At 34.3% G+C, this 144,179-nt stretch overlaps 1 protein-coding gene across 1 annotated transcript; it reads right to left on the bottom strand.

The window, feature by feature from the left end:
* Positions 1-52,299: 52,299 nt before the first annotated feature.
* LOC118185704 (uncharacterized) lies at positions 52,300-141,561 on the bottom strand. The gene is made up of 18 exons (XM_035355592.2): positions 141,483-141,561; positions 134,624-134,746; positions 131,052-131,096; positions 126,283-126,335; positions 121,144-121,204; positions 120,663-120,757; positions 113,010-113,148; positions 112,456-112,553; positions 104,594-104,663; positions 93,754-93,824; positions 90,466-90,630; positions 82,904-83,033; positions 82,690-82,804; positions 74,092-74,153; positions 73,914-74,002; positions 56,516-56,572; positions 54,656-54,860; positions 52,300-52,668 (listed from the first exon to the last, which is right to left on the bottom strand). The coding sequence occupies exons 2-18, from the start codon at positions 134,742-134,744 to the stop codon at positions 52,538-52,540; spliced, it is 1,707 nt and encodes a 568-aa protein (XP_035211483.2). The 5' UTR covers positions 134,745-134,746; positions 141,483-141,561; the 3' UTR covers positions 52,300-52,537.
* Positions 141,562-144,179: the final 2,618 nt, after the last annotated feature.

The raw sequence follows: 144,179 nt of genomic DNA, 5'->3' as shown, positions 1-144,179 counted from the left end.
GAGGTCCGTGGTTCGAGTCTCGGCGATGGCATTGCTCATTTTTAAAGACTCCTGCTTTAAAAAAATATCCTAATTACTCTACAGACTCATTGCTTAATTAACAATGAATGATGCAAAAGATTGTGGTATGCCCTTTAACGGCCGAGCGGATAAGACAGCTATACCGCCATAGCTATCTAACTAAGAGAAAATAATAATTATGTACTTACTAAATTCCAATGAATTTCTGCCTGTGTGTGTGTAAGCATTAACACTACTTTAGATTTATTTTATATGTTCCAATTGTGTTCCAAAGATTTTCATTGTTCATTATGCAGATGGTTTTCGTTTGTAATTGTTTTGAAGCTTTGGAACCTGCTCCCAGACTATCCAGAGCGTTTTTCAACGAACATTGCAGTTTGTTAGAGACACTTAAAGGTGCTATAAAAATCTCTTTAACAGTGCTTAAATTCAATTTTTTTAATTATTTTCTTGAAAAGGTGAAAATGGGTAAGGCAGTTAAAGTGTGGTAATATTTCTAATTCAATTCCGGTGACACAGTGAGCTCACAGCATAGGTTTTTCTCCACGTTTTCGCCACGTGAAACATTACCTTAATGATTGAACAGATTCCTTGCGTGTAATGTTACACAAATGTGTGATAAAAGAAAATGACCTCAAAAGAGCAATTTTTTCTTCTTTAAATCCTCAATGACAATACCCTCTGAAATTAGATACCGATGGACAACTTTGCTTTAAGAAAAGGCTACGTACTTCCAGTCAGCAAAGCACACGAGCTCTGTCTATTTTTTCAGACGCCACTGATAATGGTAACGAAGTTTAATACACCAAACTGTAACTGATTGTATTCCGTTGTCATATCAGGATGAATGCTTTAGTTTCGACAAATAACTTCTTTTTCTCCTAAAATGAACTGAGAAGTTCAGTGGTAGAAATTCTTGACTGAGCGATGCCCTACACCATGGCTCACTTTGATGAGAAACGTTTGAAGAACCTGATCTACCTTGATCCATATCAAACTACTCTCAAATTTATCTGCTTTGAAAAGCTCCATTGTGTTCACGAAAATCTGAAAAAAAAAGGAAAATAAATGACATGACATCATCATCCACATTAAAAACGCCAGATCGTATGCGGAAAATATAGCAAAAGTTCCCAATTCAGCAGCTTAATTGGAAGTTTCTTCCAAATTCGATATCTTCGCCAGATGTGACTCCTACACATAAAGTCACCTTTTCAGATCACTGCCGAAAGCACTCCGAGGCGATCCTCGAAAAACAATGATGAACTTTACATTTTTCTGGAGGAGTTTTATGCATCCAAACACTGCGTATTTACAGAAATGACATCCGAAAACTACCAGAAACTTTGGAAAGAGTTTGTGAAAAATTCAGGCGAATACACCAGTTGTGGGGTTATTTTAACGCTAAAAGCAATAAATATATCCTGATCAAAAGACAGTATATAAACTTATACATCAACCCAATGCTTATTCTAATAGCTGTAAAACTGTTTTAGCAGTTGTAATAATTTAACACATTTCCTGCTCGGTTACGGGACGTCGAGATCTTCTACAAGAATATTAGCTGTCTTTCTACAGGTAAAACCTAAATAACCCATAGCTTCTCCATTCATCTAGAAGATAGTCGCCCCCTATTATGCCACTGTCAACATAGAAAATAGCTTACCTGTTATGATGCTCCATTTCTCTTCCGACATACATTTACGCCGCTGTTTTTCGTACCTCTTAAGAACAAATAATTTGGAGTAGGGATATGAACTTTCATCAGTTTACTTTGAATAATAAATATGCATGTATGCCGTCGTAGTTTTATATTTCTCCAAAAAAAATTAAAATGCTTTTTCAATCAAAATGAATATTTTGTTATTTTAGGGACAAACGGGCAGCAATAATTCCTTCAATGAAGTATTTTATATTTTTTATCATGATCTTTACTTTTTGCATAGCTAATTCCAGTTCAATTTCAAATCCTTTTTCATTGACGTAAGCTCTTTATTTTAACATGTCACGGATTATACGTAATAAATAAGCCTACAACTCATTTCATATTTATTACCTATTAAGTGATAACTTCTATATTCAGCCCCAAAAGCTGTCGAAAATTTTACTTTTACTGTAAAGCAAGTGGAGAAAGAATTAATCAAATGATGGAAAACCTCCATCAGATTTCAGCGCTCTCAGTCTCTGATATTCATTTTGTAGAGTTGAAAAGCAATGGCGAAAGATGGACTCAAAGACCTAATGAAAAAACCGAAAGTAGAAAATCCATTGCGGAGCTTTGGAAAGTCTTTTAATCCCACTAAGTATGCAGTGAACCGAAGATGGATGGCTCAATTATTGATAGAATATCCAATGGTTCTTACTGCTGTCCATCCGAGTAGTTTTTCCATGTTCACTGGCTTTTAACATGATTTCCCCCTCCCTTTTTTTCATTGCCTTTCTCTTCCATGCTCTTTTCCTCTTACCATTATAGTGTTGTAGTAATGCCAACAATTCTTGATAAAGTAACCTTTTCTACTTGCTTACGTTTTGTCGTTATTTCCACCCTCCTCTCGCACACACTTTCTTCTTACGCATCTACAGTTTCTCCTGATCCATTTTCTCCCGATATGCTGTTTAGAGGTCACAAAATGAAAACTCCGACATGAAATTTCCTCCACTGAGGCCTGAGTTTCCAGTTTTTCTTTCACTCTTTCATTTTCAAACGGAGAATAGCCGTTTTCAACTTATTCTATTGAGTATTTCAAGTTATTTGCTTTTCACTCTAAAGCATCCGACTCAAATGCTTCTCATTGTTATATTGAAGGTTTCAATTCCATTTAAAGCAATTTATTATCGTGTAAAGAAGAACGTTAAAAGATGAATGATTAACCTAAAATATATTGCATAAAATAGTTTGAGTCTTGAATTGTAGCTCCTTAGCCCCCCCCGCACACACATCCAGTATTTGAGAATTTAATATGACATTTCGATTTTTTAAAATCTTTTCTGTTAAGAGCAGAAATGACAGGAGATATGATGATAAAAGCGTTCATACATATTCTAAATTAATTATCACTACACTTTATAGCTAGAATAAATAATCATTTTATAACGAAACACATATCTCATGAAATTTTATACAGAATGCATATATTATTTAACAGAAATGCAAATATTCTACAAAATTTACCCTTTATATATTACATGTACTCATATACATTGGCGAAGAGTATATATTTTCTAATTTTGTTAAATTAAACTGAGCTCCAAATATCCAAGCAAACTTAGACTACAGCCTATCCAAATACATGAAACATTCTTCGGATAATTGGATAATCTTTTCTCAGTGAGGTAAATACATATTTATTGTTGAAAAAAGAGGAAATTTTTTTTTGTTTGTGTCGGACCGCTTGAATTTCAAGGAATCTGAATGGAAGTAAACCTCTTTTTATTTATCACACTGTATTTCAAAAAACAGTAAAGTATTTTTATCGGCGTAAAACGAAACACAAAGCACATTTTTAAAGACTTAAACTATAAAAGTTTTCTTTATTTACCCAATCTTTTTCTACTTAACTGAAATAATACAATCAAGTTGATTTATATTTATTTCAGGCTCTAATACTAAGCACATAAACTTGTTTTAGTTTTAATGCACTTAAACTTAGCAAAGAAATTATTCTTACTCAGGGAAACAAAATTTCATAACTTACTTTTATTCAACTGAAATTAAACGAAAGCACTATTATTTGAGGCCAATTAATAAAATAATCAATTTACTCATAAAGTACAAAAGATTTACATACTTACATTATTACTAATATATACTCATTTAATAGCATTAATGTTTACAAACTGTATATTTGCTGAGCATTGTAAGTGAACCTACACGTCGTATACATTCCTTTAAATTGATTGAATAGCCATTGAAAAATGAAAATTCTAGTGCACTGTTATTTTAAATTATTTAACTTAACAAAAAATAAAGACACATAAATACATTAACAGTAAACTTTATAATTGTATTTAGTCTAGAGATAAAAACAAGAGATCCAAATTACCAGTGAGTGCAATATTTGGAATATGGGTAGTTGCAGTTTATTATTAGTTGGAGTATATTATTCATTCAATATATATAAGATTTCATTTCAAATTTTCTTCATAAAATGCTGGTCATGATAATTCTTATTTTACTTAGAATCAAACTATTTTCAAACAAAGTCAATAGAATCAACACTTTAAGCAAAATTAATAGATGCTGAAAAATGGCAAATGGAAATGAATTTTAAATAGTTTAAAATGAAATTAGGCTTTTTTTCGCTCAGTGCATGCCCATTTTTTAACAAAATAAATTATCTTGAACAAACTGAAAGTGCTCCTTGATAGAAATGGTATGTACCTAAGAAATTCTTTGAAACACTAGCTTGACAATGTAGTCATTTGCCGTAATTACATTTTATATGAAATGATGCTATCATTCTTATACCCTTTATTAATTGAAAACTGTAAACCATGACTGCAAAAAACAGTCTTTAGTCAGGAATTCACTATAGTTTATGAATCATCTTTTGTTCAAAGCATTGAAGTTTATATTATAAGAAGATATCATCATAATTGTAATAATAATAATCATGATTTACAAAATTTTATTAACAACATTTTCCTAATTTTAATGCCTATTGTGTTCTAAAATTCCTCGTTCATAAGCAATTTTGAAGTCACCTTTCCAAAAAACATTTTAACATTAATTCAATCTTGGAAAATGTAAATATTGAGAAATAATTAGCACAACTAATCACTCAATTACAGCAGAATTCTCGATCCCTTCAGCTGGATAAAGAAGCAGGATTTAGAAGGCTAGATTAAAAGTTGTGATAATTTTCTGTCCACCTAATTTTTGTTTATTGGCCCTATAGAAAATACTAGGTTCTTTTTCAGAGTAAGATATGTGATAAGTCAGCACTCCACTAGCATAAGATGGAACCGCGACCCTTCACAACTAGCTAAACGGGCTAACCGCTTCACAGGGTATACACATGGAAAGAATACCCGGGGTATACTATCGCAAAATAAAACTTTTATTCGCAATTAACTCCATCTCCGCCATGGATACTACTTTCTGGATTCTACACTTAAAACAAAACAAAAAGTTAATACCTGTTGGTAAAACAAAGGAATAAATTAAGAATATACTCATCATGTTCTGGAAATCTGATTAGCATTTCCGACTCAGGTTCTAAACACTTCTTTATTACCTAAAGCAGAGTTTCAAAACTATAATATAATTAGAATGTTCCTATTTTCATAATTAAACGGCAGTTTGAAGCCAATCAAAACGACAAATTTTCTAAAAATGTAATAAAAAAAAAGGTAAAATTGCAAAGAAATAGCATCAAAAACACAAATTTGCTAAAATTAGTCGAGCAGATCAAGTCTAAATAGCTTTTTTACTTCATTTTTAGAAAATTTATAGTTTTGATGCTAATTCTTTGCAGCAGTTTTAGTTCTGTTTGCATTTTTACGCTACGCACTCCAGATTGTAGGGATGTGACTGATAAAGACGCACATTTTTGTGATTAATTTTCTATGGTTTATTGAAGTATTAAATTCTACTTTATAACTTGCGTCATTATCAGTTCAGAAACATGTCGATTCACTTACTTTTTTCGTTGCACCAACCCCTTGACCACGATGTGGCGAAGGTTATAAATAACCTTTCTTTTTTTTACTGTTTTCTTTTTATGGTTTACACATTTTTTTTCACCTTTTCATACAATTAGTCATGCTGCTTTTTCATTTTATTTTAAATAGTTTGCTCCGAGTTAAAGAGGGGTGGATTTAAATGTTTTTTTTTTTTTTTTTTTTTTTTTTTTTTTTTTTTTTTAATTTACAGTGTTACCACCAGCTGTTGCAGTTATTGGCACATAATTGGATAAGGTTCCTGGACTGCTTTTTACTTTGTATTTATTTGTTATAATTATTAAAATGCTACAAATGAAGTTTGGTAAATGAATTAAAGCTCTTGAAACTTGGGATTCATTTGCTGAGTAATATTTGACAAAAGTATTTGAGTAACAATTATTTTTTTTTTCGTTCTTTCAGGATCTTTCTAAAAGAGAACAAGTGCAGAAAGTATTATTTCAAGAGCTAATATAGATAGATACGCACTATATACAGAACAGTGATATCTCTCCAGGAAATTACGACAGTGGCACTCGGATAACTAGGAAATTGTACCAGTGATGCAAGTTCAATAAAATTACAACAATAAACGCTTTTAAAGAACACTTCTATTTGTTGTCAATAAAACTAATCTAATTCAGAAGTCAAACAACAAAAATCAGCGTTATATTTACAAAATTTTCACAGGACTAGTTTCGATGGTTTTACCGAACCACCATCTTCAGCTGCAAAACCGCAAATGAACAAGATAGGAAATAATGATTAGATAAGATAAGAAAGCCTGGACAAGAATAAGCAAGTGGCGCCATCTGTTGGCGAAACCAGAACTAAAACATAATTTCTCTAAAAGCCGAAGGCAAATTTGGATTGGAATTAGGATCGTTAACTAGAACAGAAAGATTTTTATGAATGTGAAATGCCTCAAGAAAATCCAGTTCTCCAATGGAAGATGTTTTTTGAATAATTTTAGCAGCAGAAAAATTGAAAGTGTGATTTTCGGACCAACAATGTTGAGCAACAGAAGACTTCTGTGTTTCCTTTTTTCTAACATATGCCTCATGTTCTTTGACGCGAAATTCTGGTCACACGTAAGACATCCAACTTCAGTACTACAGTTTACCGTAAACCTTCATCGGTTTGCCTTCCACCACACTTTAAATCATGTCATCCGACTAAACAAAAGTTAGCTTCATTTTATTCCTATGTTTTCCGTGCTCTTCAAGTTTGCTCCTCCAAACTAGCCCTTGATGAAGAACTAAATTATTTAAAAGCAATAGCTATTGACAGGGGCTTTTCAGCCAACATTATTAATCAAGCAGTTAAAAAATTCTCATCTCAACACACTAAAAGCCACACACTTATTTTAGGAGATTATAAAAATTCTGTTGTCATTCCCTTCTTTCCATCAATTAGCTATAAAGTTGCACATATTTTTCAGAAATTTAACTTTCGGGTTGTTTATTCTCCCATCAATAAAATTCCGAGTTCCATACTTCAGGACCCCATTCCGGATATGAATTCCCGGGGTATTTATAGGATTCCTTGCCAGTGTGGTTGAATTTACATTGGCCAAACTAAGAGAGCCTTAAAATTTCGCGTCAGGGAACATGAGGCATATGTTAGAAAAAAGGAAACACAGAAGTCTTCTGTTGCTCAACATTGTTGGTCCGAAAATCACACTTTCAATTTTTCTGCTGCTAAAATTATTCAAAAAACATCTTCCATTGGAGAACTGGATTTTCTAGAGGCATTTCACATTCATAAAAATCTTTCTGTTCTAGTTAACGATCCTAATTCCAATCCAAATTTGCCTTCGGCTTTTAGAGAAATTATGTTTTAGTTATGGTTTCGCCAACAGATGGCGCCACTTGCTTATTCTTGTCCAGGCTTTCTTATCTTATCTAATTATTATTTCCTATCTTGTTCATTTGCGGTTTTGCAGCTGAAGATGGTGGTTCGGTAAAACCATTGAAACTAGTCCTGTGAAAATTTTGTAAATATAACGCTGATTTTTGTTGTTTGACTTCGGAATTAGTATTTATTCGGCGTGTTATTGTGTCTTAAAACTAATCTGTTTGAAGTTTGGAGCTGAAATGTTTAATTTTTTTCTCGAAGGTTAGGATTCAAATGATTCAAAAAGGGCGAATATCCGAGTTTTCGAATCTTGAATTTTTTTCAACATTAGTGGAATTCGAACATTCGAAGTATGTAATCTTCTGAACTCATCTCAAGAAATCTGAAACATAAGTAAAAAGTTGTAGATGTTCACAAATGTTTACTGTTAATTAGCTTAATCGTAACTGTTCTAAATCTCTGACATATTTCTCCATTTTAATTAATATATAATCATTTTTTCTGGTGAAATACAGAAAGCATTTAATCCTGATAGATTGAGCTGCCGGGTACTTCCATAAATGCAATCATTTTTTACTTGTTGATAAATTTTCTTGCATAAGCAGCTAATGAATGTCTAGAAGAAAAATTCTGTTAAAACATGCGCGAACGTTTTCACGGCGCCTGCGGTTTTCTCAATGTGTCTATAAATCGGAGCGATTTAGTATTTAACTTCGTTTTAAAAGCTGACTGAAAAACAATTAAACCTAAAAAAGCAGTTTAAAGAAAAATACAAACCAATAAATATAAAGCAAAAAACTGGTATAATTATTACTACTCTGATGTAAATGGTTACTCTAGTATTTTAAGACAGTTAATTATTTTTACAACCAATATTTCAATGAATTATTCTTATAACCAATAGGGCCCACCAGCGGCCGAGCGGTAAAGTCGTTGAACACTGGTAGTTCGGTCCGAGGTTCGAATCCCGCGAACGGGCTGACTGAATGGGCGCTTTCGTGGTTTTCCCCATGTGTAACGTGTATACGAGCCAGTTTCCCATAGAAAGTCCTCCACGAAGGCATCTCTCCTCTTAGGCAGATAGCCCTCGAGGCTTTGCCATAATCACACACACACACTTATAACTAATATTAAAATTAAGTATTAAAATAATTAATTGAAATAAAAACTGAAATTACAAAGTAAAGGTCACGAAAAGTCTATAAGTTATATATCTATTGTGAAGCAGACAGATATGCATTGGTCACCGTTACTAAATCATATTTTTAATTTTTGATTTATTTTAATTGATTTTCATTAATTATGTTATTCGATGAAAATCGGGTCTTCTTACCGCTTTTAAACTATCTGTCAATACACCTGCTTATGTAGCGTTACAGTTTCTCAGCTTCCTGTACTGCCTTTACATTACTTTAATATTTATTGCACGTATAGAAGACGTTTTAAGGTTTATTTTTCTATAATTTATTTTTTAAAAATTGTTTTTAAGTGTATCATTTTAACTATTTTTATTTTATGAGATTTCTTCCTTTTTATTCTAGAGATAATACTTGCTTGTTTTCTGTACTTCTGATATGAAAATTACGTGATTTTTACAAAAGTCTGTTCCTTAACCTCATAACGACCTTTATTAAACCAATAGCAACTAAATAATGCTTACTAAAAAAACCTGAAAATATTTAGAAATATATGGAAATTAATTTGAAACTGTCCCCTCCTTCTTTTGATTCTAAGTAATCAACATTCATCGTACTTCTAAATCTTCTGCAAGCTCCGCTTTCATCCCCATAAAATGTTTCTCTTTATTATATATATGCTCACTTTTACCCGCTATAGCTGTGTGAGGTGAAAAGGATGTGCTATATCACAATTTATTTCTGAGACAATGAGAATAAAAAGCCCCAAATGGATTGTTAACTTGATTTAGAATTATCACAATAATTCGACGAACTAAGTATTAATCCTATTTAAGAGAGTGAAATCCTCTGTAAATGCATTTTACTAGAGAGTCATTTGCCCGACAAGCAATTTCAAATAATCGATTGATTGATTCCTTTTTAAATTATAACATGTGGCAACATGAATAACCAACATATTTCAGTTTACATAAAAAAGGAAAATATTTAGTGCTATATCTTGCTTATGATAACCAATCTTTTACGTTGATACTCTTACTTATTGTTTAGTTTATGCAAGTTTTTCTGGAGTGCAATTTTTCTCTCTTAAAAAGCACTACTGTCGACGGCTACTGGGAGAAAGTATTAGGAGCCTGTTATGCAAGCTCTGTAGCTCACCCGATTTACGAATTTTTCTCCTGAGTGACACTAATAAAGAATACTGTAATGTAATATACGAGCGTGTTGCAACCCTCCTGGTATCATCGTTTATTATATTCTCGAGTACATGCTGCCATGCAGAGTCGTAGCTAGGGTTTTCAGCGCCCTGGGACAACTGAAGATTTCGCGCCCCCTACTGCTTTCCAAGGATGGAAAACATTTAATTCTAAAATGTCGTAACATCAGTTTGTCGCCCCTTGGATTCTGCGCCCGGGGATAGATGCCCCCCTCTAGATATGCCCCTGCTGCCATGGTCTAAGCAGTTAGCACGTCCAGTCAGTAACTTAACAAATGGGACATCTGGTGATGGTACACTGGATTACTAACTCGTAACGATTACTAGTCATTTACTAACTCATACCATTGTGTTTGATACTGCCTTTACATCCATCTAATCTTGGTGATGGTACATGTGATTTTTTTATGTTTCTTGCTCGGAAAAACTAATAGTTGTCTACACTGGCGCCCGAGCTAAAATGGACTGGAGGACCTAGATTTAGTAAGTTCAGCTTTTTTTCTTTCCCAAGTTGCTCTTCAAGTGAAAGGAGACATTTACTCATTTTCTCATTCACTCATTCACTTTGCAAGTGCTATAGTGGTGTAAGAGGTCAGCATGTCCAGCTAGCAACTGGAAGATTCATGATTCGAATCCCAAGGAAGGCGCACCGTATTTCTCTAGTTTTCCATCTTTGAAAATCCTAAATAAAAACAAATTGTACAAACACGGGCAGCAGACTAATTGCTGATCTTTTTCCTCAACTGCCTGAAACACTTATACTGTATTCCTCATACGAGATCTATTTAATTTTAGTTTGTGTTATACCTAAAAAGTTTAATTTGCAAGCACATCTAAAACTAATACAAAATTTAAAAACAAGAAAGCACATGACAAGTATTTTTAAATAGATTTGGGAATTTAAAAACACTTTCGCTTATTACTGGCCAAGTGAATAAGATCGTTGAACACTGGTCGTAGTTCATGGTCGTGGTTCCCGATGAATCAGCTGCTGCCATGGGTTTCCAGGTTTTACCTCGTGGGTAACGTGAATACGAAGCAAGGTAACATTTTGTAAAATGCCCCATTTTAAACCACATGCCGTATATAGATTTGATTTGTTCTGATTAATCCCATGCTGTAATTTCTAAGATAAATTTTAACATAGGATTAATGGTACATATAAATCAGAAAACGCGAATTTAATTTCGAATATTTCAAGTCAGTGTTATGTCACGCAATAAAAGTAAGTTTTCTTTAATACAATTAGTATTTACTTATCTGACAGAAGCAGACAAAAGCACATAACTGGAAACTGAAAAGCCTGCATCTTCCTCACCTTTTATTCGAGAACTAACATCACTAGAAAATAATGAATTTTGAACTTATAAAATTTTCCGAGTTTCTAAAATTAAGTTTAAATTTTAGAAAATTGGTGAGTGTAATTTAGTGAATTACAGATAAATCACCCGAAAAGAATATTTTGCTTGTATGTTCTTCATTTTAAAACAATATAAAGTATTCAGCGTCTGAATTTAATTGGAAAACATCATAGGCACTGCCGAAAATGTATTCTGGCTGCACTTTTGTATGCATAACCTAAAATTCCTCCAGTAATTTTTTTTTTTTTTTTTTTTTTTTTTTTTTTTTTTTTCGTCAACCTTACAATTTATGTTTGCGTGTTCTTAGCTTTTCAACAACTAATTATACAGGATTTTATATGTGTTTAATGAAATATAAATTTAACTCTGCAAGCTTAATTACGTTATGTACTTCCTTGCAAATTGCTACATTAGCAGAATTTTTAGTACTTTCTATATGCGGGAGCCATCTTGGAAAAGAAAACAGTAGCAGAAAGAAGTTTTACCCAAGCTAAACGCACTAGAGTAGACTGGTAATAGTGTCGCCATCTATGTACGGCTATACGAAATATTCTAAATTGTGTTTGGTCACCAAATAATTGCAAATGAATAAAAGAACCAGGTAATAATTGCGGATAATATATTTAGTAAATTAATTTCTAAAATGACTAAATGCATTCTTAAATTGAATTTAAAATTAAATTGAAATAATAAAAAGTAATTTAAATCAGAGCACCATATAATTTTAGTACAGTGATTGCTCAAAACAAAAAATTCTGAGTTCATCTAATTTCGTATTGAGTGAGTTATCAATCCCCCTGCTTTCTTCTATCAACTGAAATCAATCAGCACGTTTTAATTGCGAAATAAACCCGCTAAATAGGGTGATTTTAACATAGATTATATTTGCATTTTTTCTATCAAGCCTTCATGTTGCACCATAATTTTTTTCGCAGACTTTGTCACCAGAATGCGCAAAACGGTTTCACAAAGATGATAATTTGTATGAAGATGACTATATTTAAATGGCTACTTATAAATGAGTTTTAGCATAAAAAGGGAGAAAATACAATACATCCAGGGCTGGGGCTAGGCCTTTTACTGGCTAGTATAGTCTTTATGGCTCCTAAATTCTACCTCCTAGTTCCTCCCTCAATTCTAAATACTTTACCACCCCTAAATTTTGTCGCATAGGTTGCACCGACTCTGGAACATGCCCTGACATAATGGTATTCAATATAATCTTGCATTATTCCTCTGTAACCTTTAATAGTTAACAAATGTGAAACTTTTCAGAAGTTAATTTTAGGTATACTTAAGGCTTTATTATACCTAAAATTATCCACTCCCCCCCCCGCAGTTATACTTAAAAGTTCTAGGTGCAATCAAAATCTTTTGACGTTAAGTACCACGAGGTATGAACAGCAGTTCTGAATTACCCGAAAGACTCTGTAACGTCAGAACACCCGTGTTGGGTGAAAGAAAAGACGGGTTGTCTTTTAAAATATTTATTTTGAAAACTTAAATTCTTGAATAAATATTAAAATAATTGAATCATTTCAGCCATAATTCATACAAAGGCCGCTGACGCGGCGACGACGCTAAAATGCGTCTGCTTTCACTCGTTTACAGCATCAAAAGCTTTTTTCCCCAAACCCTCTCTTCGTTTTTGTTACAACCTGGAAAAGAAACTTAATTAGTCCCTTATGTCCGGAAACCACACCAGGGGGGTTTCCACTGCACCTCTCTTCCAAAGGTCTGCTGTCCATTCTGTCTCTGACAACAGATATCTCTGATTAAGCACCTGGAAGTCCGAGGGCTGCATATGTCTTCATATTTCGTACAACATAATCATAATGCAAATAACTGCACGTGAATAACTAAAAGATAAAACAATTAGACTAACAATATAAACAAAAGTTTAGAAAAAGATTTGTTTATTATATTTATGTGTTCTTATTTTTAATTTTACAAAAATAAACAAGTTTTTAGGAGCAAAATCACAGAATGTAATAAAAAAGGTCGATTTTAATTAATGTAATTAATTGATGCATTGATGCAATTGTTTAATATTGGCGTAAATTCGCTTAAGTTATTTCTCATATCATCACGCCCAAAAATATTCAATCTCTTTCTGGTTTTCTGTAGTAATTTATTGGCATGACTGAAGCCTACTTCCACTAAGTAAGAAGACGGAAAAGTCAATAATAATAATAATTGGTAACAAATTTTATTTGGGGATATTTCTCTCGGATTGCTTTTAAAAACTTAGCGTAATCCTGCGTTTTGAACAAAATGCTTGCTTGAACATCTTCCTTCAATGCGATCAGCTCTTTTGCATCATAATATACAGATCACATGTATCGCAGTTCAGCGGTCCTATGAGCCAATGAAATTTTGAATGACACGGAAACGAACATTAAAATTCTCTTTTAAATTTTGCAAATGACTTGTATATAATAAAATATCTTCTGATTACATACAATCCTTTTCAATAACAGAACAGCATTTGCCCTTTTTCTGGCTTATATTTTTTTATATAAATTATCCCTTCTATATGATATAGCTTTATATTGTTGCTTGCGTGTGGGTTTGCCATAGACTGAATGAACACATAACCGGTGATAACAAAATAAAATGTATTTGATCAAAAAAAAAAACTTCACATTTCTCAAAATTTCCACTAAAATAACTCGGACTGTTCTTTACTATATCACAGAATACAATCAGTAATTACACTTAAAGCTACTAAGAGCGTTAAACACAGTGCAATGCAAAGCGCATCTAAAAAGCCAAGGTATCACGGATATGTCAATACTCCGAATTCTGCTCTGAACTAACAACTACTGAGAGCAAGCAGATGTTCTCTCCTGTCTTATATAGTTTTCACCCGGCCGCCGAGAAAGCTCTAGTAAATTGCGTTTCTCGAAATTACTGGAAGCCATATACGGTTAAAGTTATGTCTAAGCGCCAGATACTGCAACAGTTTCATGTATAGATTAATATAGTTATTCAATTACAGTACCCATTAGAGTTATACAGGGGACAGGGCGCCAAAGTCAGGACCCTCGTCCTGGTACTAGCCTTATCGAGGTTGAGATATCCAGACTCTGGAGACCTCTCAGTGGCGGCGCAGACCCCACAGTCCCTGCCCGGCTTTATACGTAGCCTCAGCAAGGACGAAAACGTTGATACTTAATACTAAATTCGTCGCTTAATCATCTTTGCCTTGGGATACCACTCCCTCAGCATAGAATAAATCCGTCTTGGTGCCTTGCCTTACTTCGTCAGTCCCCATCACTGGGACTATAAGGATCAAACCCCCATCGAGAAGGTCGAGAAGATCAGACCATATAGCTCCACCACAGCCAGAGGAACAGACACGACAGTACCAGTACGGTCCCTGCCAAGCCTGAGCCAACCTAAGTATAGTTCGACCGTCTCAAGCGCAACCCTAATTGGCATTCTGCGAAAACACATAGACTCGTCCAAAAGGGGCGGTATTACTTGCTGCGATGTGAAAGGTCTTCTCTTGTCCGGAAAGAGCTATGCTGAAAGGAAAGAAAGTTCCCATCCTTCCACCCTATTTTGAGAATAATTCGGTCCGAATGGCGCATGCGTTTTTGCGCTCAGGGTCGCGGATGAAGCGGTCGAACTATACAATACTCGGTTTCTAGGCCTGTGAAGTTAAATTATATACCCCCGTGGTTGAGACTGCCTAGGTACAGATTCTAACCAGTACTTCCCAGGAATTCTCCTGAAACAACCCCCGGGGCGGATTAGAGTTATACAAGAGCCGGACCATAATGTCGCCAAATCATCGACAATTTTGGCGACTTTAAGCATTTTTTCGCCAAATTGGGCTACAAAATTAGTCGCGAAAACCATTCCCAACTTACCGATATCTCGCCAATTTAGCGAGATAGCCATTTACTCAATATTAAATAGACTTGCCCCTGTATCCTTACTTTTCCTGTAAACCATCGCCATCTAGATTTTTCATGTTATATTATTCAAAAAATACTACAGTTTCTCATATAATTTCGTTAAAATTATCTACATATGTGCAAAATTCATAACAATACCAATAACAATTAATTATTAATTTTATTACTACACATTGTGTAATCAATGGGATTTGATTATGCCGACCAGTTGTTATTATTAATTATTCAGTTATCGACATTTTAATGATCATTGACACCCTTTAGAATTCCATCAAACCCCAGGGGTCGATACCAGTTCCATTGTGAAACTGTGTGTGTGTTCCTGAGTGAAAGAATCACTGCCAATTAAATTGTACGCCTGCAGGTAGGAGATTACCCGTGCTTTGGGGCGTGAACAGAAGTAAGCGCACTGTTTGTGTACGATGCCTAAGTTGACACAGAGTAGTATACATGGCAGGGGATTACATTGGAGGTGTGTAAGTATTTGTGCGTATAGTAAATACAATAAAGTCTTTTATTTAAATACAATAAAGTAATAAAATAAAGTCTTTTGAAAAGTCTCTACTGCTTTCTATCCGTCTCTCGAAGTACACTTCCCCTAGTCACCGAAGCTCACGCGATCGTCATTTTCTTAATCATTGTCAGCTGTGGCAACTTGCCTACTACAACTCAACGCTGCCATTCTGGTAACCCATAGCAACCAAAAACAAAATAATATTTATTCTATTAGCTCAATTTGTAAATCAATAGCAGAGTGATTAATAGTGAAAGATAAATTCAAGATTTTTATTCTATTGTTAGTATTTTTAATGATCTGTCTCAAAAACTGTACTACCATATCAGCTATACTATTCAGCATCCACTAAGAACACGTGCAGAGTCACTCAACGCATTGCCAGCCGTTAGACAATTAAAATAAGATAAAGTAATCGGTGGTTTCTACTAGTCTTTGGTTTCCAGAAAAGAATTTTCAACTTCTTTTGCTGCCAGGTCGGAAGCTCCTAAATCTGGCGACTTTTATAAATCACCTGCGTTTTTCCATCGTATCCTACGCAATGATTTGGATTATAATTCTTTCAAAACTCGAACTCACCACATTCAGTCATTGCCCGTACGCAGAAAAAAATACAGTTTAATACAGGACGTCTTAAAAAATGAAATAGGGGAGCTATATCTCGTAAACCGATGAAATCCCCTTTAGCATCAGGCATTCATCAGAAATTTCAGTCTCGGGCTTTGAAAATTTTCAAATCACAACAGCATGACCTGTGTTCTGATCAATCAGTAATATTTCAGTGGGCGTTTACTGCCAAAACAATTCTAGAATCCTTCTTTTCCTAATGGAATCTTCATCTCAAAAATCTATCTGAGAAATCCTTTCTATCACTATGCAACTTGAGGATTTCAAAGAGCAGTTCTTCTGTGTTTGTGTTCAAAACGTTTGCGGGAAATGCAAGTATAGAACATTTTTGCCTAAAATGCAAAGGATTATTACATCTTCGACGTAACATCCATTCAAACTTGCACTTAGTCCAGCTATATTACCATTCAAAGAAGCACTAAAAGAATGCTCGTTTTCGTAACTGTCACAGACTAGTTGACCCTAGTTTCACTGTTTGAATTATATGAAACCATTCACACACAAAGCGATCATGAAGAAAGAGAAGAGCAATATCTAAAAAAAAAAAAAAAAAAAAAAAAGGTGAAATCTAACAAATAAATCGGTTATGAAGTAACAGGTATCTGTTTCTGATCAAACAAACCTACACTTCCTTGTTCAAACTTTCTTTTCTCAAAACCTAACGCCATGCCGAATTGTCAAAGATGCTTTAACTCTGCATTTCAGAACAAACTATGCTGTCCTAAATTATGTCACTTCATACTTTATTCGGCAGAGAGTACGCTATGCCCTCTGAAAACCAATTCTAAGTATTTCAGGATACATTTGTGAAGCATGGAATTTTTTAGAACTTTTTGAATAGAGGATTAATTATCAGCTACACGTCATTGAATATATATCGATTACCGAATGCACTGCTTTAATACAAACATGATTATAGACAATTCTAATATCTGCCGTAATATCTAGACCTACAAATCTTTTACGAATTTTTCAGCTATTTCTTTCTTTAAAGACACAAAATAAAATAGTTTTATCGTTTGGATGTGAATCAGAAGAATATCGTAGAATATACCGCCTAGAAACGCCCCTAGCATTTCAGTTACACTCACTAGAAAGCGATACCGCCTCCTTATTTCGGATTACTGATCAGTAGAGCAGCACATCATTAGAAGCCTTGACATTGTCTTTATATCATTAAAAAGCTTCTGATAAGTTCTTAACGGGCTGCGTTTTAACTTAAAGATAAATATTATATCGCTTGTCTTAATCTGCCTACGTTTATTTGTCATATATAAGAATTTCTATGCAAATTATCTCGCAAAAGATGAATAAATCGGCAATAATATTGAATAGAACTGTTTCCAACGATATGTATTTCGTAATTATTTGCGTTTTACTTGTTTCTAAATGTCGATCCGGATGCTGTACACTTTTGTATTTCACCATTTTATTCTACTTCTCTTTGTTGCAGACTTCTGCTATGAGGATCTGTAGTCACTTTTATTCTATCAGTATGGCTATTTAACTACAGATAGAGCTATAGTGCGTAATCTGAAATCGTTCAGAGAGAAACAAAGATACATGCGGATCTTCCTTTTGATTCCTGTATATTTTCCATGAAATTAAGTCCACCCGAAAATATTCTCTTTCTGAATACGACTTTCAAAAGTGATTAGAGATGTCCATATTTTCTGAAGGAATGTCCAAATCTCTTTATTTTTACTGCACATCTTTCCTTTTTCTCTTCTTTTTGATGTTATATACAGTTCGTTCCATTCTTTTTGATGTTATATACAGTTCGTTCCATTCTTTTTACCTCGTCACACCTTGTATTTGTTGTTTTCTGCGTGTATTTATACCGTTGCACAATGTTTTGAATTATTTTTACAATTCCACTTTTAGAATTTCCTTTAATATTAATGCAAGTATTACATACACTCTTATTTTAAATTGCATTGCCCCTATATGATACAAGTGTAATCTCTTTTATTACCTCTTTGAACATCTATACATCTCCTCCATATTTGAGTATCTACTATTATCTGCTTGTAAAATGCAACTCTGTTTCACTTTCTAAATTCTTCCACCAGTTATTTTAAAATATAATAGATTTAAAGTAAAAGATTTCGTACTTCAAAAAGAAAAAAAATGCAGCAGAAAAATATTATTTTCGGCTTAAGATAAACCGAATCGGACATGGAAGCTTTCCCTTACTTTGGGTTCGGTTTATCTTCAACCACCTGATATTATTCTGCATCTAGAAATGCATATTGGAGTGCAGTCTATTTTAGAAACTCCAGTAAAATCGTAAGGCTCTCAGTTTAGGGTAGCACTGAAAGTAAATCTGACCATGTTGCTGATCCATTCGCCGAGAACTTAATTCCGACGGAGCAAACCAGTGTGCAGCGGCCACACACTAGTAACGGAGCTCAATAATGGTTGTTGTATTTCCAGCAAATGCATGAAGTTTTTGTATTTTCTCCACACCTGGCATAAATACAAGATAGTAGTTTCCCTTAGGAAATCTTCCAGAAAGTTATCTTTTCTCCTACGCAGATAGCCTCAAGTACTTTGCCATAACCAATCAAATAGCAATCACAGTGCATTTCTATGATACTTAATTGATTAAAAGAAACAAAAAAGAGATGTATTAGTAGGATTGCTAAGTTTTGTGTATTTTTAATATATTTATAATTTTCTAAAATTTTCTTTTCGAGACTGTAACTGAGGCTCAAAAGCTAACTGTAACTGAGGTTCAAAATTGGACAAATATTGATTATTTTTAATTGATTTTGATTGTTAATTTTTATTATTATTTATTATTACTGTTTTAAATACTTCACCAAAAAAGCACTCACCGTAGAATTCTACCTGCAAAATATTCTTATAAATCTTATCTTAATTTCTCTAATTTTAACTTATTTCATTCTGAATTTATAATTAAAACGCTCTCAAGTGCAATCATCGTCAATTATGGGTTTGAAAGTACTGTTCGGTTATTAATTACAGCCAGGCGTTCGAAGGATATCTGTCTACTCTACTTACCGTGTTTGTAAACAAACTTAAAAATAAAGGAAAATTACCGAAACATGTTGAACCTATAAATAACTATATAGTTCGACGCCCCTTTTTTTAAGTTCGTAGAAATAAGCCTTTATTTTGCGAACAATCCGTGCGTTAAAAATTCAGCAAATTATTTCTTATTATGCTTAAACTCACGAAGTTTGGAAACAAACCTATCAACATACGAAATAGAAAAATTGAAGTATTATGTAAATAAACGAAAATCACACGCTTGAAGCGTATTATACTTTGACCGCGTTTCGAAGGCTGATTTAAGAGAGTACTTCCCAGAATCTCTTTAAAAAGAAGTATTTTTAAAGCTTTAATGAGTTGAACACGAAGATCCTCGAACATACTTTAAGAGCAGGAAGAGGAAAGAAAGAGCTTCGAGATAAAAGAAAGAATGAAATGAATTTTTTTTAAAAGGATTTCAAAAGGAAAGAAATTTAAAGTATGTATTATTTATTCCAATGTGAAACTTCAATTTATTTCAGAATTTTCTTCCAAGTGAAGACAGCTCCTGATATGAAACCGCTTAAGTTTGAGTAAATTTAAAGTTATTTAAATTAATAATACCACTAAAATCAGTGTTCATAGAATTTAACTTGACTTTTCTGTAAATCGTTTCGAATAGCGTTGTAAACATGGAGTTTTAAAGGAAATTACTTTTCTATTAATTTTCATGTTACTCATATTTTAAGTCTTTACTTCAATAAACTTTTCATCTTAAAATGCATTTTAAAATGAAATTTATTATATCTATTTTAAAGGTATATGAGTAAATTTCGCAGCAAAACATGATAATAACCTTATATTATAAAGATAGCTTACCTTGGCAGCAAAATGCAGAAACCAATAAATTTTCACGAATTCCAATGTTCAACTATCTAGGTTTCTTTTTGCCACAAACTAAATTGCATCATACAGTTACTTACTTATTCGCTCGTATTCTGCACTAGTACGTTATAGTTTACCTTTATTGTGTTAATGCGTTCAGCGACAGTGAAATTAACTCGCAAAAAAAGAAGTATCAGACTGAAAGAAAATTTTATTGACGTAATGATTTAATGATTACATGAGCTCAAAAGCAGAGCAGGAGCAGTGGCGTAGCAAGCATAACTGGCGCCCGGGGCAAAATACCTTTTTGGCGCCCCCCCCAAAAAAAACACTTTCAGTAATATAATGTATAGAATATATTCGTAATAAGAAAATAATGCAAATAATAATAAAATGCTGAATCTGCCATAAAATACTCAAAAATATATTAAGAATAGTCACTACCTAACTACATCATCCTTGAATTTGGAAATGCATCTGTGTCGGCGAAAAAATCAGACATACGATGATCTAGAATTAGTTAAAAAGGTGTTATTTATTTTACATATTTATATAAGTGTTTTTAAACAATTAAAAGTTTAATATACATTATAGATAAATAAATAGATATGTGGCAACATTCCTACTACAATTAACTCTGCCAGTCTGGTAACCCATAGCAACCAAAAACAAAATAATATTTATTCTATTCAATTGTTATAATTATTTAACGATCAGTCTCAAAAAATTGTACTACCATAATTGGTGACCCGTATTTATTACGAATAGCAACCTTCAGTGTTGCACAAATATGGAGTTTATATATCAAAATTCTGAACAGCAGTAAGTTACCCAGTGTGATGAGATACAAGTAAGACATTTCACATGTGATTTCAAGCGTTGTGCCATATTCCAATGAGTCAACATATTTTTGTCATAATTTCAGAGGATATATGTATCGTCTGCTGCATTTGAGCCGCCAATTTCTCTGATTTCAAGTACCAAGAAACTGTGTCACTATATACATATTGATTATTTTTCTATACATATTATTACTGTCCATATTTGATTGATCTAAAGTGGTTGACAACGATGCTGCTTCACAATTGGCACGAGTGGCAGTTAAGCCACCACCTTTTTGTCGCCGAGACCCATCGTTATGGTTCATTCAATTGGATGCGCAGTTTAAATTGAGTCACATTATTGCCAACGAAACTCGATTTTATACAGCGATCGCCGCGTTAGCATCAGAGGTACTTCAATCAGCTCGTGAAGTAATTTTGAATCCACCGGCGACGAACAAATACACATCTTTAAAAAAATTAATTTCTGTTTCTGAAGAATTCGAGACAGTTAAAATCAAGCAGCTGTTCCACGATTTACAGTTGGTTGATATAAGGCCTTCTCAATTGCTGTCTAAAATGTCAGACTTAGTCGCCGGTAACCTAACGGATAACATTCTTAAAACATTATGGATGAATAGGCTCTAGGCTCCCATCTAACATGCAAACCATTTTAGCGGCCAGTAGCGAGCCACTTAAAAATCTTCCCGAAATCGCTGATAAAATTCACAAGCTGGCCATTCCTGCGCAAATACGCGCAGTGCAGGCTCCTGGGTCAGGTATTGTGGCGTTACAGGCTCAAATTGATGACTTTTTCAAACAGGTTGGTCAGTTAGTAGCCATTCAAGCTGAAGCTTTTCGCGTAACCGCTCCACATCACGTAGTCGAAATACACGTCCTAACCCACTGAGGAAACGTTATGAAAGCCCTCCTCCATGTATTTGTTTTCTACCACCACAAATTTGGAAACAAGGCAAACAAATGCCACCCACCGTGCGTCGTTATAACGACCAGGGAAACGAGAAGGGCCGTTGCTCGAAGTCATATATGACAGCGGCCGGAAGCTTGCACGCCTTTTCGTCATAGAAGAGAATTTCGGGCTTAAGGTTTCTTTTAGACACCGGGGCTGATGTTTCTGTCGTTTCACCACATTTTCACGAACAAAAGCGCCTTACCAAGTTACAACTTTATGTAGCAAATGGAACTCCTATTCAAACTTTTGGTGAACGCCTGATATCTGTTGATTTAGGATTGCGCTGCAACTTCCAAATAGCCATTCATTATTGCTACTGCCCTATTATTGGCGCTGACTTTTTACAAAAATTTTCTGTGCTTGTCGATCTTAAGAATCGCCGTTTGATAGATTCCACAACCAACTTAACTTATCCGGGAGTAATTCGCAATAGTCAAGATTTCAGCATTAAACTGATTTCGAGTAACTCCCCATGGCATCAACTTCTCAGAGAATTCCCTACAATCACGCGCACAGTTATGGGTATTTCCGAACCCAAGAACGATGTACTACATTATATTGAAACTAACGGACCGCCAATTGCCGCTAAACCTAGACGCTTATCTCCGAACAAGCTTAAAGCCACCAAAGAGGAATTTTAATACATGATGGAACAGGGAATTTGCCGTCTTTCAAAAAGTTCATGGGACAGTTCGCTCCATCTAGTTCGGAAACGAAATGGTAAGTGGCGATTATCGCCGGTTAAATGCAGGTACAATTTCTCATCATTACCCAATCCCGCGCATTCAAGACTGTATGCAAGTTTTAGAGGAAAAAGCTATTTTTACAACCCTTGATCTTGAGCGGGTGTATCACCAAGTGCCCGTTAACCCAGCTGATATTCCCAGCTGTTAACCCGTTAACCCAGCTGAAACTGCGGTTATTACGCCTTTTGGACTATTTGAGTTTCCGGTCATGACTTTCGGCTTATGCAATGCTGCTCAAACGTTACATCGCTTCATGAATCAGGTGTTAATCGGCCTCGACTTTCGTGTACCTTATTTTGATGACGTCTTAATCGCCTCCTCTTCAGAGCAAGAACACATATCACATTTGAGAACAGTTTTTGAACGTTTTCAAAGGTACGGTGTCAGTCTTAATCCTTACAATTGCGTTTTTGACCAATCAAGAGTATCCTTTCTTGGTCATGAAATTTCCGCTGATGGCGTTCAACCCCTTCCAGAGTCACCGCTATCCGCGATATGTCCGAACCATCTACAGTGAAGGACTTAAGATTATTTCTTGCTATGTTCAATTTTTATCGACGTTTCTTACCTCATGCAACAACCATACAATCACCTCTGAATTCTTTTTTGGTTGGAAGCAAGAAAAGCGATAAACGCTTTATAACCTGGACCACAGAATCTCGCGAAGCGTTCCAAAAATGCAAAAAGGATTTAATTTCGGCAACAAATCTGCAGTATCCTTCCGCATCTAAACCATTATCACTCTACGTTTATAAGGTATTTCTTCCGCTTTCCTAGCGTGCTTTCGTGGTGTAGTGGTTCTGCACGCTGTGCCGGTACTCCAGAAGTCTACGATTCGATTCCCGGCGAAGGCGGTTGCTAATTTTTCAATCTCTTTTGCTCCCAAAAATCCTAATGTCTCTACAGTGACGCCCGAACTGAAAGGGGTGTTGGATGAGGATTCTCCTCACATAGGATTTGGCGATTGAGTTCCCTAAAAACACCAGTCGCATTATACACGATATATTATATACATTATAAGGTATGTCTACCACTTCCCTAGCGTGCTTTCGTGGTGTAACGGTAGCACGCTGGGCCGGTATTCCAGAGGTCCGCGGTTCGATTCCCGGCGAAGGAGTTGCATATTTTTCATCTCTTCTACTTCCAAAAAGTAACCTAATGTCTATACACGTTGACGCATCAACAACGGATATAGGAGCAGTTTTACAACAGAAAGATGAAGAATTATGGGAACTCATATTTTTCTAAAAAACTCTCACCAGCACAAACCAGATACAGCACTTACGATTGCGAATTATTAGCAATTTATGAAGCTGTCAAATATTTTCGACATATGCTAGAGGGACGCGTTTTCATGATCTTCACAGATTACAAACCCTTAACCTATGCTTTTCAACAGAATAAAACTTCTCGTCAAATGAGACACCTAGAATTCATAGGGCAATTTTCAACAGCTATACGTTATATTGAGGGTTTGCAGAATATTGTTGCAGACACCTTGTCTCGTATTGAAGAACTAGCCGTTCCTTCGCCAGTAAAGTTTGCTGCCCTTGCGGAGGAACAACATCGAGATTCAAAACTACAAACCCTCTTGAAAAGCAAATCTTCCACCAATCTCAACTTGCAGCCTAAGCAGCTGTCGACTGGAAAATCACTTTATTGTGAAGTTCAGGATTCAAGATTTCGACCTTATGTTCCCTCCGGATTTCGCCATGCCATTTTTAGTCAGTTACATCGTCTGTCACATCCTGGCGTCAAGGCTTCGAGGAAACTGATACAGAAACGTTTCGTATGACCTAGCATGCAAAAGGACATAGCCAACTAACACGTTCGTGCTTGGAGTTCCAAAGATCTAAAATTGTCAGACACACCACCAGCCAACTTAAAAATTTTCATTTGCCCTCATCTCCCTTCAATCACGTGCACCTCGACTTCGTCGCGCACTTATATTTATTAATAATAATATAATACATGAATGGAATTAATTATTATGTATACATTTTTCTTACCTTGGATGAAGCAAATTTATCATTTACTTCATCAAAGTCGACCCTTTCTAATTTTTCTCTTTCCACACTTAAAAATGCTAGATGACTTAGGGGATCTTGTCCCATCGCTGAATGTAAATATGTGAAAATTTATTTTAATTTGCTGAACGAACGTTCATAGTTAGCATTTGATAATGAAGTAGTAAGTAGTATTTGAAGTGCGACTCTTAGGCTTAGATAAACATTTACTCTATAGATCTGTAGTGGAGTTTTAAGTTCCGTTTCTTTTCTACTGCGGAGTAACGTCATGCATTCACATTCACTGCTCAAAACAGTTAGGAGATTAGGGGTTAGGATTATTCAATTATGGCAAAGCACTCGAAGGCTATCTACCTAAAGGGAGGGATGTCTTCGTGGAGGACTTTCTAAGGGAAACTGGCTCGTATACACGTTACACATAGGGAAAACCACGAAAACGCCCATGCAGCCAGCCCGCTGGATTCGAACCTCAGACCGAACTACCAGTGTTCTGCGTCTTTACCGCTCGGCCGCTGGTGGGCACAATTAGGGGATATTGTGGGTTCGGTATGAAATAACCATATAATCGACAACCTTTTTGAATAAATGGAAATAGAAGAGCTTATAAAGGAAAATTATAACGTTTACAAGTTGGGAATATGCGAATTTAGTCTGTGACGTCGAAATCTATGAGTTTTAGATAAGGAGTAAGGAGCGACCTGCAGTATTCCTTTTGTAATAGGAGATTAAAAACAATTGACATGCGTTGAATGCTTCGTAGCAGTGAATATACGATGTCTCAGCAAGATGACTTAGTTGAATCGGTAGCCAGGAAGGCCGTCGCGATTGGTACTACCAGAGGGTATAAAAATCCGTTCAGTGGTTGCTTTCCATTATTTGAAGTTCAGATTTTGAGCGTAAAGTGCATTTGCCCCTCGCTCCCTATTTTAACTTCGCTAATTTTTCTTGTCCTTTATGCTTGATCAGATAGCCTGGCTCAGTAAAAGTGGGCGGCCAGTGCAACTCTGATTAAAAATCTAGTTATAACCACGTGCAGTGCTGATAAGGACCATGTGTTTCTGTTGACTCCTTTATTTTCTTCTTTCTAGGTATTTCTTTCTCCCGATGAGGAGGAACCTTTAGCTGCCCTCGAAATCGATTGAGTGTTTCATTATACCTACGCTAAATACAAGGTTGTTTTTACGATTTTGAAGGTCATCAGTCGTTTACAGGAGAGTCAAACGCAATCCATTGTAGCGGAAGCGTTAAGATTTTCCCAAAAAATGTCATTCCCAGATTATGGAATCGGATTTTGGAAAGTGGATATGTTTGAGAAAACGTTTTAAAATAAAAAGCGGAACATATACGCGCATTTCGTTTAAAAAAAAAATATCTCTACTTTGGAGAAATAAAGTGGTCAGGAAGAACGTTTTGGCTAATGTACTGCAAACATTTATTACACATTTTATCAGACAAATCAAGGAAATAAATGATTAATTATATTACAATAGTTATTAATTTTAAATATATTTTCCAGAAAATCTTGTTTGGAGACCATTTGGCGCCCCTGTACGAGCGGCGCCCGGGGCATCATGAACCCCTTGCCCCCCCTTGCTACGCCACTGAGCAGGAGGACAAAAAGAATGTTAGTATGTAGTCCAGTCAATAAGACCTCGTATTCCAACTCTTTTCAGGATGGAATATAATGTGCAGATTCATGTAAGCCAACAGTTGTAACAGCCTCATGTAAGCCAACATGTAACAACTGCGGCAAGTAAGCCAACAGTTGTTGAACTTCTCTAAATTCCAGATACAGCAACATTGCGACATCTGACATTTCACCTGGTTCTACACTCTCTCAACAAGGACGGGGAGCGAGTAGGCCATTGCTGTGTCTGGAAGTGACACATGTGACCTTGATCAGTTTGAGCCATGTGAGACTGGGCATTACAAATGTAATCCTTGTTAGATATGGGAATACATGAGGTCGTAGGACATCAGAAACTCTTATAGAAAAGGATGGATTATCATAAGCTATGATTCTCCAAACCATATTTGCTGCAGATATAGCAATGTATCTTTCGATAGCTAGGTCGGGACTTTACCGCTGATTATGAGACAGCTAGATCCGGACAAACCTATCATCTATTCCCGAAACGAACTTGAACTCGTCACTAAACACTGCGTATCATCAATTTGTTGCATTCCATATTTGAGCTAACAACACTGCAAATGGAGTGGCCTATGTTCCAATGTTACAGATAGATCACTGGAAAGATTCAGAAAATGTATATTTGCTTCAGAAAGACGACTAGAAATGGTCTTAGGCACACAGGAACCGCTACATGTGACTTTATAATTTATCGTTCACCGCAGGATTCGTACATACCTGGTTCATGATCCTTTTATTCTCTTCACTACTATGATCTTCATAAGCCCTCTGAAGCGGATCAGCCGTGTATGATTTCCGTTATGTATTCACTCCACCAAATACTGTCGGACAGCATCATCATAAAAATATGGTTCTTCGATCATCTTGTGATTTTTAGCCTGATGAAAACCTCTCCCAAAATATGTGAGTTCTGTAAATCGACATCTTTAGCTTCCACCCGGCATTCTTTTCATTCCGTACTCTAGCTTGTGTCATCTAGTGATTTTTGCTTTCATGGGACGACAATCACAGGCCGATTTATAAACTTATAATCCGGTGTTTCAAGCGTCGTTTCCAAGTGTTTGAAGTGCCATTCTAGTTATTCATGTACACTCTAGTATCAGTTACGCGATCGTAGTATGTCTTCGTTTTGTACGCAAATCTCATAACCCATGAATATTGTCAACTTAAACAAATTTTGAACAGTTTAAGGAATGTTTGGATTTCCAGGCTAACTACAAGGAACAATACTTTTCTTCAATGTGATTAAGATTCAACTAAAAAACCCTCATATCATGAACTCTTGAGGATAATATTTCAACAGTAAACATATGAAGAAACTCGATGCAAAAACTAGACATAATGTAGAAAATACCTTGTTAATTTTTATACAACTTTTAACGTTAAATTGTTTCATTTGTTTGATACATCATGGTTTAAATAGTTGGTATCAGAACCCCGAGAGGCCAAGTGATATGTTTTCTATACCATTCCCTCTTTTCTTGTCATCTGCTTTTTCCTTTCTTTCTCCCTTTCCGATGGTTGCGGCTCAAAGTAAGATGCTGATACATCATTTGTTAGTAGCTTCTCAAGGAGATAAAATGACCTGAGCGTTTGCCAGGCTTGGAGACCTGCAGAGCTGGAAAGAAGGTTCCTGCTAGTTGAGGGGCCAGATCAGAGATGGGCAAACTTTTTCGGTCGCGGGCCAAAATCGAAAATAAAGTTTGGCGGGTCAAGATATTTTTTTTTAATTTTAAAAACAATATACAAATATTACAATTTAAATATGTTAATGAGATGAATGAAACTGTGATTTCATTTTTAAAAGTTCCTTATATTGAGGTTCGAAGTGAGATGTACTGATTCTAAGGAACGAGGCTAAATGCTCATCTGTCAGTCTACTTCTGAAATAATTCTTTCTAAGGTTCATAGTTGAAAACACTTGCTCACATACACAAGATGAAGCAAACATTGCACTGATTTTCTAGGCATGAGATATTAAATTTGGGGAACTTACTTTCTATAATAATTTGTAAAACTCTAACTTTGGAATATTTAGAAAAACTGCTTGAGATTATTGTTAGATTGCAACTCAAGTAATTCAAGCTGCAAATCTGATCTCACTGCTTCACAATTTACATTGAAAGGTATGGTAAAAATATCCGGTTCTGTTTGAATGGTACTGAAATCTTGAAATCTGCATTCGAACTCAAAATGCAGTTTTTCAAGCCATCTTCATAATTCTTAAGCTTCTCTTCATTTACTGGGGGTATTGAACTTAACATCGGGAAATGAGACCAGTCGTTCTTAGCTAACTGCCCAGAAAACAGATTAAGTTTTAGTTTAAAAGCTTTGAAATGCGCCCAGATATTGTCGATAAATTGATTTTTCCCTTGCATCTTGACATTCAAGTTGCTCATGTGACAAAGAGGATCTGTGAAAAATCCACACTCCGAAAGCCGTTCTCTATCTTCTAACATTTCACACTCCGCAAAACACTGTTTCTCATGGAAAAACAACACAATGTCGTCTTTCAGCTGCCAGACTCTCTCGAAAACACATCCTGCACTAAGCCACCTTACTTTCGTGTAATACAGTACATCAGAGTATTCAGATTGCAGGGACTGAAGAAAATCTCGAAATTGCCTGTAAGTAAGCGCACGAGATCGAACAGTATTTATAAGCTTCACGACTGCATCAAGCACGGGTTTCATATTTGATTTCAATGCAGATTTACACAGAGCACCTTGATGTATAGCACAATGAAGAAAAACAATATTGTTCCCTGGATAGTTTTGATTAAAGAGTCCAAGAAACCCAGATTTTTTCCTGTCATATTTGGTGCTCCATAGGTCGTAATATTACATATATTTGTTATAGGCCCTTTTAAAGTTAAAAAGGTTTCAAAGTTTAACCCTTCCTGAAATTCACAAAAATTATCACATCCCGTTGTAGTTCCCTTTAAAGAACGCATGCTCGCCAGTTCTACAGTAATTTCAAAGTTTTCATCAACACCTCTTATAAATAATACTAGTTGAGCAGTATTATTTATATCAGTGCTTTCATCCATAGCTATGGAGCAAAATTTAAACTTGTCAATCTTTGACTATGAATTGTGATGTCAAATTTTCATCGATGGCTTCGATTCTAGAAGTCACCGTTTTTCGAGATAAGCTTACAGTCTCAAAATTATTTTCTTGTCTGGACATTAAAATATCACAAACTTGGAGCATGCATTGTTTAACGAACTCCCCATCACTGAGAGCTTTATTATTTTTAGTAATATTGTATGCTACAATGTAACTTGCCTGTGTAGCTGCTTCTTGGATACTGTTTACTTTTTTGAAAAAATTTTGTCGGCCTGATAATTTTTTACAAAGACTTTCTGCATTTTGTTTCCTTTCATATTCGGACACTGCTTCGTAATTGGAATTCTTATGTTTATGTGTGAAATGACGGGAAATGTTACATTCTTTGAAGACTGCTACAGCTTAATTGCAGATGAGACACACTGGTGTATCTTTACAACTGTAAAAAATATTTCCAGGTCCATTCATCATTAAAAACATGGCCTTCTGAACCAACTTTACGTTTTTCAGGAGCCATTTTGTGGTTGAAATATTTTACGAATAATCCAAAACAAGCACTAGCTACGCTATACTTTTAATAATTTCACCACTATTCACAATGATGCTATATGTCCGCAATCTTTCCATACGCAATCAATAATATTAAAACTCGCTCTAAAAGAAAAAGCCGCTGGCTGGAGCTTAAAAAAATGCGCAGTCTGCCACATGTGAGGTCTAATTCACCTATATTGAATTCACATACAAACAATGACCGTCGTCTTAGTACTAAATTAATTGCCGATGAACTGGGACTCAGTCAGACTACGTTGGGGAGTATTGCGACGGAGAATTTGATGATGCGAAAAGTGTGTGTTAAACTGGTGCCAAAAGTTTTGTCGGTGGATCAGAAGAAAAGGCGTATGACTGTTTGCCAGGAAATGATCCAACGGTTGAATGTTAATCCGAACTTTTTGGAGAAAGTGTTTACTGGTGATGAGACCTGGTTCTACGAGTACGATACTGAGTCGAAGCTTCAAAGCTCAGAATGGCACACTTCTTCCTTGCCGAAGCCCAAGAAAGCTCGCATGAGCAAGTCGCGTGTAAAGTGCATGCTGATTGTTTTTTTATGCTAATGGAGTGATTCACAAGGACACAAGACAGTTGCTCGTGGACAGACTGTCACAGGTGTCTTTTACGTTGGAGTGCTCCTCCGCTTGAGGGAGCGAGTCCGCCGCGACCGCCCGGCGATCAAGGTTGATTAGATTCTCCACCATGGCAAAGCGCGAGCTCACATGTCACGCGCCACCACCGAAGTTGTGGTCAAGTTCAACGTGACAACACAGCCGCAGCCCCCCTACAGCCCTGACTTGGCTTCAAGTAACTTTTTCCTCTTCCCCCGAATCAAGACAGGCCTAAAAGGGAAGCGATTCGACTCCATCGACGCCATCCAGCAGGCTTCGACGAGAGCCCTTGACAGCATGACGCCCGAGGCCTTCCAGAAGGGCTACGAACAGTAGAAGACACGCTGGCAGCGTTGTGTTGATACTGAAGGATCATATTTTGAAGAATTTTAGTCCGCTGTACTTAAATGTCCAATAAATTTCTAGTTCTGAGGTAAGTCTTGAAACTTTTGAATCACATCCTGTATGTCTGCTCCCCGAGAAAAAGATAACTCTGGTTAGCACCAATCTACAGCTATAACTAACAAAGAACTTCTTTTAATACATTAGCGATTGAAAGCTGTCTGTGCTTGCTATATACGTCGATTTATGTTTTGTAGAACAAAAATAGAGAAAGTAAAAAGATCATCTGTCCTTTGAAAAAAATGGAAGAAAAAATATTATTTAAACAAAGTAGAAAAGGAGATGGATATATAATATATAAATATATATTTCTTTTAATTTGCTTCGGTCCGGCAAATTAAAATTCTATCCGCGGGCCGGATAGAACCATCCGGTGGGACGGTGGGCCCGCGGGCCGTAGTTCGCTTATCCCTGGGCTAGGTGGCTAGGTACTGTTATCAACACACTGCTTTTGTCTCTGCTTCAGAAAGAAACGGGAGGCTCTCAGTTGTCTCCGTTAGTGTTAATCAGCTGGCCACTGTCCTTAGTGTAAGTGGCTTAGGAATGAGTGATCAGAAGCTTTTGATTACAAAGGAACTATATATGGTCCCTTTTAACCCTAACCAGAAATCTGCGTCCCCTTGTTTAATCCGAGGTGGCTGAGTATGTGGTACTCCGTGGTGGCTGTGTAACGAGTATACTAGCCAGTTTCCCTCAGAAAGACCTCCACGAATTCATCCTATCCCGTAGGCAGATAGCCCTCGAGGCTTTGTCGTAATATCATAAACCAAACCAAACCGAATCTATTTGGATTTCTTTTTCCCGTGACGTCTGTAAGTGCAGACAGAATAAAGGACTCTTTGTTCCAAAAAGGATTGTAAAGTGGGTTTAAAATGGATTCAAATAGGATTTTTTCTTGACATCGGTATGTTCGCACATACATACGTATGTACGTACATACATGCATCGCATAACTCAAAAACGGTTAGTCACAGAGCGTTAAAATTTTGTACATGGCACAGCTATAATATCCACTTGTGCACTTGTCTTTTTTATTGCAATTGGCAGTGCCATATCGCAAACTGTATTGAGAAGAAAATTGGGAAGCAAATAACTGTAATAATCAAATATTGAAATCAATATCAATTAGTTTTAGAAAGATTAAATAAAGATAACGGGTAAGGGAGTGGAGATATATATATATAAAATGGATACCATATATATATATATATATATATGTGTGTGTGTGTGTGTGTGTGTGTGTGTGTGTGTGTGTGTGTGTGTGTGTGTGTGTGTGTGTGTGTGTGTGTGTGTGTGTGTGTGTGTGTGTGTGTGTGTGTGTGTGTGTGACCGTGTTGTATCCGTTAATTAACACACCCACCAGAGGGCCTCACCTATGCGCCAGCAGCGAGAGCGAGATGAAAGAGGAGTATGACAAATAAACGGACAGTCGTCTATCCCACGCGAAGGTGGTAAGATGTCTCCACGAGAAGGTTGTAAGACGTAGGTCTACACGTGAAGGTAAATATAGAACTGTATGTTTCTACGAGGAGGTGGTAACTTGACTGCATAATTGACAGCGAGCGCAAGTAGGCGCCAAGCTGTAATTCAAAATATGTAAAAGTGAGGATGTGGAATTTTGTATGCAACAGCACCGTCATTCAATTCTACATGTAAACTTCTCTGTTATTTTCATTAAATGTCTGCGGTGTGGAAAACGTTAGACTTGTTATTGACCCTAGAATATTCATCTTCAACTCCCCTACCACATATATGTATATCCACTCCCTTACCCTTATTTTTGTCCCTTATTTTCGCAATCATTAGTCGTAGTCATATCTTCCCATTACAGAAGTGTTTTAAATGATGAAAAATATTTTGGCTATGCCAAGTTAAAAAAATAATAATAATAATTTTCGTCAAATAGCGAAATCTAACTTTTCATGCAGTCTCCCGTTTCCTATACTTAGGAAGTTTTATGGTCGTTATGAAAAAGTAAATTAGAAGTTTGACTCCCGTATGGCAAAAACTGACCGGGATATTTAATTCAAAATTTGCAATTTTTGATGTCATTTTCAGTTTGCCTTGAGGGATCGCTTAATTAAGTTAAAATCATATAGGAAATAAGCTTAAATGAAGTGGAGCAAAAATTGTGTATTGTGGCCTTGGCTACTAATGTTCAAAACTAAATTATGATTAGGAACAGCATGAATTACAAACAAATAGCTAAGTTTATTGCTTTTTATTTTCCAGCTATCGAAATGCGACGCTACTAGCAACGTTTGGAAACCAAAACCAAGCAATCATGAATCAGAACTAGTTGCCATTCAGTATAAAGAAATTTAAATATAAATATGAACTACTTGTTACCATTCAGCATAAAAGAAATATAAATATGAATATTAACAAAATATTAAAGTTAATTTTATAAAATAATTAAACACATGAACAAATATATGAAATAAAAATTAATTATTTCCTATGTAATAACTGGGCCACTAAAGTATAATTTAATAGGCGGTACAAGGAAATCATGTGTGTCAATATCAGATTTTTAACTATTAATACTGATTTGATAAAAAGCATTTTCAAAATGTTGGCTCCTGGAAACATCGACTTTTTTTGGGGAGGGGGGCAAGAAATATTTTTGCGTAGGGGCCCTAGAGTTCTAGTTACGCCATGGTGAGACTGGCAGTGAGAAATATCTGTTGCGTCCCCATTCATGAGTCTCCAAGCAGGGCTTCATTTCTAAAATTAGAAGTGCAGGAGCCCTATGGAAGACCGTCAACAAAGAAGAACAAAAGTAAATAAATAAATAAAATGACTATTAAAATCATTAATAATTAAAAAATTAAATAGTTCATAATTACTTAATTAACATCTATCAATTATTATTTAATTAAATAAAAATCCATTCATTATTATTTATTTAAGTAATTAAAGATTAAGGTAATTAAATAATTAAAATAAAATGTAAAGAGATAAACTAAAATTTAATAAAGGATTTTTAATAGAATTTTATTGTAAAAAAACACAATTTTCGAGATCAAATTTCTACTAAAATTGTTGTTCCTTTACATAAAAGAAGTGCGGAGCCTTTGTATTTAGGGCTCCGGTGCGCTCCGCCTATAATTATGATTTATCCCAAAAGCTAAGAATACTGGCGCAATTAAGCTCTAAATTCACCCTGTCTGAAGTATGTAAATAAATGTAATCAGCCATTTTCTTTAATCATTCCGCCGTCAGACGTTTTTCAAACTGTTCGAAAATGTTTACGATGTGGCGCCATCTAGTATTCATAGTGAGAACTAACTGTGACAAACTTTGCAGAATTTCCAAAGAATACTGCCAGCTATTTTTATTAATGAGTTAACAAGCAATTTACCTTTTTGAGAATCTTCTTTGATTTTCTCCCTGTTTTTGTATACAATGAATACCAAATTCTTTATTTTACCCCCTTTCAACTACTTTACAACAGGGATATAACTGTTTCTACTATTCGGCAATTTGAGAACATCTCCAAAATTTAAAATTGCTCCATCACATCTAGACATTATTCGAATCAGATGTTAATTCATCTACAAGAGTCTTTTTCAGTTCTTAATAAATCTTGGACTGAGAATTTTCCCGTTATCTTTTCCTGTTATTATGTCTTTCTCATTTCATCGCTTGCAAGAAACATATACTGTTATAAACTCGCTTTTTATGACAGAAGAATTTATTTACATTTTGTCACACAAAGTTCTTTGTCAAAATCTATGGCACATTAAATTCTTCAATCAAGACTTAAACTTCAGCATTCATATTTGCTCTAAACAACCCCAAATTACACAAACTATTGGGTGTTTCTTGAAATAGTATTATCTAACTATTATTAATATATATCCTTTTTGCATTTATTGCTGCTATAGTATTTCCTAGCCCATAAGACGCAGTTTTTTTTTTTCTCCAAAATGTGCCCTGAAATGAGCCTGCATTTTAGAGGCCGAAGGTATAACTTCCAACTCTAAACGGAAGCTAATTCACCGGGAAAAATGCTATTAAATATTTTTAGTATTAAATTAATTTGCTATTAAATATTTTAAATTTAAATATATTATAAATATTTTAAAGCAATAGAGTTTTAATGTTTCCTTGACAGTATTTCCTTAAAAATTCAAAAAAAAAAAATCGTATATGCATACAATGTAGCGTAGATGTATGTATACCATGTGGTATAATATAGTTCAGTTTCATCTCACGTGTTAGACCATGGGCAACACTGAGAGTAACTTAGAAATGCAATCAACTAGTCAAGGGAGCTGCTCTGTCTACACAATTTACATTTGTTTGATTACATCATGTTTGGCGCTTCAGATTTAAAAAGCTCTTCTGATTGGCTAATTTCTAATAACTCAAAATGAAAGTCAGTGACATTTCAGTGGCTGGTTCATCGGAATCAGAATATCTTTTGCGACAAATTCGGAGTCTGCAGGTAGTCAAACTTAAGTAGTATGAGAGTGTCGTTCAGTGCGTAATGCGTTCCTTTCTCTTTAGCTTTCATATCTTTCTGTACACGGAGAAACTAAATAAGCTAAAATTAGAGCACCCTCGTGGAATCTAGAGGAAGAGTGAATTAATGACTGGATTGGTATTTTTAATCCCTTAATTGGTATTTTTAATAATACCATAATTAGTCTACCTTTATTAAAAAATGCACAGAAATACTTATACACAATATACATATATAGGTGAGATATTTATATTCAGTGTCATGTATTGAGTCATACATCACGTTTTAGAAACTATTAAAAAAATATAAATTACAAATGGGAGATTATGCTACAAAATGAATGATTTCTGATTTATAAGGGAAGCAGAAACAGAACTTACCGATCGGAAAGTATTAGAAATTATTAATTTAAAATAGGTATCTGTAAGAATTCACGTACAGAGTGTTTTGAGATACGGTTACAACTTCCATAGGTTCGGTTAAAACAAATATTTCCTTTCTTTTATTATGGCTTACAAATAAATTCGCGTATTTCAGCAAAGAACATGCATTAAGTTTTGTTTTCACAACGCAATTTCAGCTACAGAAAAGTTTGAAATACTGCCAAAAGCCATTAAGATTAGCAGTTTATCAAAAACATTAGTTTTGACAGCTATAAAGATAATTAGAAAAGGCTGAAAGCGCGTCGAAGATGTATCACACCTTGGCAGATCATCCATTTCAACTGATGACCAATATATAGATTAAGTTAGGGATTTTGTGTTTAGCAGCAGTCATTTACCAATTAAGAATATTCCTGAACAAGCTGCTATATCATTTGGATCCTCTCAGCAATGTTCGGAGATCTAATGAGCTTTCGGTGAGTCTCTTCTCGAATTACTCAAAGAAAGCTAATTATTTTCAAAAAACAACAACGTGTTCGAGTGGCCTAAAAGTGCCTAATCATCGAATCAATAAGCGAAATGCTAATAATTTTATTTCTGCATCTTATTACCACGGCGATGATGCTTTTAGAAACTGTTACGATGACGATTTGCCTCAGATCTTACCTGGACAGCGCTAAGGATATGTATATTTGTAAATTGCGCTGAAGAAAGCAAAATGCGTCTAATGACCCCCTCTGTCTAATAAACAAATTAAATAATTCAAGGCTAGATTTGATCTCCGTTGCCAGTGTATATCTCAGAAAGAATATATAGTGTATTAAGTGTAGCATTAAGTTGTAAATGATGTGCCGTAAGAACAGTGCAATGATCAATGCAATGCACATTATGAAATGTATAGTGTAGCGAGTATGTGTAGCAAAGTGTTAACATGCGATGTAGCCAGAAAAATGCTTAATTCCACATGCAGAAAAATCAATATTTTGCCTTGCATGGCCATGTACTTTGCCCTTGTATTCTTTTTGGAGTGTAGCTTCGATAGTTGCGGGATCCGGACGGTACCCGATTAGTCTATGTAAGCCGTCCCGGCTTGCTCTTACCTTCCACCTGTGTATCCCCCCGGAGGTTGACTCAGACGAACGCCTGGGAAGTACTGGTTAGGATCTGTACCTAGGCAGTTTCAACCACGGGGGTATATAATTTCACTCCACAGGACTAGAGCCCGGGTATTGTGTTCAGGTTGGTTCAGGCTTGGCAGGGACCGTACTGGTCTTGTCGTGTCTGTTTCTCTCGCTGTGGTGGAGCTATATCGGAGATCGTCGACTACGTCCCCGGGGTTTGACCCCATTCAGTTCTCGTGGCGGGGACTGACAGAGTGGACAGAGCACCTTATAACAAAGTGTTTTTGCCGATGGAGTGGTAACCGGAGGCAAGGTGACAAAGTTTTAAATTTACAACGATTAAGTTCTGACCAACGCTTTGTAAAAGCCGGGCGAGAACTGCGGTGGTTGCGCCCGCGAAGACGGGGTTCCACGGACGACGGATATTTCAAACTCTGTATGGGTCCTCTAGAATATGGACCTGGGTCGGAGGTCCTTCGTCTGGTGTGTCTGTCACCTGTGTATATCTCAGTGTATAGAACAGTGTTATGCATTTATGTATGCTTTGATGTTTTAGTTTTGTATTATACACTGGTGTGCAAAAATTAAGGACGAAGTCGAAAAATTAGCATATCAGCTGAACGAAGAGGCAGAGCGGACAGAAAGACCAATCAGGAGATTAAGTAAGGTGATGTACGGTAGCACATGCCCAGATATGCAGGTAGACGTAAGGGGGGAGTGTCTGAGTAGTAAAAAGCATGTTGTCGGTGTAAGATCAGTATTTCTGGCAAAGAGATTGCACGCCGTATAGCAGTTAAATTCACACCGAGTTGCTGCCTCAGCGAGAAATGGCGAATAATCAATCTGTTAGACGACATCTGGATGCTTTTACCCGAGGTCGAATCATTGGGAAGTTGGAGGAAGACCGCAGTGTGACAAGTGTGGCTGCAGAGTTCGGAATTGCTCACAGCATCGTTTCACGACTTTGGAGACAATTTCAAACTACAGGAACAGCTATCCGGGGGTTTAGTAGTGGTCGTCAACGAGGACCGGTATATTGCCCGCAGATGACCGGTATATTGCCTTACAGGCCAGAAGAAACAGGCGGCAGACAGCGGGAGAAATCGCTAGACACACGACACAGGCGACTGGACGACCGATATCGCGTTTTACCGTGGCCAGAAGACTGCACGGTGGTGGTATGTTTGCACAACGCCCTGTACGGTGTGTACCTCTAACGCCTGCCCATCGGAGAAGGCGTTCTCTGTGGTGCCGGGAACACCGGAATTGGAGAGACAATGAATGGGGACGAGTACTCTTTACAGATGCGAGCAGATTCAGTCTGAGTAGCGATTCTCATCGCATACTCATCTGGAGAGAGCGGGGAAGCCGCAATCATACCTCGAACATCATCGAAAGGGACAGGTATGGAGGTGGCGGTGTTCTCGTTTGGGGAGGCATCATGCTTGGTAGTCGTACAGACCTTCACATCTTCGACGCAGGTTCAGTCAACGGGACCCATTATTGTAACGAGATTTTTCTTCCATATGTGCGTCTTTTTAGAGGCGCTATGGGTCCGCAGTTCCTTTTCATGGACGACAATGCACCATGTCATCGCACAGTAGCTGCCGAACAGCTCTTAGAGAGTGAGGATATTGAACGTATGGATTGGCCGGCACGATCTCCGGATCTCAATCCCATCGAGCATGTATGGGATTTTCTAGGCAGACGCTTGGCAGCTTGTATCTTACCACCAGTAACGATTCCGGAGCTTCGATTGGCGCTGCAAGACGAATGAGCAGCAATGCCTCAACAACTCATTGACACCCTCATTCTCAGCATGGGCAGACGCTGTGAAACCTGCCTAGCAGTCAGGGGAGATCATATCCCCTATTAAAGACCGGATGTTTCTTGCTGGACACCCATCACAGGGATGTTTCGGCCTTCAGTCACATTGCGCTCCATGCTACGTTTTCAATAAAGCTTCTTTTTATCCTTCTGATTTCTCTTTTAGTAAGTGTTGCTTACATTACTCATGTTCTTACGTATTGGGGATCTTACGGTATTAAATGTGTTGATTTGGAAAGCTTTTGTACAAAGTTATATTGAAAAAACCGTCTCGTCCTTAATTTTTGCACACCAGTGTATGTTAGCATTAGTGTTGTAGTATATACGATATAGTACTAGATCAACACATAGTACTGATACTTGAAATGCCTCTTGCGTAGGGTCTGTATGTCTCAGTGCTTATAATAGTGTTATGGACATGTGTCTGTATAAATGTTTTAGAGCCGTCCTTTATGTTATTTTTAGCGTTGCATTATATGTTCATCTCACAGTACTTATGCATGAAATGCGTTATGCTTAGATCTTCTGTCTACAATCCGGAAATATTATTCTTTTAATTCTTTTTTCATAATTCTGTGATATTATGGTCATGCGATGATGATTTGTAGGAGCTTTATTTTTTACGACGATATTTTCGACGACGATGTTTTTAAACTGCGAAGTTATTGAACCGCATTATTTTCCACGACGATATTTTTTTACCACGATGTTTTCTCTTTGCTTTCTTTTCTCCCACGATGTTTTGTACCACGACGCTTTCGCCATGCGTTGTTTTCTCCGCGGGATTTTCGTTCGCGATGTTTTCGGCGGTAGCTAAAGTTTGTATCTGACTGTGAAAAAGGCAAAAAAGTGCATACCCATCAAAGGTACGTACAGCTCTTATTAAATCGTTAATATTAAGTCGCGTCTCATGTTTTAAATTAAAATCAAGCCCCCCCCCCCACCGAAAAAAAAGCTATTACAAAATTTTTAAATATCTCTGTAGGAAATGTGAACAAAGTTATAAAATCTGATTTAAAGTTAATCAAAACAAAAACACATAATGTTCATCGTCTAACACCGAAACATGCTTCTCAGTGTAAAATTATGTGCAGATTGCTGTATGAAAATTATTTGGCAGGTGAAAAATGGAAATATATAGTTACAATTGATGAGGCTTGGATACACTTATCTTTTTGCAATAGAAAAAGATTTACTCCCGAAAAAGATTTAATATGCTGGTTCAGAGAAAACGCGGAAAGTTTTTCTAAAGGTTTTATGGTTATTACTGGATTCTCTTATAACGGAAAACATAAAATGAGGAAAGTAGAAAAAAAGTCAAAATTAATTCGAATTACGATCAGAAATACATTTTAACACATATTTTTAAAGAAGAAATTTCATCTCTTTATCTATACAATCTTCACTGTGTTAAGTTCCATCAGGATAAGGCTCCTAGCCATACCTCTAAATCTACTGCTGTTTTCTTGAAAAATTGAGAAATGAAAGCGCTGTTGCATCTATTCCCTTTAAATGCATCCCACCCAAATCCCCTGATGTATCTCCTATGGATTAGTGCTCATTTGGACTTTTTAAACATGCTCTTTATAAGCGGCATCCTAAAACTTTGGATGAACTCTGGAAGATTTTGAAGGAGTGGAAAAAATCAATCTTGATGTTTTAAGAAAATTACTTTTATATTGAAAACCAAGACGTAATATGATAGCTCGACAAAAAAGCTATAAGATTGAACATATTAGAAAATAAAATTTTAAGGTTTGTTTATACACCGACTACCAATAAGTATTTGGACACCTGTGATAGAAAAGAAAAACTAACTTTATTCAAAATCAATAGTTAATAGAGAATCCACGAGAGGTAATTACAGCGTGGACACTCCGGGACATACTTTCCACAAGTCTTTGTATGGCAGCTAGTGGTATTTTCTTCCACTCGGCTTGGAGAAGACATAGAAGTTCCTTCACCGATTTTGCACGGGTAGTGCACCCCTGAATTCGGCGATGCAACTCGTCCTAGAGGTTCTCGATAGGGTTCAGGTCTGGACTCTGGGCAGGTCAGTCCATTCGATGAACTCCATTGGCACCATACCAAGCCTTGGTTAACGTCGAAACATGACAACTGGCATTGTCGTCCTGAAAGTAACAGGAGTCCAACCCGTACAACTGCCACAACGTAGGAAGCACATTGTCATCCAAAATAGTGCAGTAGGCATCGGAGTTGAGCTTACCATGAATGGGGACCAAGGGTCCCAGCCCATACCAAGAGAAACACCTACAGACCATAATTCCACCTCCGCCGAACTTGACTGTTGGCAAAATGCATTCTGGCAGGAGACGTTCTCCGGGTAGACGCCAGACCCAGACCCTGTCATCCGAACGGTAAAGAGTGAACCTTGATCCGTCACTGCAAAGAACCCGTTTCCACTGATCTACGGTTCAATTTCGATGTGCTTTGCATCACATTAACCGAGTAGCGCGGTTGGACTTTGTGATCAAAGGCATATGGGCAGGAGCACGACCATGAAAACCAAGCAGATGTGCTTCCTTACGGATGCTATTCATTGGAACAATACTCCCGGATGCCTGTTGAAACTCCTCGCGGATGAGGGCCATCGGTTGGGTGCAATTCTTCCGAATTTCTCTGGACAGCACTCGTCTGTCTCTATCTCCCAGTTTCGTTGGTTTGCCGACACGGGGCACATTCCGACAATCACCGCTCACCTTCCACTTCTTAATCACATTGGCCACTGTCGATTTTGGGTACTTCAGATCGCTAGATATGTCCCTTAAGGATCGGCACACATTTGCGATACCCGATAATTATACCTTTCTCCAAATCAGAGAGCTCCGAACTGCGAGGCATCTTGCATGCGACTAAAGCCGATGCTGTTTCCTACACGATATATACCGGCGGAGTCCGTGACGTACCTTAGGACCGCAGATATCGTCATTTGCATAGGTGTCCAAATACTTATTGGTAACCAGTGTATATAAATCTTTGCAAAATCGTTACAAAAATGTGTAAACACGCTCTACACTGGTGTGCAAAAATTAAGGACGAAGTCGAAAAATTAGCATATCAGTTGAACGAAGAGGCAGAGCGGACAGAAAGACCAATCAGGAGATTAAGTAAGGTGATGTACGGTAGCACATGCCCAGATATGCAGGTAGACGTAATGGGGGAGTGTCTGAGTAGTAAAAAGCATGTTGTCGGTGTAAGATCAGTATTTCTGGCAAAGAGATTGCACGCCGTATAGCAGTTAAATTCACACCGAGTTGCTGCCTCAGCGAGAAATGGCGAATAATCAATCTGTTAGACGACATCTGGATGCTTTTACCCGAGGTCGAATCATTGGGAAGTTGGAGGAAGACCGCAGTGTGACAAGTGTGGCTGCAGAGTTCGGAATTGCTCACAGCATCGTTTCACGACTTTGGAGACAATTTCAAACTACAGGAACAGCTATCCGGGGGTTTAGTAGTGGTCGTCAACGAGGACCGGTATATTGCCCGCAGATGACCGGTATATTGCCTTACAGGCCAGAAGAAACAGGCGGCAGACAGCGGGAGAAATCGCTAGACACACGACACAGGCGACTGGACGACCGATATCGCGTTTTACCGTGGCCAGAAGACTGCACGGTGGTGGTATGTTTGCACAACGCCCTGTACGGTGTGTACCTCTAACGCCTGCCCATCGGAGAAGGCGTTCTCTGTGGTGCCGGGAACACCGGAATTGGAGAGACAATGAATGGGGACGAGTACTCTTTACAGATGCGAGCAGATTCAGTCTGAGTAGCGATTCTCATCGCATACTCATCTGGAGAGAGCGGGGAAGCCGCAATCATACCTCGAACATCATCGAAAGGGACAGGTATGGAGGTGGCGGTGTTCTCGTTTGGGGAGGCATCATGCTTGGTAGTCGTACAGACCTTCACATCTTCGACGCAGGTTCAGTCAACGGGACCCATTATTGTAACGAGATTTTTCTTCCATATGTGCGTCTTTTTAGAGGCGCTATGGGTCCGCAGTTCCTTTTCATGGACGACAATGCACCATGTCATCGCACAGTAGCTGCCGAACAGCTCTTAGAGAGTGAGGATATTGAACGTATGGATTGGCCGGCACGATCTCCGGATCTCAATCCCATCGAGCATGTATGGGATTTTCTAGGCAGACGCTTGGCAGCTTGTATCTTACCACCAGTAACGATTCCGGAGCTTCGATTGGCGCTGCAAGACGAATGAGCAGCAATGCCTCAACAACTCATTGACACCCTCATTCTCAGCATGGGCAGACGCTGTGAAACCTGCCTAGCAGTCAGGGGAGATCATATCCCCTATTAAAGACCGGATGTTTCTTGCTGGACAGCCATCACAGGGATGTTTCGGCCTTCAGTCACATTGCGCTCCATGCTACGTTTTCAATAAAGCTTCTTTTTACCCATCTGATTTCTCTTTTGGTAAGTGTTGCTTACATTACTTATGTCCTTACGTATTGGGGATCTTACGGTATTAAATGTGTTGATTTGGAAAGTTTTTGTACAAAGTTATATTGGAAAAACAGTCTCGTCCTTAATTTTTGCACACCAGCGTATATATCTACGAGATTGCGGACGAAAACGGAGCAACAGAAAATATTCCCGAATAAACAACGACAGAATCGCCAGATGCCCGAGCAATATTTTAAAACGCAAGCTGAAGTGAATCGTTCCTTACTTATAGGCGTGATTTGGGCAGGGGAAGATGTCGCAGAACTCGTACAGTCGAACAAGCTATAATGCACATTTGAAGATAATCCTTCTATAAACATGAGAGCTTCTGAGTATCAGCCAATTAACCATTCGAAGGACTTTAAATAGAGAAAAAATGCATCTATATAAGCGGTTCTCAACCTTTTCACTAACGCGTACCATCTAAACAAAAATTGAAAACCTGTAGTAACTACCACTACAAAGTACCACTACCCCCCCCCACCACCATTCTTGAACAAAGCTCAAATCGCATAAGTTTACGTTTGTTAGGGAAAAAACTCAATTAGGATGTTGGGGTTTTAATTTTTGAACTTAGTTGTTAAAAGTACTTTGCTTCTTCGCGTACCACATATTTTTCACTTGCGTACTCCTGATCTGTATCATTTGCAGAGAGCACAGGAGTGGAAACCTGAAGTTTATATTATGCGCATAAACCTACAGAGGCTTCAACAAATCCTGACTTCCTTTAGTACATCTTATTCACTAATAACCCAACTTTTGCACTTTCCGGCATGTTTAACACCCATAATTCTTATGATAATCCACATGGGACGAGATCACATGCCTACCATGAAAGATTCTCCATTAATGTTGGGACTATCATAGTATATAACTACTTAACAGAACAGTACATTTCCAGCACGGCATACTTTTACAAGATATCTTACCGGAGCTTCTTTCCAGTGATCCTCCAGCTGTTCGCGCACGAATGTGGCTTCAAAATGTTGGGGCTTCATTTCACTCTAGCAGTAACGTCAGAAATATCTCGACGGTACTTTATTCTAGTGCCAAATTAACCATTAAGTAAAATAAACGCGTCCTCAGGGCATCGAGGAAAAGGGGTACCACAAAAAGGTGCTTAGAATCTCAAAAGGGGGCATCACAAAAAATTCGGCCATTGACAGAAATACCGGCCGAGACCATCAATCCGCCTCCACCAAATCGGGCACTTTCACAAACAAATGCAGTAGTATTCCGCGTTCTAAGGTCTAAATGAGATTCCACCCCCTATTATCAGGTAGTACATTGGGAGACTCTTCGTGAAGAGCATATTGCTCCACTCCATTTCGTTCCCATCTGAAATGCTCCCTGCGCCCACCTTCTGCGGGCGGCACGGTAGTACTGTGTCAGAAACAAGCCATAAGTCTTCGAACAGCTTCAGTCGAAACTCTGGTACCAGTAGCTCTCTAAAGGTGCTGTTGCAAGAAAGTGGCATTCATAGTGCGGTTTCTTCTGGCCATTAGTTTTAAATACTGATCATTTTGTGTTGCTGCAGGAATACGGCATTTCACGATCTTCGGTGAACATTTCCAGTTTCCAAAAACGATTTCATAGTCTGGAAATGGCCTTTTAAGAAACTTCTAACGCTTCCGCTAAAACGGACTGCATTTGACCTGCCTCTAAATGACCGATGGCCCTCCAGGCTACCGATTCAGCTAAGTCATCTTGCTGAGACATCATATTCACCGTTACACAACATTCAACGCTTGTCAATCCTGCAGGTTGCTTTCACTCCTTATCTAAAACGAAAGTTTTCGACATCAGAGGAAAAAAAAATCGCATTCTCATTTTTGCAAGCATCATAATTTTCCTTTCTAACCTCTTTTCTTTCAGTTTTGTTAGAAAATTTTTCTATTATACGTTTATTTCATACCGAATTCGTAATATCCTCTAACTGTTTTGAGCAGTGTGTTTATACATACTTCTAAAAGGAAGATGCTTATGCAATCTTCATGCACTTATTAAGACATTTTATGTCGTACACATACAGCCGACATAAAATTTTGTTTCATTTGCATTTACGAGTCCGTTATGCAACTATATGACAGATAGAGCACATGCAAATCTTTTGCAGAAAAAGTTTCGGTATTTCTTTATTTCGCAGCCGAATAAGGTTTAATAATAACCTCATTATTTTTCACAAATATTGTTTCCGTGGTAAAATTCTTTCTCTTATAGATTTTATATTATCTGTTATACTTTAATTAATTTACCTGAAGTATTTAAGTGAAAAAATATATTTCACAAACGAAAAGAAATGATGGTCAAAGCATTTATTATTTTTTTCATTCCTTTTGGAAACATCTCTTAATTTCACCGATTTTGTCACTTCCCATTTATTGTAATGCTACATTAAATTTTAGAATAAATTTATCAATTAATTAAATTTTATACACATTTATCACTAATTAATTACTTACCTTACTTAATTTTGATTACGCGAGACGCTGTTATTTTAGCTGTGCATTTCCGTTTATCATTCCTTGATTAAGGCTCCTGCACTTTTAATTCAAAAATTAAGCTCTGAACAAGAGGCAGAAAATGAATTCACAAAAAACGAGAACGTAGTACAGAAACACAACTACAGCTTCACTGCCACAGCACTGATTTGAGCCGGCGAAGACACTTTCCGCTGCTTTAAGCGTATGTCTTCTAACAGGGACCAGACGTACCAGCGGCCGAGCGGTGAAGTCGCTGAACAGTGGTAGTTAGGTCCGAGGTTTGCATGGGCGTTTTCATGGTTTTCCCCATGTGTAACGGGTATAAGAGCCAATTTTCCTTAGAAAGTCCTCCACGAAAGCATCTCCCTCTTAGGCAAATAGCTCTCGAGGCTTTGCCATAATCACATAAACTAATTTAAAACAGTGACCAATTAGATACTCGTCTTCGGACTTTGCTACAGACGCTGTTGACCAAACAGTGAGGCAGTTAGTCAACCTATACTAACTACCATACTGTCCGAGACGATTATTTTGAAGCGATAAATAAGCAGACCAAAAGCCGACCACCTTAGGATCCGTGCACAAAACGCACATCTGTTTTAAATACCGATCACTGCTTGAAATATCAACAGGTATGATACAATTGCCGAATATATTAGGCATTTACCATAAAAGCAAGCGAAGCCTACTATCTAAAGGGAATATTAACTTCGGAAGACTTCCCATCGGCAACTGCCTCGATCTTACGTTACAGCTTCTTCAACCACCAAGAATCGAACTCGGGACGAACCGGCAGTGCTTCTAAATTTAAGTTACTTAACTGTCAGTAAAATACATAATTATTAGAACAACAATGTTTATTTTTCAACGACTAAAACACCATTATAAGGTTATACAGTTACATTATTATAGAAACCTTCAGACTTAAGGTATAAAACTATAAGCATCAATATTATTAAAAAAGAAAACTCATTCTTGACTCCTCGTATAGGAATTTAACCGAACATAAAGCAAATTCACAATGTGAACAACTGTTCTAACCTGCACCTCTGTATAGTAATTATCCGACATACAATAAAAATACATAATAAAAGAAAAATTTATTCATTTAATTCTAGACAATCTTAAATCATCATTGCACATGCGTGCTAAGCTACACAACTGTAAAACTGTGTAAATATGTAATTAAACAATTTTGCATGTTCTAGGTCCTCATCTACATGAGAATCTCAAGTACAGTTATTACTTTTAAAGAGAGTAACAACTTTTGAGACACTACATTCAGTAATGTTAGTTAAATAGGGAACGGTTAATGGATTAAGGTAAAGCATTTCCAGGGCTATCTATCTGGCTATCGGAAAGGCTGCCTTCGGGGAGGATTTTCTAAGGGAAACTGGCTCGTATCTGTGCTACATATGGGGAAAACCACGAAAATGACCATGCATGCAGCCCAGTTCGTCGGGATTTGAACATGGGTCGGATCTACCAGTACCAATATTTATTGAGTTCACTTCTCGTGAGCCAGTTTAATTGGGAAATTTCAAAACCTTTTCACAGATATACTTAACGCATTATTAATTTCTCGTAATACTTAATGATGCTAAACATTAATACGGAGAACTAAAGTCATTAAGTATAAATATTTATTTAAGGAATAAAATGGCAAAAATTTCTATCTGTCTAATAATGATTCCTCGAATGTCAGCGACAAACACTTTATACAAATGACACTTTGCTACACAAATCTTTCGCTGCGGAAATGTAAAGATCTCGGATTTCATTCCTGAGAATTGGATTAAATTATCTGATTATGGCAACGCGCATTACGTCTTTCATGGGGTGCAACTTCCGTTCGTGGAGGGTTTTCAAGGGGAAATTATCTCCCTATGAAAGGACTGGCTGTCATTCACCTAGAGATTCTCGATCAAAAGCCTTGGAACTAGCAAAGTCGTTCTTATCCCCAGATGGCCAAAAACTTATACAATCCTTTCCACGCGCGGATTTGAATTGGATTTCACATATTCGAGTTATCTTTATTCTTTTCATTTAATTTTTCCAACTCTAGAACTTCATTCATACACGGTTCAACATTCATTCATCAACAAAGAACACTTGCTGGCATAACTCTGGCCAGCAGTTAAACAGTTTTAAAGGCCTTCCATAGACTCAAAAATGAAGCTAAAGAAATCGTACAAATTACAAGGTAACCAAAAACGTTCTTGCTGTTTTGGGCAGTCAGAAAGAAAAAAAAATCATAAAAGAAATAATATTCACCGCTAATCCTCAAAGCAATCATCATCGGCATACAGTGCCTTTTGCCAACGAGTGACTAGCTGTGTGATGCCATCGCGGTAAAACTCAGGAGTATTGGACGCAAAGAAATCCGTGAGGGGGTTTTCGCGGTCTGGCCGGTTGTTGAAGGATTTCCCACAAAGATGGTTGTCCAAGGAATGGAAAAGGTGGTAGTCTGTTGGCGCGAGAACTGGGGAGTATGGTGGATGGAGTAGCGTCTCCCAGCCCAGTCGCTGGATGGTGCATTGTCATGGAGGAGGAATACACCATTACGATTGACCAATGCTGACTCTTTATGCATCAATCAGTGCCTGATGCACACGTTCCAACTGCTTCAAGTACAAGCCTGCTGTGATGGTTTGGTCCACTGGCAGGATCTCATAGTGCACCATTTGGCGACTAGCCCACCAGATACAGAGCATGATCCTGCGTGGGTGAAGAGAAGGATGCGCAGTGTGAGGCACACGGTCCTGTGGTGACTACCAATGCACGGAACGCCTGGGTGTGTCATACTGGATCCACTTTTCACCACTGGTGTGTACTCGATCAAATACGGATGCACTGCGACACCGAGTAAGCAATGACAAACAGCTAGTGACACACTGTTGTTTGTTTGCATCAGACAGTGAGTGAGGTACCCCCTTGCTCAGCTTGTATGCCTTTCCTATGTGGTGTAAATGGAATCTGATCGTTTCATCAGATACCTGAAAGTGTGCAGCAAGCTCACTGCATGTCTGGCTACTGTCACTCTCTATGGCTGCTCTCAGGGCCTAATCGTCCACCGCTTGTGGCCGACCGCTGTGTGCTGCATCACTAAAAGAGATATTCAATGACCTGAACTCCTGGAACCATTGCCTAGCGGTTTGTTCGTTAACGGTATCATCCCCAAAACCCTGATAAATTCCCTGCCCTAATTCTGCTGCTGACAGGCCCACTTTAAAATCGTTGCGGTACATAAATTAGAAGGAAAAAAAGTTAATTAAATCCAATGACCATAGGAGGCTATCTGCCCACTCATTGGCTGGCCTGATTTCTTTGTAGTAGGGGGCGATGAATGGGCGTACCCCTTGCAGAATAAATTTGATAGTTGCAAAAAGTATATACCGTAACCTTAAGATAAGTTCGAGCTCCTCTTTTTTAATTTTTGATTTAAGTATTAATAGAAGTTTTAAGTAATAATAAAGATTTGAGAATAATAAGTTAATTAATATGCTGTAAGGCTGGTCTAGTTAAACGTGAGCCAAGGAGCCGATGAACTGGTGACCAAGAATACGGCAATTCGAATTCATTAATAGTACAAATACATTTGTAAATTACATAAGAAAAAATATACACACATATGAGAGAAAGCAAAACAAAATATATACAAAGACAAATAAGAAATAATAATAAATTAATATCTATGACATGTTATTACAATCATAATTTACATTATCCAGACATTTAATTGGGCCATGGGCCCGTCAATATTACTTAAGCTATTATAATCATCACAAATTTTAAAGCTGGGATTGTCTATTTGTTGCTGTCTTTCGTGGAATTTTCTAGTTAATTTATAGTTGAGTGCGCAGTACCTCAACACCAAGTTCTTCGTGAATCCTGTTACTATGAATGTACCATTCTGCATTATTTGTTGGAGAACACAGTCTTGGCAGACTTGCAGCCTTTCTCTAGCAGATGCTTAAACTGGACTTGCATAACACAAAAGTGGACAAAGTAAATGTTTATGTACTTATGAGTTTGAAGTACCGATGCAATGTGCTTTTATACTCTTGGTCAATGCTCAGACTCCCATACTAACCCCTTCATCACCAGGTTTGACAACTATTTTTATGTTGTGGTTCACTTTTCCAATGTCATATCAGAAACGACAAGAACCTTTTTGGTTATCTTGTACAAACGCAATTGGAAGTGAAGGATTTTTAGCTACGGAAAGAGATGTCAAAAAATTTACAAAGAAATCATGAATGAAAAATTAGATAATCTTACGACACCAGCAACAGTGAAAGTAATGATAATGAAGATAAAGCACATTCAAGTTAGAAGTTAAGCGAACAGTTAAAATGCACAAGAACTGTCTGATTTGGCAATGGAGACTGACCCAAATTAAAAAAGAGGATACTTTTTAAAATACATTTAAAAACTCTGCATTCCTAATCGTGAAACTTTTAAAGTTCAGTCATGTTCCTGAACAAAACTTAAAAATTATTATGCAGTAATAAGAATTCTTTCAATTAACATTTACTTTGTTTTTTCCCTTTTAATTGCAACAATATTTAGGTTTGTTTAAATTACAAATATTTTTTAAATCTTAATTACAGCTAATACATTTTCCCATAAAAAGTTAACAGAGCACAATTTTGCCATACACGCAGTCCTTAATAACGTAACTCCCGCGTCCAGCAACAATTTATGGTAATCTATGGCAGACATACACCTTGCATCTATTTATAACTATTCATGTAGTTTTTCCAGTGACTATATGCCTGTACAAGAAGACAAGCAGTAACAACAGTCTAAAAGTCATCAAATAACACAGTAATTTCTTTTATTTCCTTTATAGTATTAAAAAATTCAAATAGAAAACAAAAACTCATTTGTCATGCAAAAAAATTATATGTGACAAGTACACTGACTGACTAAAAATTTTCTTTTATATATATTCTAACTGAAAGGTTATTATATAGAAACTATTTTTTGTAAGAATAATATGACAAAATACATGGATCTTGAAGTATATAAGACACTTAGCTCATGTATGTCATTAAAAAAGTTTGATGTATAAAAAAAACAAATTTGATAACACAATTATAAACTCTTATTTATATGTTGAAAAACATCATTTTTAAATTCTTGTTTCAAAGGCATACTAAAGTCAAATGAAATAAGCTCAGTACTTTGCATCATAATACATGCTTTAAATTACTCAAAAATAAATATCACATAAAATTTAAAATATACATTTGATGACATCAAAAACAGGACTAGATATATAAATACATATTTGGTGCAAATTTTTCCCATAATACAAACAGACAGCCTGAAATAGACACAGAGACATAATCTTGTAATTTAGCACTGTTAAAATAAATGATATTGAAACTAAAAGCTACAAAATAATTCCAAAAAAGGCTTCTAACCCTTTCCCATTTCACATTTTATAAATATGCATCAAACACAATAAATCTAAGATATTTTAATAAATAAATTTATAATATATATATATACACACACACACACAAGGAAACTAATATTAATAATGAATTATGTATTTAGATATTCATGGTAATATAAGACAAGAACTTCAAATATTGCGCAGGATCTTTCAATAAGAACTTCAGAACTTATTAATGAGCTTTTGAAAACGTCTGCAGCATTTTAGCCAAAAAGCTTGCATAAAGAAACTAAGTAAATAATTTTTTGGCGGTTATAACTATAAAAATAAGGTATGGATAGTGTAAAAAACCGTGAAATATATAAGACACTTAACTCATGTATATCATTGAGAAAGTTTGATGTAAGAAAAAAAACTTGACAATACATTTATAAACTCTCATTCATTGGAAAACATCTGACAGAAAAACCTTAAATTCTTATCTCAAAGGCATATCGAAGTCAAATGAAATAAGCTCATCTTTGCATCTTAATATATGCTTTAAATTACTCAAAAATAAGTATCACATATAAAATTTAAAATGTACATTTGATGACATAAAAAACAGGACAAGATATAAAATCTTTATATATATATATATATATATATATATATATATATTAGTATTTGGTGCAAATTATTCTCATATTACAAACAGAGAGCCTGAAATAGACACAGACCTAGACATTCTTATAGTTTAATACTGTTAAAACAAACATTGCAACTAAAACCTGAAAAATAATTCTACAAAAAGCTTCTAATACTTCCCCATTTCATATTTCACAAATATGCACTAAACATCCAATAAACTTATAAAATTTTAATAAAACAATTAACATTATATATAGACAAGGAAACTAACATTAATAATGAATTATACATTTAGATTTTTATGGCGATATAAAACAAGAACTTTTAATATTGCAGAGGTTTTTTCAATAAGAACTTATCAATGAGCTTTTGAAAAAATCTGCAGCATTTTAGCCACAAAGAAAGCTTGCATAACTAAAATAAGTGAATAACTTTTTGGCAGTTACAACTATAAAAATAATGTATTGATAGTGTAAAAAGTTCCAAATACAATTCATGCAAAAGTATTTACCATTTCATTTAGTGAACTCACAGTTTAAAGCAAAGTTTTAAATATTTTGGATAAAAAACTTAGACAACAAGGAATATTTTCTAAATATTTAAGCATATTACTGTTATTAAGATACAATTTTCCTATTCATTTAACAATATCAAAACGACAAACCACATTCGTAGTAGTTATGACTTGTTAACATTAATAATACTAGACATGCTCTTCTCTTTGCACACAGCATCAGAGTCGCATGCTTTACTTTCTGGAAGCTGTGATATGTTACCATCAGTAGTATCAGATATAACAGATTCCTGCCCTGCAAAAAAATATTGTGAGCATTACAATTTTTCATACAACAAAACAAAATAGAATAAAATGTTTGTTAAAAGAAAAATTTGAATAAGTATTCACTCTTCTTTATGTATTAACAAGTTAAGGTATTTGAACATGGCAAATCACACAAGGGCTATCTGCCTAGGGTAAGGAATGCCCTTTATAGAGGACTTTCTTAGGAAAACTGGCATTCACAAAAGACATGGGGAAAAAACCTTGGAAACTCACCATGCAGTGAGCCTGTTTGCCTGGGATCGAACTGCCAGCATTCAGTGGCCTTAACAACTTAGCCACTGGTGGGGCCTTTATGTATTAATACCCCAAATGGCTGGCTGCATGATTGTTTCAATGACTGTGGAAAACAAAAATCTAACAAAATACTGATATTTGGATCAAAAATTCACTAGCATATTGATCGTATCTTACTACAGCATGAAATTCATGGAGTTCTAAATGTTAATAGTTATACAAAAGAGAGAAAATATCCTAAGAATATGAAAAAAAAAATGTGTTGCAGTAATGATACAAAAATTTCATAGCAAAAGTGCACACTACAGTAGTTAAAATAAAGATCAAATACACATACTGTATAAAATACTGTATAAAATATACAGATGAACCTTGATCTATTCTTTTTCAGGTTGATGGATAAATGACTAAACCAGGAAATTGTTACATACAGTAAATGTATTATTAATAGCATTTATAAGTCTCATCATGAATGTATTCTATTAAAAACTACCATTTTGAAAAAAAAATCATACTTTTACATGTAGCTCTAAGTTCAACATATAATTTAAGAGTCATTACCTAAATATGGTTTGTTCCTTAACTTTTAAAATGAAGCACAATGCAGCTGTAAGAAAAATTAAAGGCAACATTGTTTGCTAAATGGAAGATAATGAACTTAGTCATAAGATAAATAATTTTATCAATTCAAAGCGGTTTCACCCTAACATCGTAACATAGAAATAGCTTTTATCAAAAACGTTCAGTCATGGAGAGAAATTTATAATTTTTATAAGCATATCAATGCATGGTAGTCACTATTAGCCTGAAAATTTTCAATTTTTCATATTAATGGAAAAACCTGAAACACATAAGAGCAACTGCAATATTTGGTGGTAATGCATTTTCAAAAATATGCAAAATATAATGCTCAAAACAGGATTCTGAATATCTCAAAAGCAGTGCAGAAGACCATTAAATGCCCTTGCAAGGAAAATATAAATACAGTAGCTTCAGATAAAAAGCCTCTATAGGAAAGAATCTCAGGCTAGACAGTCCAGAAGAACATATAAAACAGCATTTATGGGTCAAACTAAGGAAAGTATGTATATATATATATATATATATATATATATATATATGTTGTATATGTATTTTTATTAAATATATTTATTTTGGTATAGTCAAAATATTTTGGTACTCCATGATCTTCCTCACCTAGTTTCAGCATTTGTTAGAACTGTCATATTTGTGGTGCATTTTTGGTATGTGCATGAAAATAGCCAACTCAAGCAAGTGGCAATAACACATATTTGAGCACAAGTGGATTCACATGCTTTCTACTCAGCCGTCACTTCACTGAACAGCATCCATAAGCTGCAAAGATTTTTGTTCTCTGTCATTTCTTGTCACTTGTAAATTATTTTGAATCGAACAGTACTTATGAAGTATAAAGATAACAAATGTTTTGGCCAATTAACAAAGTTCTGAGGATTCACTGGTGACTTTTGTGAGGATGCAGATAATTAGAAAATACCAGCTAACCTAGCAAAGAAGAAGAAACTACTCTATTGGGAAAGAAATTACTTTCATAGGCAAAGAAAGGTCACTTAATGCAAGACCAAATAAGAGGAAGACAGTTGTGTAAATGTAATACATTTAATCGAGCATAACTCTTAACATAAAATTTCATTAGGATATACATATATATGAATGATTAGATGACACAGGAAAACCATCACCTTCATTTTCAGCAAGTTTGAAGCTTTTCTTACGAAAAATATTATGTAGCTCATCATGTGAACACTTTTCCTCAACAGCTTTGTTAGTCGAATGGCTTGTTGATGCCTCACCAAGAGGCAGAGACTTCTCAAAGCCATCACTTTTTTCCATTTGATCTGCAAGATTTGCAGAAACAGAAGGCCAGTCTCTCTTTTTAAATGTTTTCTAAAATATAAACATATAAAATAAAGGTAATTACACAGAAACAAAAACATGAGCAAAGTTTTAATGATACAAAACAGAAAAAAAATTCATGATACTTTCATATATATAAGAAGCATGGGCATGTAAAATTTCAAAAATCAACACAATTAAAATTATTAGTTAATGTTATGAACTGTCAACATAAAGCTAAAAATTATTTTTTTTCACATTTCATATGAAGTGAAGCATTCTGAATGAAATAACGATTTTAAGACATTAATTAATTCATAGATCTCCACAAACAAACACATTTGTACATATCCGCTTTGCTTTAAAGAAATATTTTACTGTAGAGACATTACGATATTTTGGAAGAAACAGACATGAAAAATGAGCAATGCCCTTGCCGGGACTCGGGCCTCTCGAATGTGCGCCAAGTGTGCAGACCATTACACCACGAAAGCATGCTAAGAAAGTGGGAGAAATATTTTACAGGTTATCATGACAATTAGACATTGATTATGATGATTCCTGAATGTACCATTATATACTTTAACACTTTTGTTCTGTTTCTGCCTTATGGATATTATTTCTTTATGATAAAATTTTCTCTGTAGTGAAATATTGCTCCACTTTTAGAAATAATACTTCAGCACCCAATTCTCTTTCAAATAAAACTAATGTACCATTCCTAAACTAAACAGCATGCAGTTTCTTGTTTTTAACTTGGCTAGCTCAATATTTTCATAAAGCATGAAAGTAAATATGCATATTGTTTGTATCTTTAAGTGTCGTTCTAAAAGCAACAAATTTCTTTAATTTCAAGCTATCCAAATTTTCACTTTTGATTCTTGCAAATAATGAGTTGGCTGTGTGCAAATAAGTTTCCCAGTGTTTTCTAGAACATAAATACGCTGAGATTCTGTGAGAATGGCATCTTATTTATGAAAAAAAATTTAAATTGCTTATGCTTTTCACAACAATCAGCATAGCAATGCTCAGCACTTAATTTATTAACGTGACACCTTTTTTCTAAAATTATATTTTAGATCTAGTTATGTACAGTTTCAAAGATTTTGCTGTTTAATATGTGAATGAAGCTACACTATAATATTAAACTTTAAAATTGAATACATTGGTCATTTTTGTTATAGGATTTGCATGCATTTAAAATTTTATTTTTTATATTGACTACAAATTTTACTAAACATAACTATAGAGGATTGGAAAACTATATAAAAAGTTAGTTTTCATTATTTTGACGAAATTTATTTTAAATTAAATGCTGAAACATGAATATTTGGATCATTCAAAACATTTTCATTACAAAGTATACGTCTACAGCCAAAGGTTGCAAAAATAAAGGCTGTCTAAGGATTTTTGTGGACACACTATGCATTATGAATTTGCATCATGTCTATATAACTTCTAACTATTTGGGAGAGGTAAAGAAAGAAAACATAAGAAAGCTATAGATCTTCCAAATACATTACTAACTTAACATCAAAGAACAAAACATTTGAATTCCTTTAACATACCAAAGCATATTAAATCAATATTAACAAAGGAGAAGAAAAAAATGCATTGTTAGTACAGCCAGAACTAAAACATGTTTGTAAAATTAAACAACTCTATGAACAAAAATTAACCTAAACTTTTTTTAAACTTTCACATACTAAAATATTTTCCATTTCTCCAACTGCTGATGATTCTTGTTTGTCTGGAGAAACATTCTGTAAGCAAAATTTAATGCAATTAGAAAATTTGCAAGATCCTCATTTATGATCTTTACTCATGATAACTGAAAAATAAATACATTAAATAAAACAGTTTTAAACCCAAGAGTCATGCAAGTAAAAAAGAAGATGCAGTTGATTTACTTTTATTAATCAAGACTTTTTCGTATGCAGTATTCCTAAAAGCATTCCAGAGAATAAGCTAATTATAATTCTACAACAAAGCTTAAAGAAATTACACAACACTTTTTATATTTTCTCCCCATTCAGAACATTTATTGCATATGGAAGATTAGCATTTAATAAATTATTGTAATATCAAAGGAAGAACTTTTTAAACGGTTAAAAATATGTAATATTCGAAAGTTAAAGAATAAACCATTAATATAAAAATTACAGAACAAAGAGAAACAAGGACATTACATTTAATACACAGGTGGGCAACTGCTATGCAACAACTGATTTATGCAAATTTTTGGCTTTTGACTATTATTACCAATTTTAGCCCTAAACCAACTTGACATAAGGATCGAGAACCTCATCTTTACATATTTCAGCATTCTAAGTTGCACTGGTAAAAATACATAGGTCAGATCAGCCATTCAAAGCAATGCCTGCCTATACCATAATTCTAGTCTTTGCTTCAAAGCCTTTCACAGGTGTTTTCATGTTTATCACATTTTACTTCCTTCAGACTGTAATATGTCTGGAATCACTCCCTAAATTAAAACTAAATTTATCAAAAAGAACATGACTCTATTCTGTGGAACTTCAATCACGATAATCTCAGTACCACTCCAACAGCTGCATTTCACAGCCTGAGTTAGTGAGAGACAAAACATGGGTTTCCTTGCATATAGCTCTTATTTAAGCAGACTGCCAGTTAAGGTAGTATATTCAATTTCTTGTAGCTGCTGGAAAGTATGCATATAGCTCTTATTTATGCAGTTTGTCAGTCATGGTATATTCAATTTTCTGTAGTTGCTGCAAACTTCCTTACAATTCCACCTGGCATCAGTTGTATATTTCTTTTAGCAGTCTTTGCCAAATAATAGTCCTCAGGGTCTTCTGTGGCACATTTTCGCCTTTGACCTGGTTGTCTGCATACATCGTCACGATCTTTAAATGGTTTGTGGATTCTTTAAATGATGCTTTTGGCTAGTTTTAGTTCTTTACAGACCAGCATATCTATTCTGCTTCTGTTTCCCCAATTGCACACCATTTCTCACAATTCTCAAATGCCAGTTCAATGACAAGTTTCACATTCAATGTGTGAAAATTTTATCGAGTCACTCCTAGTCCTTGAAACTAGAATTTGAAGCACCCCCTTGCACTACTTTCCACATATGGTGGAAGAACTTATACATCATACATTAATGAAACTGCTTACTTGGTGCTTAACAATAGTTGTTATAAGCTTGCGAAAGTGACAACCAAGAAGAGGCATCACAGTGAAAAAACTGTCTGAAATATCGATGATGTACTTGGAGAAATTTGAATAAGGGCATGGCAGGGAAGAATGGCCATTTCCACGTGACTTCACAGATCCAGTAGGAAGTAAGAAATATCAAATGTAAAGTATTTGTTTAGAATGGCTTGAAGAGATCATGCTCCATAATGCTGAGAATGAAAAATACTACTTATAACACACAAGATGCAAGTTAAAGATAAAAATAATGTAATTTGAAAATAAATGGCACATGCAAAATAAAAGTTCCATCTACAGAAGCAACACATATATTTTAATTATATATTTTAAATTTGAAATAAGGATAATGCGAAAATAGAGTGCACTAATGAAATGATATAAATAGGCACCAGCTTAGGTGACAAAGCTGTGTCATGAAGAAGACGAGATGCAAATAGCCTAAATATGTCTTTTGGTAAAATTTGGTAGTTGAGAACATCACAGAATTTATTCCATGGATAATCCAAAGCTTTATTGAAAAACCTTTCATTATAATGATGAGTATAATCAATGACTGGTTCACTTTTGAAATCTCAGTGCAAGAATTTATTCTTGACAAGAAAGTAGGTACCTGCAATAATTATTAGTGCTTTATTTTGAATAACCTGCAGTCTATTAAAGTTAGGAGTTCATGGCTCCGATCCAGGTCAAACAGTCCTAACATAAAATAAGTCTACTGATCGAGAAGTATATTCTATACTTTTTATGTATAAGTCAGAGTTTGCTCTGAGCAATGGCAGCAGATGCTTGATGAAACCAGGAGCTTTTCAAATGACATTAGTAATATGGCCACATAAGTCAATGATTAATAGTGACCCCTATTTAGTTAAGGCTCACCTGCAATCGAGTAGTAAAGTCATTGAAAACTACTTTACCTAGGTTAAAATCTCAATAAACAGGCTGACTGCATCGGTGATTTTGTGGTTCAGCTGTGTAAATTTTGTGATATAACATGTATACAAGCAGTTTCCTAGAAAATCTTCCATGATGGCATTCCTCCACTTAGGCAGATATCCCTCATGTGCTTTGCCTAATGGAACAAACCGAAACAAATGAACTTATAGTGCAGGTAAAGCCTTGTAGCTGTGGCAAAGTAAACCAATGTACCAATATGATTCAGGATGCAGGAAATATTTGAAAAAAATTTGATTCTCGTGACAATGCATGCAGAGTTAGCCAACAGAGGACAAGAACATATATTTAGAGTTTTATTATATATTAATTACTCATTATTTAAAGATATTAATTAACAAAAAATAAACAACATAAAATATAAATATTCCTTCTACAATTTAAATTTTACATATATATCTTTCAAACATATTTATTAAAATTTAAAAAAAAAAAGAAAACGACATGCAAATTTTGCCCACTCTGAATACCACAGTATCAGAGGTTTAATTGTGACTTTCAATTTGACATATGATCTTGAATATTCAGTTGTTAAACAACTTTTTTGTGGACTTAAAATACTTTTCATATGAGAAAAGATTTGTTCACATAGATATGTGAAATTAAAAGTGGAAAGCTGAGCATATGCTATTTTCTTAAAACAAATCTTTCTGGCACTGGCATCCAGACATTTAAAATAGGTGTTCATTTATCGTTAGAGTTATCTTCCAGATTTTTTTGCAATTCCATAATTTTGAGGATGCTAGTTCAATAACTTCCATTTCAAAATTATCCCCTTCCATCCACTCAAAAATTGAAAAATCAGATGGGATTATTAATGCATCTATTAAACCTGGTTGATTAGGAAGGAAAATATAGGCATACAAGCTTCAAAGTCTTTGCATCTTTTAAAAATTTCCTTTTTAAGTGCTTCAATGTAGGTTTGAAGTTCATCTCTGTCTAAGCTCGATGTATCTGCAATAGGTACTAGTATTAATATCATGGGAAAATACCTTCAACTTTGTAGCAAAGCCTTTCTAATATTCAAAAGGTTCAGGTATTATTACGTTCTTTCCATGCAATCCTTAGTTCATTACAAGGTTTATTTATATCAGTCAGGAACATCAATTTACATAGCCATTCTTTATCTTTGAATTCAATGAAATTGATTGATTCTTTGAATTGATTCTTCTAATTTCTTTAATGTATTCTATGCATGACACAAACTTATTCAAGACCTTACCTCCACTAAGTCAATGGACATGGCTGTAGAAGGAGAGATCCACATATTCGCTTTCCATTTCTTCTAAAAGAGATTTAAATTGTCTGTGTGCCCATAGAAAGCGAGATATTATGAAATTATCTATTTTAACAACAGTGTTCATTGCAGATATTAATTAATTGCAGCGAAATTTTGACAACTAAACTTTCCTCACGGCACAGACAGGGCAATTTATCTTTGCCTGATAACTTTGCAAAGTGGTGCAAAGAGCCGCTGAGAATTGTTCCAAGTGCCATAGGTTGCTGATGCCTTTTACAGAGAGCATGCACTAGATCCCCATTACAGACAGCATGCACTAGATCCCCAAATAGAAATAAAGGGTTATTAGCCACAGAACAGGTTTCCCTCCCTCCTATGATTATAAGCTACGATTTGAATGCATTGATACTTATTCTCCATGTCCTAAACCCATCCTTTACACTGATGGTTTGGTTGGTTTATTTGACTATGGCAAAGTACTCGAGTAAGGGAAATTTGTTGAATAAAAATACTATACACGAGGAAAAACATAAGCGGAGCTTTGCAAATTTTACGATGCAAAGCATGTGCCATGAATTCAACAATTCTACAAGTTGCTCCACTCTTGAAAGATCTTAAAATCTAAATTATTCATTTGGAAGACGGTTCATATATGGTTTTATTCAATGTACACGGCTGGACATTAAAATTGCAACACAAGGAAGGAATAATCTGATGAACGTCAAAATCACATGAAAGGAAGAAGTTGGGATATGCAAGTAATTAGTATTTCAGCCCATTTAGACAATGCAGGAGGGATGAACAATATCTGAAGCATTGGATAAAATAAATGTTGTGTAGTGGATTTCTCACTCGGAAAGCACACTGTAAGGTCAGGATTTGCTCAGAATATCATGTTAACCCCTTAAGGACCAGCGCCGGGAGAACGAAGCGCAGTCACGGGACGCAGCACGGCTTCTGAAATGGATCGTCGCCACCACTCCGTGCATTTTCAGCAGTTAAGCCTAATTATACAAAAAAAAAAAAAATCTTATAAAATCAGCATTTTGATACTATGACTTCAATTTTTGGAGTTGCGTATTTAATATACTTGTTTTTAATGTGCATTAATAGAGTCAAAAGTCGTTAATTCGGACACCCATAATTTAGAATGATCTATAATCCAGACCTCAAAGCGACGCATGCGCAGAAATTTTGCGTACGCGCACATTCGCAGCCGCGTTGACGGCTGCGAATACGCGTGCGGGTACACAAAATATGTTTACGAATGCGCGTTTAATGTATAATGGACGGTATAAGCTAAGCTAAAATTATCTAATTCAGTTAATGTTGCAGATTGCATTGTTCCTTAATCTTCGAATTCGATCTGGCTTATTGTTTTTGGCAGACTGTTAGAGCAATTTTATAAAAGTAGGGCTTGAACTTTCGATTATGTCAAATAGAATTTCCTATATATATTTACTAATATGTAAAGGATCTACAAAACAAAAGTATGTTTCAAAGTCCATTAAACAAAAAGTGGAATTGCTGCAAAAAATTTATAAAGGCATATCCTTTGTTTATCTAAACTTTAACGTTTGTTTATCTAAACTTTCTTTATCTTTAACGCCGCGGGCGCAATGAATTGGAAGTTGATCTGTCAGCACTATCCTTATCTTCAGGGCAGATGTTTTTATTTTATTTGGCCTATAATTCCTTACTAAATGTAGTATTTCATCTCAATGTACTTCGTCTTTGATATGATTTAAATCAAATTCCTCGTCATTATAATTCGCTTCCGATAGCAAAAAAAGTGACAGAGGTTATTGAAAACGAAAAAATTTCGATTGACAAATTAGTCGGTATTCTTGACACAGCAATTAGAGGACTTGAACAGCGGAACTTTGTAACTGAACAAGAAATTATGTCTGTTTATAGAATTAAAGAGAATGTATTATCACATAAAAAACGAAGCAACTTAGACAACTTAGATTGAAGGAAATGTTTAATAAAGTAAACAAATAAATATAAATCTTTTTTTTTTTTTTTTTTTTTTTTTTTTTTGTAAATTTTGATACCCTTTAGATCATAATTGTTCTTTATTTCATAAATTACGGTTTCATATTTTTAATTTTATAATTTCTGCATGCCATCTTACGAGATTTAAACTGATGATCTATAATCTGGAAAAATCGATAATCCGGAATCGCCGAAGTCCGACGAGTCCGAATTAACGACTTTTGACTGTATAAAGAATATCACATTAATAGAAATAAATTAAACATGGAAAAAAAAACTTACAACTATGAAATTAAAAAAAAAAAAAATTACCTGCGGGTAATTAAATTCCAGTTTAAAATTTCTGCTGTATGTGAAATAATTCAAAACAAGAATCGACACACAGTCCCACATTGCATATTTCACACTCAAAATACAATGTTTGCTTTCACTTTTCCTTGGTTTTAGCGCATACAATGCATCTTCTCCTACCTTTATTACCTCCTCCACCAACGTACATTTTCGAAAACTGTGTTCCAGTTAGACGGAAAGGTGGAGTGTCCAGTGATTTCGGATAAATTTTTAAGTTTCTAAGTAAGGTCTCTTAGCCATGGCTAACAGAATGAAACTGAATATAACCCCAACACATGTCACAAAACATCAAAAGATACTCAGAAATATTTCATCCTCAAACACTGTGTGGCATCAAGTTTACATCAGACAACTTCCTGTTTTTCTAAATCGAAAACAGCATCCATGATTACCAGAAAGTGATAAAGGAAAGGCCCCCACTGGGAGGATAGTCATTACTGATCACGTCAATATATACATTATATATAATTACATGTAAATACATTACATACCAAAATATAATGACTATGGCATTATATATAATGATCTATTAAATCGAATAAGAAAAACAAAAACGCTGTCTCTTTCCTGAGAAATGTAAACAAGACGCATTACGCGTCGAGAAAGCTGATAGTCTTTCCCCTTTTGTAATAATGTTATAATGTTACTTTTTGATTAACCAAGAAACCTTATGTTAAGTTTCAAAATAAATAGAAAAACAAAAATAAATAAAGAAAATCCTAACGAAATAAATAAAAACGCCCTTTAATTCCCAGGCACACTTATAAAGAGCCGGGATTTCCAGTTTGCTTATTTCAATAAATCTCTCAAAACCAAAAGCACAAAACAGAAACTAATGCCAGTACATGAAGGTCAAATGCCATATGAATCAATCCATGTGAAAACAATTAGCACTTAGCTCCATTTACTGGCTTTTAAAAATTCAAACAAATCGTTCTGTTTTAATGTCACGTAAATGCGCCGCTGGGCTCGTAGGAGCAGAACCGTTGCGTCGCATATACAGGATGCTGGCTGGTAGGAGTGGAATCGTTGTGTCGTGTATACGCGACGCTGGCCCTGAACGGGTTATATCTTGGTTAATAATAAGAAATGCTTACCAGCAAGTGTCAGAATTTGATAGAGGCAGGATCGTTGCCTATCAAGAGTGTGGACTATCATTCCGTGATATTGCCCATCACACCAGTTGACATCCAACCACTCTCATGTGAACATGGAATCAATGGTTACTGAGGGTCATCTAAATGGCATGCAGAACCTCAACGCCCTCCCAAGACTAATGCTCGAGAGTACAGACATAGTGTGATGTGAGCCCTACAAAACCGCACAACCACATCATGCACATTAGTCTAGAAATGGGAATGTTTGCAGCACGCTCAGTATCCGCTCGTATGGTGCATCAAGGTTTGCAGCAGTATGGACTGCCAACACAGCAACCATTACTTTGTCTTCCATTGACAATGCATCATAGAGAGAGATGGTGACCCTGGTGCACCAAACAACAAAGCTAAATATAGGAGTGGCACAATGTCCTCTTTTCAGATGAGTCCCGGTTCTGCGTGCAGTAATTCTGATGGCTATATAGTATTCGCTCGTATGGTGCATCGATGTTTGCAGCAGTGTAGACTGCCAGCACAGCAACCATTATTTTGTCTTCCCTTGACAATGTATCATAGAGAGATATGGTGACCCTGGTGCACCAAACGTCAAAGCTGGATATAGGAGTGGCATAATGTCATCTTTTCAGATGAGTCCCGGTTCTGCATGCAGTAATTCTGATGGCTGTATGAGTATCTGGAGTCTCTGAGGGGACTGTACATTGCCTACTTGCATTCGATATTGACATAGGGGCCCTGCACCTGGTGTGATGATTTGGGCAGCCATTTAATACCAAACACTCACATCTCTGGTTTGTATCGAAGGTAATTTGAATGCAGATCAGCACATTTCTGATGTACTACATCCAGTGGTTGTGCCTTGTCTTCGAGTCCTCCCAAATGCAATCTTCCAACAAGATAATGGAAGACCACATGTTGCATGCTGTGTTCTGACCTTTCTCAATACACAGAGCATTCGATTGCTGCCCTGGCCTGCACAGTGTTCAGATCTGTTAACCATTGAAAAAAATCTGGTTATGGGTTGCTGAGAAACCGGCCCGCGACCCCTCTCCAGCTAATACGGTTGTTGAAATGCGGCATAGACTTGAAGCAGCATGGAATGAGTTGTCCGCTTCTGTCATCCAAGCCTAGTTCAATTCCATGCCTAACCAGGTAAGGGCTACTTTACCTGTCTGGCAGCTGTTTTTACAATATTTCACCCCCTGTAAACCCCCAAACTGCTTACAAATTTAACCATTTTGTTTTCATGCATACTGTTTACATACTATAAATATGTTTTTTGTATTTGCTTTCCTTCATAGTGTTGCAGTCTTAATGGCCATCAATGTAGTATGCTTGTGATATCATCCCTTTCTTCATCCACCGCCTCATAGAGAAATAACTCCACCTTCCTGTATTTTTAAACATTTATTTCACAAACACAAAACTAATACTAAACTACAATACAAATAACTGAAATATATAAATTAATACAAGTTAATTTTGTTTACATTAATGGCTCCCACGAGCCTTCCGTATGACCTCTCTGTCGGTCTCCCTCTTAGAAACTAAAACTTTTGGTGCCTTCAGATTAAGAGCCAGCGCCCTCTATACATCTCTTTGGTTGGCGTCACCCATACATCACAATGCTGCATTAAAACATTCCATTTAAATTAGGTAACAATCTGATAGCCTGAAGCTTTCAGGCTTGTAATAACTCTTTTGAGATTTTGGCAATGTGAAGATTTTCACACGTTTCTAGTGAAAGTGTTCAAAGTGAGGGAAGCAACTAAAATACTAGAGTTTCAAGACTGCATTAGCTGGATATTTGCTAATCATTATATTGGTAGCCCTTGCTAATCATTATATTGGTAGCCCTATCAGCTCCAGTTGTTTTCTTTGGGGTGATTTTATGAATGACAAAGATGATTTCTGTTGGAGAAATGAGGCTTGTAATGTGATTAGCAGTAGGAGCACTTAGCAGCTTGCGCGTGGAGAAAACTATTTCCAAACGCTCCAAAAAATTTTCCTTTTGCCACACCAGAATACCGGAATTGCTCCTCTATAAGTGGGTGATGCAAATCTCTTTGTTCTTGCTTAACAAAGCCCCCTTCACAGAGGGCTGTCATTTTATTCAATATTTGCAATTTTCTCATCCTAGCAATGACTATGTTGTAGTTTAATTCACCATTTAATGTTTTTACTGGTATCCTTGATTGCAAATATTCCATTAAATTGGAATTTTAAAATTTCAGTTGGGAAGGTGAGGTCCAGAATTAAAGGCGCTAGTCCCTACCCGAAGGTGCAAGTTCAGTTACTCAATGACGAAAATGCAAACTGAGCTGTGACATAATAAGCTATATAAGAGCAAAAAATTGTATGTCAGTACACCATTCCCTATAATTTTTAATGGATTGTGTTGATATATATTTACTAACATTATAAGCCCACAGAGTGGACGAGTTCATGCTTGATCACAGCATATCAAGACTTTCAGAGGCTGCTTCTAAGCTGGTTTATTATTAAGTTCTTGGGGAATTTTAAAACATGATCTGTAAACACCATCTTGCTAGTTCCTTCAGGATAAGCATCATTTAATGTTGTAAAGATTACATAACTTTTTAAAGGAAGTTCATGTGCTCTAGGTGGGAAGGGGTTTACATGGATTATAGTGTGATCATGAAATATTGATGATAGTGTGACTGATTTTGAGGTTGTTACCATTGACAATACCTAACTCTGTGATAAAAGGGATGTAATCATAAGTGAGAAATTCCAACATGTGAAGAGCCATGGGAATAAATGTATTTGTGAATATAGTCAAAAGGTCGCATGGATGTTCCTTGTCTGGTTTTGCCCAGAGGAGCTGGACTCAGAATACAATCATGCCTCTTTCATACCAGAGGAGAAATACAGTGGAAATAAGGTCACACTGTTAATTCTTGTTTTACCCTTCAAGATCAACCCAATAGTTCCTGGGATAGAAACTCATTCACCAGGGTCAGAATGTGGTTACTTTCCAGAGGAGGAACGTTTCCTGATTCAATGAAGGAGTAACAACACCATAAGAGTCAGTCAAGTTTTGGAGCGAGAAGTGAAGGAGGCTTCAGGAGAGCATCGGCTGCTTGGATCTTCCTGCTGGGACTATAGAAGACTGCACAAATGAATTATGAACATTTGAAACTGGCTTCTCTATTATCATTTGAATGGTTACCACTTTTGTTATGGAAGCAGTGAAAAAAACTGGAGAACTTTACCTTTCCTAGTCACTGGTTTCCCCCAGGGTGACTAGACTATGAATGCAATCATGCCTCTTTCATTAACCACAGAAGAAATCTAGTCGCGACAAAGCCACATTATTAATTTTTTCAGTTCTCCCCCCTCCATAGTCACTCCAATAGTTCCCAGGATAGATAATCTTTCATCAAGGTCAGAATGTGGTTAGCTTTTGTTGCCTACCAGAGGAGGAAACCTCCTCCTCCAATTTAATGGAGGAATAGCGACACCATGAGAGTCCGTCAAGTTTCTGGAGCAAGAAGAGAAGGAGGTTTCAGGAGAGCATCAACTACTTGGACCTTCTCTGCTGAGACTACGGAAACTTGTATTAAGGAACTATAAACATTTTGGGTATGCTGTTAATTTAAAACATTCCTCTTTTAACTATTTCTGAAACTACTGGAATAAGTGATGTCCAAGTCTCAGATTGTTTTTAACCACACCTTTTAAAGTTACATTTATCATCAAAATTCATGTTGTCACTTATAACTTGAGTTGGGAATGCATTTTAATCCTGCATTAGAACAGCGGTATTGGGTAATGAGTTCAGCCAATACACCACAGTATGATGTCAGAAATATCTGGCCTTTATTCCAGGAAGAATGGTCTGTAGATAGGCTCATCCAAAGCATAGATGGAGATTGGGTTGTTAAGAACATACTGATAGAGTATTTTCCAATTGTAATTTCTAGTGCAGCATCCCCAACTGGAATGCTTAACACTTTACCAACAATCGCCTATTAATCGTCTTTTTTCCACCAACGCCTACAGACTGATCACCTATTAATCAGCTTTTCATCACAAACACCTACCGACCAATAGCCTATTAATCAGCTTTTTTTCACCACCGACTACTGACGGATAGCCTATTAATTGGCCTTTTTTTGCCAATGACTACCGACTGATAGCCTATTAATCGCTTTTTTTTCCGGGGCTACCTAAAAATAGCCTATCAATCGATAGCCATGGCGATAAACAATTGCCCTTTGCTATATCATCTGCATTTTATTATTAGGGTCTGCTGCCGATCGGACATGCGTATGCTGTTGATCGGACATGCGTATGCTAGCGGTTGGTAAAGTGTTAACATTTAAATTGCTTCTATCAGGACCGTTCCTAAGACATTGGCTGCACATGTACTTTCCTAAGATTGCTGCTCCTAAATTTAAAAAAAAAAAAAAAAAATGCTCAATGATTAGTAAAATTTTTATTTCATACTCGCTAAGTACTTACACATGATAACTTGTATAAAGCGTACTTACATATGACAAGTACTTACAATGAATTTAAAATATTTAGGCGTGGTATCTCAAGAGTCTGGCTGCCCCTGATTGCGGCCGCCAATGTACTTTTGTGCACTGCACCCCCACTAAGAACGGCCCTGGCTCCCATTATGATACAAGAACTGTCCAGCAGACATAAAGCAATAGTGCTGTCAGTCAACCTGCTATCTGGGGAACTTATATAACTGCTGCAATGGAAATATCACCTAAACTTGGTAAAGTCACTGAAATGACATCAGTTTCAGAACCCTTGTCTTTCTTCCTGACTCACAAACCAGGAAGAGAGATTACATTTGATATAAACTGCAACTCAGCCACCCCTGTATCTAAGGTGGTTGCAGAAATATCTAAAACTTATAATCTTTAGTTTGTTACTCAGTGTGTTAGCAAATGGAATAAAATAGCATACCAGCATACATTCATGTTTATTTTGAATGTTGTAAATGACTTTTTTTTTTTTTTTTTTTTTTTGCGTGTGTGTGTCAGAGATGTTTGAATTCATTTTTTAATTCATTCATGTTTGAATTATTTAAAGCTGATGCATCTTTCTTTTACTTATGTTTTTATAAGCCTCGTGTAATACTTTGTGAAACACGAGGAAATACACTCTTTTGCAAAAAAATTGAAGCCCCACGAAGGACTTTTGCGATTGTCACGAAATTTGGTATGCAAAAACATCTTGACGGAATATGCAAATGATCAAAGTTTCAATGCAAATGAGCATGAATTGCAATCATAGCGCACATTTCTAGTTCGCAATTTGCAAAGCATAAAATAGTAACAGAGGCATAAAATTTATCTTCTTCTGTTGCTGCCATTTTAACTCCATAAAAGAAGCAATTAAAGATGCCATTACGCCAATATCGAAGACCTTACAGACAACTAAAGACTTTGAACGTGGTCGCATTGTAGGGTTGTGTGAAGCTGAGTTGTCATACAGAGCAATAGGACATCACCTGCAGCACACAGACACTGCTGTGCAAAGATGTTGGCAGCAATGGTTGCTACAAGGAAATTGCCGACAAAATGAAGGATCTGGAAGGCCAAGGATCACAAAAGTGAGGCAAGGTAGGATGATTGTTCACCAGATCTGAACCGTCCCAACTGTATCAATGACAACTATTCAACACACTACAGCCACGTCTATACCTCCCGTGGTACCGTCCACCATCTGATGGCGCTTGTTTGAGATGGGGTTAGGCTCACAGAGGCCTCTAAGATGTTTGCCTTTGACCCCACAACATCGGCGGTGTCGTCTGAAGTGATGTCGCAGCCGATCATCATGGCTGCCATCAGACTGGCATCGTATAGTGTTCAGCGATAAGTTCCGCTTCACTCTTGAAGCAGATGACCACCGTGTTCGTGTCTGGAGAGGATGGTGCGAGGGGTCCCAAAAAGCCTTTGTTTTACAAAGGTATACAGCCATAACCCCTGGTGTGATGGTGTGGGGCACTATTTTTTATGACAGCAGGTAATCTTTAGTCATCCTCCATGTATTTTTAACAGCTCAACGATATGTTGATACCATCCTGCGGCCGGTTGCATTACCCTTCATGGCATGCCATCCTGGGTCCATTTTCCAGCAAGATAATGCCAGGTCGTATACCGCTCACATATCTCTGGACTGTCACCGTGCGGTTGATATTCTAACCTTGGCCAGCAAAGTCACAAGACCTTTCACCAATTGAGCATATCTGGGACATGGTAGGCCACCAGATTCGGGCAACACAAAATATCACAGATCTGGAGCGACAACTGATGAATGCCTAACAAAATGTGTCATAGGATGACATTAGGAACCTCTACCACTCCTTGCTTCGACGAATTCAAGCATGCATTGCCACCAGGGGCGGTTCGACCAAATATAGGGTGCGGCAGAGAAACTACCTTATTTTTAAAATGAATAACACAAATGGCATAAGCGATATCAGTTTAATTTTTTTCCAAGTTATAGAGAGACACTTAAAGTTTGTTTTTATTATGGTTTAAAAATAATATCATTAAGGTGGCCTCCGTTCTGGTCAATGCATCGAGATAATCGAGTTTTGAAGCTTCTTTCCACTTTTACCAGCATATCAACGGGTATGTTGTTGATAGTAGATAGCAGCTTGAATATTGTTTGTTCTTCAGTTGAGCTAGGGTCTCTGGATGTTAGAGATTTTAGACAGCCCCACAAGAAGAAATCACATGGGGCTGAATCAGGAGAGCGCGCTAGCGACTGAGGATCGCACCGTAAGGAAATAAGGCATCCAGGGAAATGTTCTCCATAAAACCATGGTCCAATGATGCCTATTCTGGACAATGCACACCAAACAGTCACACATAATGTATGGAGGGGCTGCTCATGAAATTCTCGGGGAATTCGTGCCACTCCATTACCGCATGTTTTGCTTAATGCATGCTGCAAATGGAAAGACAAAAATGAGCCTCATAGCTAAAAAACACAAGGGCATCATGAGGCATATTGTTAAGAATGGCTTTACATGCATTTTTTTTGTGAAAGAAAATCACGTGGATTAAGTTTTTGCAATTTATATGGATGAAAATGCAGTATGCTGAAAAGTACGACTCCACAATGAACGCATGCTCCTCTCTCGTCCACTGCATAATTGGTACTAAACCTACATGACATACAACGTTAGATACCGCTCTTTATAACGAGCGCCACCCCACCCTTTTCGGAATAAGTGTCACTAGATGGCGCACATTTCAAATAAGGAAGTTCTCCTGCTGCACCCTGTACTAATTCGTACATTAAATGGGTGATTGTGAGCCGTGAACAGGTACTATGACCTTGATTTTTTTAATCATTTTATTATCTGTGTATGAGCTATACACATATTCAATTTCATCACAAACAACCACTTTCTTCATGGTACTTCGATATTTTTGCCAAAAAGTATATAATTTTTTTCAATTAAAAAATAAAAGCATTCGTGCGATTCAGGTAAATGGACATTTAATGCACTTAGTCCAAAGTAAAACAAGCTTTTTAGATTTTTAGCAAGCAAGGAATTCCTATCATTAATTCATTCACAGCATAAGCAAAAGTAAAATTTACAGACATTAAAACTCGCAAACTCGGTAAAACACTTCTAGAAAAAAGAAAATCTTTTAAATATGGTGCCAGTTAAAACTTTATATATGACACAGTGTGGCATAAGTCTCTATGATCTTATGTATTAACTCAATAGTTTGTCAGTTTTATATCTGAGGCAGTCAGCATTTCAAATAGCCAAAGAAATCGGAGAGCTCCCAAGACTGAAGCTAGCCACTATTGGGATCTTGTGAGATGGTTATTCCTGGTATGTTAATACTTTCTTAGACTAATGACTTGTGCTAATTCTTGAACACCAGATCATTTTATGTATTTTTAACTTAAAATCTCTAAGTTGTTAAGGACAATGTGGGCTATTCAACAATGTTGGTTTTGTCTTTGACTATGGCATCAGTAAAACTTTTATAGTACATCATTCTGTTGTAGAAACTTATGGTGGTTGATTTAAATGTGGTTATCTGCTTGGGAAATTTGACAGAACCTCAGTAATAATAGGCTGCACATTCCAGAGAGTACTTTGTACGTATGAGCTTCATATCTCTGCCCTTGTTTGTGGAATTCCTTGAGGGGTAAGAGCAGGCACACCTGATGCAGGACAGATCATGTCTGCTACCAGTTTGAGCAAAGTGACCAGATTAGTAGCAGTAGCACTGCAGAGGACCGCTGTGACCAGATTTGATCTTAATATGCAAATATTGTAGGTGTATTAAATCTTCCTTGATTTTTCAGATTTGTTGAGTTATACAAGAAATAGAGATTTTCTTGCATTCTACATTTCAACTTTCAATAACTTGCAAGACACTTATAATATTCAAACCATGATGAGTGAGCTTATGCAATTTCAGTATTCAATGGCAAGCTGTGCCTGATTTACTTTGAGTTTGTGATCTTCTGGAAGTAAAAAGGAGTGGTATTTTTTGTAATGAAATTCTAGATAGGCAGTAATTACTCTACGTGCTCTTTATAATTCATCTTGGCATCATAGTCTGACAATTTTGAGTCCCCCAGCATTTTAGAGAAATTTCTCCATTTAATTTTAAATATTGGAATTGCTCAATATCTTCATCAGGGTTTACCTTGGCCTTTGAGTCCAAATTTGGACCATTAGTAGTCTGATTTGCAACTGAAAACTTCTCCATTAGTTCAACTTCAGTAGAAGGTAAAGTCTATCATTTTGGGCAATGGGAGGAGCTACATATGTAGCATCTTCATTACAAATGGACAGACATTTGGAACTTTCAGCTTTTGTTTTCCAACAGTAAAGTCACCTTTATGAGCCTTCATTTTGAATTCATTATGTGAAATTTGCTCCAATGGAATATATCAATTCCTCAGTTCCAGTTTTTCATCACTTTTATTCATTCAGATTCATATCTTACAGCTCCATTACATGTCTTATAGAGTTTGCATTCAGGCTGAGGACTGAAGTTGCAAGTCCTATTTTCCTGCTCAATTTCACTCGCGAAACCCATCTGATTGGGAACTGTGATATAAATTTGCTGCTCGTTAAATTTATTCAACCCATCTCTGACAACACAGAACTCAAAGTTTTTGAATTTCATCTGCAGTGAGATTTCCGTACTCGCTCATTATACTTTCTACACTGGAAATTAGGACAGCCATAGTCTCTCTAAGGATATCGATAATGAGAATAAAAAGAAGAAACGCCTAAAATCTCGAAAACAAAATCCAGGTTATCCAAAAGGTGAATGGAACATAAATGCCCCAAAGATCTCACTTAAAGGTGTCCTTTCCACAGAAACACACATGCAAATTCAGTAAGGACATGACTCAATTCTGAAGCTTGAGATTGGGGATAATTAGCAGGCTACAAAAATTCAGCAAAAAATAAATTGTAGTGAGATTGCAAACTATAGCAATTAACAGCAATAGTAACAATATATTTCGAGGCAACATGATCAAGAAATTAGTGCTGAAAGAATGGTGCAAAAAATTTTCCCATTCCTGTGTAGTAAAATTGAATGCCATTGGATTGTTATTACTTTGACCTTGATGTTAACCACTTTTCATTGGACTTCATTTAATAGAATTAACATAAAGCAATTTTTTAGAGTTGCTCCTCTAATTCCTCCTACCATTATAGATAAATATATCAAAATGGGAAAGATCTAGTGCCATTAAAATATTAAACTAAATCTAGATCAAAATATAAAGGACACAATATACAAGTATAAAGTACACAGTATATAAATATTTAGCTATGTTAGTAAATATTGAAAAAAAATTCTGATTAATGGATAAAATCCATTACCATCAAATTCTGTACCTAAAAGTTCTCGATTTCCTTACATCAAGAAGTAACAGGAAATAAATTTTGACATAAAATATTTAAATTAAAACACCTACTCTTATTTCCAATTTTGATATAAAAAACAGCAAACTAAAAAAAGCTTATAGAAAATTTGAAAAATTAATATTTTTTTTTTAAATTACAAATGACAAAATTTTAATTTTGGGGTGAAATGTTTTGAAATAATGACAGAAAATTTAGCCAGATGAAAAAAAAAAGGGATCAAAATAGCAAAATAATTGCTGTTCAAAAGTATAAAAGTTATTTAAAAGTAAAGACGCAGAAAAATTTAGTTGTCTAAATGACACAATAAAAATTTTCAAAAAATAAATGGTTCACATTATTACCTTTGGCGTAGGTTTTAATTGAATGTTTCCTTTTTTAATGGCATCAATCATTTCAAACATTGCTTTCTGATGTGGATTCTCAAAAATTGCTGTATAAAAAGTAAAAGATCAATTTACTTTTGTTAAACCTATTAAGCAAATTGCAACAATAAGAATTCTGCTAAGCAATAATCATTACCATCTTTCTTTGGAGATGTTCGTGATGTTTTCTTGCTTGAACTGATAAAAGTAATGAAAGACCTGCAATAAAGAAAAATATTTGCAAAAGAAATTTTACATTTTTCATATAGTACATATGAAAATTAAAAAAAACAAAACTTTCTAGTTTCTGTGACCTCTTTTGTTAATTTCTGAATGCTTTAACACATAGAATCAAAACATGAAACCTCACTCAATGGATTTCTCAGCAGATTGAATCAAAAGTCTCCCAATGCAACTGATTTTAGAAGTGATTCCCCACTAACTGATACTTAATTTTCCCTCCTCCCCCCTCTTTTCAAATATTTATGCATTTTCATTATGTTTTTTGCTTGTTTTCGATTTTATTTGTTTCATTGCTGCATACTAGTTGTTTTTTCATATAACTTGCCTCGAGAACTGCATCTTATCATGGAAAATATACAGACTACTGATGCATTAATTCAGATAAAGATAATATGCAGCTTCATTTGAGCAGCTATACAGTTAAAAATTTTCATTCGATACTGACCAAGTAAGACACTTTCTGTCAGACAACAGCAGCAGCAGCAACAACAAGAGCAGTACTCTTTCAAGCCAAAAATCATCTGTGTTATTAAGGCTGGAGTTCAGAAATTTCTAGAGAAAAATTATCATCACCCACATTTGCATGAAAAATTTCTTTTACTTGCCAACCCTGTATGAGGTATACATGAAAATCATAATCCATACACATCCTCGCTCTAAAAAGCAGGAACACATGCTATGCAAGAAGTAAATAGTTAACATGCACTAGTAATGGAACACTCTAAAGAAATTTGAGATGTCAGTCTTTCAATGAAAAATGAGCTCAAAATAAATTAGTGAATTAACATTACGTAACAGGGGTGGCTATAGTGCAATTCTTGCAGATAAATGGTGCAGCTTTTATGCAGATAAAATATATATGAAATAATAGTTAACCAAAACTATTCAGTGTATTTAAAAAGTTAAGAAATGTTTCTTCCCATTTAAAACATTAAACAACTTTAAAATGATGTAAATATGGATTTGTGAGTTTTGAAAAAAAACGAGTTGCAGGTCTCGAACCTTCCCAATTTTCAACATATTAGCTGTTATTAGCATGAAGTTTGGCCACCTCTGTTATATAATGACATAATCTGAATGCTACAGGAACTTGTGTTTACATGAGGGGAGGAGGGATAACGTACCCAATATGTAACAGCTCTGTGGATTCCTTTTTCTTTCTAGATTAAAATGCAACTTAGGTCTCCACAGAATATTTCAAGGCAACATGGTGTCAACAGGCATTCTTGCCAAAAATCAATGTACAAAATAAGAATTTTGTGGCTAATTTAGCGGTTTTAAGTGTTATATTATTTGGATGTTAGTGTTTCCATTATCAAATGAACAGTAACATTTTTCAACCATGCAACCAGAGAATGGACAACTCACACCCATTGCATGAACTCTTGTTGCAGATTATTGAAAACAGAAAGCGGTGTCAATCCTAGCAACAGCCATTTCATTTGCAGTCAGCCAGCATGTCCTTTCTGTTACTACATTCTAATCGTCAGTCTCAAAATTTAAGCTTTTTTCCTTGCTGCACAATTCTGCAATCCTTTTAAACAGTGGCATTTTTGCAGTATAATTAAGCTACTATACTGGCATTCTTATAAAATAAATTTGCCTTCACAAAACACATTCTTTTCTGTTAAAGGCATGATGATTCAAGCAGAAGAGTTTTCTACTGCTAAGCTACTCAAATTTTCTTCACAAAAATGTTTCCAAATCTGCTTATGGTTTCATTTGACACATGCTACCTGGTGGTGAAAATCTGAATATTTTGCTTCTAAATTTCCTTGCCCACGGTCTGGGCCTATGTACCAAGTTTCATGGAAATGTATTCATTACAACACTCTCCAAAGGGCTTTGGGTAGGACCATTTAAATTCCAGCCACCTGGTATGTAGCATCTGCACTTCTTTTGCATTCTTTGCAAAAAACTATGTACGATTTTAGATGTAATTGAATTTTGTTCTGTTCCAGTTAACGTAAATCTTCTGAATAAGTGTATCGAATGAAGAAGAAAACTTGGAAGTTTTATTCCAACTCAGTGTAATATTAATTATTACAAATGTAACAGAAACAAGAAACAAGAAAGCTGTTGAAGATAGCTAGAGATGAACAAAGTTTATTAACTCAACTTCTCCTCACAGCACATTGTAGTACAAAAGGCAGCAATTCAGCTGCAAATTCGCTCACTGAGCAAAGGCTAAGAACAAATTATTTTGATTCAAACCGAAACTTATCACTGAATATACTAACGTAATCTAAATTAATTGCATGAATCCAGTGGTTTTTCTTTAGTAAAGTACACTAGAATATTTTGAAAATATCATTCCACTTGGTTCCAAGCTCAAGAGAAGCCACTTCTGCAGACTTCCAATATGTCATTAGATTTGGTGAGAAATCAACAAATGTTGTCGGGTTAATGTTAAAAGCCGGTAAACTTTAACAAGCATTGTCTCTGATTCAGTTCAAGTTTTTTACAAATCCAACAGGTATTTACATTGAATTGTATTTACCAAGTAAGCATACATAGCATAATTACATGAACCAATTAAACCCACACAATACATAAAATTATTGCACACAAGCTAAAAGTATATTAAATGCACAAAATTATAAGGAAATAAAACAAAAATACAGAAAATAAAATATACACATGTAAACACAAATATGTACACAGATTTACAACACATTTATTGCTAAAGATGTACCTGATTTCAGATGTATTCCAATTCAGAATGTTTCAGAATTCAGAATACGAAACATTCATGATAAACCAAAGACACATCTTCATGAAAGACAAAATTCGGTCATTTCTTTAGTCAAAACAATCTAATACAGTCAGAACTTCTTACACGTGCAATTATACTTTCAAAGAAGAATGTGGAATTTGATTGCTAGAGCAACATAAAATTTGAGACTCTTTAAGCATGTTAGTTCTAGTAAGCTAGAAATGAATAAGAACTCTGTTGACTCCTGGCACAGCAGTGGTTTTAGGTTGATTGACTGCCTACGGTGCTGAAGGGAGAAAGTGCTACACTGAATTATTAGCATTCATTGAGAACACTAAAAATATTCTTTGGACAAGTTTGTTTTTAGTGACTCACTTTCCTTCTTATTCTTATTTTATCTATGACTACAAATTTCATTCCTTTTAGCCCTACTAACATCTTTGGTGACATTTCAAAAGAATGCACAAATAAATACAGTTTAATTCACTCTTCACTACATACAAAAAACTGCTGCTGTTCCCAACCTATTTGATAAGCACCGTTTTCAGTTGCAACAGAACTAAAATTTCCTGTCACTCTAATGATAGTGACAGTGACCTCAGAATGTTCTTTTTTGTTTTATCAAACTTAAAAATCTCATCCAAACATTTAATATTATTTTCTTATGTTTGAGTTAGGTAAAATAAAATTTCTGCATATTTTTGATTTTATTTGTATTATGTACTTAAATATTGAAGAAAAACGTTTTCAAGAATTTGTTAATTGTTTTCCTTTTAATCTTTCATATATCCTCGCTTCTAAAAACATAAAGAAAAGATTAAAGAGAAACCTTATGTATCCAAAAATCATAAGAGATGAGAAAGAAAAATTATTTGAACAGTTAAGAAAAAAAATCTTTGAGAACTGATAAATGCTTTAGAAAAAAATCTCAGAAATGCTAATGATAAGCCTGACTTTGACACTGCAATCTACAAGTATTCAAACACTGGCCAATATTTCTGTTTTGTTAGCAAGAAAGAACCATTCAACTAAGATGACAAGTCCTTTCATTATATGTGATGGCACATAACATACACAGTCACGAAGTGCCAAGCATAATATTTTCACTAGAACAATGAGCACATCTGAGCATTCTTTTGATAAGTGTTTAGTGATAATTCTAATGCAGTTCAAAGTTTCAGTGTATCAGATGTAGCTTCATGGCCAAAAGAACACAGTAATAAAATTACAGATCATATTATCAATGTGGAGCCCTCCAGTTTTTTTTAATTTGGTTAATTAGTTTGTTTCTTTGATTGTTCCTTAGCTTTACCGGTTTGCCAGTATTGGCAGAAGGGTTTATATGTTTAGGTTTAAGTTATCAACTCACTATTCTAAAATTCCTTTAAATGGTGAAATAATGCAGTACTGCTTTTATTCAACTCAGTTTCATTAAAAAAGTTAAACTAGTTAGATTCAATTTAGTATATTCCGTCTGTAAGGAAAAGTGTCTACGATTCTTTAACAATGCTAAAAAACGTCATTTTAAATCTCAATTTGGCAAAATCAGTAGGAATTCAATGAACAAAATGTACTCAATACAATAGGATTTTCTCATTGTCAACGAGAGTATATAATAGGAAGGTAAAGTATCAGTCAAGTAGTCAAACACTGACATACTGCATGCTTTTAACACCAGAATGATAAACTTCTGCATTTGAACTAGGGCAGGCTACCAGACAATATGTAAATGTAATGATCTGAAGCAGGGCTTAATTCCTAAAATTAGAAGTGCCAGAGCTCTATGAAAAGTCTCCAAGAAAGGCAAACAAAATAACATAACTAGAAGATATGTAAATAATTTATATATTTATTGATAAAAATAGTTAAATAATAAATCAGAATACCAGAGCTCATCTTATTAAGGGCTTTGACTGAAATTAGTATTTTACTGAAGGACTGAAAAGCACTGGAGTAGGGCTCTAATCAAATTTAAGCCCTGACCTGAAGGCTATAAATGATAAGTCATTTTTATCCTTACACTCTAATCTCATGCATTTGACTCAATGCAACACTGACACTGCCTCTAAGACAGTGGTCTTTAAACTGTGTTCTGTAGAACCCTGGGATTCTAAAGTCAAAATAAATATTTGAAAAGAAAATTCTTCTGCCCTCACACTAGTTGACTAGTGTTTATTAACTAAAAAATATAAAGATACATTTAGTTAGTTATCTTTGAAATGCAAGCTGACCCTACACACTAAAATATAATGCAAGGGTAAGTAGCACTTGGAGCATAAGTTAATGCTATTAATGAGTAAATTGGGTTAATTTTATGTTAACATCTCTGATAAAAAATACAATGCTTTTCTTTAATTGCTTTCATAAAATATCTATAACATATTAATTTACTTTAAATATTATTTTAGGATATACGTTTCTAAAGAGGGATGGAGTTTCCCGAAAAAACCTTACAGTTCTAAGGGTTCCACTAGTCGACGAAGTTTGAAGACCACTGCTCTAAACCTTTTAGAACATACACTGCCTTCCAATTTTGAAAAATAAAACTTCACTATATATTTTATATATACATATTCAGATAGTGTGTTTATCATACTAATTTTGTTTTTTAGTGTTCGTTTAGGTTTTATGGGCTATTGGGTATGTGATACAACAATTTCTTTTACAGAAATTTAAAAAACTCAAAACTTAACTAAAACTTGTGAAAATTATTTTTCAGCTTACTTGCTTTTGACAAGTTTTGCACTCAACTTTACAAAATGGAGGGGTGATTTGTATTCTTAGCACTCTTAACTTTCTTTCGTCAAATAAGTCAAATTAAGACACAATAACATGCCGAACAAATACTAATTCACAAGTCAAACAACAAAAATCAGCGTTATTATTAAATATAATGCTGATTTTTGTTGTTTGACTTCTGAATGGTAAAACCATCGAAACTAGTCCTGTGAAAATTTTGAAAATATAACGCTGATTTTTGTTGTTTGACTTCTGAATAAATGGGTGAAACTTGGAATTCCTAACTTCTTGCTTCCTAAGCCCATGAAATGAATATATGAAGGGGTAAATATGCTTAGCATGCATATTTGCCCCTTCATTATATGCCTGTCCAGCTATATGTTGAATCCTTAATTCATAATTTATTAAGAGTTTACTAGAAAATTAATTACACGAACCTTCATCTATAGTGCCTGATACTGAATGAAATAATATAATGCAGCATCAGAAATGCTGATATTTACGATTTCTAATATAAATGCTTAGTATGGTTGGAATCTAGCATATAACTGAGAATTACTAAAAAATATTTTCCTTTTTTATGAGATCTTTAATTTTCATCTAAATGTCACTTGCCAAAACAGATATGATTTCATTTAAAAAATCATAGCCTAACTGATTAGCTACATCATTCTCCAGTTGAGCTTGTGTTATGCTATTACAAAACTGTGAATGTTAATAATCAAATTTCATCAACTCTTTAGATAATTTTAAAGAAGTTTTGTTTCATATAATTTATTAGTTTTATTTATGAAACCTAAGCACTGTCTTACTGAACAAACTGAACAATTAGACTTATCCTTTAAATAAAGATTTGCCTCAGTACTATTGTAAACACTAGTTTTCTTTGTCAACTATGCACTTTTATCAAGGCACAGTTTTCACATATTTTTTTTTAATAATTTTATGTATGTTTCATACTAAGATAGTGATTCCTCTCTAATGCGAAAGCATCTGAGTACCTGTTTGTTTGGTTTTGAAACATATTCTAACAAAAGTAAAATACATTACTGGATGTAGTATAATACAGTAAACAAGCACACCAAGGAATATTTTTGACATTTTTATTTCACTTAAACTTTCATGTAGATTTTCTCTATAATTTCATAACTGCTAGCACATTTAAATTCAACTAAATGATATTTCCCTTTATTATATGAAATGAACTATTGGCCACCTTACGGATTTCTTCATCTGCACATGCTTGCAATGCACACCTACTAGAACCAGTCCTGGGTCTATTGCAAACTGAGTTACAAAATTTCTGCAATATCCTAAGCATCTCATAGTATATTGTTTAGAGGCAATATTTAACTAACTTATACCAATCAATATTTTTCAAATCTCCTTTTCTTTCAAAATGGCAGATGTATGTTTGAACAGTATTCAAAGAATTGAATAACCTATAATTTGGATAAGGTATATTAAAAGCACATATCAAGCCTACTAATTTACATAACACATCCAAATGAAAGATACCCAAAATAAGATTTATCTATGAAAATATTGTGGATAATTCTGGTTGATGAAGGGAAGCAATTTTTTTCACCTTGCCCATAATAAATGATTCAGAGTTTTAACCTGGGCACCACACACACTGATTTCAATGCACTTCAAAGAGGCCCAGCAAGCATCCAGACTGTAATTAGATTTCACAACCCATACCACGAAAAATTTTCTGTGTAACATATTATTGTTTGTTATGGTAACGAGTAGTTTCCAGTGTCAATTTATCTTCCATTTGCATTCTAAAAGCATTAACAGACTTCAATTGAACTAGTTATGACATGGATGCAACTTTTTTGTGCAGAGACCACCCTTTTGAAAAAAATTTTGTAGATGCTGACAAAGCTACAATCATTTTTTACAGAGGCTCATTCAGCTAAAAAATTTCTTATCAGCCTCTATAAAAAATTTTTGTACACAAATAGCTTATGAATGCCAGTGATTAGCACTTACTTCCGTCTGGATTGATGGCAATTTAAAGCACACACACAGTCATAAAAAGGGAGTGCCAAAATTTTATAAATGATGTTATTTGAACCTGTATAAAAAGATTTAAACATTAAAATGCTAAAAAAATATAGAAGTATTCATTCAACCATATTAGTTCTAGACAATTATTCCATTTCTCACATCATATCTCCAAACTGCGATCAGTCCAACATTAAACCCACTGAACAATTAAGTTAAATTTGTGATGGCTGCTACCTGCTACCATCTTTCACTATAAATGATGAAAATCAAACTCTTTCAACCACACACAATGTTCTTAGGGCATAGTAGTAAAAAGAAATCCATTGCATCAAGGTAACACCCACTACCTATTTGCTCATACAGCCCAGCGCAATAAAACCTTCAATTACTGAGAAATTCAAAATTTCTTCTGTCACATATTTACTCCAAAAAGATATCAACTTATATTACTTATCTTTTAAAAACTGAATTATTGCATGCAATCAAAACTTTTGGATCAATACTCTTATAATAACGTCTTTCACTCCCTCTAAAATAAATATTATCCGCGATAGAAATTCTTAGCACAATATCAACATAGGACACAAAATACTGAAATCATTATACTGTACATTTCTTTCACATAAATAATTTTACATACTCTACCAAAATTAGTATAGCTATAATAATAAACTTAACTGGAAAACTCTCTAAGATGACTACCCATAATTGCAGCTGGATTTGCTCTTCAATGTAGGTGATCTCTTTAGAGACCAAAACTTTTTATAATGTTCAGTTATGAAATGTTTATTATACTGTCAGGAACTGGAAACTTTCAAAAGTAGTCACCATGACAGGTTTCATAAACTGGCAGCAGAAGAAAATGTCAATAAAAATATGTTTTAAATTATATTTAACAGTTTTAATGTTCTAATAAAGTGTTATAAAATAACAACATACTAATGCTTAAACAAGGCAACTAAATATTTCTCAAAATCATGCACTAAAAGATACCCAAATTTCAGTATAACTTAAGTAAAGAAAATGTGAAACTGAATTTACCTGATAGGTTTAAAAAGAGTAGGAGGAGGAGGTGGTGGTGGAGGAGGAGGAGGTACAGACTTAGAACTTGAAATTTCATCATTAAGTCTTTGAACTTGGCCCTCCAGCTCTTCAACTAAGAGAAAATAATATATTCATTATAAGCCAAAACTGTAAAATTAAAATCTGTAAACTGATACAGAAAGGATAATCAGTGATTTATGTTACCTCATACCTCTTTTCAGAAGCCTCACATTTTCCCTTTCATATGAATGTAATTGCTGCTGAGCCATCTCTAACATTTTTGGCAAATGCTCACAACCATTTTTTTCGTCAAGAAGTCTCAGTTCTTGCAGATTTCTAGCCTAAAGGCAACAAAAGCTTAGCAAATACATTAAGAGCTTACTGTAAAAATGAAATAACAAAATGCTGATCAAGAGAAAGTATACAAGCAATTCGAAACAGGATTTGCAAAGTTTAAAGAAAATTAAATCCATGCTTTAAAATATCAAGGAATAGAGCACAAAATGATTGCAATTTTAGCAAACATCTCATAGTATTATAAATAGCATCTAAAGATAGAAAGAATAAATAATTTAATAATGGGTTAGGTTAGATTATTTAAATATAGTAAAACTCATGATGGCTACCTGCTTTAAGGGGAAAGATGCCTTTGTGGAAGACTTTCTAAGACTTTTTAGCTCATGTTCACATTGCACATGGAGAAAACCATGAAAATCAACCATGCAGCCACCTGATTTCCCTGGGATTGAACCCAGGTTGAATTCTAATATTCAGTGGTCTTAACTATTTACCCACAGGTGGACATAAGTTAATAACTTGTGTCCGACCAGCAGATATTTGTGATTTACATACAATTACACATACACAATTTTACACGTATACTTAAACATATTAAAAAAACTGAAATAAAAAGGTACTAGACTATAAAAAGATACTTTATTATATACTAGAATTTAGTACAGAACATTAGATCAAAAAATAAAGTAAATGCTTTCGAATGAATTCTGAAGGAACCATTGACCCTTTACATGCAATATAGATACCTAAATCCTTATCATTTATTTTAGAATTTAAAACTTGCCATTCATTATGTTATAAAACTTAATTTTTATCTTTACATTTATGTAATTTTAAAATAATTTTAAGACCTGTAATTTAGGATCAACAAAAGTAACAATAAGTGTTATGAGGTGAAAGTTTATATGCATACGGTTATTACACAGCTCAACAAAAATAAGGAAATATTTTACCTTACCACTTACAAAAATATATCGAACCTTATTTCAGGGAAGTTATTAATGCATATGATGAAAACAATCACATGTATAAAAGAAAGAAATTACTCATTCTTTAAAAACAGCAGAAATTAAAAATATCAGGATCTTGATAGCTTACGTATATTCTTATAAAATTTTAGACATGATGCTATATATTACAAATAACCTATTACAGTAAGGAAAAAAACCCACTTATGAAAGAATGTTGCAAATGAGGAAATTTGACACATACAAAAATGGGTGTCCTGAAGAACTGATTTGAATTTCAAACAATTACGTATGTTGGCAACTACTTCAGTAAAAGAAAAAAAGAAGTAGAAGAAAACAGTTATTGATTCAAGTGTTTTGGCAACAAAGAAAAACCAGCCAAAAACCATAGAACTAGCATTTTTTATTTAGAACTTTAACTTAAACTCAAACTCAATTTTTGGGAGTTTTAGAATCGGCTGTAACTGAATATTGTTTAAATCATTATCCTTGTAAACTAAAAATGTGAATAATATTATGTCAATATAAAACTAAGTCATATCTATGATTATTTCTGCATTATGAATAATTCACGAAAGAAGACATTAGTTTTTTTTCTAGCATACTTTTGGAATGTAATCCAGCATCAAGAAAATCATCAAAGGCGTAAGTCTTGAAATTTATTGAGCCCTTATATTAAAAGATTTAACACAAATTGGAGTATATACTATTTCATTTAAAAGACACAATTATTTGCAACCTTCTGATATAATTGTCACAATACATACCCATTCATTAACTGAATTTGCAGGGAGATCAGTAAGTAGCAAGATCATTATTTTAAGTTTTATAATGATTAACTTGGAGTGATGTTGATTTACTGGATGCTTAAATGCTGTGCTGGTGTACTATGGACTTTGTGATATTGATTAAAGTGAATTTTAAGCCTAAACACAAAAGTGATAATGGGTATTCACTTGATTACTATATTTCACGAGTGTCCCCCGAAACCATCGTGTGCACGAAAATGTCCCGAAGAAAACAATGCAAGGCAAAAACATTGAGGTACAAAACATCATTGGAGAAAAGAAAGCAAAGAGTATAGCAGTTCTAAAACATCATGGTTCAAAATATTGTCGTCGAAAATAACGCGGTTAAAAAAACCCACACAGTTTAAAAACATAGTCATCGAAAATAGCATGGTAAAAAATAAAAGTACATATAAATCATCGCATGACGATAACATCGCACACATGCGTTTTGAGGTTTATAAAAGATGTAAATGCATGTTTGCATAATGATTTGGGAGTGCAAGAAGGAAAGCGAGATTCTTTTGCTTCTATATTTCATATTTTTGAATGAACTAATAAATTGTTGCTGAAAAAATATTAATAGAATAGAAATAGAAAATTAATAAACACAGAATATTAATGCAACTTATAGAACTTAAAAGAATTTTAAATTTACATAATTAATTAGCAAATGTCATTTATAAAATAACCTTTTTTTACAAATTTCTATTGATAATTTTTTATGAAACATAGTCTAAAAATGCTTAGAAAAAGGATGATAAATAACTGCATGAGGTTACCTCTATAAAAATTACTTAGTTAATTATAACATTATTTTCTTTCACATTTGTTAACCTGATGTTGTTTCAGTAAAAATCATATATTGTTTTGTTTCAGTTTATTCTTAATGTGTTAACATTTTCATGTATTAGTGTGCAATCAATTTTTTTGGATGTCTATTTGATAGTTATGACAAAAGTAAGTTACATAATATGTCAGTATGGGATTTGAAAAACGCATGTGTGCAATGCGATGATTTGTAGGTACTTTATTTTTTACAACGATATTTTCGATGATGATGTTTTTAACCTGCAAAGTTTTGAACAGCTTTATTTTCGACGACGATATACCAGGATGTTTTAGAACTGCAATATTTTCTCTTGCTTTCTTTTCTCTGACGATATTTTGTACCAGGATGTTTTCACCTTCCGTCGTTTTCTCCGTGACGTTTTCGGCTGTTACCGTCTCGCAATTTCTCCACAAGAACTGATCTCAGAAATGTGTTGGTCTAGTTCATGTGTTTTGCCAAAAAAGTAAGCTGCATAAACTGCTTTTCTAAATATTGTTACAAATTTTGCACACATATGGATAATCTTAGTAAAATTATATGTGAAATCGTTATATTTTTTCCATATAACGTAAAAAGAAAACCTAGAAGGAGGATACTCTGTCAGAAAATTAAGAACACAGAGTCAAGTCTTTTTAGCTGGCAACAGTTTTGGTGCCTAATTTTGTGACCAAATTTGACAAGAAATGGACAAAACTCGGCAACCATTTGGTAGCATTTTGGTTCGATCCCTGCATCACTGCTATAAGTATTGAACAACTGTAATTGACTTCATATGTAACTGTACCCAGCCCTAATATGCCTTCCAATAACTTCGAGAAGCAGAAAATACTAGAAACTATCTTGGCGTCCGGGTGAAAACTATACAAGGCCGGAAAGAGCATCTGCCGTCAGTAGTTGCTGTGAGCTATTAGTTCAGAGTATTGAAAGCTTCGCCTTTTAGATATGCTTTGCTTGCGTTTTGTTTAACGTTCTTCGTAGTTTGAAGTGTAACTACTGACTGTACTCTGTAATATTAATAATACCTAAATTTTATCAACCTATCATCGGACGACCTATGTGCATTCAATCTATTGCAAACCTGTATGTATGCAACAATATGCTATACCATTTACAAAATGCTGTAGCAAAATTTCAATGGTGAACTGTAAGGCAATATAGATGTCTCATGATTTCCCCACAAGAAATTATCTCAAAATACGTTGTTCAAGGAGCCACATATTTTACAAATGCATGCCACCTGAAATTAGCTGCGCATGAACATGCAATATTCCAAAAAAAAAAAATGCCAGCACTTCATAAACAAACTACACTGGTGTGCAAAACTTAAGCAACAGCAGGGTTTTTTGCCATAACTCCACGAGAAAGCAAACTGAGAGATATGAAATGCAGAAATGAAGGAGAGTATTATGCACGTAAAGCTGAAAAAGGAATACAATGCATACAGTATGGAATAAAACAAAAACAAGCTTTATTGAATGCATAGTATCATGACTCACGATTGTCTATAAAAGCGGAAGAACAACAAGCTCAATATGGGATGTACCCTCCTCTCACTGCAATGGTTGCTTCACACCGTCTCCGCATACTCAGAACCAGGTGGTGCAACATTTCTTGCAGTAGGAGTGCCCATTCCTCGATCAGCACCTGTTTGAGTTGCTGGGTGTTCTCCAGGGGATGTAAGTGTGCTGCAATGCGTCTTACCAAAGCATCCCACACATGTTCGATGGGATTTAAATCTGGGGAGTACGCTAGCCAATCCATTCGGGTGATATCTTCACTTTCCAGTAGCTCCTCAACAGCAAGAGTCTGATGTGGCCATGCATTGCCATCCATAAAAATTAAGTCTGGGCAAATGGCACCTTGGAACAGACGCACATGGGGAAGGAGTACCTCCTCACAATAGCGATCCCCGTTTACAGACCCTCTGTCGAAAACCTGGAACTCAGTTCGCCCGTTCAGCATAATGCCTTCCCAGATAAGAACTCCAGGACCACCCTTACGGCATCTTTCCTTGATGTTACTGGGATAAAACCGGGTCCCGACCTCTCTTCAAATCAAAACGCATTGAGAATCGCTTCTGGTACTGAACCGACTATCATGCGTAAAGAGGACACGACTTCATTGATCAGTTGTCCAGTTCTTTTGCTCTCTGCACCACTGTAAACGTTGGTGGCCAACTTTCAACGGGAGGCAGTGTTCAGGAAGGCGGGCGAATAGGCCCCCTTTGTGAAGGCATCTGGCCATAGTAAACTGTGACACTTGTCACCCCGTTGCTGTACAGAGTTGCTGAGCAATGGTGCTTGCTGACTGCTGTCGGCCTCTTTTCGCCTGTAGGACGATATATCGGTCATCCCCTCCAGTTGTCGTGCTCGGGCGGCCACCACCAACCTTTCTAATAGTTGTGCTTGTGGTTTGGAATGCTTTCCAAGTGCATGAAACGACACTTTTGTTGATTCCGAACTCTGCAGCTACACTTGTGACAGTATGCCCCTCCTCCAGCTTTCCGATCATTCTTCCATGTGTGAAGGCATCCAGGTGATTTCTTCTAGCCATATTTCACAAACTGACTCACTGGTACTTGCAGCGAATATGTTGAATTGTGTCTCCATCCTTCCTTTTATTCTACTGTTAAGCTGCACGCTTCAACATCACGTGTTTTGTGTACGCTCTAGTCGCCTCTGACATTTCGTTCCTGATATTTGCATACGCATGACGTTTCTATTGACTTACATGTTCATTGTACTGATCTCCAGACCTCCTTTTCTGCAATTTCATGGCTATCTGCTAAATTTTTACATTGTTGCTTAAGTTTTGCACACAAGTTTATATCATAGTCATTACATGCAATTTAACATGATCAGTTACTGATACTGATGGAATCCCACACCATGAGTCTACATTAATGAACTGCATGGCAAAAGGATCAGCATGATTACCATATTGTTTCAAACTCTCACTCATCAGTCATCAAAGCTAAAAGCAGAATACAGATCAGACATTGAACAAATCAGTTTTAACACAGCACTATTTCAAGTGTTCTCAGTGACAATATAGTGTCAGTGAGTCTACAAAAGAGAATGAGGCTTATTTCAAACATGGCTTAGAGATATTTGTACTGATATTACAGCATCTAAATCTGCAGATTTATGTCACACAATTTCATTAATTATGTATCTTGGGGTTGTTGATGTCACTGTGCATGAAATTACACACAATATTTTATGTATTAAGTTATTTATGCTAATGTGGCAGATACACTCTACAACTTGACTTACAATAGGCTATAATCTGGAGAAAGAAAAAAATATATAATGTAGGCAGTCCAGCATTCTGGAAAAATGCACCACTTACAGAAGGAGCAGTATCATAGCTCACTGTCTGTCTAACTAGTTTCGCTTCTGTGTCCAGTTGGAGGTTGTTAGAATAGAGTCCTCACACATTTCAAGTGGAGGCAAGTCAGGCGAAAATTTTATTGTAAATTTTGTTTTGCACAAATGCTGGCTGTGGGAAAGGCAAAACTATACTATTAAGCAGGAAAGATGCACATATATTAATTTTACTTAAAGCAAAAATTAAGATTAATATCACAAATTCACCATTAAATGCTCCAAGATTGTATACAATGCATTTTTTTTTTCAAGATAACCCTAGGGAAAATATGTTACGGCTCATTTCTGTGGCAATAGACATTTGTAGACATTCTGTTGGAAGATGTTTTCATTGTAGACAGGAGGAAGGCAAGAATGTCTTTTAATAGCACCATTAATTATTATATACTTTGTTAATAGATTTCTAAATGTTTTGAAATATTATACGACCTTGATCAGAAAGATCATAGGGTATTGCAATAGGCAATTTTGAACGGTTAATGAAAAGTAGCTCTGAGCAAGTAATACTTCACAAATCCAGTTATCACACCTTTTTAGTCATCAGCTTCAATAACAGACTTCAAAACTATCAAATCTTAGTGGTTGCAATTATGAAGAAAAGTTCTGACAGCTTAATTCCTTTTCAAAGATAGGCCCACCAGCGGCTGAGTGGTAAAGTCACTAAACACTGGTAGTTCAGTCCGAGGTTCAAATTCCATGAACAGGCTGGCTGCATGGGCATTTTCGTGGTTTTCCCCATGTGTAACGTGTATACGAGCCAGTTTCGCTTAGAAAGTCCTTCACAGAGGCACCCCTTCCTTTAAGCAGATAGCTCTCAAGTGCTTTGCCATAATCAAACACACCACCTTTCCAAAGATTTATATTACCTGGAATGGTGACCGAGATACACGATTTCTGCTTTGAACTGAAGCATCTAACAAAACTTTATTTGATAGCAAAATAAAGAGCTGTTTTAAGTAAGCTAATGGTGGATTTATCTTAAACTCAGGCAAATCAGTTATTCTTTTTAAGTGATTTTATCTTATTTTTCAACAATAAATTCTCCCACATCAGTGAATCACAACAGAGGGTAAAAATGATCATTTCATAGAAAACCGAGACATTTCCGCTGCACAACTGTCAGTTTATGGTATAATATCTTGCCAGTTTCTCATATGCATTTTCGTAATAGGTATACACTATGGCAACCGGACATAAAATAATAATGAGATTTTTCTATCTTTTATCTCCCCATACATCCACCAAAACTGTGAATTTCTTTACATACTAGTGATTTTTTTCAAAAGGCTAATATACAACTAAAATCACCACTTTTTCTTTATCTCAGCTAAATTTCACATTTGAGTTTTGTTTTGATTAAAATTTATGGTTCAAAAACTTGCACTTTTGAAAAGTTACATAAACATTCTTATTGGTACACAAAATTTAATTTTCACTTAATACAAAAACTTTAAGCAATGAGAAATGTTTGGATACTGCATATTGTGCTTTTATATTACCTGTTGTGATATCCTTTTGATAGTAGTATCAAGATTATCTTGGCATGATGCACCTCTTAGAACAGTATCCGGTTGCTCAGCTATATGTATTTCACCTCCCAATGTGTCAAAATTTACTTCACTGATAAGACTACAAAATTCTTCAGAAAATTTTCTCTCTTTAACCTATTTGAAAAGCAATGGTATTACTTCCTAAAAAGAAGACAGTTAATGAGTCAGCTACTAATGCTGAGCTCACAAATATTAAAACAAAATTCAAGAAAAGACTAACTGAATCAGCAGGTTTAAAAAGAAACAAAAAACGAGGATTTTTTGTATCTCAGTGCACTTAAATTCAATGTCTTTCAGAAGCCAAGGTTAAAAAATCTATCAACTAAAATAGATAAATTCTAATCTTTAAACTAACATTTACAAGAAAGTATCAGAAGACATTTTGTATTATCAAAAAACTTGACGAAATAAAGAAATGTATTCAAAAACTACACAACAGTAATGCAAAGAAAAACACAAGATTTAACTCTCCACCCCCCAAAAAAAACGAATCATATGTCTATTCTTCACAATCAACATCATGAAAAGTGGTTACCTGGCAGAAAGCATTACTTCTTAATTATCAGAACCCTCATAAATATTGGCAGCTGTGAATTTGAAAAAATATATGTTTGACTATAATGCCTAATAGGAACTACACCATACATGGATACTTTTACAAATAAAAAAAATGGGAGAAAACAAAGAACTATATAGCTGATATATATATTTTTACAGCTGGTGGATAGTGTTTAGTGAAAACTGACAGGTGCTACTGCCAAAATAAGCCACTACTGTATTACTTGCACACAGACTTGTGAAATTGAAGGAGGAAACAAAACCTGTATTTTTTACTATACGACACTGATGTATAATGTCTAATACATAATAATAAAATTACTTTATTCATTTTATGTGATTGAAATGAATATGAAAAGAAATTTTGAAGCTTATTTTATGCAAATATATTTAAAAAGTTATCCGATCAGGAATTAATCAAAAAGTTCATCTAATAATTTCAGATAAAAGTAGGTTGTATATTTAATTATTTTTTAAAATTTTATTCATGTACATAAAAAAAGGCTACGGTAAATTTACTTAATGATGCAGCATTTTATGCAATGACAAAATATCTTACATTCTGAAATTTTGCAACATCAGAATTCAAAAAGAGTTTCATATTAATTTTAATAAGATCTGTCTCATGAAGGTTGATAAGAACATACATGAATAAATTATAGTAATCCACAATTTATGAAACTTTAGAGTTCTTATTATTTAGTATAAGCCAATATTTAGTTATTAGAATTTCTTTTACAAGTTTTAGTTTATGCTTATCTTAATCTACAATAACTCAGATGAAAATTCCAGATCAACATACACACGCATATTTTAACTACTATAATCTTTTTACATATGCATTTATTCAATACTTACAGTTGAAAATTTGTTTCATGATTATTTCAACCAAAACACTTATCAGAATGCTAGGAACATATACAGTGTACTAGATCTCAACTTAAAAAATTCTCATATTATTCAAGTAACTAATTATTCATATCAATATCTATTTCAATGGTGCTTTCAAATTAATCTTATCTGATTTCTTATGACTTACAATTTAAGAGTTCATGCAGTTTCTCATTTTTGGGATTAAAAAAGTAATAACCATGTTATGATACTGCAGGCTGTAAAAAAATGAGTACTAAAAGAATATAGAGGAAGAGAAAGAAACTTATTTAAGAAGTACACAAAATAACATCATTACTGTTTTCATGTCACATTACATAATTTATTACAGTTTACTGTATGTTTTCTCACAAATTTATGCAAAAAAAAAAAAAATTCTAGATATTCAGTTACTATGGGAAAAAAGTATTTCTTGGAGTTTATAAGCATAAATTGATAAATCTTGAATCTTGTCACCACTAGTGAGACTTCAGAGTTGAAACAATGACATGCAATTGTCAAACAAAATGCAATTAAAAAATCCAACCACACATAGCATAAACCATTAAGAATAAAACAGGTTCACATAAAAAGTTATTAAATTTAAAATCTGAATTTTAAGAAATTATATTTTTGTGAATATCCACCAAAATGTACAAGTAAATAAAATTTATTCCCTACATATACACATAAGGTAGTTTTTTACAAAAATTAACAACAAAAAATATTGCTTTATAAATACCATAGTATCTCGCATAATTTTCCATCTCGCTTCACAGTCAAGTTTTAAAAATTTTTGAAATATTCATGTAATTTTTCTCTTTCACAATGCATTGAAACAGTTCCACTAAATTTAAAAATAGATTCTTCCACATAAAAATTATTTTTGTCTTAGTAAAAAAGACAACCTCCTCACAAACTACCCGTGAATGTCACACAGAAATTTTCCCTTCTAACCCTTGAACTTCATGTGAGAAGAACTAACCCATCACAGTGGTGCAAATATGAACTAACATTCAGTCTATGATTTTGCTGAGTACACTACACATTCACCTTTTCTAATTAGTTATGGAGGATTTGAGGCCTAAGGAGTAGCAGAGACAACAGTAAGAATGGGTGACATTCATATTACATGGAAGTAGAAATTAAAATAAAAGCTATTAAAATGTTAACATTACTATGTATTATTATTGGACTGTAGGTTTCTTTTAAAAAATACTTTTGTAATAATTATCTGTAGTTTATAAAAGACTACTTTTCATTTGTTATGTTCTTATTGTAACTGCTTCCTACCAAAATCAAATTATTTGCATAATTTTCTGTTCCCATTTTTTCAGATGATAAAATTAGTAAGAAAAGGGAAAATAAATGAGGAAATACAGTAATCAATTAGCTAACAAATAATCACAGCAGAAATGAAGATAGCCAAAAAACTAATCATAGCAGAAATGAAGATAGCAAAAACAGATCTCAAATATGAATAAAGATAAGCTATGAAGATAACTGAAATAACATTTGGCATTTCCCATCAGGGTCAGATATAGACTTGATGAGGCCTAAGCTGTTTGAGATAGGGGGTCCCCATACCTTGTGTAGCTTATATGCAAATCCAGCATTGTTTTCCATAATGATAAAGCAGATTTGACAATTAGTTTCAAAAATACTAAATCAAAGAATTTAGGTTTATAATGCTAAAATCGAATGCATGTAATGTTTGGCCTTTTGAAATGCCTGGCATATTAACACAACATCATATAAATTTTTTATTGTTCTATATTCTGGTATTAAATTATAAATAAGATATCTTACAATTGCAATAGACGAGGCTTCTTCAACATTCTTATTTTTGTCCTGAGATTTGTTCATCATAATAGCATTTCCTAAAATTATAAATGAAATAAGTTTTGAATAGAACTTGACAAGTCTATACAGATTTGATATATTTCAGAGATTATACTTAAAAGTAAGTTCAATATGATTAAAATATTTACAATAAAATTTAAGAGAAATCTGCATAGGAATTTTTAAACCCACCAAAGAAGCCTATTGTAATGTTAATTACAATAGGCTTCTTTGTAATTATTATGTATTAATGCTTGGAAGACTAAAATGAAAAAAAAAAAAAAAATACATAAAAAAAAAAAATCTATTTTACTTGCACAAAATATTTTATTGAAAATATTAACTACTCAGCAGCATGATTTAGAAGTAAAGTTGAAGCAATAGCTGAAGATTTGAATCTTTGTCGAGAAAAACTCTTACAGACAAGATAAACAAAACAGTTAAATAACACCCCATGGCAAAACAAATTCTCCTTAAGTTGTGAGTAAAATAGATTATTAGATTATAGATAGATTATTATATAGATTATAGATTATTTCTTGAAGAACAAAGCAATCATCTAACAGAAAACACAACAGTGTAAAACAAACAAGCAATGGATTTAATTGACTTATGGTTGCTTACATGCTCCTACCGATAGGACTCTCAAAGGGAAGGCAGCACTTCAAGATGCTGCAACTAAGTTTTGAATGTGTACTATCCAGGAACTTTCAGAAAATCACAAAGTTAGTGAGAAATTGTCAGATGTCACCAAAAAAATGGCAGTACCAGATGTTTTGCCCATAGTTCTACCTTGAGCTATCCTTACAATTCCAGTGGCAACCATTACAGCATTAGTAGTGTATCAAATAAACCCAAACACAATATAAAAGGCAACACATTTTTAAGATTAAATAAAATAAGCAATAAATAAACAATTATCATACAAAAGCATCTGATAAAAGAAAAAAAAATACATAAAAATAGATTCTTACACATAAAGATTATTTTAAAACAACACCCAACCACTATAAAAATGTATAAAAACCAAATTATAAATAAATCTATATAACAGTGTTAAATGAAATGGTTGCTGTAAAAAAAAAAATGAGTTTGTAATGTTTGGGTGTAAGAGTGTATTAAAACGTTGTGTGTGCACCTCTCAGCTTAGACTTTTTGTGAAAAGAGTGAGTATGGTGAACAACGAGAAAGAGTGCATGCTAAATAAAATCCAGGATCCTTGAATGTGATTCCTCATAATTATAGGTAAAATGTTCATCAGTTTAAGAAGTGAACTGAAATAAAGAGAAAGTATACAGTTAACTGGAGTATTTATTAATTTATATGTATAAAGTGAGCTATCCTCTTAACATTGGTGGTCCTTAATGCTAGAGGATCAGGACAATTTCTGAAGTACGTGAAACTTTTATTAATTCTAATTCTTTTGTTTGAGTAAAATATTAAAGAACTGCAGAAAACAGGATCTTAGGCTTACAGTCACAGAGTTAGGAAAGACTGTATCAGATAAAGCAGCAAATGAATTAATCGAGTGAGTCAAAAAATAAAAAATATTATCAAACAGATATTGAACTTGTAATAGAATTAATAAATACAACAATCGAAGATCGTAAAAGTAAAGAGCAGAGTTTACTTAATTTACAGCAGATTAGAAGTAGAAACTAAAGTACAAAACCAAAATGAGATTGATCTAGAAATTCGTTATTCTTTAGATTCCTTAGTGAAAAGTTTAAGAACTTTACCTATAAATGTGCCAACTGGGCCAGGAGGCTGGACCTTCTTTTCTTAGTTAGAAAGGGCTTCAGTCTAAAAAAACTGTCCCTGATAAATATAAATTGGAGATTCTACTAAATTTATTAGGCAAAACGGCCTCTAACATAATCACTTACATTAAAGATGACAAGCTAAGTAATTATGAAAAAGTGAAATCTATTATATTAAGAGAATTTCAGCCCACCCTTCAATTTTACTTAGAACAATTTAGAAAGACAACACAATATCAAAACGAAATTTATGCACAATTTGCTTCACGTTTAATCACGAGTTGGAATTATAATTTAAATGTAAGAGAAGTGTCGGATTTTGAAGCACTAAATGATCTTATTGTATCAGATGAAATATTTTCTACTTTTGAAAAAGAATTATCATCACACATTAGTATTGGACAAGCAGAGAAATGGTTTTGCCCATCGAAGTTAACAAAAGATATAGATCTTTATTATACTTTGTGTGGAAAAGTTCTTAAAAAGAGTTCCAGTCCATATCGTAAAGGCTATCACGAGAAAACAGTGCCAAAAGTATTAACAGATGTTAAAAGCTCAAAATGTGTTATTTGCAATCAAAATCATGCTTTGTATCAGTACTCCAATTACAAGACGATATTTGTAAATGATACGGTAGAAATAGTTAAGAAACATAATTTATGTTTCAACTGCTTAGCATTAAATCATTTTGTTAAAAACTGCAAAATCATTTCATGTTCTAGATGTGGGAAAAGACATCACATGATACTCCATTTTCTGGTGGAAAATAAATTATCGAATGAGTGTGAAAAAATAATAAAAACGAAACAGCAGCGAGAGGTTTTAGTGTACTCCCCTCTAGCACCAGTTTTTCTGCCTAACAGAGGCAATGGTCTGTTTGCAGTGACAAGTGTAAGAAAATCGAGAAGTGTTCTTTTAAGAGCCGCAATCTGGTTTATTAATGATGGTATGAGTAAGTTACATCCAGTCAAAACATTGCTTGATGTAGGCAGCATTTCCTTTTTTATAAGCAGATATGATTCCTTGTTTAAAGTTTGAACAACAGTTTCGGCATGTGTTAGAAAGAAAGATAAAGGTTATATGAGAAGTTTAGACCTTTTAGTAACACCAAAAATCATGCAAGATTTGATTTCTTCAAGAAAAATTGGTATTAAAATGCATGATTTCTGTAATATAAAATTAACTGATGACAATTTTAATGTACCAGAATGTATAAAGTATGTTAGGAGCTGAGGTTTACTTGGAAATACTGAAACAGGAACAGATTCGTAATGAAATCTCAAGTCTTATTTTGCAAAACAGTGCATTTGGGTTTATTGTATCAGGAAGCATTATATCAGAAGATCAAAACCATGTACACTGTGGGTTAATCAAAACAATGGATAACTTCTTACAGACAATGAGAAAGTCTTGGGAGGCAGAAACTGTTAAAAAAAAGATGGTAAAAAATAGAAGAAACCATAATATATGAAGAGCAGTAAACTCATAAAAGGCATAAATTAGACAGATATGTTGTAACTATGCCTTTAGGGGAAGGTCCCTCTTGCCTAATAGATTCAAAGGACATTGGTTTCAGAAAATTAACAGCCTTGTGGAAAAGATACCCTTGATTATTTAAAATTATATAAAGAGTTTTTAGCAGAGCAAATGGGACACATCTGAAAGAAATCCCACTGAGCTTAGGGTGGTATTCAATGCTTCATAACCTACAACTAAAGGACACCCATTAAACTCACTACAGTATAACAGAGGTGTGATTCAAGATGATATTTTTGCTTTAATGATTAGGTTTATGAAACATCTCTTTGCATTTACTGCTGACATACAGAAAATGTTCCACGTGATCTGGTTAATTCCAGAACAGAGAAAATTTCAAAGAATACTTTGGAAAAAAGAAATTGATAAACCAGTAAAAGCATTTAAATTAGCAACTGTGACATAGGGAACCGTAAGCACTCCATACTTAGCAATGTGCACATTATGACAATTAGGCACACATGAGTCCAAGCAATTTTCATTAGCTCCTGCAATAATAATGTCAGATATCTACATGGATGAGATTTTATCAACAGCTGAGACATTAAAGAAATACAATATAAATTAATTGAAATTTTCAAAAAAAAAAAAAAAAAAAAAAAAGAAGGCATGGGCCTTCACTAGTAGTGTAGCAATAATACCCGCTGAAAAAACTAAACATTAGAAGTCTACTGGAATCCCAAGGAAGATAATTTTTCATTTAAGGTGAAACATGAGGATGCAATTCTGCACACAAAGGGAACTGTATTATCAAGGATAGCATTTATTTCACACACTGGGATTGCTAGGTCCTATTATATCAAAAGCAAAAGTGTTGGCTACTGAAAAGCAAAATTATGCAAAAATGTTGGCTACTGAAAATAGATTGGAATGGCATTTTACCAGAAGAAACTCAAAAGGAGTGGCAAAGATTTATGAAGTCTTCATGTGCAATAAATAACTTAAAGATTGAAAGATACATTACAATAGAAGATGATGTAACAGTTGAGTTGCAATGGTTTGCTGACAGTTCTGAATTGCCTTATGGGGCAGTAATATATACTAAATCAGTCAATGTGAATGGAGAAATTAAGGATAATTGGGAGCAAATCCAGGGTTAAACCCATAAAGAAAGTCACTGTGCTGCATCCTGAGTTATATGCAGCAGTTCTTCTAGAGAAACTGATGAAAAGAGTGCAAGTAGTATTAAAATTGTACAAAACTTTTCTCTGTTATTGGATTGATTCAATGATTAAACACGGTTAATCAAGGTGGTTAAACAAGGATGTTCACCAATTAAAAATCTTTGTTGCTAACAGAGTAGCAACCATTCAAGGGATGTCAGATGTGCAGCAGTGGAGACATGTTCCATTGGAAAGTAATCCTGCAGATTTGATCTCACATGGAGCAGAACCTGACAAACTTGTTCACTGCAGTTTTTGTAGTTTCGCAGACCTGAGTTCCTTACTATTAAAAAATATCCCACCAAAGATATTCCGGATGCTGTGATCCAAAAAGACTCTTCTAGTGAACATAAAAAACTCAATAATGCTGACTCTTACTTTAAAACATTTAGTGTTATTAGTAATACAATCTTATCTGATTTTCTTCTTATAAGTAATAGTTATTCTAAACTTTAACAGAGTTTAAGCTTTATTTGCAGGTTTCCGAGAAATTGTCAAAAAACCGAAAGGCTAACAGAAGCCTTATCAACAGAAGAAATTGTAAAGTTGAGAAAATATCAATCAAATTAATGCAGAAGCAATCATTTCTTAGTGAAATCAATTGTGTTCATAAAAAAGGGATAGTAAGTTCAGAGTTAGGTAAGTAATTTGCATCCAGTCACTGATGAGAATGGATTGTAGATCGTAGGTGGAAGATTTAAACATAGTGATTTAAATTATGATAAAAAATTCCCAGTTCTTTTACCATCTAAACATAAGTTAACCGAAATCACAGTTGAATATTATCATGTAAAATATTTACATACTGCACCTTATTCCTTACTATATAAGAGAGACATTTTGGGTAGTGAAAGGAAGAAATTTGTTTCTGAGAAATTGTTGAGAAACAGAAAGGCTAACAGGAGCTTTATGAAGAGAAGAATTTGGTAAAACTGAGAAGATATTAATCAAATTAATACAGAAGCAATCATTTCTTAGCAAAATCAGTTGTATTAATAAAAAAGGGGATAGTAAGTTCAAAGAGTCAAGTAAGTAATTTGCATGCATTCATTGATGAGAATTGACTGTTGACAGTAGGTGGAAGATTTAAACACAGTGATTTAAATTATGATAAAAATTCCCAATTCTTCCACCATCCAATAACAAGTTAACTGAAATCATAGTGGAATATTATCATGTAAAATATTTACACACTGGACCTAATTCCTTACTATATTATATAACAGAAAAGTTTTGGGTAGTGAAAGGGAGAAATATTGTGCATAAGTGCATAAATTGCTTTAAAGCTAAGTCAACACAACAATTAATTGGTAACTTAATAAGGTAACAAATACTTCAATCCATTCAATACTACTAGGATAGATTTCTGTGGTCCTTTCTATATTAAATATAAAAGTCAAAGAAAGGGGACATACTGCAAAATTTATGTACACATTTTTCTTTGTTTTGTAACCAGGGCCACACATTTGGAATTTGTCACGGATTTGACTTCAGCTGCCTTCAAAGCTGCACTTAAGAGTTTGTGCCTAGAAGAAGGACATGCAGCAAGCTGTACACAGGCAATGCGAAAACCTTTATAGGAGAAAATTCAGAGCTAAAAAAGATGTTCAAGCTGGTAAATCAGCCAGACTGAACATCTTTTCTAGCTGGTAAATCAGCCAGATATCCCTTTTTCAAAATATGAAAGTTCATAGATTATTGACTAGCATTACTCTCCGTCTCGAGTTCCTAAATTTCAGAGGAATCTAGGAGGCTGGTGTTAAATCCTTTAAATATTATTGGAAAAGAATCCCAGGGAGTCAAAAATTAACATATGAAGTGTTTTTAACATTAACTGTACAAACAGAGGGAATGTTAAATTCTAGACCTCTGGTTCCATTGACTGCTGAAATGGAGGATCTAAATGCATTAACCCCTGCCCCACTTTCTCACTGGAAGGTCAATTACTTCTTAAAACTTAGCGAGATTTAAAGACCATTAATAAGAATAGGCTTAACCAATGGAAATAAATTATTTCAGAACATTTGGTGAAAATGAAATTTGCATTACCTAAGCCATTTACAACAAAGATTGCAATAGAAATTTGAGAAAGAAAACGTTAAAATAAGAGACATGGTTGCTTGAAAAGAGGATAAGTTGCCTCCATGTGAATGGTGATTGGGAAGAGTAATTGATATTTATTCTGAGAAAGACCAAAAAGTACAAATTGTGGAAGTAAAATCTTCTACAGGAAAATTCAAGAGGCCTGTAACCAAATTATGTATTTTATTTTTTAATGATTAATGTAGTTATTTTATTATGCATGTGCTTATAATTGTGAATGGTATTCATTATAATTGTTAAGTTTAATGTATAATCAGTTTTTTGCTTTTGTTCAAAAATTTAGAATTTGTGAATATTTAATCTTTATGTAACTCTAGAACTTACAAAAATTGTGACTGTAACTTGAATTTTTTGCAAATACTGCAAGTGCTGAGGCATGTTCGGCCATAACTGCATATTAAAAAGTTGTGCACGCACGACTCAAGACTTTTTGTGAAAAGAGTGAGAGTATTGTGAACAACAAACATGAGTATGTGCTAAATAAAATCAAAGATGTTCAAGCATGATTCCTGACAGTTATCGATAAAATGTGCATTAATTTAAGAAGTGAATTGAAATAAAGAGAATGTATAGAATCCACTGGAGTATTTAATAATTTATGTATGTGAACTGAGCTACCATTTTAACAGTAATATATTTTAAATGTATCTTAACCCTTTCCGGCACGCTACCTTTTAAAGTTGGAATTTCAACCAAAAAAAAAAAAAAAAATGGTAGGCAGTCTAATCAGGTCTAGAGGAGTACACGGGTAAAACTTTACCGTTTTAATCTTACTTTTATTGAAAGAAGTTTTGTTAGCTCTATGTTTTTGATATTTTTGAGCTGTAGATGCTTACTTAATTTTATTTTATACGAGGGCAATCCCCCAAAAAAAGGTCTCCTATTTTTTGGGGACGTAGAGAAAGTTTTAATATGGTTGTTGGCAACACTGTTGTGAGTGGTGCTTTCTCCGCTACCACATAAGCACGCAGGCGCTTCGCTCGGATGCTCAGTCTTGGCTTGGCAGCCATTCGAAATGGAGCTCCCGATAAACGTTACCGCCAAGTGCGAAGTGCGCGCAGTTATTCAATTTTTGAACGCAAAAGGCGTTAAACCGGTTGAAATTCACTGCCTATTGACAGAAGTGTATGGACAGTCGTGCATGGATGTCAAAAACGTTTGCAAGTGGTGTAGAGAGTTTACAGCCGGTCGTACTGAAATTCATGATGAAGAAAGGAGCGGGAGGCCATCAATTGCTGACGAGACAATCGCGATTGTTGAGTTCGTATTCGTTGAGTTTCGCGATTGTTGAGTTCGTAAAATGCGTAAAGATCGGATCATCTGGATGCTTCTGAAGCTCCTCAATGCTTCCTGAAGGGCATAGCGTCAAAGCTGGTATGACATGGGCATTGTAAAACTGCCACAACGTCTACAAAAATGCATCGACCGAAATGGCGATTATGTTGAAAAATAAAGCATTCTGCAATCTTTAAAGTGATGTAGCAATTATAGAAAATAAACAGTTCTTTGTATATCTAAAAATCTAGGAGACCTTTTTTTGGGATTGCCCTCGTAGTTTATATTTTCTTAATTGTAGATATATTAGTTTATTTTTTTCTGATTTTTAATTAATTTTCAAATGGATCAGAGAGGGCTGACCTTTTCTAAAGTGTTAAAATGCTAAATGAATTGCCTTCAGATAGTGAATGCAATACGAAATGCAGTGATACTTTTTTGGGGGTGGGGTAGCAGGCATTCCTGAAGTGCAACTGGGTAATTCTAAGTCTGCTAGGGTAATTAGAATCTAGTGTTTTTTAATTCTGGGCAAAAACTTTTACTCTACTATGCACTTTCCAGCAATGCTTGCTTCTCGAAGCTTCATTCATTCAGTCAGCCCACCTCGGGTACATCCAACAAATTGAAAAAGTAAAAGCTATTTTTACAAAATTTTACCTGTGTACTCCTCTAGGCCTGAACAGATTGCCTACCTCCTCCTTTTCTTTAATTAAAATTTTAAAAAGCAGTTCGCCAGAAAGATTTACCACTCAAAGGAAGAATACTTATGTGAAAAACAAACCGAGCACTTAATTTTAGGACTTAATTAGTGTCATTGGCATAAAAAATTTTATTTAGAAGGCTACGAATGCAAACTTCCAGCAAGTAATTCTTTTCAATCTGTTATTTTTTCGGCAACATTTAGTTGACCATATCATGTACATTAATAAACACCTTTTTACGGTAAGATCCCATAACTTTGAAAACAACACATTGTTTTTGTAATTAGACTGCTCATCCATAACTGGTACTAAATTGCGGTTCTTGGTGACAGTTTCATCATCAACAGGATACTATGTAAGTACCGTAGTTACTTTTGAAAATTAAGTTCCTACCTAAGTGCAGGTTCACTAACAGACCAAAGCTGTTGTGAAAAATTTGGGAAATCATGCACAATATCATACAGAATTATAAATGCAAATTTACTGACAGAGAATAAGCATGAGCATCCAGCCAAACACAATTAAGAATTTCAAATGGCCTTACTACTTAAATGGCCAGAGCTGTCCACATGGCATAAAAGTTCATGTTCTGTGCAAGGCAGGAGTAGTTACAGTAAATAAATAATTATAGTATCTAAATGCAGCTATGCTGAAGTTTAACATGCAAAAATGACACTTATTTGAAAGTTTTATCAAAATCTCATACTTAATGTTGTGTTCAACATTAAGTATGAGTTCAAGTTCAAGAAAACTCAGTTTTATTTCCTTAACATTTTATACTAAAAGTACAGGGTGCTTTAAACAGTTTGGTTTGTTTAATTATGGCAAAGCCTTGAGTGCTATCTGCCTAGGGAAGGGATGCCTTCGTGGAGGACTTTCTAAGGGAAACTGGCTGTTATACACATTACACATGGGGTAAACCACGAAAACGCCCATGCAGCCAGCCTGTTTGCGGGATTCGAACCTCGGACCGAACTACCAGCGTTCAGCGAATTTACCGCTCAGCTGTTGGTGGGCCTTGGTGTTTTAAAGACTGCATAACTTAATATGCATTGAGCAGCATTTTCCAACCTATGTAATTTGTCAGTATATATCTCTGATACAGTACACCTCTGTTGCTTTCCACATTTATCACTAATGAATCAATGTGGAATAACAAATTTATAATTTGAAAGGGAGGAAACCTTGTAAAGTGCACAGAAAATAGGCAGAAAAATAAAAATACCTAGAAAATTTTATTATTGGAAAACAACTGCAAGACCAAATGGCTGTATGTTAGCTGATTAGCTGACAGCTTATTAAAGAAGCAATCCACAAGACTATGTATAAAATTTAAAAAAGTAAACATCTCTATTTTTTTTAATAAAAGAGTGATGAGTGTCAGGCAAAGAAAGGATATAAAACATTCAAATAAATATATGACAACGGAAAAATGCTATACAGTGGCAATTTCTTACTCAGTTTTGCACTTAGAAAGATGCTTTTGTTAAAATTTAGCAATACTTAATAGCTTTCTATCACTTCATAACATACCTTTAAAATAGCATATAGCTTTAAAATTTGTGCCAGGTGGATAAGTAATAACAAAAAAAAAAAAAAAAAAAAAACCTTAAATGATTAGTTTTTCACTAAACTGGGAAAAATAAAACTATAAACCATGTAATCCACCCAAAGAGTTAAAAAAAAAAAAAATTAATAGAATACCCATTTAGTTGATTAAAAGAGATTTTCCTTTACATGGCTATGCTTTAAACACTTAACTGATGCTAGAAAGATCTCACTTAACTGATGCTAATGAAATTTTTTAATATGCAAATTTAAAATTAGCATATTAAAAAATTTCATTAATCCTATAATAAATACTACTGAAAACATGTAAAATACTTTTAAAAACAGGTATTTCAATACAATGGTACACTTATTAAACAAAGTATAAAAATATATTATAAATAAAAAAATGAGAGCAAAATTTTTTATCTACTGATTTAAAAAGAAATTACAATACACATTTTGTAAAAATAGAAAAACTTCCTTTTCTATAAATTTCAATGTTCTCTAGGAAACAACCATGGAAAAATTTTAGTTCCTCTTAAAATTTTCCAATTTCTGTCTTTCCAATTTTTACATGGGAAAACTATACAAAATGAATATTATCTTAATATTTCTGCCTATAGTGAATATTCATTCACTTATGTATGGCATTAAAATGGTTTAGCAAAATACAAATCCTAATATTGTCAGTCTTCTACAATTATTGAATTATTCTTACCCTTGCAAAGTGAACGCAATGATTCAAGTTCCTTTTTTGTTTGATTATGGTCTATCATCTCTTGTTCATACTGTAAAGTTAAAAGAAAATGTTTGATAAAGAAATTAGGTATGAATAATTTACAAATATTAAAGACATCTTCAAATTTAAAAATATATCAAAATGATGAAAATGTTTTGCCAAATACAACAAAACAGTAATTTCTCAAAATACAGTAATTTCTCAGTCACATACCTCTTATTCATGCATCCCTTTGCACACATTCATGCATCAGTTATACATCTGTTTTCATGGGTTCAGGACAAAGAAATGGTGATATAATCCAACTTCATTTTTGCCAACGTGTCTTAGCTTTTCAAGTGCTGTCCTTTTTCGTTTGTTTTGTTTTTTGTAACTGCACAACTAAGCTTCAGCTGCTAAAAGATTATTCATGTGAAAGTTCAGTACCAGAAAAGCTCAATTTTGTTTTGATTTGCCACAATATGACAAAGCACACTAAGGCTATTTGCCTACAAGAAGGGGGGCTTTGCACAGAAGCCTCTCAAAGAGACTCGATTCTCAAGGAGATTCATGTTACTTGTGCAAAAAAATTTGCAAAAATGCTCATGCAGAATGCCTATCCACACAGATTTGAATTCACACTGGACTACCAGTATTCAATAATCTTATTAGGTCAGCCACTCAAAGGAAAGATTTAACTTGGATATTCCTCACTACATTACAGATGAAGCAAAGTAGTACTAATTTACAAGAACTGATATCATTCATATGCTCCGTTGGAGGAAAAATTTCCTAGAAACTCATCTGCAAATTACTTCTTACAGAATTATTTTTTTTAAAAAAACTTCCTTTAAAAAATGAATTTGAAGAATAACCTACCATAGCACTGAGTCACAGAAGATCACTGGAATGTAATTTCATCAAGATCAACTAGTTTTAATGAAATTGTAAACATTGATTTAAAAAGTAACTGTGGAAATATAGATAAGAAATTCTGAATGATAATGATGAACAAAAAAGATTTAATGAAAGATTCTACAATTTTTGAGGGGGGGGAATAGAAGTTTTGAAAACTCTGTCATTACTTTACATTTACTCGTGTCACTCCAATAGGTATGATGGTTATTAACATCTGACAGCATTATATCTCGATTTGAATGCCAGACAAGGCATCGACATCTACAACTGTAGTGCTTGTGAAAAGCATTTAAATTATCCCAAACTGAAAAAAAAATTATTAATGGTCAAGAAATACAAAACAAAGCTTCCATCGCATAGATTGCTCATGACCAAAACAAGTACTTAGGGGCGTGATCTTTGTGCTCTTTGCCAAAATTAAATAATCCAAGCCAGTGAACTTCAAAAGGCTATTTTCGCCAGGAAACAGGAAAAATCAAGTAAAATAAAAAATCATACACCAACCAGCAAAATTATTACAGAGTAAATGTTACACTTCTATATGAGAGAAAAATACACTATTTATAAAAATCTTACCAGTGTAGTTTTCCCTAAATTGAATCTGCTGATTCTACCATTACATTTTGCACATGTGCAACTGAATTAATACCATTATTAGCAGTGTAAGAATTGAAAATTTAGCTTTATTAAAAGAAAACTTCTCTTATTCCTTTACAATAATCTTCTATTTTCAGTGTATGGAAAATTTCTATAAAGGCTTTTTTAATATACCATATTTGCTCACATTTCTGTCTCCCCATCTTTTTCACTAATTTCATCATACAAAAATCAAAGGGGAGAAATTACATAGTTTAATTTCTAAAGGCATAATGCTATAAGAGCATAAAAAATATTTATGGATAACCTACCTGTAATTATCACAATATTATTAATTTAAAAGAAAACCAAATTCCAATAAGAATGCTTAGTAATATAATCATTACTATATTTAATAAGATATCTTTGTTTCTACTTCCCTGTATCTTGAATTTCACCCATTCTCGCCCACTGCTACTCCTTAGGCCTCAAATTAATTAATGCTGACAGATTTGCTGTGTGTGTCATCAGCTACAGCTCAGTCTGTGTCATCTCTGTTGTTATTAGCTTTGTCACAACTCAGTCTGTCATCCCACCACCCGTGCAATGATCTTCAAAACAATCAAGAGCATTAGACATTCTCGTTAGCTTGAAGTTCATTATTATTACTTCCTTAATCAGAGCCCATACATTCAAAATCCACAAGTAAATTAATTACTAAGACTAGAACAATCAATATGTAGATGATTCCATTTTAAAATTTATGAGAAATCATTTTCTAAATGCAATGAGGAAAAGGCAAATTATGTGAAGATTAAAAAAATCTTCATAGCCTTCTGCTAAAATGCTAAAGAGAAATATATGTGAGGAGGAATATATACAAGTAAATACAATACCCCCCCCCTTTTTTTTTTTTTCTGCTGATGTTTAAAAAGGAGGGCAGGATGTTCAGTGAATTCAGCATCTCAAAAGCTTCGGATAAACTATATTCTTTACATATGCTAATTATAAACTAAAAATTCATTTCAAAAGACAATAAAATATATCCAAACACAATGATTCATTTAAAACAAAAAATTTGCAGATTTATTGATCTGTGTTTGATATAAAAAATTAACTTGAACAATAAAATAAACTCAGTTTTTCCATTAAACTAAAATAGCTCTTTGTTAGAAAGCTTATTAGTACATTTGCATTAGAAAAAAATATTGTGTTCAATCAACGAGGAAAAAATATTGTGTTCAATCAACGAAGTTGAAATTTCTAAAAATCAAAATTTTCTTTACCGTAAACCTTTGTCAAATGCATTATCTTAATTGTCTCCATTTTACTTGCCCAGCATGAGAATTTGAATTATACTTTATACTGGTATGCTACAGAGCATCAACCATACTGCGACAGTCCTCTTTAATGACAGGTTTGAAAATTCGTTCATTAAAGAAGTCAAACTTTACTTAACCACTTGAGCTAAGAAGATAATGAGGGCCATGCATGTCAAGATGCTTTTGTCTCAAACTGCGAGCAACGTGAACAGAACATCGATAGGAATCTATAGCAAAAATGAATATAACATAGTTCACACGTCGCCTAACAACGAGATTGTTTATTTCTCGAGTTATAGCTCTGGATTGCATTCGCAGACTTGGAGCGGCGTAAATGAGACACTTTACCGCTTGTTAAATTGGAGCGCACGGCACTGCAAACGTGAAGTTTAGTCTTAGCGCAAGTGGTTAAGAGAGCAAAACCTCAGCTTTAAAGTCCTAATTCTCGATAATGCTCCAGGACATGGTACTGAGGCTCTCATGACACTGCATCTATTTTTTTTAATCCTATGCCAGACTTAGGCATGACTAGTATTAGTCTGAGACGGGCAGCAGAAACATTAAGAAAAGTACAATAATTTTTGACAACATTAGCAGTTGTCATGTCATTAAGTCCAGAATAAGTGTCCAAATGGTCACTGCACATGTTGTCAATATCACATAATGGGCAAGACAGTCTGCTAAACCAAATCCATATAGGTTTATCATGAGGTAGTCATGTTCAATTTTTAATATAAAGTTAGCAACACCAGTAGGTCTAGGTAAGGTTGCAAGACACGCAATTTGCTATTAGGGAACCCCAAATTTTCTCCTTCGCAGAGTCTCCATTCTTTTCCTGAACATGAGCTCCACATTTGGCTCCAATGATTCTCCTAGCACTGTGAAGCAAACAGGAGAACTGGATTGAGGAAGAAAAGATCCAGCTTTGGTCAGAGTGTCAGCAAACTCATTACCCGCGATTCCACCAATGACTTGGGATCCACTGTAGAGTACCACTACGATAATTACTTATTAGAGAATTTATCACAAGCTGACAATTTGGAACAAACCCATTGTTTGGAAGTATGACTGAAGAAATTTCTTTAATAGTGGCCTGTGAATCAATACATATTGCAATGTTCTGATTATCCTCTTTTACTGATTTCAGCCAAAGCCAGTTGGGCAGCATCAAGCATCAAAGTTGGTCAAATTCAAACCAACAGCCCCACTAAAACTAAAGTGCCAAGAGTAAACACTGGCACTAGCATTACTATTAGCACCTATAGCAGAACCATCAGTGTACACATGCAACCAGAGCATTGTTGGAAATCCTTCTCCAATAATGGCCAAAGCAACCATCCTCAATTCTGGCTCAATTTAGGACTTTTTTACTGGCCAGCAGAACCAAGGCTAACTTATAATTTGCTAAGTTCATGTGTCTTAGATACATACCAGTCTATAGTAATGACTCTTGGTTAAAAGAAGGAATAGCCAAAAGAATCAGACGTTTCATTTGTCACATGTAAAAAAGTAGGTTACGATTTTAACCTATACTCTGCAGGATTGTACATCTTCTAGAAATCACAACACCTCAGCAATCTCTCAACCAACTTGAGAGTACTTATTTTCCTTCGATGAGTCAGAGGCTCAATATTTGTTTGCAATTGCATAGCCTCAATAGGAGTAGAAAATAACCCACTGGTGACGATTCTCGAGGAATTATTTTGAGTACTTTCAACAATGTTCTGTATTGACTAAGGCATAGGTATGAGAAGTTCACCACCATACTCAACAGTAGGTCTAATATAAGATTTATAAGTGGTATAGAGTAGATTTTGGGTAGTACCGTACTTTACACTGGTATGCCTTTAAGCAGTCTATTTCTCATGCTGCCTATACCCAGTATCCTGTTGGCCTGTTTATTCCAACTTAGCCTGAAATCCAAAACAATTCTCAGGTAAGTAACCTCTTGTGTCCTGTGGAGCTGCTGGTCTCCATAAAATAACTCTATCTCTTTAGGTTTGGTAATGAGGGTAAAAACTTGAAAGGTTATCTTACTCCTATTCACAATTATTTCATTGTTTTCTGACCAAGTCAAAAGGGTGTCAAGGGCAATGTAAAGTGAATCCTGGATAATATAGATGCCCCAGTCAGCAGACCACAAAATAAGGTAGTCAGTGACGAGAAGGGTCGGCATCTCAGGATATGAATTCATAAGAGTGAACAATATCATTGATCATCATGTTGAAGAGAATAGGACTCAGGACTGAAACCTGAGGAAGCCCTTGTCTAGAGGTAGAGACAGCTGATCCAAATTTAGTTCTGATAAAGCACTGGGTCCAGAATAATTTAATCCAGACATGCATATTTCTACAAATACCGATATCGATTAATTTCCTGAGCAGTTCTTTTCTCCACACTTTATCAAAAGCAGTCTGTTCTTTTCTCCATACTTTATCAAAAGCAGTCTGACCAACACTTCTATAATATTCTTTTTAAGATGGAAGCCATCTTTTATCATGTGCGAGTCTTGCTATCTGTTCAATAGTATTTCTATATATCCTAAAACCAGCCTGTCTATCAAAAATGCAACAGAATTTCTCAAGATAGTGATTGAGTCTATTTACAATGAGGCATTCAGTCGGTTTACAAATTACACTAGTGATATTGGATAAAAGCTAGTCAAAACACACAAGTCTTTACCAGTTTTGAGAATAGGTATTATTTCTCCATTATGCCACACACTGGGAATACCTGTAGTCCAGGTGAGGTTAATAAGTCTGAGTAAGACTTCCATACACATTTTACCAAGATTAATAAGAAACTCTAGCATGATACTATCTGGTTCTGCACTCTTTCTCTGTGGCATCTGCTTAATGCCATATTTGAGTTCCCATTCAGAAAAAGGTGAATTAAAAATGTCATCAATTTCTTAATTAAGGCAAGTCTGTAGGTAATTAAGATCCTTTCAAATTTTAGCAAAAGAATGATTACTCTAGCATAGTGAGCACTAAAAGCACCAGCTATTTCTTTCTCAGCTGTTAGAAACTTATCTGCAAAGCTAATCAGCTCATTTCTCTTTTTGATTACTGAGCCTAGACAAGAAATGATGTGCTCTCGGGGCTTTTTTACGAAAGTTAAGACCCTCTACAAAACCACATAAGACATAATGCTTGGCCTCTCTAATAGCTCCCCACAGGCAAGCTTGTCACCTACAAAGTTCTATACAGTCCTTCATCAGGCCTAAAGTCAGCCCTATCTCAAGCCACATCTCTGTTTTCTTTAAGGATCTGCAGATCTTTGTTCCAAAAAGGAGAATACTTTTTCCTTTGACTTCTTAGTATGCACTTAATCACACAACCAAGTGTAGATATTTTATTCCTTCTACAGAAAAAATCTTCCTTAATCTAAACCGGATCAAAAATTCAACATTCAAAGCCTAGTATCTCAGGCATGTTTACATCTGTGTAAATAAAGCCCTAGATAAAGGAAAGCAAGACACACTAATGGCATCTGTAAAGCAATTAACATAGGAAATTGTATAGAAATGATTAAACTCTCATGGAAACACATGAATTCATCATGCTTGCTTGGCACTGGTCGAAAGTTATCAATAATTTTGAAGGAATTCCATCATTTGAAAATGAAACCAAGGCAATCATACAAACTGCAAAAGCAATAGGTGGTGAAGGATTTTCAGATATAGAAGGAGAAATTACAGAACTAGTTGATAATCACAATTGTGAAATGACAAACTGGGTGATCTTTCTTATAGCACCAGTCAATGGTGAAATCAGACATATTTATAAAGGTCAAGAGCCTTTAATACACAAGTTAAATTAATTGTTAAAAAAGACACAGGAACTGTCTGATTTTGTAATGGAGATTGACTCAAATGAATAAAGAAGAGGACTCTTTATGAGAGTTATTTAAAAACTCTGCACTCCTTACCATGAAATATTTAGCAAGTTCAAGAAGGCATCGTCCCAAGCAAAAATTATCAATTGTTTAAAAAACTCTATCATGCACCTACTTATTAAGCAGCACTAGAAATCTTTTCAATTAACATTTGTTTCTTTTAATTACAATAATATTTAGGTTTGAATGAATTATACATACTTTCCTAATTCCAAAGATACCTAAGCCATTTTTTCCATAGAAAGGTAACTTTGCGGAGCACAATTCTGTCCCATGCACAATGTGTTAATGACATCACCCCCCATTTGGCGAGGGTTTACTGTACATCTAAAAATGAGAGATGATTACAGGCATTTGTAGATAATCGAAATTTTGTATTTGGACAATGGACTTTGACAAATTTTAAACAATGAATGGTACAGAGACTACCTAAAAATAATTTCATGATTCTGATTTACATATTAATTTAGAAGTCAAACAACAAAAATCAGCGTCATATTTACAAATTTTCACAGGACTAATTTTGATGGCTTTAATAAACCACCAACCTCAGCTCCCAAAGTGCAAACGAACGAGATAAGATATAGTGAAAAGATAAGAATCGCTAGACAGGAGTTAAGCTACTGACACCATCTATTGATAGAACAAGAAAACTAAAATATAATTTCCTTAAAGGCTAAATGGATTGAAATTAGGGTCGTTAACTAGAGCAGAAAGACTTTTTTAATGCGAAATGCCTCAAGAAAATCTAATTCACCAATGGAAGATACTTTTTGAATATTTTTTGCTGCAGAAAAATGGAAAGCATGATTTTTTGGACCAACAATGCTGGGCAACAGAATTTAAATAGTTATGCAATTAAATATGCAAAACTATTTAAAACAATCTTACAAGAGTGAAAACAAAATCTTTTTAAAAACAAATCAATTAATAAATTAGTTTAACAGAATCATACAAGAAAACTATCTTACTCAATATTTTTCAGCAGAATAATTGCTTTAGTAAATAACATATTTAACAGTACTCAGCTAAGAATCTACTGCACAGCAAACACATAGGTTCCTTCTCTTTATAGCTACTATTACAAACATTAAATCGCCTAAGAAAATTGTTTCCAAATTACAACACTAATGTATGATTTAGACTTACCAATTTTTTTGCTATCTCAAAGTCTTCTTTTAAAGAATTCTGCTTTTCATATTCTTTCTGCAGCTGTGTCTGCAAACTGGCCACTTCACTTCTGAGATCTGCAAAAGCATTTATGAAAATAACTACAGCTGAAAATTTATAACTAAAATAAATCAGTATAGAATAGATGCGAAAAATTACGTAAATGATTACAGCAAAATCTGAACATTAAAAAGTTACTTCTAACATGCAAAAAAAAAAAAAAAAAACTTAATAACCATTAATTAGCATAGCATATTTTTTAAAACTATAAAAAGTTCATTCATAAGATATTGTTCCTGCATAAGCTTAACACCTGAATCTGTATCATAGTTTATTATGCAATTTAACAATAAATAGATCATCAAACTGATTTCTGAAACATTAAAAAAGACAATAGCTATTGTTTTTAATGCTGTAAAGCTAAGAAATAGGGAGAAATATCACGGCAACAGCTGTGTCATTTAGAAAGAGCTGTTTTTAAAGAAACAAAACAAAAATAATTAAAATTCATATTATAGAAACTAATATATTACCAGAAGCAACTTTCTGACAGACTTCAAGTTCTGAATTAGTTTCATCAGACGTTAATCCATCAGTATCTATTATGACTATGTCTGAAGACTCTTGAACAGACAATGCCTTTTTCCTCAATAACTGATTTTCTTGAAAGTACTAGAAAGTAAAACTTTTAATTTGGTATAAATTTTTTCAAAGGAAAGACAAATTTAATGTATTCAAACAACATAAGACTCTACAATTGCTATAATTGACCATCAAAGCATAGTATCTGACTTAACTGCATTAATAATATGAACTAGATTATTTGATTTTGGCAAAACATATTAAGATACTAGGAGAGACGAAATCATAGAATACTGCTAAGAATTTTGTATTTTTTTGTATTTTAATTTGTTTTGTATTTAGATAGATGATTTTAGTGCAATTACATGTAAAATTGAATTTTTCTGAGTAATGTAATGTGAAAAATTTAAAAAGACAAACTATAGTTAAGACACAATAACACACCGAATAAATACTAATTCAGAAGTCAAACAACAAAAATCAGCGTTATACCTACAAAATTTTCACAGGACTAGTTTCGATGGTTTTACCGAACCATCATCTTCAGCTGCAAAACCGCAAATGAACAAGATAGGAAATAATGATTAGATAAGATAAGAAAGCCTGGACAAGAATAAGCAAGTGGCGCCATCTGTTGGCAAAACCAGAACTAAAACATAATTTCTCTAAAAGCTGAAGGCAAATTTGGATTGGAATTAGGATCGTTAACTAGAACAGAAAGATTTTTTTGAATGTGAAATGCCTCTAGAAAATCCAGTTCTCCAATGGAAGATGTTTTTTGAATAATTTTGGCAGCAGAAAAATTGAAAGTGTGATTTTCGGACCAACAATGTTGGGCAACAGAAGACTTCTGTGTTTCCTTTTTTCTAACATATGCCTCATGTTCTTTGACGCGAAATTTTAAGGCTCTCTTAGTTTGGCCAATGTAAATTAAACCACACTGGCAAGGAATCCTATAAATACCCCAGGAATTCATATCCGGAATGGGGTCCTTGAGTATAGAAGTTGGAATTTTATTGATGGGAGAATAAACAACCCGAAAGTTAAATTTCTGCAAAATATGTGCAACTTTATAGCTAATTGATGGAAAGAAGGAAATGACAACAGAATTTTTATAATCTCCTAAAATAAGAGTGTGGCTTTTAGTGTGTTGAGATGAAAATTTTTTAACTGCTTGATTAATAATGTTGGGTGAAAAGCCCCTGTCAATAGCTATTGCTTTTAAATAATTTAGTTCTTCATCAAGGGCTAGTTTGGAGGAGCAAACTTGAAGAGCACGGAAAACATAGGAATAAAATGAAGCTAACTTTTGTTTAGTCGGATGACATGATTTAAAGTGTGGTGGAAGGCAAACCGAGGAAGGTTTACGGTAAACTGTAGTACTGAAGTTGGATGTGTTACGTGTGACCAGAATGTCGAGAAACGGAAGAGAATTGCAAGTCTCAAGTTCAAAAGTGAACTGCATAGCAGGATCAATAGAATTCATTGTTGAAAGAACTTTATTTAAATCATCTTTATTACCTTCAAACAGGGTAAAAGTATCGTCTACGTAGCGGAACCATGCCGGGAAGTTTAAAGTTTCAAACAATTTTGATTCATAGTAATGCATGTAGATATCAGCCAGGATGGGACTGAGGGGGCTTCCCATGGCTAATCCCTCAGTTTGCTTGTAATATTTATTTTGGAAAACAAAATGTTTGCTTACAAACGTTTTGTTTTCTATTCATTTCAGTGAGGGATTTTTCTGCTGTTTTGTGTGTACTTTATTATTGCTCAGTTAATTTAGTTTGATTTTCTGCATTGTTTATCATGTCTTCATCCGTTAATCGTTTCACTAAATTACGCCTGAAACGGCAAAAATTCCTGAATCATCTTGACTTTTTACTTAAATGTAAATGTAAAAAATTGATCCCCAATTTTATTCAAATCAAATCTAATCAAAAACCTTCGAGTCGCGTTTCAAGAATTCTGTTAAATTGCAAGCTTGCCTTACTTCGGTCCGTGATAAGGGATACACGTCAACACTTGTCCAAAATTGAACATGAACTCTATAAGCTTCATCTGGAACTCGCTAAATCATATCCAAAATTCACTGCCCTTGAACAAAAGTCTTGGTCTAGAACGGAGAATGCAGTTAACCGTCATAAAAACACCCTTGCAGTTAAATTCGAAAAACTTCTTTTACAGTCTTCCAGTTCAAGTAGTTCAAAAAATCTTCCCATTGTAAACATCAAGCCAATAGTTAATATTTCTAATGTTAGTCTTTCAGAAGAACAAGAGAGAATTCTAAAATATAATTTTAACTTCTCACAAACCTGTAAACCCTCGATTCCAAAGATTTTGGCTCCTATCGAAAAAGCTTTCAAGTTCAGTAAAGTTTCAGATTCACAGAAAGAAATGATTAGGCATCTTATCGCTCATAATGTGAAATTCAATAATAAACCTTTGAAACCAAATCTAACTGCGAGAGAAAGAGCTACAATGCGCGAAATTCATTCTAACCCGGATATTATCATTTCAAAGGCCGACAAAGGTGGCCAGATAGTCGTCATGGATAAGAACACTTACATCGATGGTGTCACTAAACTCTTAAACGAAGGACCATATAATCCGATCCCTAAAGATCCTTCACCTTCGGACTTGTCCAAAATAAAAACTGCGATCAAATCTTCGCAAATCATTTCAGGCAACTTAAAACATTCGCTTATCCCATCTTTTGCGAATTGTGCCAGATTATATGCTCTTCCCAAAATTCATAAAAGTGGTATTCCTTTCCGCCCTATTGTATCAAATTTAGGTACTGCCTCGTATCCTTTAGCTAAATATTTAGTTTCTAGATTTTCCACTCTATTAGACAATAACATTTACACCATAAAAAATTCAATAGAGTTTGTAAAAAAGGTTAAAAACATTTCTCCTAGTAATTTACTCATGGTTTCTTTTGATGTAAAATCATTATTCACCAATGTCCCAGTGGAGGGTGCATTAAGATGTCTAGAAACCAAACTTCGCGAATTTCATTTCTCTTGCATCGAAATTGATGAGCTAATTTCTCTCACTCAACTCTGTTTGAAATAAACACATTTTGTTTTCCAAAATAAATATTACAAGCAAACTGAGGGATTAGCCATGGGAAGCCCCCTCAGTCCCATCCTGGCTGATATCTACATGCATTACTATGAATCAAAATTGTTTGAAACTCTAAACTTCCCGGCATGGTTCCGCTACGTAGACGATACTTTTACCCTGTTTGAAGGTAATAAAGATGATTTAAATAAAGTTCTTTCAACAATGAATTCTATTGATCCTGCTATTCAGTTCACTTTTGAACTTGAGACTTGCAATTCTCTTCCGTTTCTCGACATTCTGGTCACACGTAACACATCCAACTTCAGTACTACAGTTTACCGTAAACCTTCCTCGGTTTGCCTTCCACCACACTTTAAATCATGTCATCCGACTAAACAAAAGTTAGCTTCATTTTATTCCTATGTTTTCCGTGCTCTTCAAGTTTGCTCCTCCAAACTAGCCCTTGATGAAGAACTAAATTATTTAAAAGCAATAGCTATTGACAGGGGCTTTTCACCCAACATTATTAATCAAGCAGTTAAAAAATTTTCATCTCAACACACTAAAAGCCACGCTCTTATTTTAGGAGATTATAAAAATTCTGTTGTCATTCCCTTCTTTCCATCAATTAGCTATAAAGTTGCACATATTTTGCAGAAATTTAACTTTCGGGTTGTTTATTCTCCCATCAATAAAATTCCAACTTCTATACTCAAGGACCCCATTCCGGATATGAATTCCTGGGGTATTTATAGGATTCCTTGCCAGTGTGGTTTAATTTACATTGGCCAAACTAAGAGAGCCTTAAAATTTCGCGTCAAAGAACATGAGGCATATGTTAGAAAAAAGGAAACACAGAAGTCTTCTGTTGCCCAACATTGTTGGTCCGAAAATCACACTTTCACAATTTTTCTGCTGCCAAAATTATTCAAAAAACATCTTCCATTGGAGAACTGGATTTTCTAGAGGCATTTCACATTCAAAAAAATCTTTCTGTTCTAGTTAACGATCCTAATTCCAATCCAAATTAGCCTTCGGCTTTTAGAGAAATTATGTTTTAGTTCTGGTTTCGCCAACAGATGGCGCCACTTGCTTATTCTTGTCCAGGCTTTCTTATCTTATCTAATCATTATTTCCTATCTTGTTCATTTGCGGTTTTGCAGCTAAAGATGATGGTTCGGTAAAACCATCGAAACTAGTCCTGTGAAAATTTTGTAGGTATAACGCTGATTTTTGTTGTTTGACTTCTGAATTAAGACAAACTATGCTGGAAATGTAAGAATACAGGCACAAGTCTATTTAACATTGAGTAAATGGGTATCTTGGTAATTTGGTGAGATATCGAAAAGCTGGCAACGGTTTAGACGACTATTTTTTGTTGGCAAATTTGGTCAGAAATCGCCAAAAGTCACCAAACTTTTTGGTCCTGCCCCTGTATCACCAAAATAGGTATTGTAATTGAATAAATGTAACTGATCACTATATTAGCTGAAGACGTAATTCGACTCCGTTGCCTTCCGGTAATTTCGAGAAGTATAAAGTCCACTTCTGGCCTTAAAACCGCAACACCATGAAGGAAAGCAAAGATAAAGAAGAATTTATTGTACGTAAACAGTACAGCATGAAGACAAAATGTAAGCAGTTTGGGGGTTTACAAGTGTGCGAAATTAGTAGAAACAGCTACCACTCCTGGCAGCTAAAATGGCCTACTGGTTAGGCATTGGGTTGAACTGGGCTTGGATGACAGGAACAGGCAACTCATTCCACGCTGCTTCAAGTCTATGGCACACTTCATCAACTGTAATAGCTAGAGAAGGATGGCAGGCCAGTGTCTCAGCAACCCATGACCAGATGTTTTGAATGGGTGACAGATCTGGAGACCGTGCAGGAGGGACATTACAGCTTGCTTCTCCTGTAATGCTCTCGCCTGAAATTATCACACTTGCCACTCTCCCACACACCTGCAAACACCACCCTTTAGTGATTGTTGCTCGCATCTCTGGACACAAGTTCCTGTGTAAATATTGTTTGTCATGGTATGACAGACCAGCATGTTAAGTTTGGCAAACAATCTTTTGAGACTCTCTGCATATACATATATATTCCTGAGATGGTTTAATATACTTCTACTAAATTATTAATTTAAGTATTTGATTATATATACTATATAATGACAATGAAATATCAGTTTATGCAACAGGCTTAAACAGTCATTTCTAATTTCTAAAAAATCAATTATTTCTCTAATACACTTTTAAGGTAATCCAAAACGCAACACTATTATGTTTTGAATGCCATCAATGTACTTTAAAATTGCATTAGAGGGAGCATCAAATAGGCTTGAAATTTGCCCCATACACAGACTTCATATCATTTATTAAAATGTTGATGGACTGCTTACAAATGTTGCTTATGTTATATGTGTGTGAAAGTTTCAAATGCAGGTTATAAAAAGCATCTTATACACCAAATGCTACTCAGACAAATGCTGAAATTCAAAATATTTTATTTAATAAAATTCAGAACAACTTACTAACAGTTCCTTCATCAAATGCTATAAAAATTTTAATTTAACCATAATCTCAAAGCCTAACTAATTGAATTAATTTCTTAAATTGGTAATTTTTTAACACCCGGTATGTATATGTATACAGTCAAAAGTCATTAATCCGGACTCGTCGGGACTTCGGCGATTCCGGATTATCGATTTTTCCGGATTATAGATCATCAGTTTAAATCTGGTCAGATGGCATGCAGAAATTATAAAATTAAAAATATGAAACCGTAATTTATGAAATAAAGAACAATTATGATCTAAAGGGTATCAAAATTTACAAAAAAAAGCTTAATATTTGTTTATTTTATTAAATATTTCTTTCAATGTAAGTTGTTTAAGTTGCTTTGTTTTTTGTGATAATACATTCTCTTTAATTCTATAAACAGACATAATTTCTTGTTCAGTTACAAAGTTCCGCTGTTCAAGTCCTATAATTGCTGTGTCTACAGACTAATTTGTCAATTGAAATTTTTTTGTTTTCAATAACCTCTGTCACTTTCTTCGCTATCGAAAGCAAATTATAATGACGAGGAATTTGATTTAAATCATATCAAAGACGGAGTACATCGAGATGAAATACTACATTTAGTAAGGAATTATAAGCCAAATAAAATAAAAACATCTGCCCTGAAGATAAGGATAGTGCTGACAGATCAACTTCCAATTCATTGCGTGCCGTGGCGTTAAAGATAAACAAAGGATATGCCTTTATCCATATTTTGCAGCAATTCCACTTTTTGTTTAATGAACTTCGAAATATACTTTCGCTTTGTAGATCCTTTACATATTAATAAATATATAACAGAAATTCTATTTGACATAATCGAAAGTTCAAGCTTACTTTTATAAAATTGCTCTAACAGTCTGCAAAAAATAATAAGTCGGATCCAATTCGAAGATTAAGGAACAACGTAATCTGCAACATTAACTGAAATAGATAATTAGATAATTTTAGCTTAGCTTATACCGTCTGTTATACATTAAACGCGCACTCATAAACGTACAAGCACAAGCATATTCGCAACGCATGCGCAGAAAGTTTGTAGCTTTGAGGTCCGGATTATGGGTGTCCAAATTAACGACTTTTGACTGTATATGTATGTACGGATATATATATATATAATTTCAGAAGATATTCATATCATTAAAATTTACAATCCAAGACAGCGAAATATCAGTCTGTAATACTACTTGTTCATGAAGGTAGTAGTTTATATTCTTGTATTATTTTACACCATTTTGATGGGAAATGAATATCACAATCAGCTGAGTAATTTTCTAAATCAATTTAATGAGGTAAATAAAATTTTACTACATACAGTTTTGGGGAAAAGGTTTAATAATGAATTACATTTTTCACAAAATAGAATGCCAGTGGATTCTTAAAAGAGAATCCTTTTACTCTGTATTTTTTTGATTTGCAGAATTTCATTAACAATTAAAATTTCTGCAAATCAACAAAAATTTTATGTCCCAGTATGGCTATATCTAGTATTCAGCCACATCAATTCAATATTCAGTGCTTCTGAAATTAAAATTTATGTACTATTTTTTTTTCCCCCAGTCTCGTTCAGTTTTCCAACCCACGCTTTTAAAATTAACTACATATAATGATGTTTTCATTCCCAATGTCAAACTCTTAAAACTTAACATCATTATGATTGTGCAAAATTGTCTTTACTCAAAATTTATTATTCAAGAATATAAAATCATGCATAAATAAAACATTCATGTATCAAATTATATTTAAAGATTATGTAATCTTCCATTTATGGGAGGGGATGATGTGAATGCGAACAAATTTTTAAAAGTTTTCAATAAATGAATATAAAATGTACAGAATGTGTTACATAAAACCTAAGATGACCTGATTACTTTCAAGAACATTTTATCATTATACAAACAACCATTTATAATATTTGGAACAAAGATTACAGGAGTAATGGCTTAGAGAAGAAAAGAAGAGAAAGAAACAAACTTTAGTTGCCCTTTTTGAAGCATCAGTAGCAGCTTCTATTTCCAACTCATATTTCACTTTCAGGGTATTGTATTCATCCACAACAGCTTCTGATACTAAAAAAAATTAAAAATTTCATAGTGAAATCACAAGAAAATATTACTTGCATGATTTAAAAAAAATCCATGATTATTCAGTCAATTAAATTCAATGAACTTAAACTACTTGTTGAACTTTTCTAAAAGACAAGTTTTCACAGGGCAGCTTCCTTTAAATGTCAAATGGCTAAATATGTTGCTTTTGACCAGCACTGCCAAATAAAGGCTTAATACGCACAATTTTACTTAGGATGTATTAAACAAGCATGCTTTCCTCATTTTAAAGCTAATTTTCTAAACAGGAAAAAGAACATATTTTCAAACCTTAGAACTGCTGAATATTTATATTTTGAAATATTGTAAAATTTATAAATTTTTAAAATTACAGTCTGTAATTACAATACCTGATTGCAAACGTTCCAGGAACTCATCTTTCTCTTTCAATTCTTTATTCTGTTTTTCACACTGAGAAAAAGAGTGAATAATATTCAAAATGTACAGATGCAAATGGTTTAATTTTGTTTAATGTACAGAAAAATGAAACTGCATAACTATGCAATAAAATTTCAGGATATTAAAATAAAACTGATTATAATTCATACATAATTTTATACTTTGTTCTAATGTGCATAAGAAATGATTTCAAAGCAAATCTAGGAAAAATTGTCTACAGACAAAATTTACTATTTGTATCATTCTTTCTATTTAAAAAAAATTAATAAGCAATGAAATCTAGACATTATACAAATTAAACTTTGAGGAGCACTATTTTCTGGTAAAAAATGCAACCCATTTCTATTTCTAATTAAACAATATTACGTTACTTTTTTCTCCTATGTAAGATTAAAAGGAAATATTAAAGCTACAGAATGTGTTTTATTTGCATGAAATAAAAGTACATAAAAAATTTCTATTCAAAGAAAATTAAAATAAGCCATTTCCAATGATGCAAAATAACAAGACAGTACAGCAATTTTTGAACTTAGCAGTTTAGAATAAATTTATGCTTTTAAAGAAGAAAAATGCAACATCTGTTTATTTAAAGTATGTATTGCACTTCAACTTCTCCATTACCAATGCAAAATTACAATCAGTGCAAAAATTAAAAACTAAATTAACTATATGGTTAATTATAGTTGGCTTGAAAAGTAATCCAAATGGAGTTTAACTGTACTGCAGCTTAACAAACAGTTTAGTTTATTCAAGGCCTTATCCAAATACAAAATAATTTTATCTCTGCAAAGTTCAGTAAAGAATATTTTCAGATTGAAAATATAACAAACCAAAAGGCGTTTCTGAATTATGGATTTTTTCAAGCTTTTAGAGTATACATGTGCTTTTTACTCTGCTAACAAAATTAAGTATATGATTGACCTATTTTGTACTTCCCACAAATACTGCTAAAAACAGCCTTATTACATTTCACATACTTTCTAGATGCCCAATTGTAAAAGAAATTCAAAAGTGTATCTCTTAATTTTCTAAAACCAATGGTCTCATGGCAAAGAACAGTTAAGCACGATTGAAATTTCATGACACAATAGGGCTGAAAAAGTAAGCAAAGCAAAATCAACAGAAATGTTTCCATGATAATATTTATTAAATAAAATAAATTATGTATCATAGCGCGTATTAATTTAGAAGTAAAAAAAAAAATCAATGTTTGGAAATTTTCACAGGACTACTTTCAATGGTTTAATCCGCAGCAGCCAAAGTGCAAGAGATAAGATATAGCGATAAGAATAGCTGGACAGGTGTTAAGCTACTAGCACCATCTATTGAAGAAACAGGAAAAAAAACTAAAACATAATTTCCTTAACCAGTTAACTGTTTTGCTCGAACACTATTCGGGTGCTGCAAAAAGGGACATTTTTTATTTGCCCGTACATTGCTCGGGCAGTGTACTATTTTCCTACACCAACCCACTAATTGTCCCAGCTTTTTACCATTTTTTGCTTTGCAATGTTTCTAGTCGATGTCTCTAGTGGTCCAGGAGAGACTGAATTGTAAAACTAGTTCAAGGACAGGTCTTACCTCTTTTCATTATGTAAAGAAATTCAATAAGTTTGTTTCCACATGTTCAGTGTATTAGGCTTTGCGAATAGTATTTCGTCCCAATTTTGTCATGAAATAAAAGAACAATAGGTAAGAAAGAGGAGAAAAGTCCACCCGCCTGGCATTGCTGCCATATGGTTAAAGAACAATGGGTAACAGTAAATGGCTCATAACAGAATATAATACTAATACTGGATCAGATAGGGAATCTGAATGTTCTATAAATGATTCTTGTAGTCCTGAAAAGTTCTTCATAAAAGTTCTCTACTGACGATGAGGAAGCGGAAAGCTCAGATGATCTAATTCAGGTTCGGAACTTTCGTAAAATGGATACTAGTAATCCTCCTCCACCATCGCCGCAATTTCCTTTCACTTCTTTCACATTTATCTCTATCTTTCACATTATGTAAAATTTTCTCTCCAGTTCCGTAGCTTTGTCATAAAAAAGCCAACTTTAAAAGTAAAAATGCCTTAATTTCACTGCAATTAAAAATTGTCTTAAATTAATAAATGCAACACTTGTAACATTTTGACTGCTGATTTGAATTCATGTAATTGACTAGATTACAAAACTGTTTACAAAAAAATATGCTTATTTTTGGTCACAGTATGGTAGGAAAATGAAACAGTTAGGTGGTTAAAGGCTGAAGGTAAAAATGGATTGGAATTAGGGTCGTTAACTAGAACAAAAAGATTTTTTTAATGTGAAACGCCTCTAGAAAAACTAATTTACCAATGGAAGATTTTTTTAAATAATTTTTGCTGCAGAAAAATGGAAAGCGTGATTTTCAGACCAACAATGATGGACAACAGAGGAATTCTGTGTTTCCTTTTTCCTAACATATGCCTCATGTCCCTTAACATGAAATTTTAAGGCTCTCTTAGTTTGACCAATGTAAATTAAACCATACTGGCAAGGAATTTTGTAAATACCCCAGGAATTCATATCTGGAATGGGGTCCTTAAGTATTGAAATCAGAATTTTATTGACAGCAGAATAAAAGACTCAAAAGTTAAATTTCTGTAAAATGTGTGCAATTTTATAGCTAATTGATGGAAAGAAAGGAACGAGCACAGAATTCTTATAATCTTCTAAAACAAGAGTGTGTCTTTTGGTGTGCTGAGATGAGAATTTTTTAACTGCTTGGTTAATAATGTTGGGTGAAAAGCCCCTGTCAGTAGCTAATGCTTTTAAATAATTTAGTTCTTGATCCTGAGCCAGTTTGAAGGAGCAAACTTGAAGTGCACGAAAACAAAGGAATAAAATGAAGCTAACTTTTGTTTAGTTGGATGACATGATTTGAAATGTGGTGGAAGACAAACCGTTGAAGGTTTAGGGTAAACCGTAGCCTTAAAAATAAAACCTTAAAATTTCATGTTAAGAAACAAAGCATATGTTAGGAAAAAGGAAACAGAGAAGTCTTTTGTTGCCCAGCATTTTTGGTTCGGAAATCACACTTTCCATTTTTCTGCAACCAAAATTATTCAAAAACATCTTCCATTGGTGAATTATATTTTCTAGAGGCATTTCACATTCAAAAAAATATTTCTGTTCTAGTTAATGACCATAATTCCAATCCATCTTTACCTTCAGCCTTGAAGGAAATAATATTTTTGTTTTTCTTGTTTCATCAATAGACAGTGCTAGTAGCTTAACTCCTGTCCAGCCTAGTAGCTTAACTTCTTTTATCTTATCACTATATCTTATCTCATTCATTTGCACTTTGGCAGCTGAGGCTCATGGTTCATTAAAATCATTGAAATTAGTCCTGTGAAAATTTGCAAATATAACGCTGATTTTTGTTGTTTGACTTCTAAATTAATATTTGCTCGACATGTTATTTTACCCTAACATAACACTTATTTAAAAAATACAATAAATTTTATATTTACTCTTATAGCATATTAAAATAAAAATTTGGTTTTAAATTTTACCTAGTTAAGAAACATTTAAATAAAATTTTTAATAAACCTTTGGAAGAATGACATCCTGACAGACACAGACAAGGAGGACCACATTGATTGAAAAATTCATTAGATAACTCTAGTAATTTTTAAAATGAGATACCCAATAAAAACAAATTGAAATTAAAAAAATTTGTGCAATAATTAATGAATTCCCATCAACTTTACAATATTAAAAAAAATTAGAAATTCCATTTCATGAAAAATTTTAACACATTATACTTTAATAAACCAAACCTCCTTCACAAGTTCTTTGACTAAATAGATATTGAATCGATGAAGATGACTAGAGGAAGTACACTTAGAAATATCATATCCACAAATGGTGTCAGACCTACTACACGTAGGAAAAAATAGGTACTTAAGTATTATCACGACCACCTCAATCAAAGTCACCAAAGTCTGGCAACCATGCGCATAACAGCTCTTTAGGTAACTCTATCCGCTGTAAGTTGCAAACTGTACATTCTCCGAATTTGCCTTTATTTCTTTAAAAAATTGCAAGCTGCACCTAACAAATTGCACCAATATGTAAGTACCAATTATACTGAATAGGTTTTGATTATTACAGCAAAGCACATTAATGCTATCTGCCTAAGGGAAGAGATGCCTTTGGAGGATTTTAAAGGGAAACTGGCTTGCATACACCTTCAACATGAGAAAAAGCCACAAAAACACACATGCAGCCAGTGTTTTTGCCTGAATTCGAACCTAGGTTGGAAGTACCAGCATTCAGCGATTTTACCACTCAGCCGCTGCCAAATATATACCAAAAAGAACACTTTAATGAATTGCTCCAAAAATTTAAGGGGAATGTGAGATAAGAAAGCCCATTTTGAAAGCAATTTTCACATTTAACAAAGGGGAGAAAAACTAAATGTAAAAAAGTATCCAAAAATGATTAAGTTTTATTTGAAGTCAAGAATATCAGTTGAATTTTATAAAAAATTTCATGAAGAAAACTAAATTTCAGCCTCAATTAGAAAAAACAAGTGCTAAGAGACTACATGAATCACAAAAATCTATGACAAATTATATCAGCATATCAGAAAAACTACAAATTTCAAACATTTGTTAAGTTCTACTTAAAAATGATTATATAGAACAATTTCATTATACATGAGTTACTAACTTCCGAAAACAAAAGTTATACAATGCTGCTTTCTTTATTTTGAAAATACATAAACAAAGTTATACGATGATGTGTTCTTTATTTCAGTAATGCACAAAACATTTGGGCATAACAGGTTCTTTACTGTTAAATTTTCCTTTCCCATTAAGTACTTTCAATTTCTTTCCAGTTCTTGTTTAAGATATTGCATTTTGATCAGAGTTTAAATAAGCGAATCTTTCAGTAAATATGAATGCCAGAGGTATAACATCCTTTGCGTACAATTCTTTTATGAAAAGGCAGATAAGTGCCAGAGATGTTTATTTACATTTCTATCTCTTTAAGCTCAAATGATTTAAATCCAATTCCAGATTATTCATACAATATCAAAAAAATATCAATTATCAGTTACCTGTTTTATTAATAACTGATGACTCTCTTTCTCAGCCTTTAACTCTTTCAGCACTATTGGATATTAAACAAAATTAAATTTCACATATACAGAAAAATACTCCAATTACATACTACTTAAACAAAAAGTTACATGAATATGGCAAAGCACATAAGAGCTATCTACCTAAGGGAAGGGATGCCTTTATGAAAGGTGTTCTAAGCAAAACCACCTTATATTCATATTACATAAACCATAAAATTTGACAATGGAGCAAGCATATTCACATAGGATTGAATTCCCAGTATTCAGCAGATTTAACCACTTGACCACGTGCGGCATTTTCTATATTTTCCCAAAACAAAACCAATAAATGATGTGAAATACATAGAAAGAAAGAACAGAAAATGCCACACCATAAAGAAGCAAATGCACTGACACAAAAATTTCGGTGCCAGTGTATAAGTTATGGAAATTGCATTTGTAAGTGAATCAAAAGAACAACATGTGGGATATATGCAACGAAACAATGCACAAAGCCATCAGTTTCAGCACTGTCATCGCTTTGCGTCTCTGAAACAATCCAGAAAGTTGTATAATATACAAATTTTTGGACTGTTTTTGAGTCCCGTGAATGAAGAAAAAAAAGGTAAAATGCCTTTAAGACATTATACTCGTAACATTCAGTCTCACCCCTTGTTAAGGGGGCTGTTAGGCCTTCGTGCTGCTGGTTGATCTTTGAGCGCTTTCATAGAAGAAAAGCAGACTGGTACCACATCTATTTGTTGGATTTGACGATGATGGAGCCAGGAAGGAAATGTACAATGGCACAGGGTTCTGCAGTAAAAAGACTGCTGTCAGAATGCAGAAATTTCTGCACATGGCAACATGTTGTAGCTGACAACCAGCTGATAGTGTCCGATAGCTTTACAACAGAGGCATTTTACGAAGTGTATAGGATGACTCCATTATTCAAATATTGAAACAGTTTACCAATGAATGGGTGATGTAGATTTGCTGTTGAACAGCTACTTTACAAAGACTTCTCAGTGAGCTAGTGTCATGAATGACTGCACTACTGTTACACAGCTGTGTGGACTGCCAAACAGGAGAGTGCAATCCAAAAAAATCTTGCTTCTGACTTAGAAATCATAGTCTATATATGAGGGTATGGAAGCAATGTGACGACTAGATGACGCATCTACCATTTTCAAGTAAAATACGTTGCAGAAATGTAGACAAATAGTTTAGGATGTCATAAGTGCTAACAGCTATTCATGTTTAGTATGAACTACAGATACATTAACAGGATGCCATTATGTTGATGGCTGATGCAGTCTAGTCTTCTTCAGTATTTCTAGCCCAATCTTCTGTATTTTTAGGACATTAAAACACTATTTTTCAGCAAGATAAAAACCAGCCACGAACATCAAGGATTAAAGAGGCATGATTAGGTAGCAGCTGAATACATTCCCTCAACTATGAAACAATGATGAACTGGAAACTAACATATCATGCCGCCTCACAAGATTCAAGCACTCACTGACTCAGAGCAACAAAATGTTCAAGAATGTATTCCCCAAAACAGAACCACTAAATCTTTTCTATGCCTTGCATAATATATGCCTTACCAATGCACTTTTTTGAAAATTAAATCATTTTGTTAAGTGCTTGATTATCTATCCACTATAAAGTTTAACACATTTCCAATTATTCTTTCATGATGTGCCCATTTTCTCTGACAGGCACTGCAATTTGATCTACTCAACATAACAACATACAGATCCCATAAACTCCACATGCTTTCTAGACCAGTAAGCATTGAATGCTCTTGATTTAAAAGTAACATAATATGAGCCTTGAACTCACCATTCATTACTTTAATGTGTGATGGGTTAAAGGCTCCAGATTTGTCTTTATTTTACAGAGCATTACATGATGCTACAGTTTTGAAGATTTTACTCCAATATGACAAAAATTAAGGACGTGAAAGATTTTCACATATTGTGCAGTAGTATTTCAAAGAGTATATATCACTTGCCAAAAAACAAAGGCAAATGGCACAAAGCACCCTTCACTCAAAAACAGGGACAGAAGACCAAACAAACACCTATGTGATAGGCAGCAAACAAAGAAAATGTAATCCTCAATAGGGCAAAGAGTCATCCTTAAACTGTGATGCAAAATATATACCATGTCTATCCATATACAGTACAAGATCACTGATGAATTTTCGTGTCATCTGGTCTTGTACAGCATTTCTTAAACTGCGAGTTGCGACTCCAAATGGGGTCATAAAATCAAATATTGGGGTTGCAAAAATTTATTTCAGATATATGACTATAAAGAAACATTTGTAGCAATTCCTCCATTATCTTTTACAAAAGAGGCATTATATTTTCTGTACAGTGCAATTATAAAATTGTAATAATGGCCGAAATGTAAATTAAATTTCCATACTGAAAAATACCACTAAATGCATCATAATGTAGCATATTGCAGTTTTAGCTTATACATTTTTTCAGAATCAAATATCCTGCAAAAGCATATTATATAATAGCCTAAATCACAGGTGTGTGCCAATCATAAGGTTGGTACTCCTGTGACTACAGTCTGTTTCTCTAAAATAGGCATTTAAGGCCATTAATACCCTCTCCCAATTGCAACAATAATGAATGTTGTCATCTCTGCATAGCACTTTTTTTTAAGACTGTAGTTTAAGTCAGCTTTCATTCACATGTTTTTCGTGAAGCAAAACATGCTAAACACAAATGGAGTAGAAGGGGAGAAAAATTAGGCGACTTGAACCATCTGGGGTTCAGCTGTCATTCCCATGGTTACAAGTCAGGTGATTGAAAATAACTTATCTGTAATCTGTTACTTTGAATATTCCCATTTCAAAGTAACAGATAACAAACAGGATAGTGATAGCAGTTTCCCAGTATATCTCTAGTTGTCTCCGACTCATCACAATAAGACTGTACACCACAAAAATACAATATTGTAGTTTACTGTTTTACAGTAGGCAGATAAGATTAATTAGGCAGATAGCCCTCGCGTGCTTTGCCATAATTAAATACACCAACACGACCAACTGTTTTACTCAACTAAGGTTACATAATAAAATATTGCTGTTTACTGTTTTACTCAATTCATTTGAATAATTACTATCAGAGATGTTATTTTCTACTTTCTAAGTGAAAAGTCATATGATATAGCAATAACCACAAAGCTACCTATACTGCCTGCCCATTTCACCAACAAAATTATTAACGGTGGACTTATCCTACGTTTAAGGATTTAATCACTCAGCTGCTGGTAGGCATTCTGCATGAATTTAAAATACGACACATCACAAAGTATTTAAATTAATAGTATATTTTAACATATCTACATAATCCAAGAGAAGGAAATTTTTATGGCACTTACATATTAATCAGGGTACTTTTTGATCATCTGCACCCCATTACTGAAGTTGTGAACTTGCTGCCAACTTTAAAAAACATTCATGAACTCATGAGCTTAAAAAACATTAGAGAATGGCACAAGCTCAGCTCACTGTGCACCAATCAAAATAGATGTGTAATTCTGGATTGCCATATAAATACCTTTTGGCAATATCATCGGTTGCCAAATAATTATTTTGGTGACATACAATTTTGCATCGTGAATGCTTTTCCCCGACTTTTCGGTAGGAACACAGATAATCAGAAAATGCCTTAATTGGTACCTGCTGATATCAATCTGAACAATCTGTTGGTGCCTCCTTTTGGCAGTGAAATATGTTTTCCAACATCAATAAATTGATTAAACAGGTTATCTGATTTCTGGCAGATATTGTTCAATTATACTATATTCAAGCATAATAGCACTTCAAAATCACATGAAAGAGATTGTTATTCTCTTTAACTTGTCTCTGCCTCAGCATGAAATCTGTTCAGTAACAATTAAATGACTTCTAATTTCCAATTCTTATTCTAATACTCTTTCAGCAGGTAACATTTTCATTTCCATTGTACAACTTCCAGCATATAGCTTCACTGTATGAGAAACTATACTCGCAATTTTTTAGCAAAATACCATATGCTGAGAAATAATGAATTACTCTGCTTCATTTCTTAATAAACCTAGTAAATGCACAATATTTATCGCAGTAAAATTTAACAGAAGACTAACAAATATTATCTTGAAAACTTTCCATTTGAACAGAATTACACTGCCCCCTGTAAAAAAAAAAAGACACCATAGATAAATGCTTGCTTTAATTGGTCTAAAGTTGATATTGAAATAAAAAAGAAGCTATCCCTTCCCTTCCTTATCCAAAAAAATTATATTAACAAACTAAATAATATCTTTCTATATTCTGTTTCTTTAAAACAAGCACTTGAAGGTTGTCGCTATGTCCTCCCATGAGTTGCAATTATAATGCACCACCAGCACATGGCTTGCAATTTTTCTACCTCGTATGAGACTGTAGTTAAGTCAGCCTTCATTCATGAGCTTTTAATGAAGTAAGTTGTTAAGAGACAAGCCGGGCAGAAGAAAATTACTCTAAATTTCCTATTTTAAAGCAAAAAACTACAGCAGAATCCAGACTAGGTAACTACTCTCATATATGTCCTCACTTAGCGACAAATTTCTCACGGTGCCATATTACTATCTAAATTTTTGTCTACATTTCAAACTTTAAGCCTAAAATGTCTGCAAAAACCACATTTTGAACACACAATTTAAGCTAAAAATGCAAAAGAAAAACAAAAAATTTAGATAGCAAAAACAAAGTTTCTCACCAAAAATATTTGACAGGAATCCATGTATACAGCAATCTGTTTTAACTTAAAAAAAAAAAAAATCACAGAATTGCACAATTTATACAGTGATGGAATCTACGAACTACACACACCTTGCTTAAATAAATTAACATAACAATAAATTTCAAACAATACCAGGTACACAACATTCTGTTTAAACTTAAAAATACAACTCCGAATTGCACAACTTATGCAGTGAAGGATTCTACCAACTACGCACACCTCGCTTAAATAAATTAACATAACAACAATAAATTTCAAACAATACCATATGCACAGTGTTCTGTTTAAACTTAATAAAACATCTACGAATAGCACAATATATGCAGCGAAGGAATCTATGAACTACGCACACCTCACTTAAATAAATTAACATAACAACCATAAATTTCAAACAATACCATATACACAGCATTCTCTTTAAACTTGAAAAAAAAAATCTACGAATTGCACAATCTAGGCATTGCGCACTAGAATCAACTACTTGCATCAACAAAATAACTAAAATAAATTACAAACAATTCAAAAAAAAAAGAAAAAAACAGAAACTAAAAAAAAAAAAAAAAAAACCAATGAACATAACATTCTACAAAATAAGAACAATAAAATAAAATAAAGTGCACTTACCATGAATGAATGCTCCTTCGAACAGAAGAAATATCAATTTCAAACATCACTAAAAAAATTTAACAAATTTGTTGAAAGGACCTTCTCCCATTTCAGAACAGCGATGGAAAAACATATAAACCACCAAATAAAATTCAAAATCGCATTTCCAATTATAAGTAGGAAACATAGCTTTAACATGTCGCCACATAATCTCTATTGCATTTATATGACAACCAGACTCACTATCCATTCATACATTGATTCACTAATAAATATTCAAAACATTCTTCTCCTAAATCCTTATAGAATTTCCAGCCATTTGAAAAATTAGTTGTACTAGACATGCGATTAAAATTTTGCCAACACATCTTTCATTGGTAAAAGTATATTTTAGGGTACACCTTGGCGAAACTTGGCAATTTTTGGCGGTACATGGATACCGAGTTTGTGCAATTCTTTGACTTGTCATTTTGGCCTGCTTAGTGGCGATTTTTGGCGCAAAAATTGCAGCTACGCAAGCCAAAATAACAAGTCAAAGAATTGCACAAACTCAGTATGCATGTACACATCGACCTATTTTCATGTATAAAATAAAATCCTTGAATTGCACAAACTATGATTTACATACTCCCTTGAGTTTCTCCATGTACACATTGGTATATTTTCACTTAAAAAGTCAAAGGAGCACCCAATTCTACAGTAGAGGCAAACAAAAAAAATACATAATCTCAATAAACTACATTTTAAACCAAACAAAAAGTAACACTAAAAAGGAAAAAAAAACCTGTTATGTATTTTAGCACTAGAGAAAGCAAATATCTCCTTACTTTATTTAGAAATTCGTTCATTTTCAGTCTGTGTCACGCAAAATTTCTTAACAGCATTATAAAATTATCTGAACTATACAATCCGTATATTGCCGTCGCCACAGAAATTCACAAAAATAAGAGTAAAAAATATACTACGTAGTTCCGGATCATGGATGCTAAGTAAACCTTCATTTACACACCAGTCAATTAACGTACTTTTCCCATTTTGTTCCAAATCATACAGAAACTTCAAATTAATCCTACTATATTCAGCCATCGTACCATCTAAACAATGAAACAAGCAATGTACTTCCTAAGCAGCATACACCACAAAAGTCCTTGCAAAACATCCAATAATTCAAAATTTTCTGGAATAATGCAAACGATTATGTCATAATACAGTTTCCATAACATTCAACTACTCAGGTTACCACAAATGATACAACTTGGAGATAAACGAAACAACAACTTGGCGATAAATGAAAAAACAACTTCACGATAATACAAGAGGTACCTTAAAGTCAACTCTAGCCCTTTCATTGCATCATAAACTATTTCTAACCGCCCACCACATGAACTAACCAGCAACTAAACTCATTACAGCAAAATCCAAATTTCTACGTAAAAAAAGGTTGCTAAAGAAACCAACATCACCCCCAAAACCATCACAGAACACACAATCGTGCCAAAAACCAGTCTAGAACACATATTGCCACATTTGGTGACCTGAGAGCATATATAAAGATATGCTAGACTAGCTTCAAAGGTTACCACAATGCTCACAGTAAACAGGCATGGACAGAATTAATGGAATGTATTGACAGGTGCTAGCCAATTTCCAAGCATCCTTTCTGCTATTATTGTTACTTTTAGAAGTGTTAGCCTCTAACTTTGTGCTTAATTGATGGCATAATTATTATGCAGTCAAAATGAAATAAGATGCATGTAAAGAATTGAAAGTGAATTATTGATTTTATAAGAGATTTTGTATTTAACTCATTTAAATACTGACAATATCATGCTTTTGATGCACATTTTAAAATGAAAGCACCCAACTTTTCAGTAATTTTCACTTAGTACAGTTTAATGGAAATAAAAAAATAACTAAGATTCGACTCTAATAAATATCAGAATAGACAAAAACTGGCAGATAAAAAATAACAATATTTCTATGTTGCAGTAGTTCTGGCAAAAAACAGTTTTAGTTTGTTGGATTATGGCAAAGCTAACTAGGGATATATGCCTAAGAGGACAGATGCCTTCATGCAGGATTTCCTAAGAGAAAATAGCTCATATTCACATTAAAAATGGGGAAAACATGCAGGCAGCCTATTTACTGAGACTTTCCAAGAAATGGTAATTGGCATATTTCAGCCTTAACAAGTATCAGATAAGGGACTGTTATCAGGACTGGATTCAGAAATGTAAGTATGTATCTGTTCATGTATGCATGTATATATGTAAGTACAAATGAATGTGTGTATATATATACACATACATACAAACAAACATTCATACATTTCTGAATCTGATCCCAATAATAGAGTAGTTTCCAGATGGTTATGTGTATTACATAAGCAATTCATTCAGCTTTCTATCACACACAATTTAATATACACATATGAGATACTGACAATAAATTTACATTTACTGTTTTAATTAATACAGTTTTATAAGCACTTTATTTAAACAAACATAACTAGAATTCATTTCAAACAAATACTTTTTGGTGGCCACAACTTAGCAGTAGCAGCTAATCAAAAACATTATCACAGCCGCTGTGATGCCTCAGCATAAATTCTGATAGGAAGGATACCAGATCATGGCAATGCATACACCTGTGCATTTAGCTCCCCATTTCACTGATCTCCATCAGATGGAAGATTGAAAATTGCATATAAAAGTAAGCATATTAAATATTAGCAATGAAAAACTGAGAAAATTTTCACTAACTGAGAAAAACAAAATTATGTGCACATGTGCAGATCAGTAACCATTTGCTTTTTGCCACAGAGGAAATGCATTTCTTGACAAGGCTGCTATAACATCGAAGTACTGAAATAGCTTTCTCTCTGTTAATTGATGTGCAAGTTTCAATAAAATAATAATATAACTAAAAATTAATACACTAACCTTGCTTTAGGATGTTTTTGATAGTTACATACTTCTCATCTAACACTTCAAGCTTTTCTTTACATGACTGTTCATTATCTTTGTGTTGGTATTTCAGCTTTAGAGATTTTTTCTTCTCCATTGCTTCAAATAAAAAAAAAAGACACTTAATAATATTTCAAAATAATAAATAGCATATCTACTATAACAGCTTTGATAAGCGAATATTTAACCAACAACAGAATATTGATTTCATATGAGTTCCAAATAAGAAAATCTTAAACTAAAGAGAATAACTTTCATGGTAATTCACTTTCTTTAAGGTATGCAGATTTTAAGAAAATCTAATAAATTTCTAATTCTAAAAATTAAAGACAAAATTGACTCAAAAGGTAAACTTCTTAAGCCTTTTGTTTTATGGCCACCTTCAAAGCTACAAGAATAAAAAGAAACCTCAAGGAAAACCTTTTCGATATCTAACTGTAAGAAATATACACCAGTGTAAAATTTTACAGTTGGTTGTTGAAATAATAAAATTTTTACCTAATTCTAAATCTTTTCAGCAATTCCTCAATTTCCTTTTCCATACATGAATCATATTAGAGTATCACATATTAGGTAGACATATTAGAGTATTACTTTCAAATACAGTACAAAGTCTTTTAATCCGGACTTGTTGGGACTTCAGCAATTCCGGATTAGGGGTTTTTCCGGATTATAGATCATCAATTTAAATCTGATAAGATGGCATGCAGAAATTATAGAATTAAAAATATGAAACCGTAATTTATGAAATAAAGAGCAATTATGATCTAAAGGGTATCAAAATTTACAAAAAAAAAGCTTAATATTTATTTGTTTACTTAAATAAACATTTCTTTCAAAGTAAGTTGTTTAAGTTGCTTCATTTTTTGTGCTAATACTTTCTCTTTAATTCTATAAACAGGCATAATTTCTTGTTCAGTTCCACTGTTCAAGTGAAGCAATTGCTGTGTCGAGAGTACCGACTAACCTATCAATCGAAATTTTTTCGTTTTCAATAACCTCTCTGTCACTTTCTTCACTATCGGAAGCGGTACATCGAAACATGCTTTCAGTTTGCAGATCCTTTGGCAGCTCCAGAATCGGAAACTTTTTTTGGCATAATCAAAAGTTCAAGCTTACTTTTTATAAAATTGCTTTAACAGTCTGCAAAAAATAATAAGCCGGATCCAATTAGAAGATTAAGGAACAATGCAATCTGCAACATTAACTGAAATAGATAATTAGATAATTTTAGCCTAGCTTATACTGTCCGTTATACATTAAACACGCATGCTTAAACGTATTATACGATGTGCAGAAAGTTTGTAGCTTTGAGGTCTGGATTATGGACGTCCGGATTAAAGACTTTGTACTGTACTATTTTCTCAGCAAAAATAAACCATTCCATTTACTTCTTTAAATAGCTCTAATACAAAGCTGAAACATATAACAGAAGATTTATAAAGTATAATTTAGTATATACCAAGATATATAAAGTTATTAATTTATTTACCTAATATTTATAAGACTATTGACTATACGAAAACCTACTTTTCTCTTTTATACAGTAAAATTACTGCAATAGCCAAAAGTTTGCATGAAAGCACCAGTTTCCTTCTCCTTTTTCAATAACCAACAAAAAGGTCATCATTTCAAATGACATCATTCTTACTTTTTCACAAAGAAGTCTACAACAGAAAAACTCCTGCCACGAAGAGATTATACTGTGTATAGGAAAAATAAGTGGAAGCCCAGCTCTTGGGGTTACCCTTGCTTGTTAAAAACAATTACCCTTTGCTGATTTGTATACAGATCAGGGTTTTTTAAACTTTTTTCAGTCATGACCCCTTTTTATTACCGAGATTTCTTCGCGACCCCCAGGACCCCATAATAGTTACAAAAATTTTGTGGGATCCCATAAATATTGCACAAATCCGACACACGCGCGAGTGAAACTCAGTTTTTTCCCTTGTACTATAATACACTATTGCAGTTTTAGGTCATTAACTTTAATTTCTAATTTTAAAACATAGAACAATGTGAAAATTTTAAATAAGTAACAGACAAAATGACAGCGTCACGTGCAAAGCAAGGAAAATGAATGTTTATATTAGGAAAAGAATGTGTACGTTTTCAATTTTTTTCTTTGTATTGTCTTATCTTTATCTATTTTCAGATATATTGTGTAAAAATATTTGGTAAATGTAAAATTGTTATAATAAGAAATATCAAAACTGCTAAAATTTTTGCCGACCTCCAGCTGTAGGTCACAACCTGCAGTTTAAGAAACCCTGCTTTAGACAAAAAATAGAAAACAGACATAAATTATGTTGATTTAGACGATTGATTGTTAGACAACAAGTTCGCTCATGCTTAGGTAATGAAATGGTTATAAAAAACGATTCAAGCACATTTTGAATTACTGCCACGAAGTCAGATTTTAAATGAGTACTGAATTCAACCCCTATCTGGTGGTCAATGTGTCAATATGTTTTCTGATGCACTCTCGGCCTTGCAATCACTTTCTGGACTTTGGTTTGATAATAAACTTACTGTGAATATTAAAATGAAACATAGAAATCTACGAACAAAATACAGTCAAAAGTCGTTAATCCGGACTCATCGGGACTTCGACGATTCCGGATTATCGATTTTTCCGGATTATAGATCATCAGTTTAAATCTCGTAAGATGGCATGCAGAAATTCTAAAATTAAAAATATGAAACCTTAATTTATGAAATAAAGAACAATTATAATCTAAAGGGTATCAAAATTTACAAAAAAAAGCTTAATATTTATTTGTTTACTTTATTAAACATTTCTTTCAATGTAAGTTGTTTTAAGTTGCTTCATTTTATGTGATAATACTTTCTCTTTAACTCTTTCGTATCGAAGTCGCCCAAAGCGCCCTAGCATTCAGACATCGGCTCGACGCCCGAAACGCCTGAATAATTTCCTACCCAGTGCTTTCCCCCATCACGTTACTGCATTACTCATTGCTTTCAGGTGTTGTTAAATCACACGTCAATCATTCTTTGTTGACAATTTCCTTGTTTCCTTTGTTCATTCCTTTCCTTTGCTTACTGTCAGTGTTTAGCTTTTGATGCCCGAAGTTGCAATCCCAGTGTCAAAGCGTCGAAGAAAGAAGTTCTCACTTTACTTAAGTAAGGCTATTGTTAGCGCTGTAGTATTCAACTTGCCATGGGGGAAGGAAAAGCATTCCAGGAGAAATTCTTAGATACGGGCGTTTTCGATGTTTGGGAAATTGAGATTTTGTCCTCTCTCGATGCGAAAGAGTTAATTCTATAAACAGACACGATTTCTTGTTCAGTTACAAAGTTCCGCTGTTCAAGTCCCGTTAATTGTTGTGCTGAGAATACCGACTAACTTGTCAATCGAAATTCTTTCGTTTTCACTAACCTCTCTGTCACATTCTTCAAGTCTTTATCCATTTTTTGCAGCAATTCCACTTTTTGTTTGATGGACATAGAAACATACTTTCGTTTTGTACGATCCTTTGGGAGCTCCAGAAACGGAAATTCTATTTGACATAATCGAAAGTTCAAGTTTACTTTTATAAAATTGCTCTTACACTCTGCAAAAAATAATAAACCAGATCCAATTCGAAGATTAAGAAACAACGCAATCATCAACATTAACTGAAATAGATAATTAGATAATTTTAGATTATACCGTCCGTTATACATAAAACGCACACGCGAAAACGTATTCTGCGCTTGCGCAAATGCATATGCGCAGTGGTAAAAGGTCTTACGCGCACGCGTAAATGCCTATGCGCATGTGTCAACGCGGCGCATGCACAGAAAGTTTTTAGCTTTGAGGTCCGGATTATGGGTGCCTGAATTAACGACTTTTGACTGTATAATATTAAGATACATCTGATTAAGGTACATGTGGGTTTCTATGGTAATAAGAGGGCTGAGAAAATGGCAAAAGAAGCTACACTTGGTAACTGCAAAGAAATTAAACTGCAGGGCTTTAGAAGAAAGGCTATTGGAATTTTATAGAATAGTATATATGAAAAACGGAAAAACAATTGGGAATTCTTGGAGAAAGAAAAATTATATGTGTACTATACAGATTTATAAAGAAAGTGCTACATTGATATAGATCTGAATCAGGTTTTGATGGGACATGGATGTTTTCCCATGTTCTTGAATAGATTTGCCTTGCAAGAAAACAATCTTTGTCGTCTATGTAGAGGTGATAATGTTCACTTTGTTGAAACCTGCGGCTTTACTGCTAGTACTAGAGATAAAATTAAAACTGAATTTCCAAGAGATCTTAAAGACTATAGTAAAATGCTGCTTTATTCCAGGGAAATAATGAATATTATCAACACAAAAAGATATTTGGCTGAAGTAGATGTGTGAATGATCTTGTACCCGTTTTCTTTTCTTTATGTGTCATTTTATTACATGTTTAACTGTTTATTCTTTTCTTTTCAGTTCATTTTTGTTTTGTTGGGCTGGCTTCTAAAGGCTTTGTGGCTGAATCATCGGCCGGCGAAGCTGGGGGCTTCGCCCTTATAGTAACATACTGAATTCACCCCCTAATTTACTGTTAACAGACAGAAAATTAACAATACAGTAGCATCCCTCATGAACATATAATACGTTTATGGCAAACTACAGAAATGAAGCAAAAGTTAACAGATGAAAATAACCAAGTGCTATACATACATAACAACAGTTAACATCATGTTAATAGACATTAACAGCATAATATTTACCAGATAGATTATGCAAAGCATAATACTGCCAACATTAAAGTAACAATAAAATATAATTTTATGTTTTTTGAGTAAATGATTGTCATTTTAACCTAACGCTCAAGAGATGCTATATCAATGAAAAAAATTATATAAAAAAAAAGCTGTATACTATTGCAAATGATTGTAAGAGAAGACCGAGCAAAAGCTATGTTTTCCATCAGAGTATTGCACAAGCAATAAAAGACTTCTATACCATACATGTTTACTATGTTAATGATCAGGATTTTCTAAAAATAGAAAACTGGAAGCATTTGCACAGCTTGTTTTATTTTATTATCATTTTGCATCCTTTCCTTATACAAATTTTTAGATTTTTAAAACTCTTACTTTTTTTTGTTTAAAAAATGGAAGAATCAGTAATCCACTAGTAATTGAAACTATAGATACTAAATTAATAGATAAAAGGGCAAAACTGTTCTATTTTAATAACTAGGAAATTTCAGCCATAACATAATATTAATTTCAAATGAAAAGGTTGAGTGCATTTCAAAAGATTCATTATATAATATCTGAAACAATTTGTTCCTAAAAAAGAAAATCACTGCATCGTACCTTTATAAATATTCAACAAGCAGTTTCACATTCCATTTCTACGATTTGAGTTTTAGCAGCTATTTAAAAGTTCAAGTTGATAGGCATATCTTATAAACAGTGTAGCTAATGAAATCATTCATTCATTAAGTTATAAAATAATATATTTAAAACTTAATCTTCATTTAATGTGTTATTATTTTGTTGTTTATTAATTTAATGGAAATTTATGCAACCCACTTATAAGCATTCATATTTTAAAACTTTAAGAAGATATTAACATATAACTTTAAACCTTTACATTAATTTTTATGCATATTTTTTTTAACCAACTGAAGACTTCTTTGCAGATCAAATGCATAAACTGTAAAATCTATAAAAATAATGTTGCATCTGGCAATTTTTTACAATAAGCAATATTAAAAATTCCAACTTAATGAAATTGATATCAGCAATATATTGCATTCTGGAAGACAAAATATTTCAAGTGGAAAGAAGAGCAAGAATTTTTTGTTACAGAGCTGACTCGAACAAATCTGGATTTGGAAAACGAGCGTAAATGGCATTTCATTGTTTAATACATGTACCTGAAAACCTTTCATATGCACTTAAAAAACTGTAAAGCAATTTTAAAACAGAAAACCCTGAATGCATTGACCAGCTTATTGATTTTGAAAATATTTTATATTTCATCTTTATGAAGTGCGTTTGTCTAAATGCAGGAGTAATGATAAAATTAAAAAATTACACCAAAGTTCAATAAAGTAGTTTATTATTAGTCTCTATTCAGAAACAGCTGTATCTAAAAAGCTGAAGTTTTCATTAAGCCTCATGTAAAACTTTTCAGATATATATAAAAAAAAAAAAAACACGCAGAAATACTCTTTACTTTTTGCACTCAAAAACATTCTAAGCAATTAACTGCATCATTTGTTTCTATATTACCCTCATTCAAGTAATGCTAAGTTGAATATTTTACTTATATCAGTTTAGCCTTTCAGCAGGCATGGTTAAAGATATTTTTCTACACTTACACAAACACAGAAAAGCATCGCCTAAATAACTGCATCCAAATGAAACACCGAATTTGTGGATGTGAATCAAAAATCTTACTTTAAATTTACAGCAAACTTTAATATTGACTTTATTTACAGACTTTTAAACCTGAAAACATATTAAAGAATGTTCCTGACACATACGGGTACATTTTTACGCCACGTATTTTGCATGTATTAACATACAAAATGTCATGTACGAAATGCCTTAAATATATAAATAAAAAATACAGGTGTCAAAACAAAAGATTCGCCCTTAATGGCATATTTAACGACATCTTGTCGTGTATCGAACTAATTCACATACTTTAACAGATTCCAATTATTCTAATGCACTTAAAATGTGAAACATCTGTAAAGAAAACGCACAATTATTTTTCTCTAATTTCCAAATTATTTACCTAATTTACTAATCCAGTTAGTGAAAAACTTCGAATGAAGCTACTTCGCTTCATACGCCCGAAAAACACTCACCGTCACTTAAAATAATTCGTATTTGTGACGCAATGTGATCATTCGCCGCCAAACACTTTTGAGGAAGTTGGCTTCTGCTTCAACTTCCTGTTGTATTTGCATGCCGTTTTTCAATAACCAATCAAACTTTGCTTCATCACGGCAACTCTGCAGCCATTCCAAAGCAGTAATGTTGAATAAAATAAAACAGAAAATCCAAAAATGAAATCTCATTTTCAATGAAACAGTGGTTAAGAATTAATTTTACTATTTATAAAAGCTGATGTGCGTGTGCAGCAAGATTTAACATTACAGTACACTCGCTCTTTATTATGGCTCCCACTATTCTGAAGATCAAAAACCAGGCCAACATTTAACGAAGAAAGAATACCATCGCAGGAGGAGAAAAGCGTAATGCAGCTGTTCTAAATAATATAATAAGTTCAATATTTTACTTAATAGCTATATGATTAAATTAGTAAAAAAACGCGATTCGCAATGTCTGAATGCACATTTACACTGTCGGGACTTTGATCTCAAGAAACGCGACTGAACATAACAGCTCCACTAAAGGTAAAGACACTCGCATTTTTAGATATAAAATTGACTATCTATGCATTTATCGCATAAGACAGATAAACAGCCACCCCATTTACGAAAAATTTTTATGGAGGCTGAGAAAGCCCTACAGAAATTCCTATATGGAGGCTCTAGCAGCATCTGTAAAGAACTTTCGTAAGAGTAGTCAATAATGTCCATGAAAATTTCTAGAGCGAAATACAGTAGAACTCCAAGCTCCAATTATCGGAATCAATTGGGAGCAGACACCCTTCGTATAATCAAAATTTTGGGATAATTGGATTTTTTCCGAAGAAAGGATCTGCGTACATTTTAATGAGATACATTCCGCAAGAGAAGAAGAGGAAGAATGACCTTGCTTGTTCCATTAGCTGCACATAAGTCACGTGATCTCTGAAGTCATTTGCATTGTTTGTTTACAAAATATATACATAAGTCACGTGATCAATGCGGTCATCGGAATGTATCTCATTAATTACTGCATGTACTGTAAGTTGATAATGGGAGAAAAAACTATTTTTAAAGAAAAAGAAGTTTTAATTAATTAAAATGAAAAGGCAACTTTTTATGGACATGTTATACAGCGTTTTATACAGTATTTACAAGAGCTGAAAGTCATTGCTTGCTGATCTTCTCCGTTAAAGTAAGCTGTTTGACTGTCTTTATTCGTTTTCGGGCAGCCAAGTCGCGCATCTACTTGACAATGAGAAGTTACATATGGTCAGACTTAGGCTGACGTTCCATCCACTTCAACGCAGTTTAAGGTCGGCAAACGCTTCACTAGCTGATGGTATCGTGTCTACTTCAACTTCGACATTAAGGCCATCTTCTTCCTTGACACTTTCATTAAGTTCATTATTATTTATAATTTTAAATCCCAAGTCTGATGAATCACACACCATCCATTCTGCTATATCCTCAGCGCTAACTTCTGAACATCCAGGAATTTTCAATGTTTCTTAATTCCTCAAGTGACACATGATCCTCATCTTCTCCTCTCTCTTCCCTTTCCTTTTCTTGAGCTTCTTTTTCCTTTTTCTTTTCCAGTTAATATGCCTTTCAACTGGTTCCACGCACGTCTTAATGTGACTGCCTAACCAAGCTTCAAGCTTCCGCCACCATGTAAGCGCAAGCATTCAGATTTATTTTTTGTGGTTAGCCAACACACTTTCTACGGCTTGGCTTTCTACCAAAAGTTTCCTTAAAATTTGCTCTCCGTAATGGCGTTTCATGGCTTCGATAACAGACTGGTTCTTTGGTTGCAACAAACGTGGGACGTTTGGCGGTAAAAATATTGTTGTAAGCTGGCCATTCCCTCTTTCCAACAATTATCTGGTGGGGTGAGGTTGTGCATTATCAACAATCAAAAGCTCTTTTCTGCCTTCTTTTCCAAGAGATTTTTGGTGCTTCTTCACTTCAGAGATTAAAATTTCGTCGTCTCACTAGGTAAACAATGCTGTAGTCATCCATACCTTGGGTTGGTTTTTATAATAGAGAGGAAGCTTTTTCACATTTGTAAATGCTTTTGGACTTCTTGACTTCCCTATCAACAGAAATTGTATTTTATGGCTTCCCTTAGAGTTCGCACAGATAAGCGCCGTAACACGGTCTTTACTAACTTTATGTCCTAGAGCAGTAGACACCCTTTTAGATGCTAAATTGATTTAAGGAAGAGCTTTTCAAAAAGTGCTGGTTTCATCGACGTTGTATAAAAACTCAGGATCTTAGGAATGTGCTACGATTATAAAATTTTCAATAAATTCTTTTGCAGCTTTGGAGTCTGCTGATAACTTCTCGCCACTGAAATCTAATTCATGGATACCGTGCCTGTATTTAAAATTTCTTAGCCAGCCGTTGCTATAGGAGATGAACAACCAAGCTTCTGAGCTAAGATGTAAAAAGAGTCGGATTATAAAGAATCGGACCGAAATTGGGTTTCCCATAGAACTTTGCGGCAAAAATAACTTGAAAACGACATCTTCTAAATTTTTATTTGTTGCTGTCTTCATTGATTTTCTTGAAGAACTTCCGTCTTCGTTTTCAAGCAGTCACACGAAGTTTAAAATTGTAAGTTTGCTCCTTTTAATGTCTGAAATCGTTGATTGTCCAACATCGCACATCTTAGGCAACTGTTTACCC

Source organism: Stegodyphus dumicola, chromosome X2 (assembly GCF_044657685.1).
Source record: "Stegodyphus dumicola isolate Sdum_Otavi_A_Nest chromosome X2, ASM4465768v1".
In the NCBI taxonomy this organism is placed as follows: domain Eukaryota; kingdom Metazoa; phylum Arthropoda; class Arachnida; order Araneae; family Eresidae; genus Stegodyphus; species Stegodyphus dumicola.
This window is presented reverse-complemented; position numbering and strand designations above follow the sequence as displayed.

Excerpts from the sequence above, each read along its gene's own strand:
- LOC118185704 (XM_035355592.2), bottom strand. The coding sequence starts at position 134,744 with ATGGAGAAGAAAAAATCTCTAAAGCTGAAATACCAACACAAAGATAAT. Across the intron at positions 104,664-112,455 it reads TTGAGATAGCAAAAAAATTG|TATGAACAAGAGATGATAGA; the intron begins GTAAGTCTAAAT and ends TTAACTTTACAG. Across the intron at positions 82,805-82,903 it reads TGTGAGGCTTCTGAAAAGAG|TTGAAGAGCTGGAGGGCCAA; the intron begins GTATGAGGTAAC and ends ATTTTCTCTTAG.